The 144179-nt window shown below is 34.2% G+C and overlaps 2 protein-coding genes across 4 annotated transcripts in view; both read left to right on the forward strand.

The window, feature by feature from the left end:
* The first annotated feature begins 8282 nt into the window (after positions 1 to 8282).
* LOC111513159 (fatty acyl-CoA reductase wat) lies at positions 8283 to 101887 on the forward strand. Of its 2 annotated transcripts, none has more exons than XM_023169324.2 (9): positions 8283 to 8443; positions 56673 to 56958; positions 65284 to 65532; positions 76068 to 76213; positions 76267 to 76376; positions 83938 to 84130; positions 95923 to 96017; positions 96072 to 96252; positions 97712 to 101887. In XM_023169324.2, the coding sequence occupies exons 2-9, from the start codon at positions 56692 to 56694 to the stop codon at positions 98073 to 98075; spliced, it is 1605 nt and encodes a 534-aa protein (XP_023025092.2). In that variant the 5' UTR covers positions 8283 to 8443; positions 56673 to 56691; the 3' UTR covers positions 98076 to 101887. The 2 variants fall into 2 exon arrangements, with proteins under 2 accessions (XP_023025092.2, XP_074039668.1); XM_074183567.1 differs by lacking the exon at positions 8283 to 8443 and adding an exon at positions 42944 to 43083.
* Positions 101888 to 132951: 31064 nt separating this feature from the next.
* Positions 132952 to 144179, forward strand: part of LOC111502962 (uncharacterized) — a 493652-nt gene continuing 482424 nt past the window's right edge. Inside the window, exon 1 of one of the 2 annotated variants that reach the window (XM_074183432.1) lies at positions 132952 to 143124. The gene's annotated coding sequence lies outside the window, so the exon portion shown is untranslated. The remainder of the gene's footprint in view (positions 143125 to 144179) is intronic. The other variant, XM_074183430.1, reaches the window with a different exon arrangement.

Consider the following 144179-nt stretch of genomic DNA (forward strand, 5'->3'; position numbering starts at 1 on the left):
ATAGTTATTTATAATGTTTCTTTCTTTTAACTTGTTTGGTTTGATATTGCACGATTTATGAGTGAAATTCTGCATCCAATGAAAAAATAATTTTCCATTTAGCAAAAAGTGATAGGTACATACATTTATTTCGTTAAAAAATATTTGTTTGGACACCTTCTAATGTACAAAATTGAAACAAGATATCTTTCGTATATTTTTATCAGTCGTCAAATAGATTTCGCTTTGAAAAAATGACCATTTTTCGAAAGAAATGCTCATTTAAGAAAAACTATTGAACTTAGCCATAGGGAATACTTAATGAAATTTGTAGAGGTTTCGTTGGCGCTTCTTATGGATCAATAATATACAGGGTGTTCCATTTAATCTAAGGAAGATTTTGCAAATTTTCATTCACAATATTTGGCAAGCGGTTTTTCATACCCTGTATATCACAGGTCGATTTCAGATATATCGTTTGAGAGAGTTACCAATGTAGAATATTCGATCAAAAAAAATTTCAACTGGACTTGGCACCACTTTATAATTTCAAATATTCTGAGTGACGAATATTGGAAAAAAAAACCTGTCATGCTAGATATCTCGAAAACCGGCAATATTTTCGAAGTGCAGATATACATAAAGTTTATTTTATTTTCTATGAAGAAACCGAAAAAGCGATAAAAAATATAGGTTGCCATTTAAAAAGACACAGTTGGGATCCGCCCAGAAAAAATCGAACACCCTGTGTGACCGCCAATATTTTTATTTTGTCGAGCTCGAGCAATAAGGTAATATTATAGAAAATTAGATTCCTATCTGCTTCCTATATAGAGATATGGAACACCGCGCCACTGTTGCAGGACCCTGTATATATATATATATATATATATATATATATATATATATATATATATATATATATATATATATATATATATGAAATCTGAAGTTTTCACGGATAGGAATATGCTGAACTGGTTTTTCCGGGTATTTGATCCGTGTATGTGATATTATCTCTAATTTCACCATTAGAGATAATATCACATAAAGGATCAAATACCCGGAAAAACCAGCAAAAATAACCAGCAAAAAAAACAAAATATTCGTAATAACTTCAACATGCATCGATTATCAAATAATCAACTTGAAGTTTTCAAGTCCAAATATTTAGAAAACGGTTGCTTACAGCGACTAGTAACAAGGGTAGCTCATTTACGTAGATATGATAGAGGAATCGATTTTTTCACTGAAAAATGTGCTAGAAGTACGCCCAAAAAAGTTATGAATCTTTAAAAAAGAAAAAGATGTGAACATCAGGTTCGAATTCGATACCTCAAAAACCTCCTATTACCAAGTTTCGTTCAAAGTACTTTTGAATCACCCTATATATATATATATATATATATATATATACAGATAGAGATTTTATCGAGTGTGTATGATACAAATCAAGAATGAAATAATTCGTGGACACAACACTCAAAAAATAGGGGCAAACCGCGGACACGTGTTTCTGGCTATTGGCCTCATCAGCGCGGTGCAGCCAAGTGTAAAGATGGACAACACTTGTTTGTCGAAAGCAGGAAACAACACATACGCACGGAGTCAAAAACAGAAGCCAACCGCACATTTGTGGTTCCAGTTAGAAGACCTAGAATTCCTAGGCTACATCTAACATGACCACGTAGGCAGCTATAGCTACCTGCGTGACATCCGGGTCCAGGATATAAATACAGATAGAGATTTTATCGAGTGTGTATGATACAAATCAAGAATGAAATAATTCGTGGACACAACACTCAAAAAATAGGGGCAAACCGCGGACACGTGTTTCGGGCTATTGGCCTCCAATTTCAAATAAACAAAAATCCAATTTAGTATACAAAATTTCTTGTATGGATTGTTCTAAAACATATATAGGACAAACCTCTAGACCTCTAAGTAGTCGCATCACTTCCCATAAGAGCGACTGTAGACGAAATGTTAATTCTTGTGCATTAACAGAACATGTTAATTCGGAGGATCATAAAATGAATTTTGAAATAATGAATCGAAGAGGTTTTGTATTAAAGTGTATAATATATTAAAATTCTTGCAAAGCGCTTTCGACTTATGTCATCATCAGTGCTCACCTGAAAGTAAGTGATCTAGTTGAAAAAGGAATTTAGTGAAATTGGAGTTGTAAAATTTTAAGGTTAAGAAATTTGGAAAAATTGTTTGAGATTACTTACTTGTCAGGCAACAGGAAGTATCAAGATAAGTGAATTGTACATTGTAATATTTAAATTATATAAAACAAAATAGGCTTATAGCCAAGAAAATACATTTTTGGATTCAGGCCATGTGGTTCAGTCAAAGTATCTTATGAAGAAGGACAACTTGAGACAGAATGTGTCAAGTGTCATGTTAAAATAATGGTACCAACTTGAGGAGTGGTCCATTATGGGTTTGATTGAATATGTAGAGGAAAAATATTGAATAAATTATATTAATAAACTATGATTAATTAATAATTCATAATCCTCTTATGAAGGGGAAGGAAATCTCTGTTTAAGTTTACTTGAGTATTCAAACAATGATCATTGTTAGAAAGTTCTTTAGAAATCTCCAACTCTTCAAACAAGTCAAGTCTATGGAAATTTTTATTATCTATTTTATGTAATATTTTGGAATTTCTATTGGGACTAAAGTTGTGATTGTGAAATTTTATGAGGTGGCCAAAAGCAGATTTATCAGGTTTTTTTATATGTTCATTAATACGAGTGAAAAGAGGTCTACAGGTTCTACCAATGTAAGATGCCGAACAATCAGAACAGTTAAGCTTGTAGACTCCGCTACAGTTTAATTTGTTGATTTTGTCTTTAGAATTTACTAAAAAGTTACTTAAGTTGTTTTGAGATTTAAAGGAAATTTTTGTACCAGGTATGGTATTTTCTATAAATTTGGAAATAACAGTACACATATTTTGATCAAAATAAGGTAAGGAAAAATATCTCACAGAAGGTGAATTAACTAAGGTGGTGGAGTTAAAGGCCAATCTTCTATCTGATCTGAGTTTAAATTTACTAATTAATTTGTGAATAATGTATGGTTGATAACCATTGTTGACAGCAATCTGTTTTAAAGTATTTAATTCTAAATTAAAATTGGAGGGAGATAAGGGAATGTTCAACAATCTGTTAACATAACAATTGAAGGAAGCCATTTTATGTTGCATGGGATGAAATGAATTGAAAGGAATGACATGATCAGTCTGGGTTGGTTTTCTGTAAATGGAAAAATCTAGTTTGTTGTTAGTTTTTGTTATAGTCAGATCTAAAAAGTTTAATTTATTTCTATTTCAAGTGTAAATTTGATTTTGGGATGTAAGTTATTTAAGGAGTCAAGGATATCATGTGCTACATTAGAGTTGCCATCTATGAAAACCAAGCAGTCATCAACATATCTGTGCCAACTGAGAATTTTATCAATTTTATTAATTATGAATGAATTTTCTAAATTTTCCATGAAAATGTCAGCCAGGAAAGGTGAAAGAGGGTTACCCATTGCTAGGCCATCAGGTTGACTGTAAAATTTATTGTTAAAGACAAAAAAATCTTGGGAAATGCAAAATTTAAGTAAAGTTAATAAATCTGTTTTGGTGGAGTCAGAAGTTAAATGTTGAGAAAGCAATTTAGAAACTAAAGGTAGGGTTTCAGATTTTGGGACAGAAGTGAACAGGTTGCTAACATCAAAGGATATCATGAGGGTGTTGGAATTAGGTTGAAAGTTTTTGATTTTATTAATTAAATCTAAAGTGTTACTTACTGAATTGGCAGGTTTGTAGTTGGTTACATGTTTTATCACTTGTAAGACAAATGTTGACAAGATAGAGACAGGAGTATTGTAAAAGCTTACCACTGGTCTGATTGGAGTACCATCTTTATGTATCTTCGGGAGACCGTATAATCTTGGAATTTGTGGATTGCTAGGGATTAAATTGTGAGTTTTATTGAATTCAAAGAAAAGGTTTTCACAAGTTTTTATATAACTTCGAGTTTTTGAAATAAATTTGTTGAGAGGATTTAAATTTAAAGAAATGAAATTGTTGGAGCTTAAAAAGTCTTCAACTTTGTTAACATAGTCAATTTTATCAAGAATTACAAGGCAATTACCTTTGTCTGCTTTTGTTAAAATGAGATTATAATTGGAAATTTTTTTAAGTAATTTATGTAAGGAAATATTCAAATTCGTATGACTAGACCTATTCAAGTATGAAGGAGTTGCTTTGAGAGAAAGTTGATATTTTGTAATAGTAAACTGACAGAAATTTCTAATTTTCTGTTTAATCTTATTATTTTTGGAAAGATTGTCAATCAAGACATCTAATTCAATGGAAAAGGAAGTGAGATCTTTCTCAGACTGGTCTGAATTCAAAGAGAATTTAAGACCTAAAGATAGAAGAGCTATCTCGTCATCATTGAAAGAAGCACTAGAAAGATTTTTATTACGTTCGTGAAATTTAAATTCTGAAAACTTTTCAACTGAAGGTTGAGAGTTAAGTTGGTTCCTAGTGAGAATAAGGGAGTTGAGTTTCTTGCTTACTTTTTTAAATTTTAAATTACTTTGATAAGCCACTTGGTCTGCAATATCATTGAATAAATTTTGTAACAAAGGAAAATTATTAGAGATAAGATTGTCATAACTAATTTTCAAGTCCACATTAGTACGGTCTAGTTTGGCATAGTGTTTGCAAACTGCACTTCTGATGATTTTTCTCTCAGTGGAGTGTTTCAAATGAGGTGGTATATTGGTTGGCATTGTGGTTCTGGCAAACTTCGGAATGACATCTTCTCTCAAACAATTGTTTAAAAACCATATGTCAATTTGTAATAGACTTCTTCGAATTGATAACTTCCTATAGAAATCAGCTGGGACTACCATACTGTAGAATACATACATACTTTAATACAAAACCTCTTCGATTCATTAATTCAAATAAGTGTATTCAGCTTTTCCAAATCCTTTTTTTGAATTTTGAAAATCCAAATATTTTAGATAGAGAAACCAATACAACGAAAAGAATATTTTTGGAAATGATACATATTAATAACGAAGAACATTCAATGAATAAACGAACTGATATTGATAGTCTCAGCAAAATTTACACGTACCTACTGAAATATGATAAAGAAAATAAAAAATCTAGTAATTAGAGTATCATTCAGAATTTTCCCACTTGACATTGTCAGCCAAAATTTTTATTAACTGTCATTTATTAATGTTTTTCTATCTGTTTTTGAACCAACTACTATTGTAGTTGTCCTGACGAAGGTGTGAAATATACCGAAAGCTTGACATATAACAAAGAGTTTTCTTTGTAACAGCCCAGCTATTGACTGCAACCTCACGAATTAAATCGATTTATATATATATATATATATATATATATATATATATATATATATATATATATATATATATATATATATATATATATATATATACATCTTCTGGTGATGTCTGGTTTTTTCAACTAGACTGTTGAAAAAACCAGACATCACTTGAAATAAAGATAATGAATGACAAAAAAAAAATGAGTTCTACATGAAAACAATTTCAGCGACAGAAACTATCATAATTGAACTCTTTTCGTTTCGGAAGCATTACGAAAAATAAACAACATTGACACCTAAAGAAAGAAAAACCATGGATGTATTTCATAACTGCTGAAAATAATTAATCGGCGTAATAACCAACTGCTGATGTTTTGTAAGTTGTTTGTGTCCTGCGGCCATTCAAACCAGCACCATAAAACTTACCTTTAAATAGAAAGAGAAGCAGAAAATGACTAACACTCGACCTTCCCCATCAGTATTGAATCTAGCAGATATTGTGACATTACGTTCAATATTGTATGATTGAAAATAACCTAGATTGAGAGAAATTAAAGATTCTAATGGTATTTCAAAAATATTATGTTGCGATGTAGCTGTCGATTTTAAAATATTGTTTTCATATGACATTCTGATTAATGATCTTATATATCACCAAAAAACAAAATTTAAGGAAAATCAATCTAGTGAAAGACTTTCCACTTCATTCCCAATGCTTCAAAGTGACAATTGAGGGTGATTTTGATAATATGTTCTTAGTAACAGTCTCCTAAGCGTCGAGACGGACACCATTAAGATGCAATTGGATAGTCTGCAAGATAAGAGGAAGATTCATTCACAGTACAATTAGGGAAAAAATGGTAGTGTTATTAGCGAAAAGTTGTCTCAAAAGAGGGTTCTTGTCACCAGTCTTATGGAACTCTGTGATAGACCTGTACGACTTCTGGATACCATGGAACATAAAGAGAAACGTAGACAGCAACTAGTGAATAGTTTATTAAGATGAATGAGGGATTTCAGTCGAGCATAATAGAGTAATAATGATCTTCACAACTTTGAGTCGAAGAGATACAACTTTGGGGGGCGGTAGAATATCTGTGAGTGATACTTGATCTCAATCTGATGTGAACTGATACTTAAATATGACAAAAAAATCGGAGGTGGGAGTTATGCTGGCCAGACGCATCTGAAGAAAGACATGAGGGCTGGGACCAGACATATTATATTGGATATACTCAATAGTGGTTGAATTAATGATAAAATATGCTATTTTTCTTTGGTAGCCGAAAATGAAACAAACTATGAGTATCCACCAACTAAAAAAGGTGAAGAGACTTGCTTGCCTGGAATAAAAGGAATAATGAAAACCAAATCAACGGCACCACTGGAGACACCTTTGATTCTCTGAATCTTTGTAATAACAAGAGAGTCTTGAGTGGGCTAATTCAGATTGGAAGATATATCAAGCTATAAGAGATCGGGCATAATTGAAATTTTGAAATATGTGAAGGAAACAAAAATTGAACATGTTGACGGCAGTGAAAAAGCTGAAAAGTATGCTATAAACAGGTCATCAGTTCCATATATTGGCCCTGAATTAGCTGCAGGAGTATCAGAATACATGGAAGAGGAAATCAGAAAATGGGTCATTGATAAACTTAAATTCTACTTGGAATAGACATCTGGGGACCCACACGAGAAAACAGGAAAGAATTGTTTGAAACAAGTACTAAAAAAATGCTAGATCAGAGCAGGAATTGAATCAGTATAATTACTGAGTTACTCATGAACAGAGAGAGCTCATCATGTCATCTTCACGGAAAACAAGATTATCTAATAATAATTTCCGATTAATGAGCACAGCAGTCGAAAAACGAATTCAATAAGAAATTCAAGAAAATGGCTCTCTACTCCAATTTCTGTTGGTTGATATACCTAATGAAATGAAAGAGCTTTCTATTGCTTTTGGAAAATGAGTAAAAATCAGAGTTATATAAGTGGGAGTCAAACTGAGAGCAATCAGTAGATCACGCATTGAATGCCAACTAGAAATAGGTATCAATTTTTTTCTCCGTATCCCTTGGAATATTCAAATTATTAACATCCATATTGTCACAAATTATTACATAGATTGAAACAATATCACGGCACACAAAATGCGTTTCTTCAAACAATTTTATGTAAATTCCAGAACTCAAATGACCAAACTCTTTCAAATTAATTGCTATGATATTTTCTGCGGAAAATCATGATTCAGGGATACTTAAAATATTTTTTTCTAGTTTGTATATTCATTTCTAATCGGAAACTTCATTTGACAGCATTTTGAGATTGCCTGAAAGGTTTACAGAGTGATAATCATTGAAATTGTTTGATAGAGAAATCTCTCAACAATAACGTTATCTAAATACTATTCCTATAGTATTTAGATGACATACATCAAATTCATATCCTGGCGATCTTTTTCGAAAATACGATCTAACATAGAGTCAGAAAATTGACTCTTCTCCTGTGAAAAAAACATTTTCTTCATCATCAGTTGGATTCATGCCAACAATTGATCCATTTTTTTTCAACTTCAATGTCCTGTTAACGGTTTTGTCGCTTTTTTTTATTGAATTTCCGTCCTAGTTGACAACTTTTTTTGCATTCATCTGTGATCGCAATTTGATCTACTATAACATTCTTAATGAGCTTGATGAGAATGAAAAAAATATTATTGTCTTTAACAGCCCTTCGAGCTAGTAAAAAAAATCTATAGTAATCCATTTTAAAATTCATGTCTATTAACTTTAATGATACCGCGAAATCGTAACTTAATATCAAATGATAATTATGTAAACACCCAGTAGAGAAAGATGTCATTCATGATCAAAAGAGAAGGGGACATTTGCGTGAAGAGAGTAAAGGTAAGCTATTTTCATTAATGCCAGTTTACTCATAGTAACGCAGCATTTCAAAGTAGACTGAACAGTTAGTACAAGAACGATTTTAGTGTAGCTCGTGCGTGCTGTTTCGTACAATTGTACTTTATTAAATGAAAAATTCAACATAATTTCATGCAATAATTTGTGCTGAATCATCAGGTAAGTGAAAAGTGAACTTCAATCAAGAGACCACTTTTAATTCATGAAATGCTCAAAAATCTTTAGTTAACATAAAGAATACAAACTCTCAGTTCACTCACACCTAGCACTGTACTGAAATTGTTACGTTTGATCAGCTTTTTAAACCTTCTTGAGATATTTTACTTATCTGTAGTTTATGTGTTTATATATTTCGATTGCTCTAAATTTGAAATAAACTTAGGTTCATCAATTCTCATTTGGAGTTTATTATTTTAACCTGAGTTTTCTACAATAATATTATGCAGGGTTTTCTTTTCACTTTTACTAGTAAACTCAAAATTTTAAAATTATGTTCCTCATTGTACCTTCTTCATTTTTAGAGATGCTAAAAATCTTTTTTTACTTCACTATCAAAACTGATCCAACTATGATTGAAGAATGGTTTTATAAGCTGTCCATAGAAGTAGCTCTAGCCTCAACATTGGAATTTCAAATGCAGATCTTCATTTTTTGTAGAAATTTTTTATCAGTGATGGTCATATATTATGATTTCATGAAATTGAAGGTATTTCAATATTTCAATAATCATCATAATAAATTATTATTTTTTTATTTCGAATTTGATATCCACTCGAAAGAAAGCAATTCAAGTAGCACAGCCCATTTCCACTAAAAAAATTCTGACATCTCCTCTAGTAATTCCAATAAGGTATGTCTAATTCGTACAACCTTTCGAAAGTTTCAGAAAAACTCAAACTTTTAGGTCCATTAATCCTCTCAGCCTACACAGTGTTTAATAAAGATTCAATCAGTGGATGTCGATGAATTAAACTCTCTCAATTTCTAACAAAAGTAACGACAAGGTATCATCCAAAATACCGGAGAAACCAACATAGATATCGGTTTTTGCTAGAAATTACAATGGCAAAGTGTCAACTGATGTTCAATATCTCTACAAATAAATAAAGTGGAGGCTAAAATATAATTTGGAAATTTTCGTTTTTTTCTGTATATTTCCGAAAACGAAAAAACTCAAAGTCAGTTTTTCACTATCGTTGAATAGTACAAAAATATGCCACTTTGACATAATTAATCAAACTCTTTGTCACTTTTTACGAAATCTACATGCATAGTTTCGGACTTGAATAGCCCTGTATACACCTATATATGTTCGCTCTATATATATATATATACAATATATATATATATATATATATATATATATATATATATACAATATATATATATATATATATATATATATATATATATATATATATACAAATATGAAAGTTATTGAGTGTCTTGATATAGAAACAGAAGTTAATATCGGACATAGCACTCATGAAAGTGGCTGCACCATACTGATGATGGGCCAAAAGCCCGAAACACGTGTCTATGGTTTGCCACTTTCATGAGTGCTATGTCCGATAATAACTTCTGTTTCTATATATATATATATATATATATATATATATATATATATATATATATATATATATATATATATATAATATATATATATATATATATATATATATATATATATATATATATATATATATATATATATATATATATATATATATATATATATATATATATATTTGAATTGAAGGGGTTATATTTTAAGGAGTGATTAATTTTTTTGGAAAAGAAAGGCTTTCTACTACTCCATCTGATACAAAAAAAATGAGAGAATCTTCCAAAGAAAGGAAGGAAGTAATCAATTTGAAACTCTATACATGAATGTGTAGATCATGCAAAGAAGTAACTTTCAGACAGTTATTGTGGAATAACAATTGTTTGAAATACAAACTGAGTAGAGAAAAGTATCTTCTGTATAATTCAGTGTTCATATAGAAGTATTTGTTTCGAAAGAATTATTTTCTTTCGTGTAATTCAATGTTTATATGAAAGTAGCTGTTTCAGGAGGACTTTCTTTCAGTTTATGTCTGAAAGTTACTTCTTTGCGTGATCTACACATTCATGTATAGAGTTTCAAATTGATTACTTCCTTCCTTTCTTTGGAAGATTCTCTCATCCCTTTTTTTTGTATCAGATGGAGTAGTAGAAAGCCAAAAACTTTCTTTCCGAAATATATATATTTATATATATATATATATATATATATATATATATATATATATATATTATATAAGTGGATAATCTTAGCGACAGGAATAATGTACAGCAAAATGAAAATAATAATGAAAATTGTAACAATCAATAACTCTTTCTCAAAGTCAAAAATTTTTAAATCATCATACCTATTGAAAAATGACATTTATGTCAAAGTATGACATTTGTCAAACCCAAATTGATCTTATACATGCTCAACCTTCTCCGTCAGTTTATGTGTTCAATTTATTGTTTTTAACTCATTTTTACTGTAAGTATGAATTGTAATGTTTTTCGATGGCAAAAAAAACCAACAACTCAATAAATTATAGGCCCTGGAGAAGCTTCCCATTAGAAGCGAAAGTTTGGCAAAGTAGAACAGAGATTTGATTTTCGATTTTTTGACTGAAAGACCCCGTTAAACATTTTGCTGTATATTATATATATTATATATTATATATATATATATATATATATATATATATATATATATATATATATATATATATATATATATATATATATATACTACATGGATCAATAAGTCCCGAGACTAACCCAGAGATGGCGCTCTTAGTAAACCAGTCTTAGTAAACAACGTCTTTCTAGAGTACTAACCTTTGCTTGAAACGTGTCGAAATTTTAAGTCGATCGGACCAGAAACAGCTGAGTTATCGAGGTTAGAGTAAAGTCGTTTTGTAGTTTGTTTAAAAAATGGAAAAAACCGAGTTTCGTGTTCTGATAAAACATTGTTTTTTAATGGGTAAAAACACCGTGCAAGCGAAAGAATGGATTGAAAAATGTTACCCGGACTCTTGTCCATCAAAAGCAACGATTTGTCGGTGGTTTGCCGAGTTTAAACGTGGTCGTACCGACACAAATGACGCAGAACGCTCGGGTAGACCTGTGGAAGCTGTTACACCGGAAAATGTGAGTGAAAATTGAGCATGAAAAAGGTTTTTTCTAAGTGGGTGCCGCGATTGCTTTCGATGGAACAAAAACAGCAACGAGTCGATGATTCAGAAAGCTGTTTATCGCTATTTACTCGCAACAAAAAAGATTTCTTGCGTCGTTACGTGACCATGGACGAAACATGGATACATCACTACACTCCAGAGTCAAAGCGGCAGTCATCTGAGTGGCGCACAGCTGGCGAAAGCCGTCCGAAACGTCCGAAAACGCAGCAGTCAGCTGGCAAAGTGATGGCGTCAGTTTTTTGGGATGCGCATGGCGTGATTTTCATTGACTACCTCGAAAAAGGTAAATCGATCAACAGTGATTATTATATTGACTTACTGGTACGTTTGAAGGAGGAAATCGCAAAAAACGACCGCACATGCAGAGAAAAAAAATCCTTTTTCACCAAGACAATGCACCTTGCCACAGGTCGATGAAAACAATGGCAAAATTAAACGAATTGGGCTTTGATCTGCTTCCCCACCCCCCATACTCACCAGATTTAGCCCCCAGTGACTACTGGCTCTTTGCTGATCTTGAAAAAATGCTCCAGGGAAAAAGATTTGGCTCAAATGAGGAGGTCATCGCTGAAACTGAAACTTATTTTGAAGCGAAAGATACATTTTTTTATAAACATGGTATTGAAAAATTGGAAAAGCGTTGGAACCATTGTATCACCCTAAAAGGAGATTATGTTGATGAATAAAAAAAAATTTTGTAAAAAAAATGTTGTTTTCATTGTTAGTCTCGGGACTTATTGATCCATGTGTTATATATATATATATATATATATATATATATATATATATATATATATATATATATATATATATAAAGTTGAGAAACTTAGCGACTGGAGAAATGTACAGTAGAATGAAATAACGGGGTCTCTCAGTCAAAAAATCAAAAATCAAAAACTCTGCTTTACTTTGTTAAGCTTTCGCTTCTAGTGGGAAGCTACTTCAGGGCAGTAAAAATGAGTAAAAACATTATATGTTCAATTAATTGTTTTTTACTCATTTTTACTGCCCTGAAGAAGCTTCCCACTAGAAGCGAAAGCTTGGCAAAGTAAAGCAGAGTTTTTGATTTTTTGACTGAGAGACCCCGTTATTCAACAATGCGATGCATTGTTTGGAACCTTTGGAGCATCACCAAAGTTTTATCCCAACATCAAACCGTTATATCAACACCTCGACACGTGTTTCGATCACCTTCAAGAGGAAGATTAAACAGTTTATTCTTCCTCTTGAAGATGATCACTTGGTTATCGAAACAAGTGTCGAAGTGTTGAAATAACGGTTTGATGTTGGGATTAAACTCCAAAATGGACATATTGAAATTATTCAAAATTTTTCTATCCGTTGACTCAATACGGTCAGTCAAATATTCATTTTTCAATACATAAACGTAACGTTCTATTTCCGTTTCCAAAATGATAGACGGCATTATAATGACGTTTCCATGATATCTTCTGAGCGATAAGTCCCGTAACAAGTGATGGAGAATTTGAATGAGGTAAACAGCGCATGAAATACGCATGTCATTCACTTACGTCAAAACTCCTTATTCACACAAGTATCGTACAAAAACTTCCATTCATTCCAAAACAAAGGTTGCATCGATCAATGAGGTCATTAGAGACGAGACAAAAATATCTTTCATTTTCAAAATATCTCTTTTTTCTATTTCTATCAATATGAGGTGGATGAAATTCATCAACCGAAAGAGGAGGGAGTCATATATTTGGTGTTATGTATCACCAAATATTACAGGATTGAACATCTCGTAAAAATCAAGGTGGATGACATCTCTTCTTTCGAAAACGCCATCTATTGTTTCTACAGAGAACTCAATTCTCGAATATCTATGGTGAACGAAGTTACCCAAAGCGGTCAGTTAAGCTTTGACATCAACCACCGAAAAAATTCCTTATCCGTATTTCACTGCAGCTTTTACTGCAAGACAACCGGTTGAAATACAGAACCCAAAACATTGGTGATCCAACAACAGACCTGCCATAGGTCTCATCATGTGTTAATCCAAACCAAAAATGCATTGCTGGATTCAACTGTCCTTACAGAACAAGGGCGACGATATCTCCCCTTATGAAGACGACATCTATAGAATCAGCAGAATAACTCAAGCACCAAATATCTAAAGTGAACGAGGCACCCCAGGGGATAAATATTACCTAGAGAGATATATAAAAAGTAGATGCATCTTTGAACATGTTTAAGAAATATGTTTAAAATATGTTTTTCGTTAACCAGCTATCGCACCCCTATGAACGGCAATCCTCAGAAGTGCTAGCTAAGGACTAACGAGGTCTTACTTTCTAAGGCGTGATTCCTAACACGGGTGCAAATAAATGTCAACACGTTTGAGGTTAACAATTTGCGAATAGATATATGGAGCAACGAAAAAAACCATTCCAGTATAAATATTTTCTGGAAAAAAAATCTTGTTAATCAGTATCTCTTTGCTCGACTCCTTTGAATCCTCAAAAACAACCACAGAAGCTGCCACTATCGATCTGAAAATCCGACAATATTATTTTCAACAAAAAAATTAAAAACTAGAATTTACTGTATAGATAGAGGTGTGAAATGAAGAAATGAACTGGAACCTTTTTGGAGAATAAATCTAAAACAAGTACTGTTCCCAACTTGGAAGAAATTGATAAGAAATGACAGTTTTTAGCCACCTGAGCTGTTTCAGAAGAGATGTTTTTTTTGGATAAGATATGTTTTTCCTTTCTAGTTCTCTATTTCCATTCGAAATTTGTGGAGAAACTCCAGAGAAAAGAAAGGAATTAAGTTCAGAAAGAATTCTTTACAAAGATGTTAAGATCGGACATAGAAATCATTTTCAGAGACAGCCCTCCTGAAACCACTACCCTTACATAAACATTATACTACTATTATATTATAACTACTATTATACAAAAACCAATTTTTTTCTATGCAGTTTTCACTCTGAACATTCGTTCGTTCGGAATTTCGGAATAAGACACTTAATAACACATTTTATTACGTCACCAGCATCTCTCTGGATAATATTACTAGACGAAGCGCTTTTTCATTCATAATGTTATGACTTTATGTCATAGATGAGACAAAATCACTTATTTGTGTTGCACTGTTTGAAACCTTTGGTGTAATAATGAATATTACTGGAGTTTAATCCTAACACCTTGACACGTGTTTCAATCGCCAAGTGATTATCTTCGAGAGGAATATTGGATCAGTTTAATATTCCTCTCGAAGATGATCACTTGCTGATTGAAACACGTGTCAAGGTGTTAAAAATAATGGTTTCGTGCTGTAGTAATATTCAAAACTATTTATGATTCGATAATACAACGTAAAGACTTTCTTATGCTTATTTGATTCAATTGCAGACAAATGTATCTCGTTCAAATTGACAGTAGTATATTTTTTAAAGGAATTAGCTCTAGGAAAATGGAAAGTTTTTTAGGATTTCTATTTCTCAATCTTTTCAAAAGAGTTGTGGGAAGCTTCCAGACGCAAGAAGAAAGTATTTAAGTTAAGAATAAAATATTTTGAATGATGTGTAGATCATACATAGAAGTTTCTTTCAGATAGAAACTGGAAGGTAAATTCCTCCCGAAACAACTACTTTGTTCAACATTGAATTATTGAATTAATTGATAGACACGCCATACAATATAATATATGGAAGACTCACGATGTGAAATCTTCTGTTCCAAAGTGTTTAATTAATTTACTATTTAGAGATGTTTTCAATAGTTCAATCCGTTGGTATTACTCTGAGTGGTTTAAAGATGATGCTTCTGAAAGTATGGTAGAACTGACCGATATTCAATGAAAATCCATTACAACGTATTCCAAAATAAGACTTCACTGTGAGATTTCCACTCAAAAGATTACAAAACCGCGACACGTGTTTCGCTTTACGATAGAATTTTCGAGCGTCACAATACCCGAAGATGAATGAGGATATCTGACTAACTGTGGTGAATTATGTATTGAAAATTTGGACATCGAGAACTTGGTTTTCAAAAAAAAAATCGATTTCAAATAAGACTCAAAAAAGCGTTTATTATCTTCGAGAGCAGTGCAAAGAATGAATATTTATTAGGACAATTATTAAAATATTTGAAATATAATGAGTCTCGGGCTCCTGTAGATAAGGCACGTTTCTTGACATCTGGTACCACGTAACTGGTGTAAATTACATCATACCTATTTCTGAGTTTTTTTCGCTTTCGGTATATATCAATGATTTGAATCACTATTTCAATCTTTGCAAATTTTTGCTATGTACTGATGACTATATCATTATTTGAATAGCCTGATGGCTTATTGTGAAACAAATCATTTGAATATCAATACAGAAATGTATTTGTCAATTCAATTCACCAAAAATACCTATTCATTAAAAACAGGTCATAAAGTAAATAATGAAATGGACACAAAAAATCTCTCATTTTTTTATATCAAAATGTTTCCTTATTCCAATTTACAATATATTTCAGACTTTGAAAATGTAATGAGTTCTAAATTCCATTCAGTCTTATTCAAACTAAGCTGAATTCTGATATAGTCATTTGGTCATCATGATGTTTATACGTAACAAAATTGAGAAAGATATTGAATAAGTTGTATAAATGTTTGAACTTCAAAGTTACCGGTATTTCTCAATTTTCAGACACTTTAGGTTAGTTTTTCTCCATTCTTTCACTCTAGGAATAGTGTTCAATTCTCAAAATGTTTAACAAGATGGTTTTTCTCAACCCTACTATTGTGTGGTCCTTTTCCGGTTTCTGCTGAAATAAATACGAGGTTGCGATTGTATTATATATCAAAACGGCAAAATTTCTAGAATTCAAGATTCAAGTCACTAATAATGAAATCTGTTGAGAATGTATTCAGTAAATGAAAAATTTCTTCATTTTGATGAACATAAAATATTCAAACAAACTTTTGTAACACCAATAGGAGCAAAAATAAGCCCCATGGAGTTAAATTTCTAGGATTGAAGATTTTTTGGAAAAAAAAAGGTTTTAGCTTTCTACTTCTCCATCTTTATAAAGATGGAGAACGGGTCAACTCAAAATATTGAAATTTGGAATAATGAAATAAATGCACGAATACTTCATTTTGAAGTGAAATTGACAGATGAAACTTTTTTTAAAGCTCCTGACACATGCTTCATAACCCTAGAATATAATGTCAATATCTTCAACTACTACAAAATGACGAAACTTTTAATAATTGCCTGCATACATTGACATTCAACTACATAATATGAGGTTATAAGCTTGAGGTCAGTTCAGACGATGCTCAATATGGTTGCCTTGAACTTCTTGACACATGAACAGACTATCCGATATTTCTCGCCGAACATTTTCGAACACAGTAACGTCAATATCTTTACAAATATTTATTTCCTCTGCCGTATATCCAACATTGAAGCTGGTTCAGTTTCGTACACCTTTTTGCATCGAATAGCCCCATAAAAAAATCTAAACGTGTCAAATCTGGTGAGCAGGCTGGCCATTCTGTAGCACCTTGACGGCCAATCCAACGACCGAGAAAAGTAGTATCCAAATAGTTCCTCACTTGTCTGGAGTAATGTGGCGGTGCTCCATGTTGTTGGAATACAATATCCATATCGAATTCATTAGAATTCGCTTCGTCGATATCAGTGAGGAGAAGATCAACAGTAGTTGATCTGGGGGCTTTTTGTTGGTGTGGAATTGGCTGCGGTGGAAGTGCGCCCGTCTCTCGATCGTAAGGCCGTAAGTTCGAATTTTGCCTTTACCAGATATTTTTCTCGAGAGAATTTATCTGGTTGAAGCTGGAATGATTCTGCAACCGTGTTAGGAATCACACGTTAAAAGTTAAGACCTCGTTAGTCCTAAGGTCTCACAAGTGTCTCAACTTTTGAGAGTTGTCGTTCGTATGGGGGCGACAGCTGATTAACGGAAAAATATATTTTTTTTAAACACTACCGGTAGTTGTGAATTTGGATACAAGTTCCCTCAAATATTTTCTACAGATAGGACGATTCGAAAAACAATCATTGACAATCAATTCGGTCTCGTGAAAGTTCGTAAATAAAAATCGCTTCAATTTTTTCTTCCAATGGACGAGAATTGACCATTTTAGATATTGTTGACGTGGTACTTTTCTAATAGTAAAACCGAAAACTAAATGAAAATAATTCAACCGAACAATGATATCGTTTTTATAAACAAAAAATAACTCAACGAACCTTATCAGGTTGTTGGAATCGCCATATGGCAGATAAAAAGGAATATCGATATTATGTGTTTGTTTTCAGTAAACTATTAAATGTTCCGCCATTTTGTAATAGGTAAAGATATTGACTTCATATTCTAGGGTTGTAAAGTATTCGTTAAGAACTTTCAAATTTTGTGTCACAAGACCCTCTTTCCTTTTAATTTTTTTCCCTGATGGCGCCCAGTCGCCATCTTGAAAGTTTTTCGTCAATTCCATTTCAAAATGAAGTATTCATGCATTAATTTCATTTTTTCAAATGTCAATTTTTATAATGATCCGTTCAAAAAACAAAAGCGGGAGGGGCATTAAAAAAACGTATATGCTGAAGTGTCATCCCGGGTTTACATCCGTTCGTCTTCGACATCATTACGTTTCGGCAAGATTCCATTTGCTTCATTCATGTTTTGAGGTTCAACTCATCACACCTCGAACTTCACTGTTTGAGAACTCTTCCATTTGGAGAACTGCGTTTATGTGAAATAAACTTCCTAAGAAGGTTTTTCCAAATAAATTTAATCGCTAGCGATTCAAATCCAGAGTGGATCGCTACTTTCGCACAGGCACCGCTCTTAGAGCGTCTCAAGGATTTTTCTGTGTTGTTCTGCTTTTTAGCCGGATTCGTTGCCGTGGTCTGTACTTGTGGCGTAGAAAGTCCTGATTGGTCGACGGTGTGCCTTTTTGGCGGGAAGCGTTCCGGTTGACGGGTGGGCAGGGTTTTTTCCAAAAAACCAAAAACACCAGCTTTTTCGTTCAAGTCATGTTTATTTGGTTTAAACCAGGTTTATTTGATACAAAGTATTATAAGTCTAAGTACTTTAAAAATTAATAAATTATTTTATGAAATAATAGTAAAAAACAATGAAAAAAAAATGATTAAGACAACTTTTATTTTCATTTACACACACAAAAAATTTACCTAACAAAAAATCTTCAAACGTAATAATATTCAAAATAACAAAGTTCGAAAATACAAAAATAGAATTTATTTACCTTCATTCGCGGCAGATGTATTAAAAAGATAACAAAATGGAAAAAAAATTTAAATATTACTAGTGTAGAATTATAGTTCTTTCAATTATTAGAATAATTTGAAATATATCAATTTAAAAATTCAAATACCAAATTTTTATTTGTAGTTTATTAAGCTGCAGTTTCAATTATTAGAATGATATCAATTACATAGAGAGAAAAACCCAATGAAAAACAGTTTTTTTTTCTCAAAAAATCATTTGGTTCACACCATGGTTGCAAGCCTGTTGGTTTAAAACTGCCAAGAGAAAAAAATACATTGGAGTTGATCCAAGTTACGAGGGATGACATTAGAAGAATTTTAGGGATGGAAAACGAATTTTCATGGTTTTCACCGATATTAAACTTCATACCGGAAAAATAAATACAAAAGCTGTAGGAAATATGATGATTTTCAACTTTTGTATGCATTATTTTTCTAAATATCCCAAAAATTTACGAGAAAAATTGCAGAACCTTTTTTTCGTTTTGATTGTTTTCTGTTTCATCAATAAGTTGTTTTATCATGATACTTGATGAAGGTTTACCTTATTGTATTCGTGTCATGCTATGGAAAATAATAGAAACTATAGCTTCTACCTGCTACTTCATCTGCGTCAATAACAAAAGAAAGGTAAATCATAATTCACTAGCGAACAAAAATTCATCACAAAACAATAGCTGAATGTGTCATGAAGATGAACGTGACTACAACAGTACTAACTGTACGCGTGGAGGTGGTGTTATAATAGCAATTAAATCATCCTATAACGCTACAGAAATAAGAGTTTCTGATTCTAATTTGTTTGAAGATGTCTGGGTGAAACTTAAGATCAACAACAAATCGATTGTATTGTGTGTCGTTTACTTTGTTCCTGAATCGTCTCTCGATGCATATCAAAGATTTGTTGAGCATATTACCGAGGTGAAAAGACATCACATAGGCGCAAATTTCATTATTGTGGGTGACTTCAACTTTCCCCGAGTTACTTGGTCATATGAGGAACAAGTTTTGATTCCAGAGTATTTACCTGACCAGCGTGTAGAATTTCTGCTCGACGAACTCCCGTTTATGGGCTTTCAGCAATATAATGATGTTAAAAATGTTAAAGAAAAAATTTTGGACTTAGTTTTCTCTGATGAAATTTCAATTGACGTAAGGCTTTCTGATACTACACTGCTCAATAATTTTCCGGCAGATGCATATCACCCTCCACTCCAGCTTAAATTAGATTTTGAGAATATGTTACAGCCTACGTTCAGATATAGAGAAAAAGTGTTTTTATTTCAAAAAGGTGATTACGAAGGGCTGAATAGCTACTTAAGCGACATTAATTGGTCTTCTAAGCTTAATTCGGAAATTGAGTTAGCAGTTTTATCCTTTTATGAAATTTTATTTGAAGGTTTTACTCGATTTGTGCCACAGCGATATATAACTAGTTCAAAGTATCCTAAATGGTACAGTTCCTTTCTGATTCAACTTATAAAAAAAAAGAACTCCTTATTCAAGAAATTCAAAAAAACTAAATTGGATTGTGATTACAAAGAATACTCCAAGTTGCGCAAGGAAACCAAGTATCATATAGATAAATGTTACCTGCTATATCTATCTAATATAGAAAATATGATCCCTACTAACATCAAATATTTCTGGTCATTTTTCAATTCATTGAGGAAAGATAAAGGGTTACCTACTATTATGACATATAATGGGTTGAACTTTGACACCCCTAAAACTATTGCCGATGCTTTTGCGGTACATTTCAAATCTTGCTTTTCGATTCATTCACCTGTTCAAAATTATGTACCAGTCCATACCAATTACGATATTAACAACACGTTATCTTTCCACACCTTCAGTGAAGTGGTAATTGAAAATAAATTGAAAAACCTAGATGTCTCAAAGGGCGCGGGTCCTGACGGAATTCCAGTATTGTTAAGGAATTGCTGTCACTGTTTATCACATCCCCTTAAAATACTTTTTCAAAGATCATTTGATACAGGGATTTTTCCAGGTGTTTGGAAAAAATCTTTCCTTTCTCCAGTATTCAAAAGTGGAAACAGAAATGACATTCAGAATTACAGGGGTATCTCGAAAATTTCTTGTATTCCCAAAGTATTTGAATCTTTAATTACGGATGAAATATTCAATAATTTCAAACACGTCATAATAGATGAACAACATGGATTCTACAAAGGAAGGTCTACTGCCACCAATTTGGCTGTCTATCAAAACTTCATCACAAATAAGCTTGAGCAAGGGTTCCAAGTTGATGTTATCTACACGGACCTTGCTAAAGCCTTCGATTCAGTTTGTCATGAACTATTAATTTTAAAACTTAATAATCTTGGAATAACGGGCAGATACTTGAAATTTATTGAATCCTACCTTTCCGGTAGATCGCAGAATGTGAGGATAGCTGACAGTGTGTCAGAAACAATTCATGTAACTTCAGGAGTTCCGCAAGGTTCGCACATTGGTCCTATATTATTTCTACTCTTTATTAATGATGTTAAATCAGTGTTCAAACACTGTAATATCTCTCTGTATGCGGACGACCTAAAATTTTTCAAAACAGTGCAATCTACCAATGATATTGAATGTATACAGAATGACCTAGATAGCTTTTGTACCTACTGTAATACTAATTGTCTAAAAGTTAACATTAAGAAATGTAATGTGTTGAGATTTTATAGAATGAGACATCCTATCATTGGAAACTACTCCATTAATGATGCAACTCTTCAAACTGTCAAAAGCTTATGCGATTTGGGAATTACTTTCGATAAAGATCTAAGCTTTATTGATCATATCAATAATATCTGTAATAAAGCATTCAGAATGCTCGGATTCATCAAAAGGAATACCCGGCATATTACAGAATATGATGCTATAAAGACATTATACTTTTCACTGGTTCGGAGTATTTTGGAATATAATAGTGTAATTTGGTGTCCTCTTCATTCTTGTCACAAAGAGAGGCTTGAAAAAGTGCAAAATCGCTTTTCAAAATATATAATTTGGAAACTTGGCCTACCCTACTTGGATTTACCTCGCAAATGAGGCTGTCGGTATTAGATTTATTATCACTTGAGGACAGACGTAAACTTGCAATGGTTCTATTCCTTCATAAAATAATAAACTTCCACTACAATTGTTCAGCTATTTTAGATGACCTTTGCCTTTCTGTTAACTCAAGATCCTTAAGAAGCAATCGCATTTTTTCATTTGGGTTGCGATTTCACAGGACTAACTATGGCTCGATGGCAATAAGTTGTAGGCTTCAAAAAAATTTCAATACATACTTTTCAGAACTTGATCTTTTTCATTTGTCATATTTAAAATTCAAAAAAATGGCAATTAGACGACTTCATCAAGAGATTGTTTATTAAACTTCTGAATATTCGTTTATTATTTCTTTTAATAATCATAACTTATTCTAGTATTCGTACATGTCTTTTTTTTGAATTTGAACTTAATGCACTATTTGACAAATGAAAATGCATACCTTTATTTAATATGAAGTAATAACTTGACTCTAGGGTTTGTTTGCACATTGATGTAATATTTGGGACTTTGTTACAATTCTGTAATGTACTTGACATAGTTACGTTTTAGTTTTATAACTAAATTATTCATTAGTGTTGAATGTCTTTAAGCTTATTTTTGTCTTTTTAATATTTTTTTTTATGTTCCATTTGGTATTTTATTAATAGTTTGTGGTGTATAGGACTGATAAAAAATAAATAGGTTTATTCATTTTTAAGCAATTATAATAGTTATATTATGGATTTTACTTGTTGGGTTCATAACTGAACTCTAATGCTTGACTGGTTTCAACAATTGAAACTTTCTTGACGTACCATTTGGGATTTTATAATAATTCTGTAGTGTACTTGACCGATAAATAAATAAAAATAAATCATATAATGTCCTCTATAAAGCTATATTACCCTGAAATTAAAATAATATAATACTCTCTCTGATAACAATCAAACAAATTTCACAACGTAGCTTCCTCGGTAATTAATTCAATCATTATCATCGATAGTGCTAATAATTCTCATCAAGTAACGGGTCGGTTCATTCATAAAAATGTAATATTGAATCAATTCGCATAATAACAAATTCACTCAAATATGAAATACCGTAAACATATGTAAATTAATGAATAACAAGCTCATAACGGGGTGAAAGTCTATGCGCCACATACAGTGTAAGACATTTAAGACGAAGACAACCCTGTAATTCAATCATTTTCGAAAGCAGACGTAGTACAGGCGTAGACCTTCATGGGCCGCACTTTTCGCAATACTTATCTCGAGTAGAGTGAGAGTTTTCTTCTTCTTCAAGAGGAAAATTGAACAGTTCAATCTTCCCTTTGAAGGTGATCACAAGGTGATTGAAACACGTGTCGAGGTGTTAAAAATAACGATTTGGTGTTGGGATTGAACTACACCAATGGTTCGAAACAGTGCACAAGTACATCATTGTATATTCATGGACTTGTTTGTCAAAATGCCTCAGTTTGCTTGAAAATGGTTTTATAAAACGAAACCGGTCGTAACAAATAAAAATCGTAGTAGAAAGTAGACAGAAGTTATTTTCTTCATACTATTTTAAATAAACGTATTGAAATAACTTGAAATTGATTATTATTATTTTATCAAATGTATGTTAAAGCGAAATTAGTCTCCTTTACTAGCCTGTCTTCAATTATGAGAAATTTTTGAATTTCGAGACTGGCCTGAACGAATTGTTCTTTTAGATAATTTGATTTACAGCCAGTCTCCAAATATGCCCATTCATTTTGTGAAATATTGATATAGTCTCACCTACTTAGAAAGCTATCAAACTCCAGGTGGTAATTACTCCGAAGTTTGGACAAAGACACCGACCAAAAAAAATTGAAGGTCGACTCTTTCAGTTGTATTGCCAATTGCATATTCAGGAAATTTTCTGTGAAGATTCCTGCACTGACGCCCTTCGTGTTATTAGGAGTAATTGTTTTCTGATAGGCCTCAGTCCATTCAACCTACAGTGTAGGTATATTCGAGACTGGCTTGAACGTTTAAAGTTCATTTCTTTGGAAATACATTTGTAATAAACACCTCAGGATCACTTTCTTGTACAATTTTCATGAGATTGAAGTTTTGCACTTCTTTTATATGATGATGAAGAAGTGGAAAGCTTTTTCTCGTGATGAGATATGATATGAAAGATGATATGAAATAGTGGAGTCCCAAAAGTTGCAGATGAGAAGTTTAAGACAAGTGTTTTCATTCTAAACTTTAGAGTTCATTTGGAAATTGCTATATTTTATGTAAATGGAATTTTATGTCAATAAATTTTCATATATTTAGATTTGTAGCATACCTGTGGATGATTTCTCCTTCATTTTCCATTTCGAATGATTGTAACATAAACTGAATGGAAAGAAGTGATAGCTGTACAATTCAATGTCAATTGATTTGAAAGAAGTTGTTTCAAATGAACGTTCCTTCAATTTGTATGATCTACACACTTTCAATGAATTTTCATAATTTTCTTCCCTTTCTCAGAAGTTTCCCTATTTTCTGTATAATGTTGAAGTAAAAAACTTCATTCCTGAAGATTACTTACCCGGCCAATGTTAATTTTTTTTCTTGAGAACTTTCATTCCTCATACACTAACGAAAAACTAATCCAATGAAGTTTCGAAACAAATTCTCGTAAAAAGGTTTCCTTACATTTCCAGTTGATATTTTCAATTCAAACAACCTGAATGTTCACTTTTCGTAATGTTTTTAAATAATATTTCAGGAAATGAAAAATTTTACATTTTTTCACGATATTATCCAATAGGTTCTACTTATTGAATTCACTTTGAAATGAATTTCATCGAAATATTTTCAGTTCTATACATTTGTGAGTCCATAACTTTCGATCATCAAATTATTATCGTCTATTGTCTCCACGAAAAATTGTGAACACTTGGTTGACCATTCCTTTCAGCAAATATATTTCCAAGTGGTCATTAGAATGTAGATTTTGGAGACAAAAATGCACGCACATTGGAAAAACATTAAACTACAGTCAAATAACATGATTCGTTGGAATTTTATCTCGGTATCCTCAAGTTGAACATACTTTTCTAATGAATCAATTTGATATCAATAAAACAACGAGATCGATGTGCTAATGATACCGGCAGTAATGGACGGTGGCCATTGCGGCAATTATCCAAAATAACCTTGACGAAGCTGACGTAGTTTATTTCCGAGATATTGTGAGAAAGATTGCCCTATGCCCTCGTTGAACAAGTTTGCGAATGAATAACGATAGCAATAATCTTATTGGAAAATAGATTCTGGAAGGTTGAAAATATCCAGTGGTAATAAAGATGAATCAAGGATACTCCGACCATATACTAGCTATTTGATTCAGTTCGACCATGTATCACAAAGATTTTACCCGTTCTAGTTGCCTTTTAAGGTGATATGAAGAACTTTTAGTCCAGTCATTATAGTAAGTTCACCTCGGAATTCGAGATATCCTCCTGTAAGTCTGTATATACTTGTATATTGACACCCTAAAAGTTGTCTCAAAACCTACATATGGTAGGGTGTAAGCAACTATTAAATTTCAAGGTCAAAGGTTACAAAAATCGGTTTTTTGCGCTTTTTTTGGAAATATCTCATTTCCTATGGGTTTTTTGCTATTTGTATTTATTACCAATATTGTAGAATACAAAATTCTCCACAAATTTTGTTTAAAAAAAAATTTTATACGGTGAACCGTTTTCAAGATAGAGGGCGGAGAGCACGCGGTCACAGCATCACTTCAGGTCAACCGGTGCCTCCGGTCGAAAACGCGCCATATATAGTTGATGAACTATCGATAAATCAATGATTATAAATATTTGTCAATTTTTATTGACTATTATATTATATTTTATCATTTTTTTCCTAACTTATCCACTTTTAATTCAGTATTAATTTATTTAACAACACTTACCTGCCCATGTAATTGCAGAATTGTTAATGAAAATATAGGGATTACATTTGAATTTTAACCTAATTGATATTTATAGCTTCTTACATGATGAAAAAAAAAAACAAATAAATTATGAATTAATCTTTTTATTAAAAAATATCATTGAATACATTTATTTTTATTGAAAGTAAAGAAATGGAATAAAGGGTACAAAAACTACAATTTATAATTTTAATCATCTTCTTCCTCTTCATCGTCGTCTTCGAGCTGCTGGTAAAATTCAAACTGGTCTTCATTATCGTCTTCAACGACATTTGTCTCAAGTTCTTCCATGATTTCGGGGTCAAAGGTTCCATCTTCGTTAATGTCGCTCTGATATGGTAGAGCATTGAGACAAGCTTGCTCATTACATTGACCACAAACTGAAGAGCATTGCAAGCCCGCTTTCCTGCATCCGCATCGCGAACCACAACCACTCTTACAGTTGCAGAAGATTGTATTTAGCAAATCTTCTGGAGCAGGTGGTAAAATTGTCATGATAGGCTCCAGAAAATCGTTTCGCATTGCCCAATCCCATACCTGGGGTTCCAAATCATGTCCTAACCAAGTTTGAACTTGATGATATACACGGTTGAAATGTTGATGAGCAGCTGCACTTGTTGGTGGAATATTTGAAAGCTGCACAGGTTTATTAAGTTTTGTAGACTTGACGTAATGCATATAACGAAGATGATCGAGACTTTTCACAGATTTCGGAGCATTATAGACTGCCAATAAGGTTTGAGTTCCACTCTCTAATAATCTCTGGGACAAACAATGTTCTTCCTCAAATGCTGCAGCTAGTTCATCCAAATTTTTCAGTTTCTCAAGAACTTTTAAAAATGATTTTTTTCCCTTTTTGAAAAGCGCAGAAGTTGTGTCACAGCCACTTAATGCGTGCAGAAATAAAATATGTTTTTTAGAATGAGGATAATCATCAAAACTTTTAGTCGAGTATATCTCTGCTCCATACAACATGATGAAGAAGAAATCCGCCATCAATAATGAACGTCACATTATTTTCATTGAGAACAAAATCAATTGGGCTCATGTTGTCATACAATGACGATTTTGTTGTTTTTCTCATGCCATCATTATCAAATAGAGCTGTTGGATACGGACTCAATTCATATTGAAGATATTCTTCAAGATTACTTTCAAATTGTTTGCTGACAGTAATTCTTTGGAAGAGTAATAATGGATCCACTGCAACTTTAAAATCACTTATTTTTACAGATTTGTTAACACTGGAAAGCGGCATTACTTTTTCGGAGCGTTTAAACTTTATTTCATTAAATGATAAGTCGGTGATCTTCTTCATAGACTCTAATCCAATTTCGTAAGCTCTGTGGCAGTTAATTTGCTCATTTCCAACAATTCCAGAAGCTATCGATATTAACTGCGTAGTATTTGGAAAAGGATCATGGAGTTTAAACTAATCAAATAGTATATTTACGTCAGCATTGTCTTTTTTCACTCTTGAGTCTCTGGAATCTACGTGTTGCTCGGTCGACTCCAAGAAGATATTACAGAACTTCTCCATTTCCTCACAAATAGTATTTGTGGCGTACATAGCATATACCCATTTACACAAAACACTTTCTTTCGTACTTCGACCACGAGATACTCCTCCTTCGGTTTTCATGGATTTCATGAGACTTTGTTCGATGACCATATCTGTCCATGTACCTGAATTATATTTCTGTTCGTTTCACTGTGAAAAATCTATTTCTGAAATTCTCATAAGTTTGCGAATATTTATAATCATTGATTTATCGATAGTTCATCAACTATATATGGCGCGTTTTCGACCGGAGGCACCGGTTGACCTGAAGTGATGCTGTGACCGCGCGCTCTCCGCCCTCTATCTCGAAAACGGTTCACCGTATAAAAAAATTTTTTTTACAAAATTTGTAGAAAATTTTGTATTCTACAATATTGATGATGAATACAAATAGCAAAAAACCCATAGGAAATGAGATATTTCCAAAAAAAGCGCAAAAAAAACGATTTTTGTGAACTTTGACCTTGAAATTTAATAGTTGCTTACACCCTACCATATGTAGGTTTTAAGACAACTTTTAGGGTGTCAATATACAAGTATTTAAAGACTTACAGCTGGGTATCTCGAATTCCGAGATTTTTACCTAATTTAAGCTTAAATGACTGGATTATTTGTACTCGAAAAGTAATCACTTCTATATGTGACATTCACCTACAAGTATTAAGAACAAGCTTTTTTTAATAATATAAATTCAAGTTACTTAAACAAAACAAATTTTTTTTTCTTGGTACATATCAATTTCATATTTTTTGGAATGATTATATGAAATTCAAGTAGTCTACATCTGAGTCGAAATAGTTGCAAATGCCATTAAACGAACTGATATAAACAGCAGCGCTGAGAAATCCTCAGGCCAGATATTCTTCATTGAAATAGCTCAAATAAATGGTATGTAAATTGTCGAGTCATTTATGCGCATCAACATCTGCAAATAAATTCTCTTCATATTCTGGTTCTTACGAAAATCAAAAATCAGTTTAGTTCAGCCACAACTAAGATCAAATATGTCTGGAAGTTGAAAATAAAAACTTCCAATAAATTTAGTATTATGTCCGTATATTTTGTCAGGTTTAAGGGCCGGCGTATTATAAAATTACTTTCCGACATTATGCGCTCAGATGTTAAAAGCGGATTCCATATCTTTTGCGGCACCTCTGGAGAAGCTAGCTAAACGATCTATCGAAACGTCAGGAAAGTTTCCATGAAATTACGAACCTCAAATGAGATGTGTGCGTGAGATATCAAAAAAAAATTATTCGTTTGAAAGACCTATTGATGCCATTATGTGTAGAATACAACATCGTTGAAATGTCCGCCACGGCTTCTCTGGATGGAGCGCATCCGAAAAGTTCTATCTGGGACATAAATCAGGCTGAACTTGACCGATGACATGTGTTATGTTGGCTTTGAGAAATGTTGTGGTTTGTGGCTTATTCGCATGCGAATTTAAAGAAAACCGCTAAAAAAATAACGAGGTCAATTTGCACAATCTCAGTGACTATTTTACATCAACTCTACGTGATCAAATCGCTCTCCTCAATCGTCTTGAAGTCATATATACGGTAAGTGCATTCATTTATGAGATGTCACTACGAAAAAGTTCGAAATATTGTTTAAATAGTAAGCAAAAATTCTTGACTTGAAGCTTGAATAACACTTTTAAGTTTAGCGACTGTAGTTCATCACATATTGGATACAACACTTTTGTCTCGCAAACTCGATCTCAGTTTCTATCTCTTGTAAATCGTTCAAGGTCCCTAACCGCCAGGCCAAGATTCCGCTCTTCTGATTTCGAAAGCAATTGAATGGGGGTGGCACACATAGTATTAAATTGAATATTGTTATTTGAAAACTATTCAAAATGTCTTTTCGCTATATTTAATTTTCAGATGTGTAGCATATATTTCACTCTTTCTGGATTCACTTCATCTCACAATCACAAAAACGTGATTTTTACGATCTGTTTGGAACTTTTTACTCTTGTATGACTCACTGATGCCTCAGACGAATATATTTAAAAAACCGTTAAATCATCAACTTTGGAAGCCGAACTACCACCCATCTTTATCAAACAATAAATTTACATAGCTTCAACTAAATTATCAACGAAATAATCTTAACAAAGGTAACTATCGTTTTGAACCATCAAGAATCTCAAATCAAATTGGCATATTTGCTTTGAATTTTCACGTAAAGCATTTTGTGGGAAAAGTCGATGAGCGACATTTTCATATATCACTTCAATGATGGTTTCTATTGTCTGTAACGTTTGAACTATTCAACTTCATTATGATAAATTTGAATACAATGCAACATGCAAGGGGCATAAAAAGTTTGTTATTCACCATTTTACAGTAAATTATGAATATACTCCTCTATAGGTGGATATTTTCCATTATGTTTAAAATCATCCATAATCAAAAGGTACCAAACAGGATATACTGTGGAAGCCGATTTACTTTTTATATTCACGAATATTCATTCCTCAATCCATTCACATAACATTATATTTGTTTCAATTTAATCAATGGATGTATTTGTTGGACGAATTGAAAATGATTGTTCGCAAAATTTGTCTAAATGACGGTTTTTTCCAAATGTTACGTGAATTAATTTTTTTGATGAAAAGTCATGAACAGTTATAATATATATTTGAAACATGAATGAAATTGTTTGTTGAAAATTATAATTACATGAATTAAAACGATTGTTGATAATTTCAATTCGGCGCTGGCGTCGGGCGGATTCTTACAGAAGCTGAATTTTCAAATCTCGCAACATGTTTGCGTAGTGATGTTAAGACAAAATTCCGAATAGAAGTTATCAACACTCAATTCAATTGATGTACTCAAAACAATTCACTTTTACAAAATACTTGTAGAAAGTAAAACACCAACCACGGAAACTGTAATACTAACTAGTGCGATATATCATATCAGAAATACGCGACGAAATGGTTTTAATCTCCAGCGATTAAAATTCAATGTGAATCGCAACTTTCGCGCAGGCACCGTTCTGAAATCGCCAAAAATATTTTCTTGTAGAGCTTTTGTTTTGTCCGGCCAACCACAGCGCTGAATAAAAGTTATCAACAATCAATAAAATAGGCGAGACGAAAGAGTTTGAAATACTCTTCCGTAAAGTGGGTACACATTTAATATTTACGAAAACCTCTATTTCGATAATAAACTTTGGTTTAACAAAATTTAAAGCCATTTTTCTAATATGTGCGAAAGCAGATCGCAGGTGTCATGGCGTCGGCTCTGACGTCACGCTTAGGTAAACATGTCACTGTGTCTACATGTAGCGAAGAAAGTAAACAAAACATTCAATCGATTCGTCTGATAAAAATGAATTCCAAAGTATATAATTGGCGTCCAGTACCACAGTGTAACAACACATCAATAAGAACATCCAACAAAGTGTTTGTACATGTTGCAAACATGTGGTAAGTTGTTAAAGCTCGTACTGCGAAACTCGAACGATGTAGTCACGAATTCGCCACATTATTTTCGTAAAAAATCTATCTATATATCTATGGTAAAGACCACTTCAAGTATGTTATCTAATAATGATAGGTCTTACACTTCAAATGATTTTTTGATGTGAAATAGTAGAAATATTGAGGCTATGGAATAAATAATTTATGGCGGTTATGTTTGTTCCCACTTCACTGTACAAATGTTTCCTTCCCGTTTTAGTTGCACATAATTGATTGTATCATCCCCATATGATCTGTTTAAATAAATCTGTTTTTCCGTTAACCAGCTGTTTCACCCCTACGAACGACAAACTCAGAAGTTCAAATTTGTGCGAGCTAAGGACTAACGAGGTCTTCTGTTTTAACGTGTGATTCCTAACATGGGTTGGACGAAAGCAAATGAAAATCGATCGTTCAGCCTGGGTCTAGAACCAGCGACCAACACGGCGGTCGATTTGAGTGAGTGAACAAAGCATCCACGTGCGGCTACCATCCGTCGGTCTTGAAGATCTGAAATTATTCAAGTACAGATACATACACATCGACTTGGAGATTTATCAGATTTTAAGTGTTTACTACGAGTAAAAATATTACTAGTACTGGTAGGTGCTTTTTGTTCACAGAAATTTACTCGTTAACATGATATTAACTCTAAAACAGCAACTTACAAGCTGTGAGGGCGCTAACCTCAAAAATGAACAATGACAAGTTCATTGGAAAAATAACCTATGAAAGTAAAATAAACTCGCATGAGTTTAAAACGAGTTTGATTATATCTAAACTGGTTGTATCTAGGGTAAAGATAAATACATTTTATAAGGTAGTTCACACGTTTCTAAATTAAAGCGAACAAAATTCTCTATTTGTTGCGAGAAAATTGCCCTACATTTATATATCAGTCCTGGGCAAATTTGAGCTATTTGCCTCAACAAAGCTTGGTTCCATTCTTATAGTAGAGTGGTGTTGATAAATCACACATAAAATAATAAAAATCAATTGAAATGTGTAATCACTAGTATCCACCAAAACAAAACACAGGAATGAGAGTATTGTAATGTTTTATTTTATTGCAAATCTTTATCATTTGAATTTTTTTATTAAAACCAAAGCAGTGTTTTGGTTTTTTTCAATATGATTAAATCGACGATTTTTTGATACTATCGTCATGCCTATTCAAGTATCACCTGAACGCAACAGTCAAAACAATTCATTTTTATAAAATAATAATAGAAAGTAAATAGCGTGGCACGCCGTTTCACTTTTTATTGATATTCCTTTGAAAATAGTTGAATTATACTAATGAAAATAATCGAGGAAAAGTACGCTCTAAACAAACCTTCTACTACGATTCTACTGAGAGTGATTCGTGAAAAATCATACAATTCACGAGGTTGTTGTCCCTCCTTTTTTGGCGCCTGGTGATGAAGCGCCTACGGTGACACTATTAGATGTAGAAGTAGAGACACTTGGGCTAGCTAGAACGAAGCAATCACATTGTCTGCAATGGACAAACAAAAATGTCATTATTGAACAAAACTCCATTCGTTTGATGTAATTGGTTCTGAAATTGGTAATGATAACATTCTGTTAATGAAAAGGATCCGAACTGTCACTCATATGTCGTTATCCGAACAAAACATTGACATATCCGATTGGAAAAAGTAATCACATCTGAAGGCAAAGAAAATCTTTCTGTAGCCAGTAAATGTGAGTTAGGTTGGGCTCTTAACTCTACGCGCACCAAGCCCAAAAAACAGGAAAAAATGTTTTCAAGCCCATACTTCACACATTTGTGGAAAAAAACGACTGATGAAGAGCTGCACAAGATGGTGAATAAAAAGAAATCTCACATTTTGCAGTTTGATTGCAGCTGACCAACCATCTCGAGAAAGTTCATGAGCATTAGAACATTGGGGAACCAATAACATACAGCTACCGGAAAGTGAATTCATGGCACTAATTAACAAATCATCATCGTTTATTTACACAAAAAGAAAAACAGCAAGCATAACAAGGCTATACATTTTGCAAATAAACATTGGGAAACCCACAGAAGCAACAGGTGTTGCTTGTGCGTGGCGTAATAGTTATTTATGTATCAAGGGAATTAGGAGGGCCTTAATTACCGATGGCAAAGTTTGCGTCCCGAGGGCCTCTGGCCCGAGGGAAGCAATTGCCTGAGGTTATTAAGGCTCATTAATTCCCGTGGTACATAGATAATTTTATTTCTGACCGATTTCAATAAAATTTTGTTCATTTTTGAAACGGAAAAATGTACCAATTCATTACCTTCCCGGTATATTTGAATCAGGTACCGTTGATTATAGTAGAGTTTTCTTGTTGCTAGGTTGTTGCTATGTTACTTGTTTATAAACAGAACTTTGTTATCAAGCTGTGTTTGCGGTGAAAACGTGTTTTCTACCCCAAATATAATGGAGGATATTTTGAAAAAAGCTGATCAAGCAAGAGAATCATTAATTCCATCGAAAAGTGAAGCCGTATACCAAAAAGAATACAAGATATATCTGGACTGGCTGACACGGAAAAATGTTATGCCAAAAGATGTCACTGAAACTGTATTTCTGGCATATTTTCAAGAACTGGGAAGGAATTTTCTATGTTTTTCGGTAGATTTGGTAGTAATTGTGTTTATTCGTTTCAGTCAGAAACGTATAGTCCGAATTCTTTATGGACTAAATGGTTAATGCTAAAATCGATGGTGACTATACATGAGAAATGAGATATCACCAAGTTCAATGAACTACAGGCTTTTTTGAAACGGAAGAGTAAGAGTTATAAGCCGAAAATGTCTGCTGTTTTATCTACAAAAGAAGAAATTGTTTCCAGTGGCGGAAGTAATTTTCAGGGAACATCTCAAAATTGTACATTTATTATTTGTAATGACGTGAATAAATAAAATATGGTTCAGTTTTCATTTCTATTTATTTTTACTTGTGAAAGGTAGAGGGAATTATAAAATCTATAATGTCCCAAGGGAGTTATGACCCTCTTTATTGATAGCGTAACTATGACGATATAAGCTTATAATATCCCGGTCAGAAATAAATAAATTTTTTTAACTCCAGATACTAAAATTAATAATGAGTATAAGGTTAACAAAAGGGTGAAATAAATATATACACAACATTCAAAAACTTTGTAGACGTGTAAGAAGATATAAAATTAATTGATGGAACTGAACTTGCTTTTTAAAAATACTTTTATTGTCACAAAACTTGAAAATAAAAAAATTATAGAAATACAAATTATATAAAATTATTGAGGAATGGAAGCTGACTGACTCCGGATGTGAAGCTTCGAAGATGTCTGCTCCTGTCTTGTCAGTATCTGGGGGTGGTATCAGCGGGATTGTCCTAGGAGGTGAGATAATTCCTCCTACCGTAGATTCAACTACCATGCACAGTGGGGTAGTCGAACTGTGGATATGTCGGTACCTTCATTTATTATTTGCAGTTGGTTATCTTCTTGACATGGCTTTTCATTGGTACAACATTGAAGTACATTTTTCCTGTACAAGAAGTAAACTATCATCAATATGATCGTTAAGTAAATCACTAAAGTCCATATACTCGATGATTAGTGAACTTCGCCTTGGTTGAATATCACTGAAGTTTTTTCCCAACACCAAACCGTTATTTCAACACATCGACACGTATTTCGATCACCAAGTGATCATCTTCAAGAGGAAGATCAGTTTGATATTCCTCTTGGCTCTCGAGGTTATATTAATTTTAGTTTTAATAAGATGTCTTTCATATTTACTTCGTTGACATTCACACTCGTTTATAAAGGTTTGAATAGAATCTCTCATATCGGGCCAACAATTAAGGGTTTTGAGTTTTTGTTCGGTTTCGTCAATACCTCTGTGATCATTTTTACCTTCGTGATATGCCTGTATCAGTTTGATTTTACATGAAGGCCATTTGAAATTCAATTTTGTCTAATTACTTTGCAAAAATTTTCATAATTATTTAGCTTTTCAAAGTGAAGATGATAAGGTATGTTAGGTGTGATATATTCTTTTACAAAATCGATTACGTCTCTTTCACAGTTATTTGAAGAAAACTGAACAGTCATTCTCGGTTTCTTCTCAAATAAGATCGTTATTCTTGGTTTAGATGAAATGGGATTTTCAATAATTGGATTTTCCTTGGTATTAGTGTTTACGGTAACGTCATCAATTTCTTCAATTGGGTTTAGTTCATGTTTTTCAGGAGTTTGAGTAGTTTCTGTGTCATCATTAACTATCATAGAAATATCATCTCCGAAAGGTTTACCTATTTATAAGACGAAAATGGTTGGTAGTCTGGAGTATTTGAATTAGGGTTTATAATATTTTGGTTGTCAAAAGTAACAGAAGGACCAGCTAGACGCTCGAACTCTTCGATTATTTCGTCTAGTTTTTTGACTCTTGTAGTTTAATGCGTGAAAGTGCATTGGCATTCGTATTGGATAACCATTTTCTGTTATAAATTATATTATAATGATACTATTCAAATTCAATTCGCCATCTGAGCAATGTAGAACTTGGGTCTTTCGTTGGAAATAACTATTGGAATAGTTTATGGTCCGTTATAACATTAAATTTCCTGCCAAAAAGTAGGGACGAAAATATTTGGTTGCCCAGATTATAGCCAATAGTTCTTTTTCTATTGCACTGTACTTTAATTAAGAGTCGTTAAGAGTTGAAGTGTATACTACTGGAAAGTCCTTGGCTCAAGACTGCACCCAAGGCTACATTCGAGGTGTCCGTTGTTGAATTGAACGGTTTAGAAAAATCTGAAGACTGAAGGATTGGTTTGTCAATTAGTAAATTTTTACAAGTTTCGAAATACGATAGGAATTATTCGTTGTGGATGATCTATGTTCACTCAGTCAATCGGCCGATGTGTCTGTCGATGGTTCAAGCCGCAGGCCGCAGGTCCAACCCGTGTTAGGAATCACACGTTAAAAGGTAAGACCTCTTCAGTCCTTAGCTCGCACAAGTTTCGGCTTCTGAGGGTTGTCGTTCGTAGGGGTGCGACAGCTGGTAAACTAAAAAACATTTAAATTTTTTTTTTCATCAAGCATTTGGTAAGTGGTTCCGTTGATATTGCAAAGTTATTAATGAATCTTCTATAAATCCTGAAAATCGTTCAATTTGTTTAGTTGATTTTGGAATAGGGAAGTTCTTTGTTGATTCTATTTTATCCGGATTTGGTTTAACCCCGTTTGGAGTAACAATATGGCCAAGATAAGAAACTTCTTTTCGTAAGAATTCTAACTTATCAGGTTGTATTTTGGAGTTTGACTCTCCGAGTCTTTGGAAAACTGCTCTTAACCCTTTCGATATGTTCTTGGTGAGATGTGGAAAAAATTATGTCATCCAAGTAAACTAAACTTTTTTTGTTCTGAATACCTCTAAGGATATTCTCTATGACTCGTTCAAAAGTCGTGGGAGCATTTTTAAGACCAAATGACATCCAGAAGAACTGGTAATACTCACTTTCGGTATTGAAAGCTGTTTTTTCGATTCGATATCTTCCATACACATTTCAACTTGGTGGAATCCGCTGGCAAGATCTGGCAAGTTGAAAAAAATTGGCATCTACCTAGCTTAATTAGTAAAACGATTATATTCGGCAAGGGATATTTATCATCAATTGTTTTTTCATTAAGCTTTCGGTAATAAACAACAACTCGTCATTTTTGTTTACCGGAGACATTCATTTTCTTAGGGACGACCAAAGTGAACTACAAGATCTTATAATTTGTTGATTTAACATTTTTTTAATTTGTGTTTGAACTGTTTTTTGTGAATGAATGGATATCTGTATTTTTTTGTATAAACAGCTGTTTCGTCAGTTGTTTTTATACGATGTTCAGTTTTATTTGTAGAAGTAGGTGGTTCATCCTCATGATATGCAATATCGGAAAATTCTAAAAATAATTTTTCTATCATTCTTCGACATTCAAATAGTCAGTTCCGATATAGGTTAAGTCCAGTTTACGTTTGTCCGTCCCATCAAAATTATTAAAGTTGAATTCTTTTATGCATGTTCTATAAAGTTTTCAACGACAGTAGGTTCAGAGAAATCTAGTGTAATCTGATCCGACAGTAGGTTCAGAAAAATCTAGGGTAATCTGATCCGTACTGTTATTTAAAATAGTTGTTAGTGCTTCTCCGTATATCGCGATCGACAAACTCTCTGGAATTTTGCAGTTGTGTATCTTTTGATCGCTGTGACTTACAGATGTTTTTATTTTAACTACTTGTTCATTTCAGGGAAGTATGGTAATGCAATTTGATTCGTGAATGAGGTGTTGTCAAAAATCCTTTGCTTGAGTTAACATTAGCTTGAACTTGTGTCAAGTTATCAATACCTGTCATTCCATGAAATGTTTTGTGAAATTTGAATAAATAAAATTTCAAGTTTTCAGAAACAATGAATAATTTTGAAATGGAAATAAAAGCACTATGTTTATGACAAGATTTTTGAAATACCGTTGATACTATGGTTAATTTTGGATTCTATCGGGGTATACATTGCAAGCCAAATTTGGATCAATAAAAGATTTAGTTGAACCTGTATCAAATAAAATTTCAATATTTAGGTGGAATTATATAGGGTAATTCACTTGAATTACTTGAATTTGAATATATTGCTGATTCTACGTTTGACAGGTGTTTGAACATATTATTTGAAAATTTTCATCATCAGAATTACTGTGAATATTTTGAAAATTTTCATATTGTATCTGACTCTCCACTTCACAATCTTGTGAATAATTTTTGACAACATTCGTTTCCGTATTGAAAAGTTCATCTGAGATAGAATTTCTTTTTTGGGGTCTACTAGGAGATGAAGGACCTGGTTGATTTCTGTTGAACGTTTGCCTTGTTGAAACACTCATGGAAGTTTGACTAGGAAAATTTCAATTGGGATTGAGCTTGAAAATGTTCTGGTTATTTGTTGGTTGTTTAAAATTAGAGAATTCGGGGAAAAATGTTTGTTGTGGAACATTAGTTCTTACTTGAATATTTATAGGCTGTGACAGAAAATTGCTTTGTAGATAGAATTGATTATTTGAAGATCTATTTTGATTTTGGAATTGATCATTTCTAGTATTGGCATTGAAAGAAGTTCTTGGAAACTGAGAGTGATATGAATTTTCATTGGAATTCGAATCTATTTGGCTACTTTTTTGTCATTCAGAAACTTTCTTCGATTGGTTTTGATAATAACTGATATTTTCTTCTTAAATAATGAATTGTATAGCTTTATTCGAATCAATAGATATCCCATAACGAATTGTAGTTCCTGAAGGTTCTCTCAATTCAGCTCGAAACTTTTTTAAAGCTGATTAATTATATTATTTGCGTTTTAAAACTTTCGAATTTTCGTCTGTTTCATGAGAATCAATATAGCAACAAATCAGATTAGGAATTTGCAAAATACGATCGAAAAATTGTTGAGATTTTTCAGCCGGGTATTGTTTCATCATAACCATGTCTCTATTCAAACAGACTTCATCGCGTTGATCCGCAACATTTCTATACAGAGTGTCTTTTGAAACAATACAAGTTGTGACATTATGAATAGTAACAACTAGTTTAGCATTTCCTGTTAGTTTTCTACTCTTCAATAGATATGTATTTTGGAAAGAACTTGGATTTTCGGCATCATAAAAATTAGTACTTGTGATAGCCTAATTACTACATTTTTGTTTCCATCAAATTGTGGAACCCAATTTAAATATTCGGGTTTGAAAACATTTGCGATTTCTGAAGAGTTTGAAATATTCAATTCTGAATTTTATTTATGAGATGTATTTTGGCTATTGTTTGAAATTGATTGCGAATTGAAATTAGTTCGACAATGATTGAAAAATATTTTCAAGCCACATAATATCATAGTACTTACAATAAAAGCTAAATTTTGGCCATTGCTTTCTCAACCACTATAACGAGTCTGCTGTGGTTCAGCGATTCTATCTTCACCAAGGGTTTCTTCCTTGCAGAAGGGGTCGATGCAGTTCCTCTTCTCGGAAACAGCTTCGGTACGGAGTTTTCTACAGGTCTTCGATTGACTGGGTTTCCTGAAGTTCAAGGAGCCGCTCTGCTTCCAACACCAACTTGTTCTGTTCATAAAGATTCGATTTCTAATTAATTTTCGAAACGAAAATCATTCGTGCGTTGCGCGTAATTTTGACAATGTTACAGTCGACGGCACAAAACTTACTTTTCAAAAATACTTCAAATGTTATAAACTTTCAAAATTGAAAATTATAGAAATACAAAATAAATAAAATTATACATGTTGCCACTTTGAGAAATGAAATCTAGCTGACTCTGGATGCGAAGCTTCGGAGATGTGTGCTCCTCTCTTGTGAGCATCTGGAACAGGGTGGTGGTACTGCCGGATTGTCCTGGGTGTTGAGATAATTCACTCCAAAAACTGCAATATTTCGAAATGAAATGTCGTCTAAACGAAACATTTGGAAAAGGATATTGCACGAAAATCACGGAATATGAAGAAAATGTCAAATAGTCCAGCATTCAGATGGTGCAGGATGTATCCTGCATCCGTGTACTCACGTGTACTCACCTCGGGGTGGAACAACGCTCTCAGGGAAATGTCGAGAAAAAACAAAGTTACTGCAACGAATATGCTTGCCATTCCAATCTTACTCTTCTTGTTTGGAGAAGTGAAGTGGACTCATGAGGAACTGTATCAACTTGACGTGAATACTTGAAAAATGATGCACTTCTATAGTGTTAGATATTCAGTGTATTTGTTACACACTTGTTTTTGAACGCGCCTTGTCAATTGTCAGAAAGCAGGCACTTGACACGTTGGTGCGATGATTTTGGCAGGTCTTTCATTGGCTTGTCAAGTCAGTTTGTAATTGAATGAAATGAACACTATAATAGTAGTTTTATTAAAAGTCCAACTTAGTCAAGGATATAACACATAGGAGTTTGCATCCCAAATTGTTCTTTCCACAATTGTACTTTCCCCAACAACAGGAAGGCCGTGAACTCTTCAGTCTGAAATGTCTACATGACAGAATTGTACGGGATGGAGCCTGTAAAGTCGTCAAGAGGTCGGATCCTCCTCTCTGCATGGTTCGCGAGCAGGAATTGGAACATTCCCCTACGGGACAGCTGCCCGAGCAGCTGGTGAACTTGGTTTAGTTTTCGACACTAAACGAAGTGAGCACAACTCTATTAACGACATTGAAGAACTTGGCTCATCAAAGCGCGTGATCTTCGCTTGCCTTAAGTCGAATGGGCTGAAATCAATAACTGAGGGGTTCATCATGGCCTGCCAGAATGGTGTCGTCAACACACAAATCAGGCTGAATTTGACTGATAGCATACGTTATGTTGGCTTTGGGGTCCGCTGTAGTTTGTGGCTCATTCGCATACACCTTCACCCTAAGAAAACCCTACAAAAAAAGTCTAACAGGATCAAATCTCACAATATCGGTAAACAGTTCACATCTCCTACACGTGAGATGACTAAATCGCTCGTGCAGAATATCCAATTTGTATCCAATGTGGTCCATTGAGTCGTTGATATCCACAAGAACTATAGTGCTCGCCGTTGACAGTGGTGGCCTATCCTATTCTCAAAGAAATATGAATCGATGACACCGCCAGTTCAAAATGCACACCAAAAAGTGACTTTTACGGGATGCATTGGACAATCTTGGATCTTATAAGGATTGGTATCGTTCCTAATTAAATATGTTTAAAAATCTGTTTTTCCGTTAATCAGTTGCCGCCCCATACGAACGACAACTCTCAGAAGTTGAGAAACTTGTGCGAGATAAGGACTAACGAGGTCTTACCTTTTAACGTGTGATTCCTAACATTTCATTTCTTCACGTACTCATTCATTCAGAAATGGGCCTTATCGCTGAAGATGATTTATCGATGGAAATGAGGATCAGTTGCCAACTGCTCCAGAGCCCACACGTCAGCGTCAATGGTCATTCACCTTCAGTTGCTGAGCCAGTTGAATTTTGTACTTATGCAGGCCCAAGTACCGAAGCAAAATTCCCCAAATGGTCGGCGAAAGGCTGAGTTCTTGTGTGCGACGCGAAATCGACTACCTCGGATTCTCCTGTAGATAGCTGTGACGCCTTCGGCAGACCTTGCGTTTCGTCGACCTACGGGTATTGGTCGATTGTTCACTGAACCAGTGAAGTCAAATTCATCCTTCACATTGCGAACAGTTATCTCAGTAGGACGATTATTGCGACCGTAAAACGAGCGAATCGCGCGGTTGAATGCTATATGGTGATTAGGCAAAGCAGACTGAATAAATGACAACTAATTTGACAGATGTAGCTTCGACTGATTTGAACAGGTGTACCTTCAACAAGATGGCCGTTATCAATTGTCAAATTTTGGTAGTCCCCGTTGAGAGACACTATACTTGCTGGTGAGCCTTATTGGTCATCAAAGTAAGAAAATATTCATCATAGTTTTCTGTTTCTTCGCGAATATCGTCTAAAAGTAGGAGGAAAAAAGGATGCAGTATCGAGATTCACTTTTGGAACTACGCAGACTCAATCTGTTGAATTATAGGTGTGCTGGGTGAAATGATACCTACGTTACTCTCTAATTTCAAGATCGTTGAGAATAATCATCGGCTTCTTTTCAGATGATGACGATGAAAGTAATAATAATTCAGATTCCGGATTGGTTTATCGAGGGGCGGACCGTTCTCATCCCCAAAATCGGATATATTTTAATTTATAGGAATTACAGGCCAATAACCGACAACGCAGAACTCGATACGGTATATACGTTGGTAACTTTTGTTCGAATCTGGCTTCATCTCATTCTGAATCTTGGAAGATCTAGATGTTACCTTTCTTTCGATGAAGAGGAGGTGAGAGGAGGTATATTCATTAAGGTATAAGGTATATTTATTCTGAATCTTGGAAGATCTAGATTTTACCATTTTTTCGATAAAGAGAAGGTGAGAGGAGGTATATTATTCATTGAGAGGAGGTATATGTTTCGTAGTGATTCAAGTATAATCAAAATATTTGACATGTACGTTTTTGCCGCTTTAGGAGGGTCACGTGATCTGAACAAGTTTTCAAAATAGTTTTCAATTTCCCATATGACATTACTGGTTTTCCTAATTCGTTTTAGAACATGAAATAGGGTAATTTTGACTTCTCTACTTCGTTGCTGTGGCATCAGTTTTATGAATAGCCTTTCCTGATCGGAAGAATTTGGTGGAGGTGTTATAATTTCCAAAATATACGAATCGTCAGCAATTGGTAATGAGTTTTCTTCCGTTATTTTCAGCAGGGTAGACTTCAAGTCTGATTGTTCAGTGGTGTCTTCGTCAATGGTTTATAGGGGGCTTCATTTTCAATGTTCCTGATGGAAACCGGTTCATTCATATTCATGTTTGTACAGTTGACAGATAAATGAAACAACTGAACATTCACGGGAAAATTCATATATTGAGGTATTTTAGAGAGACCTGAAGGAGAAATACATACTCGTCTCCAGAAACTCAGGATATGTTTGTAGTTTAAAAATCAAGTTCCCAGGAAAGAAATTCGAGATATCAAATTCAATCTCAGATTGCACAGATCGGATTCCGAGGGGCTGTGGGGGACTTATGAACATAATTGGGAGGTTTTCGCTAAGGATCAGTCTTCTCACCATTTTAATTACTCATTTGATTGCTGTACTTCCTTCGATGTTGCTAGAGATTTAATTAACTAGTTTTTCTCTTGAGAAATCAATACAAATAATGTTATTGGGAATTTTAGATGGAAGTGAACTATTTTGACGTTGTTGCCTTAGATTGAGAGGGAGTCTTCAAATTTCCGGTTATCTCATATTTTGACGGTAGCCTGGTGGGTTGATGTGGGTGGTTTGCTTCACTCACTCAATCAACTCTGTGTGAACCGGTGGTTCGAATCGCAAGGCCGGCCGATCGATTTTCAATTCCTATCGTCCAACCCGAGTTAGGAATCGTACGTTAAAAGGTAAGACCTCGTTAGTACTTAGCTCGAATAACTTTCGACTTTTGAGAGTTGTCGTTCATAGGGGGGCGACAGCTGATTAACGGAAAAACAGAACAAAGCTAGATTTTTCGTAGGTAACATCGATGGATTTGTTTGGCTCAGCACGGATGAAAATATTCTGGAATATCGAACAATTTCATAGGTTACAAACAAGTACGTATTTACATGCTCTTCTTCAGAACCAAACTCCTTTTATTTCACCGTAATGATTAAGTTCTAAATCGAAACTTTCAGATAATAATTTATTAGGAATTTTTTCATGAGTCCAAAATCCAGTTCACTCATGTCAATTTTCAGTGTAGTAGATATTGGAGAAATATTGATATAAAGAAACTACTATAAATATATGTCGCACAGGTTTCTCACCCATACACTTTGATTATATAGAATTAAAAACTTGAATTAACAATTTAATAAGTCCATGACAAACCTATTAATTTTCTGATGACCACCAATTAGATGTGAACATTATACTACTCACTAAGTGTAAAAAAATATTGATATCAATGTTGAGAACTCATTATATTTTTCAGGAAGAATAACGACTACGTCATAATTCAGTAGAAACTATTCGTAAATTTTCTCCTGATATTCACATGAACAATTATTTCGACCTGTTCTTAAATTTGGTGTGTTATTTTTCGAAGACAATATTGAAAGTCTCAGTTTTCGTAACTCATAACTGTGAATTGATACACTAAACACGTGTCCAGTAAGTGATAAATTTATTCATATGGTACCCTGATCAACTTTTTGTTAATATTTATAATATTAAATGATTCAAGTTCAACTTTCTCTTCGAAATTTTTTTGTTCACTCAATCAATTTATTTGCTTATTATCAGTATAACAGATTTAGAATCGTGAAGGTAGTTGACAATGTTTCATGGTGCATTTCATTAGTTCGGACTTCCATATTGTCTAATATGATATAAATTGATTCGAAATACCTGAAAGAATCCGTAAAATAATAAAAAATAATTAAAAAGGATAAGCTGGAAAATAACAATTATATCAAGCAAAAAAATGGAGTAAAATACAACAACAACTAAAAAATAAAAAAAATTGAACTATTAACAAGAGATGAAAATTAAAGAAGTAATAACAAAAAATGGAAATTAAAAATTGAAAATTGAAAGATTTCAAACCAAGATACTTCACGACGTTTCGATTGTTAGTATCCACAATCTTCTTCGGGTGATAACTTTTTCAGCTATTCTTTTTTAATTTTTTTTCACAGATTTTTTTAGGTATCTCAAATCAATTTATATCATATCAGACAATGAAAGTCCGAACTAATGAGATGCACTACGAGACATTGTCAACTATCTCCAAACAAAAAAATTTCAAAGAGAAAGTTGAAAAAATTTTTTTTATTCTTTTTTGGATGATAACCCAACAACTGAAAAAGGGAATCAGGTACTATATTTATCTTTTTTGAGACCATTCAATTTCAACAATATGGACAAATCAAATTTAGTGATGAAGAGGTTTATACGTGAGTAGACAAAGTAGATATCTGCTTTACCCCAAAGAACTACACCATAAAATCTATTCATTCCTCTCTATAATTGAAATTACAAATTTTCTTCGACATTCGTCGAAGAAATTTGAAAAATAAAGCAACATTCGGGAAGAGAATTTGCAAATTAACTGATTTTCAATACGCTTCACTTGTATGTTTGTTTATAACCGACTCCTTTGGACTCTATTTTGACTAACTTTTAACGAACAGATTTATTTGAAACTTTGTTAACTCAGCAAGAATCGGTGACAATACAGTTATTTCATAAGTTTATTTCATTATCCTGATCAAGTTCGCCAGGATGAATAATTTCCTCACACAGAGTCTGTGTGAGAGCGAGTGAGACAACCACATTGTCTACGCATGACTATATATTTTATATTAAAAAAAATGGGAAAATCAAAAAAAACAGGCTTTCAGAGCAACACAAACTGAAAAATATTGAAACTAATAATTCGAAACTAATTCAAAATTGTGTTCAACATCGATGATAAGTCCTATGGCTTGATGAAATCAATGAAAAAAAGCGTGTTATAAATACATGACTAGGAACTATTTGCCATATTGGAGCCATAATAAAAAAATAATTTAAAGCATCCCACGATTTTTTAGAACAAAGTTAATTTTTTTGTGAATAGATTTATTTCGATTCCAGACTCATTAAAAGTCGTTAGTTACATCAATCCATAGGTCTCATTATCGATGTTGAACACAATTAGTTTCAAATTATTTTTTATGTTTCAGTTTGTGTTGCTATTAAAGCATGTTTTTTAGTTTACTGTTAGTCATCTACTGAACAACTGTCTCCGTAATTATTTTCTACATTAATTTATTATTCAGAACAAGCGAAAACATACACGGCAGTTCCATCAGTTGAACTGGTAGATCATCCTATTTAACAACGTCTTTTATATAATGGAAGGTAATCACAAAACTTGATTGAAATCATCTGAAGGAGCAATTTGTTCAGGCCAGTCTCAACTTCCTATACTGTAGGTTAATAGACTGATACCTATCAGAAAACAACTACTCCTCTGGCTAATACCACAAAGGGTATGCGGTTGGTTACCTCGTTCACAAGCAGATGTGGCGATGACAAATCTGTTGTGTGTTTTCCGCTTCAGCCTAGGAATGGCTGAAGGAATTCGATTTTCAATTATCGAAATCATTGACTTTATGTCGAAACAGGTCTGCAAGTGTGTTCCAATAGTTGAAAATTTATTGCGGCAGTTGTATCGCCAACAGCATTTGCAGGAATAACTTCAGTTAAGAATCCTGCACTGACACCTGTCGAATAAAATCCAACGCTCTCTGTGGTATTAGCCAGGGGAGTAGTTGTTTTCTGATAGGTGTCATTCCAGTAACCTACAAAGTAGGGAGTTTAGATCTATCATTGATAGATGATTTATTCTGGTAAAACAGGCAGTTTTCAAAAAACGATTGGCCTTAAGAGATTTTCATTTTTTCTAGAACTAATGTCATTTTGTAATTGTATTTCTCAAATTCTCAAAATCTACCTGGTTTACCAGAATCTAATTAATTTTTGTAATTGTAAATTGTAGAACAGTTTGATGTACCAGTCCAACTGATGAAACAACGGTGTAGTGATTGATAGATATATATATATATATATATATATATATATATATATATATATATATATATATATATATATATATATATATATATATATATATATATATATATATATATATATATATATATATATATATATATATATATAAACCGCGGACACGTGTTTTTGGCTATTGGCCTCGTCAGTGCGGTGCAGCCAATTGCAAAGATGTACAACAACTGGTTACCAAATATATATATATATATATATATATATATATATATATATATATATATATATGATGTGTTGTTCTACCGGGTGTTCATCCGTTGTGTACTATTCGATAGTCGACGTTTCGCCATCATCTCAGATGGCATTATCAAGACGAGTTACTGCTTCGCTTCGAGAGGTGTAACTGATGTTAGGTTCTTCTTGTGGTGTTTTTATATGGTTTCGCTTGCATAAGTTGTATGGATTTGTTACCTGTTTTCCTACCTGCGATGGTTCATTATCAATTTGTGGTTGTCTTTGGTGGTTGTTTTTAATTATTGTTTTCCAAATCCTTGGGATGTTTAGTGAGTCATCCCTTTTGTTGATGAGGCCTTGCTTTTCGATTTCGATAGCTTCCCTGATTTGTCGAATTCTTGGGTTTTGCACCTGTGCTATCTGTTTTGTGGCCTCAAAATTAATCTTGAGACCTGTTTGTAGATGGTGTTGAAAGAGGGCAGAGGAGGTTTGTTTTGTTCTTATCGAGTTTTTGTGCTCCTGTGCAGATATACGTCTGTTGGTCTGACTGATATATTGTTGTCCACAGTCCTCGCATGTGATGCTATATACTCCTTGGTTTTCTAGGGAAATTCTCTCTTCTCTCTCTACGGATTGTAGCTGGGTAGGGTGGTGGTGTGATGCTGCTTGTAGGTAGCGGTTGGTGTGTATGTGGGTTTTCGGTAAACTGTATAACCCAAGTTGCCAGTTGGTTTTCGTGTTATGAGTACTACCTTATATCAAAGGTGTGACCGACAAAATCGGGAGAATACTAAGACGTAAAAACATTCGGACAACCTACAAACCACACAAAACAATATCCAGTTGGCTGCCCAGACCGAAAGAGAGAATTTCCCTAGAAAACCAAGGAGTATATAGCATCACATGCGAGGACTGTGGACAACAATATATCGGTCAGACCAACAGACGTATATCTGCCAGAACCCAGGAGCACAAAAACTCGATAAGAACAAAACAAACCTCCTCTGCCCTCTTTCAACACCATCTACAAACAGGTCACAAGATTAATTTTGAGTCCACAAAACAGATAGCACAGGTGCAAAACCCAAGAATTCGACAAATCAGGGAAGCTATCGAAATCGAAAAGCAAGGCCTCATCAACAAAAGGGATGACTCACTGAACATCCCAAGGATTTGGAAAACAATAATTAAAAACAACCACCAAAGACAACCACAAATTGATAATGAACCATCGCCACCACCAGAAGCCATTAACAACCCTCAGGTAGAAAAACAGGTAGGAGAACTACCAAAAGCCATCAACAATCGTCTAGTAGGAAAACAGGTAACAAATCCATACTTTCCCCACACCAGAACAAAAGTACATTCTCTTGACGCGTGTTTCGCTAATCAAGTTGGCGTTCTAAGGAGATCATTGAGTCACAATGGACGCTTTCTTGGTTAGCGTCGAGAGACCGTAAAATTGTTCTGGTGTTGGAAAAGTGTTTTCAAAAGATTCATTTTGCGTCAGAGGTTTCAGTACGAACTATCAAGGGTGAAAATTGTATAATTATTTGAAGGAACAATTTGTCTTCCTTCACCTAGACAGAACTCAGAAAGCCATTACTCCCCTGGCTAAAATATCACGTAGACCTTTGAATTATATCCAATAGGTGTCAGAGCACAGTTCTTCACAGAAGTGATTTCTGCATATGCTTTTGAAGATGCAACTACCGGAATCGATTTTCAATTATTTAAACGGGCACAGTGGCAGACTGGTTTCGGGTTGTTTGTCCTTTTGTCAGTGCAAGGTAGTGTCTATTATCAATATGAAGTCGAAAATTTCCTATAATTGAGAATCGAATATTTTAATTAGAGTATCAACTCTGAAGCGTACGACAAGAAACATATCTGCCATCGTCCCCTCAGCCTGTAGACGAGGTTCTAACCAACTGCATATCCAAGTAGCCCAAATCGTCGTACAAGAAAATAAATTTCACTTAGAGTAAGAGGGGATACTTGAAGACTGGCTTTGAATTAATTTAGATATGCGGTTGGTTAGTACCTTGTCTACAGACAGAGGGGGCGATGGCAGATATGTTGCTAGTCGTTCGCTTCAGCTTTGTTTGAGGTATGATAATCTGGAAAGATTTGATTTTTGATTATAGGAAATCATCGACTTTGTGTTGATGACGAGAGGCCAAATAGCTCGAAACCGCTCTGCAAGTGTGACTGTTCCAATAATTGAAATTTGATTCTGGTAGTTGTATCGCCAGTCTTCAAGTATGTCCACCTACTGTAGGGAAAATTATTATCAAGTAACGGCTCAGTGTATTCAAAATATGTTTCTTTATTGATAGAATAATCATTTTTATTCGGACCATGAAGTTGAAAACGATATCTGTTCATTCGAGTTACAGAAGAAAAAAATTTAGGCGAAATTATTTCCAAAATTACCTGTGGCCATCTGGTTTAGGAAAAATATCTGAACCAGACATTCAATCAAACATAATAGGTACTGAAAATATCAGAGAAAAGAATAGGAGGAAAACAATTACTTCGCTGTCCATTCTCTGAAGACGACTAGACCAGAGTCCAGAAAATCCTTGATGTATTCAACTACCAGTACTGATCTCCTGGAGGAGAGAATTAATTTAGATGCTTCGAAACAAAGACGCTATCTTATATATGAAGAGAAGAAGGCGAAAAAATACTATCTATAAATAATGTTTATTTTGTTATGTAGCGTATCCTTAAGTCAGTTCAAATGTTATCTAACCTCAATCATCAATTATTGAAATCAAATAAATAAAAAAACATCCTAGCAAATAGCCCAAACAAATTTCCACATGAATGCGCATGAGCAACGAGAACAGTTCTCAACAGTTCAGCTTCAAGAGCAAGAACGATTCGGGACGGTTAAAAAATCCTGACGTTCTAGAACCTGAATTTCGTAGAACCAGAACAAACCTTAGAATACACAACACTCCGATCGGAGTGGGTGGCATCTCTGATTGATTCCCGTATACTGAGATCGGAGTAGGTAGTTGGCGCTCAACCTGTCAAGAATATGAAAATTCGATGCTGGAGAAAATATAGAATATGCATTAGACCTCCGTAGGAGGTCCCAATCAATTCGGACAACCCATTAGTTTAATCTGAATGATAAAAGTGGTTCAATACTAACAGAAAATAAACCTCGTGAAAAATAAAGCATTATCCATGCTTACCTTGAAGAAATATTCATCATCGAAAAACTAAATTTCTGAAGAGATCGACAAACGCAGTCTTCATTGGAGAAACAGTATAATTCAGTAACATGAAAATTCGATGCTGAAGGAAATTCAGGATATCAATGGGAAATGTTCCTCAATATGGGTTATTACAGCAAATGCAAGTTTGGACAAAATAAAGTTGAGTTCAATTCATGAGTTTTTCAAATTCACTTCGAAAAGTATTCAAATTGATGTTTTAAATGCTGGGTTTTAATGTTTAAAGGGATTCGTTTTCAATTCACATATTGGCAACAGCGCCTATATCAAGTTGAAATAATTTATACGTACCTAGATATTCTATTTTAAAAAAGGAACATTATTTCAACAATTGAGGGAAAATATAAATTATAGTTCGATACCACCTCCACAAGCCACATAAGCAACAGTTGTTTTGTTATTCATCTATATAGAGGAAGATAAGGTTAGGTGCACAAAAAGTCATATGTCACAGAATGTCTCGGAACTCGGAACATAAGTAAACAGAACAGCACGCCTCTGAAATATGTCATATCTGTTTGTCTCATGCAGGTAATAGATTCATTGTCCTTTATTAGCTATAACTGATGGTACCGAATGGTGAAATAGAACGAATCCCTTTAAATGTTGAATGCATTATTTCATTCCTCTTCTTTAAGTATTTAAATAATTTTCTGAAGAAAAAGGTTGAAATGATAAGTTTAAAATGCGTTGTTTTAGTTTTGTTTTATGAAAACTACTTGATTTTCGTCAGGTGGAACATTTCTCATTCCCCATGACATGATTTGGCAACACAATAGTTTTGTCAGAAGGATTAAATGAACAAAATGAATAAAAAACCATTTCGAGAGTTAATGCATTATTTGACGAGGGATATATGGTTACTCTGTAGAAAAATATAAAATCAAAAAAACTGAATCTGAAAGGAAATCGACAACCGATATGTCTTTATTGGATAAACAATATTATTCGGAAACATGAATATTCGAAATAATGAATCGAATAGGTTTTGTATTAAAGTGTATAATATTTTAAAATTCTTGCAAAGCGTTTTCGACTTTCGTCATCATCAGTGCTCACTTGTCAGGCAACAGGAAGTATCAAGATAAGTGAATTGTACATTGTAATATTTGAATTATATAAAACAAAATAGGCTTATAGCCAAGAAAATACATTTTTGGATTGAGGCCATGTGGTTCAGTCAAAGTATCTTATGAATATTCGATGCTATAGAAAACATAGTAGTTATTTTTGCAAAGAACAAGATCAAAAATGTGTAAATTGGGAATTTTCGACTGAATAATATAGCTGACATCTTTATAAAAAGGAAAGGATGGGATATTTGAAATGGGATCTTTGACACCGTTCATAGTTCTCATGCCATACTTAGCTATTTTCAGACTTTTGAAAAATCTAGTGTCATGTAACGATCTCAACAATTTCAGACAGTTTTCATTTATTCTATAGCCGTTCTCCACACCGATTTTGTTGGTCTCCGCAATCGGATATATGATGCATATTCTTTGAAATGAGTTTCAAATAGCTCGTTTAATCTGACCAATGTATTTTGGTCACAATCCTCACAGATGAAGGAAGGGAAGAGCTTGAACTGGCTAAGTCCAAGCGTTCGAGGCTTTTAATTGTCTCTTTATCGGGAACTCAACAATTATTGTTTTAATTCAATGAATTGTTGAACAACATTGTACTACTTACGGAAGTAAGCTTGTCGTGCCGTGAATACTATCAATATCAAAAAGTTTTTCATACACTTCATAACTTTTATCTACTCCGCGAATAAAAATCAACACCTGAGCAGTATCTGACACATCCGTTAACTCATCCAATGCTGGAGAAAACCACTCATGATGTCCATTTTTGTCAGACAGTTGAGATGATATATTTTCTGCGATGTCTTGCACCCTCCGAGCCACGGTGTTTGCTGACAAACTGACACTTTTAAATTAATTTACCTTTTCGGGGCATATTTCTTCGGCTACTGCAATCAAGCATTCTTTTATCATTTCTCCATCGGTGAATGGTTTGCCACGTTTTCCGATTTCAAGAGCCACACGAAAGCTGGCGCGAGTTGCAGACTCTTGTTCAGTATTCGCTTTGGTAAACAAAGATTGCTGCGATTTGAGTCCGCGTTTCAAAGCTTCAAATTTTTCCTTCCGCAAACTTCCTGCATACTTGGAGTAACTTTGAAGATGTTTCGATTCATAGTGTCCTTTAATGTTCTAGTCTTTGAGAACAGCTATGGTTTCATTACAAATTAAACATAGCGCCTTATTACTCGACTCAATCACAAAATACTGAAAATTCCATTTTTCTTGAAACGTTCTGCATTCACTGTCGATTTTTCGCTTCTTTTCTATACTAACAAATCACACATAAAAACAATAAGTCAAATCAAAATACTTTTATTGACGGGTGTTACTTTATTTCACAATAGACAGTTTCGCTTCCTTCGCCTTTCCTACGCAGACTAACTCGCAGTTGCGCCGCTAGCCTTTTTATATGCAATTATTACTGCCATCTATAGGTGATCGGAATACACTAGCTAGAACCAGAACTTTTTCGAACCAACGCGGTAATTCCAAATATTCAATTACGCCTAACGCTACCTAGCGGGTAGCTGAAAAAGATAGTACATAGTACCACTACTCGCCAATAGATGTCGTTAAGTGTCACAATACACAATAATAACTGAAATGCAAAAAAAGCGTGAGTTTGCTTAGGTCACGCACTTTGCGACTATCCTAGTCTAGAAATATAGTTAAGAGCAGAAATTGGCCCTTGGAACAAACTGAAAAAGTCATTATGGCCCGAAGGCTTCAAAGTTTGGAGACCCCTGGTCTAACCGATTATTTTTTTGAAAATACGCTATAATACGTTAGTATATATTGGTTCATACAAAAAACAATAAACTTTGAATTTTCTACCTTTCAAAAAAAACGAAGATAAACAGAGATTCTCTCTTGGGTTATGTATCCTAATTGAGGAATACTCGTTGCTTTCACCTATGTTCCTGATAATACTTGGACCAATTGAATATTGACCCATCATTCCATCCACACATTCACTGACTATCTGTGTTGACTATGGATAAATCTGAATTAACGCATTATCTAATAACCACATACAAAATTTAATTCGTTTTCCATGATCGTTTTCGTAAAGTTTGTGGTGAAGCTGGATTTTACAGGAATTTCCTCTCAGAATTCTTGATACGTTTGCTTGACTGATGCCAAATTTTTTCACAATAAAGTTTTGACTTGTATGGAGTTTTATCACAGTTTTTCGTACTGGACACTTTCAGTTCGTCTAAATAGTGTCAACAATCTTTCGAATGCTGCTTTATTTCGATGTTTTCTGTTGGGAAATCTTTCAGCGTAAATTTGCGATGCCAGAAAACAGTTTTGAAGACATTCTCTAAGTATACAAATCATGTCAATTCTTTCTTCTTTCGGATGAACTATAGATTAGAAACAACCGCTATCACACACAGTACAATTCGTAATTGAACACTAATAAATAACTGGTGAATTATAATACCACTTGTGAGAACACAATAGGCGACTTGATTAATGCATTTCTCAAAATTGATTTGCAAAATGAAAATGTGCATTTTTTACTTGTTAACTATCAGGAGACGGATGAATTTGACATATGCTGTGGATATGAAATATGGGGCGTTCCATTTAAATCAAACAAGTTATTGCCATTAGGAACATGTACTTATTTGGCCTTAAATGCACACACTTTGTCATTCTCAATGGCGAACATCAATGTTTCGGAATAAGTCACTTGCCTCATCGCCTCTCCAAAACGGAAAAGAAGAAGGCTGAAACCTTCCTTCCCTTCAAATATGAGCCCGTAACAGAATCAGTGGCAACGCAAGACCTAAACTCACATAGCAATAGATATTCCAGGTATATTTCATGAATATACATTTAAGGATATTGTATTATGCTATGAATATGCCATGGATATATATATATATATATATATATATATATCTTCTGGAGAATATTCCCTGGAAGTACTCCTGGTGAACCTTTGATATATTTTAAGAATATTCCTTGGGAATATTTTTGGAATATCTTATAATATTCTTAGAATATGTAAGGTATATTCTATTAAGAATATTCATAAAATATTCAGGATATTCTTAGTTTATTGTAGGAATATACAATAGGGAAACACCATAGAATATTCTTTAAATATATTTTATGAATATTCTAGGAATATTTGGAATATTCCAAGAATGTATATATTGCATTTTGATGCAAGATTCACACAAGTGATAAAACACATAATATTCATAAACAAATATATTTTAAAAACAATATACACTGAAATATTTGACGTTTCAACCAATATTGAAAATAAAAAATCTAATTCAAAATATTTATTCACTGAATAGAATATTCCTGAATACTGTCATATTACAAATATTAGGATGTTCCTACTCTCAAACGAATGTATACTAAAAAATATACTAAAATAACAACTCTGTGAATTCATCAGCACTAATTACAAAATAATAAATATATCATTTCATTGAAAAAGAAAAAATGTATTACATCAAGAAATAGGTTAGGTTAGGTTTCTCACTTACAAAAATAAACCCACAAATGAAGTATTTGAAATGAGTGGTATGATGGGTTCTTCAATGAATTTCACTTACTCAAAGTTATCCAAACTTTGCTCACCAGAATAGTTTTCCTTATATTTGTCCAACAATGTATCAGCCAGTGTTTCAATAGTAATACCTGGAACAAAATGTACATTAACGTTCATTATCACTATTTGAAAGTGGCACAATAAAACTGGAATAAAAATAAAATAGATATTTTTCACATAGGTTACTCATGAACATTTACAACATTTCATGACTTGGAGAGCAACTTGCATTGTCTTGTTGAAAAGTACTCATTACGTTTTCAGTTCCTTGGCGCACCTGCCTGTACCAGGTACCACTCTGTTTCTATTTGGGCAAATTGATACTATCTTGAAAACGAGTGATAAAAATTATGAAAGCAAATGATACAAAAGAATGTGTCATTCACTTACTTTTCTCTATTGAAGATACACAACTGAAATCACTCTAGTTCAAACATGTACTCAGTCAAACCAACAAATCCCACACACCAACTCTCCTCGAACCTAAAATGATGTATAGTAGGTTAATCACCATGACTTTACTATCGATACTATTGCATTTTACTTACTTTTCTTAAAGACTGAATATATGCAACTTTCCTGTTTGAAGATCCAAAATCAAACTATTCGCTGTCCTGCAAATTGGACAACCCCAAATTATAAATGGTACACTGAACGTGACAGAATTATACTTTGATAATAACACCAACACACCATGCATTACACACGCGTACCTGCCACGTCAACCGCCATGTTGAATCAAATGTCGAATTAAACGCAAAGGTACCAAGCATTAAGGGACAGCCGCTTTCACAGAGCTTATTCGACTGTCGCGCGCTACACTTCAATTGACCAATGAGAAACGTTTACTCCAATTCTTCACTTCCCCATTTCTCTGTTTCCAGGATTTTTCGCTTTGTAATTAAATAATTTCAAATACAAAAAGACAAATAGGATGAGAATTAACCAATTTATTGATGCAATTGGTTCATTTATTGGCCCATTCAAATTTTTTTGTCGTTTCCAACAGTTGCTGTTGGAGCAATTCATCCAGAATCTTCGCGTTGAGTTCAAAAACTGGTTAACACTATCAGGGTTATACACATTAGGTTATGCATTCGATTAAGATCTTCAAATATTTTTGTTTTTAATAATATTGAATTATTTGAATATTTGGAATATATACGTTCGTTTTATGATATACAGGGAATATTCCATGAATATCTGGTGCTGTGTGGGAATTTAATGTTGGAAAGGTACGTTTTACGAGGCTCTCTGATGGTGCAACAAGAACGGTTCGTGAAATAAAATAAAAACATTTGAAATTCAACATTATTTCATTCATTAAGAAACGCTCAGGTTCCAACATTTTCACTTATGTACTTTTTTGGAACATAAAAATAAGTACAAAATAAAAAATTTAAAAAAAACGACACAATAGTAATGAAGAACCTTATGTCTAGGTCGCTGTATCAAAATTTCGGTCAAAGTCACTTCTGCGGCTATCCATTCATTGAGACTTTCAAAATAAGCACGAACCGTCACGTAAGTTGCCGAGTTGTCCTTTGTAGATGGTTCTTGTTGCAGCATCAAGTCAAAGTAAAAATGTTATTATACATACTCTTGAAAATATACTCTTCATAATCTTGGAAATGAGCTGGTAACTTTTGTACAGTTCGATCGATTTTCATGAAACGTATATAAGAACCATCCCGACAAAATAAGCTTTTAAATGAAAAAAACCGCATCGAAATCGATCTACTAGTATAGGTGCTACAGTGCCGTAGAGAGACACACAGATACAGAGGTCAAACTTATAACATCCTTTTTGCGTCGGGAGTGAAAAATGAAAAAGGAAAGAATGAATTGAAGGAACAAAAATGTTCTACTTTCGATTTTACTGAACTTTCTAATTATTGGTTCGTAATTTGTCTTTGATACTATATCTGTTTCAATGAATAAAACTGCCAAAGCTGAGAGTCTTTGGATTTGCCATACTTTTTTGTAATGTATTTTCGGCTTTGAGGCGTGAGGGCTTTTGCACCGCGAGGTCGTAGGCGGTCGCCAATACCACCCACACCTAACGCTGCCCCTGGAAAAAGGGTGGCTAAATGAATTACCCTGGAACACAGCACTTCTGAAAGTAGTCTGATCTCTTCCGATTTCAATTTGACTGGATTTTATGGTAGGATTTCCCAGAGCAATATTACTTGTCCAAGGTATCCCGCTAAATTGTAAAGCACCGTATTGTGAAATAGCAGAGGTAGAACTGAAAATTTGCCTTCATTCTTCTTTCTTTAATTTCCATCGCAAATATTTTATTCTACAGGAACACCAAACTCATATCAATATTCAGATATCGTCTTCAAAATTTTCCTACGAAGGAAGCAATATTGAATTTGACTTCAGTATTTTTTTTATTGGAAAATTATTGACGCTTCTCATCAAATATAGCTTTCAAATGAGATATTTGTGAACCTTCATTATCGTTTTATTTTCAGTTTTGAAACACCGCCAGAGATGAACCAGCAAGAGAATCATTCAAATTATGAAAGGGAAGGGAACGATATTACGGCAGCTGACATGGTTGTTCCGGAACAAGACAGCGATCTATTGAATTTCTATGAAAATTCTACAATATTCATCACAGGCGCTACTGGATTTTTAGGAAAATTATGCATGGAAAAATTATTACGAACCTGCTCGGTTAGGAAAATCTACATCCTTGTCAGGTCAAAGAAAGGCAAGGATATTGAGAAACGATTTGAAGAACTCTTTGACGAACCGGTAAGTATATTATCAATACTTCAAACTACACTCACTGAAAAAAAATGAACTTCATATCGTTGAAAATATCTCATTGATTATATTAAAAGGATTATATCTTTAGGAAAGACTAATTTATGGGAAAGTTTTTGGCTTACTACTACTCCATTTTGATACAGCAAAATGTAGGTAACTTCCAAAGAAAGGAAGGAAGTAATCAATTTTAAAAAAAGTAACTGTATACGTAGATCATGCAAAGAAGTAACTTTCAGACACGAATCTGGAAAAAAAGCCCTCCTCAAACAACCACTTCCATATAAACATTGAATTACACGAAAGAAAATTTATTTCGAAACAAATACTTTTATATGAAGACTAAATTATATAAAAGACACTATCATCTACTCAGTTTGTATTCCAAACATTCGTTATGGAATAAAATCAGATATCATTCACAGGAGTTTAATAAAAAAATTGCACTTACATGGAACAATGCCATCCTCGCTGGTAGACATCGATGTTTCGCTATAAGACACTTGCCTTAGGGTTCTTCAGTACCCATCTGGATAACATTATAAGAAAAAATACACAGTTGATTCATGAATTACGATTGTTATTTCACGGAATAAGTTTGATATACGTATGTCATCGATGACATCGTAATTACATTTCGTCCTAGAGACAAATATGGAAGTAATAAATCAGAAAAAGGGATTTTTTATTAATTCTTAAATCAAAATCTGATGACTGGACAATGAGAAGAGAAAATTTTGCTATAGTGAATGTTCAAAAACGTTTCCATCAACTTCCATATAATGGTAAAAATGAGCTTGTATTGCCGCCCTCACATGGTTGAGGATTTCGAGAGGTTTTTCTCTGCAATACCTCATGATATTCTCTCTCAAATCTTCCAATGTTGTTGATTCTATCTCATACACTCATAGATAGAAATCTAGAGGAGTGAAATCCAGGAACCTTAGTGGAGCTGCATGATGATGAGGTGCATCATCCTGCTGAAAAACTATTTCTTTTTCAAATAAATTTATATCCTCCTCAATTGCCCTATTGATGCACGGTATTATTCGATTCTTCAACATAACGAAATATTTATCACTAGTCAAATTATCATCGATAAAAAAGGTACTATGATGTTGTCATCTAAAATTCCTGCCCAAACATTAAGTTTTTGAGGTCGTTGGGTATGAACTTGACGATATACCTACATGAGGATTCGTATCACTCCAATATCAACAATTTTGCCGATTTACCTCTCCATTCAAACTAGACGTACATTGAACCGAAAATCAAATTTTATAAAAGGAATTCGGATGCAAGTTGATCCTTTTAGTGAGACTTTCTCAAAACTCGATACGTCTATCGAAATCATCTTCGTTCAATGCATGGTTTAATCTTATTTAGATGAAATTTGTACTTATGAAGGATCCTGAAAACATTTGTACGACTGATTCCTGAGATAAATTAGCAAGAGATTTGCCCGATTTCGGGTTTTAGAGTGACTCTGTGTTTCAAATGTTACGTATATCACAAATAAATACTGAGGTTTCTTTTGAGAGATCAATTTGTGAGTTGCAACAAGAAGGTGCAGTTGCCTAATTTTAATCAGTCTGAGCCAGCCAAATTCCTCAAATTCAGCTGAGATATGATCAAACTTTCTTACACCATAAGAGAACCGTATACAGTTGTTCTGAATTTTCTGGTGGCGTTTCATGTCCGATACTATTATGGCAAACCCATAGATGATATCACAGTAAGATACTCTGGATAATATCAGTGCTCCGCAAAGCTTCAGTTTAAGCCTGAATGTTATCAAGTCCCTATTTCGGTACAGCTGATGTAAGATATAAGAGTTCTGACAAATTATACTAACATGCTTGTGGAATCTGAGTTCGGAGTCTATCCACAGTCCCAGGTTTTTGCTTTCCTTTACTATCGAAAGTGTATCATTACCAAGTCGAACATCGATCAGATCTTCAATTTCAGTCCTTTTTCGTTTCGAACCTATCAGTAAAAGTTGGGATTTAGTCGTGTTCAATTCAAGATTGTGAGCAGCTGACACGTGCGAGAGATTTTCCAGAAACTGATTGACATTATGAACAGCTTCTTGCCAGTTATTTCTACTGAATGAATAGTATAACTGAGTATCATCTGCGTAATGATGTATACGGCAGTTATTTATTATGTTATGGAAATCCGAGATGTATATTGAAAACAAAATCGGACCAAGAATTGATCTCTGAGGGACTCCGAAACAAACTGGTAAAGCATCAGAATATATACCATCTATACATACAATTTGCATACGATTTTGTAGGTAACTCCCTAATAACGTAACACTGTTTTATCAAATCCAAAATACGAAAGCTTCTTACAAAAACGTGTATGGTCCATTGTATCAAATGCCTTACTGTAATCAAGGAGTACCATTAGAGTCAATTCATTTTTATCAATTGAATTGAATAAATCCTGCGTTATGTTCGCATGAGCAGTTGCAGGAAACCTGAATGGACGGCAGAGATGATGTTATTACTATATACATATGAATTAATCTGATCTTTGAAGATCAGTTCGAATGCTTTAGAAAGAAGAGGCAGTTTACTGATAGGCCTCAGGTGTGATAGTTCTGTTGGATTATCACACTTCGGTAACGGTAAAACAATAGGTTCTTTCCATGAAGTGGGAAAGCTGTTTGTTTCAATTGCGGTATTGAATATATGTGTGATGTGGGTGATAACGTAGTACAGACTTACTATTTCAAACCGTTCCCAAAGCGTATAAACCATTGCTTTTCAAAAATTCACCAAAACAGAAACACCAATGGTAACCTAACCTGGTAGGTAATCGTTTTTGTGAAATGAGACAAATACAAAATTAAGAGAATATCGAATTCAAAGTTAACTAGGCAAAATAAGACTATTTTGAAGTAAACTTCACAAAAACACCTATGAAATCAAGGTAACAGATTGTACATAAGTTCATTCAAGGTGGCTTGTTTTCAACTAAAATAATTTTCAGCTTCCAAACTATGGACTTCAGACCATAATGTGTTCTACTTTTTTGAAATATGTTCATCATGGAACATCTGATAATGAAAAACAATTCATCCATTTAAAAAAATGGTGACATGCTTTGTGTCCCCCTGTATACTATTGTTGAGGTGAACTTTTATTTTTGCTGAAAATCATTGTTCCAAAAGTTTTATACTTTGGTGAAATCTGCTCATCGTGAAGCATCTGATGATGCGAAACAATGTAGGGCGATCCATTAAAAAAAAATGGTGACATGCTCTGGGGGTGAGCTGGGAAAGTAACATCAAATTTGAATATGTCAAAATATGTCTTCCTGTATACTATGGATGATGTGTTTTTTTATTTTTCCTGCAAATCATTGTACCAAAAGTTATTCAGGGTGGCTCGTTTTAAATGGAATGCACTGTATATAAAGATAAATATATAAGCAAGACACTTTCTGCACAGGTTTCTAACTCCGAAAAACTAATCTTCTCTCTCACGAATTCACAATCCCATTTAAAGGTTTGTTGTTCGATTGCCTTGTCACAAAATGGGTTGGTGAGGATTAATTTTTGTTCAAATATCTTTTAACAATGTTTCCATTATGAAGAAAGAAATCACTATTAGAATTTCATCAGTGGTAAAGAGTAATCTACAAGAGTCTGTACGTTTTGATTTGCACATATATCTTACGGATTGTTTTAGCAAAATTAAAATAGGTTATAGTAGATAACCACTACATACGCTTCGAGAACGAAATCCATATCTCAGGTGAGATTCCACCAGAGAAAAATAAACAGTCTTAGCTGTTGTTGAATCAAGTTCATTTGCGACTATTCTGCCTGCATAACAACTAGAGGACACTTTGCCACACAAGGCATGAAACGATATGTACTCCTGAAAATTTTGAGCTACTTTAGTTCTCAATGATATCATCCCCAATGGGTATTTTCTCAAGTTCACATCTGAAACTTACTATATTATTTTTGAAATATTCAAAGAAAGACGAGTTGAACCACAACAACTCTTTACTTTCATCATACCGTTGGATATGATTTTATTTCAATCATTTGCATTGTACAATTACCAAAAAATGTAGTATCATCTGCAAATAGTGTGAATTTTTCTGAGATATTTATAGTATTGAACCTTGAGGCACACCCTTACGTATTTTCCCAATTTCTAAGCGATGATTTGTTTCCACCATCTGGCTACGACCTGACAAATATGAGATGAACCAGCTCAGTATCACTCCTCTGAAGGTGTAGTAAGGAAGCTTCCGTGATAGTATTTCATGATCCACACAGTCAAAAGCCTTCGAAAAATCTCAGTATAAATTTTTTCCATAAGTGAGAAAATTGCATCATAAATGGCTTTGCCAGTTTGAAAGCCAAACTGTTTTTTATTAACGATTTTATGTTCCAACAGAAACACGGTTTCCTTATCTTGACTAGTTTTTCCTAATGTGGGATTCAGGAAAATAGGTCGATAATGCGAGGGATCATCCTGATTTCCACCAGTATATAGTGGTTTTACCAATGATACCTTCAGGAAATCAAGAAACTTTCCTGATGGAAATGATACATCAATAATGTTGGTTAAGAGTTGTAATGTGTTATCTGGGAGATTTTTCAACATATTGTAATGTCGTCGTAACCAGGTGACAACTTATTCCAATGGAAACAATCACCTATTTCAGCTCATAAATATCAGTGTCAAAAAGAATGCAAGTTTCAGAAATGAAGGGGTTTTTTGAATTGTTCCATAGGATCGTTCTGAGTAGTCAATTTTTCTGCAACAGAGCAGTAATATTCGTTAAGAACGTTTGGTAAAAGTGAAACTTCATGTATTTCATTAGATTAACCTCTTCGGTTAATAATTACTTGCCAAGTTTTCATCTTGCTCGAATTTATTTTTATAGTAACTTCCTTTTGCTTGTCTTTTGTTTTTTGCCTGCCTAATAGATGCTGCGGTATCTACTGAAATATATTTGAAATAAGATATTATCATTAAACTTCCGAAAATAATGAAGCGATCGCATATTATTTGCCAAAAATTTTATGCCACGAGTAATTCATTGTTTCCTGTACTTTATTTTCAACTTTTGAATCAAAAATGAACTATGGAAAGTATTAACCAAATGATTGTGAAAATTTGAGAATGAATTCTGGTTATTGTTTAGAATATCCCAAATGGTATTCAGGTATGTATTATAGAATATTTTATAGTGGTTTTCACTATATGATCCATCGAATCTGTATTTATTTATATAGGTTTATTTTAAAATTCACTTCTTTACAGCAGCATAATATAGCTTCATGGTCGGACTTACCAGATGAAGTAATATCCCAAATATATTGTTTGGCCCAATTCGTATATGTATATATATATATATATATATATATATATATATATATATATATATATATATATATATATATATATATATATATATATATATATATATATATAAATTTACAAAAATGAGATGTTGAAAAAAATTACAAAATTGAAGAAACTAAAAGTTAAACTTTCCCTCGGTTATCTTGAAGGCACGATTTTGTTCCATCCTTTACATAAAAGAGGACGTATGCTTCTCCACTCACAAGCGACTTTGGTGAAATTGGTGACACCTGTGAATCGTTGTATTTGTGCCACGCGCTAGTATACGGGTGTCTGCAGTATGCTGTATAATGTCCTCTGTTAGTAGTCCCACTGTGATTTAAAAGTGCATATAGATTATAACAAGATTATATACTATATATATATATATATATATACATATATATATATATATATATATATATATATATATATATATATATATATATATATATATATATATATATAGTAAAACTTGGGTTGTAAAATCTGTTAAAAATACCAACCATGTTCAAAAACTGTTTATTTAATAGACTGTTATGGGAAAAATTGAAATTCTTACAAAATGATATTCATTGCAAGTGAATTTTCAACAACATATCTTCCCTAGTAGTTTGGTTCATCAGCGTCTTATCATCTATGTCTGCTTGTACGTTAGAGTAGAATTTTTTTCATTCGGCCCTTTGTAAGAACTACTTTAGGTGTTGCAGATCTCTGTATTTACCTAACTTAAATGTGATTGGGTCCGAATACAAAGAGTTCAACGTCGTCGCTGCAGTGACACCTTTCTTTTTCTTAGTTTTTTTACGTTTTCTTGAATCGACGACTCAATGAACTCATCGATATATGAGCTCTTGTGCAATATGAACTTCGATCAGGGCATGTTTTCTGTACATTCCAGATATATATTGTATCCATGTTTGAAACTACATCATCTCCGCAGTATACGATGACGAAAGGTGACGGCTTTACTCTGCTATTTATTAATTCACGCCAATCATCGGGTTAACACTGTGTACTATTTAGGAAGAAATCTTGCATAGTGGACATTGAGGTTTCTTTCCCAGGAGCCCCTGGACCTAAACGCCCCTTCCCTTGGACATGGAAAATTCAATCACCATTATTTAAGAAATGAAACGAGTATGCGATGTGAAGTTCAGTGTGGAGTGGGTTTGATGCCACTTTTAACTCAAACCCGACAAATAATGGACATGAACGTTATTTCCCCAGGCCCCGTCTACGTATAAGAAAATTGAAATTTCCAGCTGGAATCTCGAAACATTCATATCTCCCAATGTACCTTCACAGTAGGTTCTCGTAAATGCCTGCCGAAAAACACCTACTTTTCTGGCTGATATTACGCTGCGCTGGACATTGTCATCGTGGTATTAACCAAATAAGTAGTTTTCTCCGTATTGCATTCATCCGAACCTATCTGAGTAGTTATGTTGAAAGAGGTGGATGTTTTGACTTTCCATTTCGAAATACTTATTTTCTTATATTTTGTTGTTGGTCTTTTATTTTCAGATTCTTTAAACTAACCAGTGTTGGATACATAATTGGAAGATCTATCAAAGGAGGTATCATAGGACCTCCCTTTTCACTTGAGAAAGCTTTTGGCTTTCTCTCATCGAATAGTGTTGCTATACTATTGTTTGATTATTAAAAAAATACCGAAATTGAAGGTGTTTTGAAATCCTTGAAAGAATCAGTAAAATCAAAAAAAATAGGCGAATAATAAGCAAAAAATCCGTGAAAACAAATCACAATAAAATAAAATACAAGCAACAATTGAAAGTTGAACAATCAAAAAGTAATGATTCTAAGCCAAGTTACTTCACGACTTTTCGATTTTTAGTATTCACAGTCGTCTTCGGGTGATATCTGGGATCATTCCTCCAAGACATGACCATAATATAGTTCATTCGAGTGCTTTCATCTATTCCCTAGTTCCTCTCTCCACTTTACCGGTTTAACAGGAGCTGACTGGCGGTGAGTTGGCCGTTTTCCGCTTGATTATGGGTTTCCATATGTTGTGTATCTCTATGTGAGGTTTTCTGAATACGTTGTTGGACAAACATTCATGCGGTTTCTTTGAATTTCCTCCGAAACCAGTGTGACTCCCTGTGGATGATCTCATCTTGGGACCATTTGATGTTATGTTGATGAGTCCAAACATGCTCCCGATTTGCTGTTTTCTCCTCGCTATGTGTGTTTCTTGTGCTCGTCAATGCGGACTCTCGATGGCCTCTTAGTTTCACCGTTATAGGATTTTCCGCACTCGCGTGATATCCATTGAATTCCATTCAATGGATTCGTTCCTTCTCATCCTTTCCGACAATCCTCTGACGCAGGAAATTGTAAGTACTAGTTGTGATGGCTCCTCTTCCTTGCGAGGCTCTTGCTGTCTTTTAGTCAAAGTCTGTTTCACCATCACTTTGGAGTAACTATTACAATGAAGATCATTTTTGATGATCCCTGGTTCCTTCTCGAGATCTTCCTTCATATAACAGAGCACGAAAGCATGGCTCATTAGAGTCTTGATGATTTCCCTTTCAGTCGATTGGTGGTGGTTGGATTTCTTTGTGTCTAGTCGTGTTGTCTTGTGTCTCTATCGTTTCTGTCTTTCCAAAATATTTTGTATATGCTTTGATGAAGTATAAAGGATCATTTGTTCTATACATTTTCAGCTTATTCTCACTTCGATTTCTTAAATTTTATGAAATAATTGCGAATTTTTAGTTTTTGTAGTTTTCATCGCCTTTTCCTTTTTCAGATTAGACGAACTCAATGGATATGAGTTGATCATGCATTGTTGTTGAGTTTAAATATTCGAGTGGAACGACTAGTTTTCAAGACTCCTTTCTTATCTCTCAAAATTCAAGTCACTCAAAAGAAGATAAGAAAACTATTAACTAATTTTTTTTTTTTTTAGAGTTTTGATCCACTGAAGAGATTGAAGCCGGATTTCAGAAGTAAAGTGGAATTCATCAAAGGAGACGCTTGTCTACCAGATCTAGGAATCAGTATAGAGGATCAAGAAAAAATTATTTCGGAGGTTGACTGCATTTTTCATTATGCAGCCACAGTAAGATTTGATGAAAAACTCAGAACAGCCACTTATATCAACGTGAGAGCTCTAAGAGATTTATTGAGAATAGCAAAACACGTTAAAAAATTGAGGGTGAGTACACACAATAGCAACGTTTTCAGCTATAACCGTTATTGTTTGAATATTTTTCATATAATCATAGGTTTGATTGAAGATCGTAAATTACAAATCGAACGGGCTTTATTTTTTAGTTTTTGAGAAAAATAGCTTTTTGGATTTGTTTCTTTTGTCTTTACACAAAAATTCGGGAAGCTGCCGAAGAAAGGAAGCAATCGGCTTAATATAAAGACACATGAAATCACTTGCCAAGTGAAGGAATGTTCAGCTACTAGTATAATAAGTTCACATTCATTGAGTCGAACGTGTTTCAATACAGGATCTGTATACTCTCGCTTCTTAGTTGTACAAGTTAATTTTTTAACGATACGTGTCCATATCAGCTTTAGATGTAAATTATTTTTGTAGAATAGTTTGTAAAGACACTATATTTTTATAGGGCTACAACAGACCACTGTTAGCTCTTGAACTATATGTTCTATTATTTCAACCCAAGTCCAAGTTACTTGATATTTCAGGCTTAAAGGGTGTAAATATCGTGTTGGTGAAGAAAGCGAAAAATTTTGGTGTCATCTTCGACCAAACACTCAAATTTAAAAAATATGTGAGTAACTTGACACGACGTGCATATTCTTCTTCTAATTTGATGTATGGGGTCAGGCAGCAACTTTCAAATGAATTGAAATTGATCCCATTTGAAGAAATAGTTTTAACACATTTCAACTGTTTATGGATCCCATTTAGCTGATCAGTTCGAACGCAAGATTCAATAAGTCCAAAACTCGTGCTTGAGACTCATTTATGGAAAAAATCATTCCCACAGAATCGCTCATAAGCTCAAAGATACCTATTGGTTGAAAATGAGTACTTGTTCCATAAAATTGTTCTTTCCAGAAAGACCGGATATATCCTTCAATTTATTGGCCCTAGTAAAAACAGACGAGTAAATTGATCATTATCACATAGTGATTATTCTAGGAGAGAAAGAACGATTATTTGCTAAAGTAAATTAGCAGAGGCGAGTTAATTTTCATTCCAGGCTCAGTTTCAAATCTCTATTCTTCGATGAAGTTCACTCTTCCAGTTTTGCATTTTTTTCTATGTTCTTTTATAGGTGCTTCAAGTGTTCTTCCAGTTTGATCCATGGTATATATAGAATATCATTCACACGACATCAATAAACTCCTGATCTATTTGAACCAAACTCTTGTCTTGTTATTTTCAATATGCATGCCTTAGTTATTATTGGTTTCATGAGCCATATTCATACCTTAATTTTGCAAGAAACTGAAATATTTATAGAAAGTTAGCTCAAATAAAAGGTTAACATTCTGTAATTTTTCTTTCAGAGTGTTATCTCAATCACTGTTGATCGTAATTTGTGTTATCAAATTCACCTTCTATTGAAATTCCCATAGAAAAAAAAACATTTACTAGTCTGTGAATAATTCTATCAAATGGGTGTATTCTGTTATGCAATAGTAGACGCTATTTGTATTACGTTTCGGTTTGTAACCAATAGAAATGAAATTATTTAAATGAGGTGAGAAAAGTCATCGAACTTCATAAAATATTGTCAGCAAAATGTAATATTAACTTTCCAAAACTAGCTCAAATGAATGCATGATCAGAATAATAAATCCTGATGTGAATTCACAGTAATAAAGGTAACAAACAAATTAAGAAATTACTTTAAAATAATTTTGTTCTGATTTTGAAAATTGTACCTAGGCAAGGTGCCATTTTCGTTGACACGCCATGTTTTTCTACTATCGTATAGTTCTATTGGATCTGTAACTGCAATTCCATTCGAAAAAGGCAAGGAAAGATTGAATTGATATTTTCACATCGAGTATGCAAAATTCGAAAATTACAAAATAACAAACACACATAGTGAATTAGATCACTTTTTCACTGTAAATAGAGAATGATTTTCACTATTCTGAAGTTCTTGCAGTTATTCATTAAAAATCATTATAATTCTTTGAGTTCATTGGGAGACCTTCCAATTTGTTCGATGAAACTAAATTTGAAAAATTTAATTTCACTTTCCTCTTCAAATCTATAGAAGCAATATAGTGTATTCAAAGAACACTTTATTGTGATATTTTCACTAAACAGTTTTACAAATCCGCAACACGTGTTTCGCTATAAAATAGCTTCCCCAGGCGAAAAGACACGCCTGAAGAAGCTATTGTGTGGAATGAAAAATTCTGTATATACTGGGCAATTTGAGCTAGATTGGCGTGAGTGGTTCATTTCACTCATTCAATCCACCGTTAAGATGAACGGTGGTTCGAGCCGACAGGCTGGACAATCCCGTGCTGGGAATTGCACGTTGGAGAAGGAAACCTCGATAATTTTCAGCTCCTAGGGGGTGACCAGTGGTTAACGGAAAAACAGATTTTTAGATTTTACCAGATCTTTTGAATTGTTAATCTTCTTCAATTCATATATTTTGTTAAAATTCACATATTGATTGTGTGGTGCAAAAAAAGCCAGGAATATTTGTTTGCAGCATATGCAGAAATAACTTCAGTGAGGAATCCTGCTCTGACACCTATCGGATATAATCCAACGCCCTTCGTGCTATTAGCCAGGGAAGTATTTGTTTTATCATAGGTGTCAGTCTATTAACTTACAGTGTAGGTAAGTTGAGACTGGCCTTGTAGATAATTTGATCTACGCCAGAGGTTCTCGTTATACCTTTCTCCATTTATTATATGCATGTTTTCAATAACAGTTGTGATTGGAAATGTCAAGTCACTCATATGATTATTAACTTTGGACCAATTTCTAATTGAGAGGATGAAAGAATATATCAAATAAAGAAACTGGTTCATTTATCTTACAGGCTAGACGATTTTCTACATCAATATTCATTATTCTTCATCGTACTGATTCGCGGATTGAAATAAATAGCATCGTCTTCATCACACGTGACAAATAATACTTTTAAAATACCCATACTGCATTTCATTATTCAAACCTCCTTCAGTTTTTTTATCCATTCTCAAACTGCTAGTGTTTCAAAAGGTATATTTTTTTTTGAATAAGTATGTTCTGAAGGGAAAAAAATATTTTTTTATAGTATGAATTTCATTAATTAGGACTTCCATTTGTCTAATATGATATGATTTTAAATCCCCGAAAGAACTAATGAAATCTAAAATTGAAATGAACAGAATGAAATAAAACATATATCAAACTTCATTTGTGAAAGTATAAAACAAAAATAAAAATTAATTGGTGCTCCGGGCCGACTTCATTGATTCCAGTGGCGCATTTGCTTTTTCAGCTGCAAGAAAACCCGGAAAAACCTGCAGCACTTCATCATCTCAAGATCTTGATCTGCTAATGTCATCTCTCTCATAAAACAATGTAGGGTTTCTTCAGAGACTCCAATAAATTCAATACATCGACAGAACACTTCGTGACACGACTATCGTCAAACTTTAACAAGTTCGTTTCATCTTTGACCAAGGCGTAATAATGACCAGATTCAACACCAGAACCATAGTGAACAATGACTGCATTGATATTATAATAGTTGTCTGCTAGATTGAAGTCTTCATCTATTTCAAACCTTCGAAAGAGTTTGGTGCATCCGTCAGAGGTTGAGTCATCAGTGTTATTATTAGATTGACTGGTGCCTCAGCTATACTTGTTTTTTTATAATAGTCAGTGAGTTTGGCGCATGTTTGGCAATACAGTCGATCATCACCTGTTAAATGATTTAACAATAAGCTTTGCACGGACTGGTTATTAGTCATATTAGGAAACGCTAGATGAAATTCCAGAAATTCATATACGTTTTCGCTACCTCTTGAACATTTACTACAAAGTAAACCAGTGAAGATTTTTGCGAGAAAAGATTTACAAACACAAGACGAGGTAGACTGTATGGAATCATTCAATCCAGAGCGATCTGCTATTGTTTTGCCCACAAGAACACAGAACAATCCTCTTGTTGTCCTAACGAGTATCTAGTGGACTTCAAAGACTCCAGGAAATCGGTTGGAGGAAAATATGATACATTCTTACGAAACTGCAGCTGCATGAACAGGTGTTTGAGTTTGGTGAAATAGTAGGAAACATTCTCGTTCTCGTTCACCATTAAAACCCCGTTCTTGAAATTTTTCATCATGAACAACACTTGTAAAATGCTATTCACGTAGCAAATGTTTCCTAAATTATCTAATCCAAGTTTCTTTTCAAAATTTTCAGGATAACTCTAATTATGTGCAAAGACCCTGGAACTGAATCACAATAGAATTTAATGAAAGCAGAAAATTGAAAATTGAATAATTAAAAAGCAATGAAAACGTAAGGTCACTTCACGACGTTTCGATTGTTAGTATCCACAATCGTCATGACTGTTGATTTTTATTTATTTTTATTGTTTAATTTTCAATTTTTCGCTTGTATATCATTTCATTGTAGTTCAATTTCAAGGTTTTTGCTTAATATAATTGTTACTTTCTGCTTTTCATTTTTATTTTCAAATTTATTAGTTCTTTCAGTGATTTCAAATCTTTTAATATCATATTGAACACTGGAAGTTCGAACTAATGAAATTCACCGTGATACTTGTCAACCACCTTCAAACAAAGATTTCGTCTCCCGCTCAAATAATACATTTGTTTTATTTGTGTTGAAATTAATGAGTTCATACTTTTCAAAATAATCCTATAGGTCTAGATAAATGATCATTCTTCAACCGACTTTTCATAAATCCAGTGTATCGATTTGTTTATAGTTTGAATCCGGGCTCAAATGATATTTTGAACCCTTTTGAGGAAACCTGCGATACAAAAATTGGTTATTTCATATAGAAAAATAACAATGTATTTTGTGTTTGCCAAATCGTTCTTCAATTTTTTTCATTCTTTTCTGTTAACTTATAATGTGACATTTTAATTGAAATCCACTTCTATTATATCGCAAGAGTTTTTTTGATTTTACCACTACATTCACTTCTTTTAGTAATGAATATGCAGTTTCAAAACATGTTTGTTTCCAATGATCGTTGAAGTTATATAACGTTTCAGGAAGTTATTCTATCATCCAAGGATGCATATATTTCTTTTCCAATGAAAGGAACTTGTAACGGTAAACTTTGGTTCAACAAAGATTGCGAGCAAACTGTCGCCTCCAAAAATCTCACCTACCGACAGTCGCGTAAAAATGTCAGTTCCGAAAACCGAACTAGGTTTGTTAATGCTCGCAACAGCTGCAAACTTAGAATGAATGAAATCAAAGAAATTCACAATTAGAGAATTAGGGATAAACTGTTTACCAATCCCAACGGGTCTAGATGCCTCTGGTCGGTAGCTAAAGCTGTAAGTCAAAACTTCACAAAATTTATATTTGGAATAACGCAATTGAGAAACATGGAGAGTCAAAAGTTGTTAAGCTTGATATTTCTAAGGCATTTGACTATCTGTAACATGAGGATTCGCTGGACAAACTCCGATGCTATGGTATGTCGAATAATTTTTGTGTATGGCTCTCGAGCTTCCTGAAAAAATGTTACTACAAGTGGTCGTCGATGGATATCTCTCGAATACTTTCGCTGGTGTTTCCCGTGGATCTATATTGTCTCCAACCCTCTTTGTATTGTGTATCAACGACATATTGAAAAAAAAACAAGAATCCAATATATCACTTTGCTGACGACAACCCACTTGTCTCGTCATTGAATTCGAATTCCAGAACATCAGCTGCGGATGCACATCTTCACCGGCAGCAGGAGGTTGCATATCTCAATAAGGAAACCAAGTGCAATTCAATGCCACAAAAACCCAGGCATCGGTTTTCTACAAAAAAATAATGTCTCTGAACTGCTCTCTGCTTCGATAACTTTGTTATCGAAGAGAGTTAAAATGGACATCAGTTTGTCTTGGCACAATCATGTCGCTGGAATTGCAGATGTTGCTTTGAAAAGTTTGAAACACGATTTCGAACCAGAAAACTGTACACACCTCAGTAGCTTTTGATGTTTCATAAAGTTCAGATCAGACCTTCTGTTCTTGTTCTTATGTATGAAGCTCTGCCCCTAAGAAGTTGCTGGATTCCATCCAGAAAAAAGCCATCCGACTGAATAGAGACACGAACAATAATTGCAACTTCGATAGTCTGGAATATCGAAGAAATATTGGAGGTTTGTCTCTCTTTTATAGATACTTTCACGGGGTTTGTTCAAGTGACTTGGCACATTTGATTCCACCAAGAGTGGTACATATCAGAAATATGCGACGGACTGTGGCTTTTCATCATTTTGAGGTTCAACTCAGTACACCTTGAACTTCACTATTTGAGAACTCTTCCATTTGGAGAAATGCTTTCAGGTGGAATAAATTTCCTGAGAACGTTTTTGCAAATGAATTCAGTTTTCAGCGATTCAAATACAATGTGAATCGCTACTTTTGCACAGTGTGTCTTTTTCTTAAGAAAATATAGGTTTCCTGCAGGAACAAAAACTCAAATGGTTCAAAACTGATTGTTGTATACGGTGTAAAGAGTGCTTAAGGCCGACTACACACGTTCAGTTTTAACTCACAGCACACAAACATTCAATCTAATCATCTTGATCAGGTTTTACACTGGATTCCAACGACAACGAATATTTTTCCGCTTCAACAAAAATTTCATAAAAAAATTGAAATTTACGTATAATTCAAATGGAAAATGAACAAAACATTGGGGCGGTCGCTCCTGTAACAAACTGAACTGAGCAGTGTTCAGTCAAACCCCCACACACACACTCAGTTCAGTCAATCCTCTCAATTAAAAATATTGAAATTCAATTTTCTCACTTTAAATTAACAATTGAGTTCAACTGAAATTGACATCTATAACTAACAGTTATAGACGTTGAAACTGTACGAGTGTGGCCGCCCTAACCTAGCTGAGTATTCCACGTTGACAAATTCTGCAAATATCAAACTATAGTGTGATTGTGGGTGGGATGCAGTGGCATCCTCTTGATTTTCCATCGAAATTGCTATTGAATATTTGATTAGATCATTGATGACGATGAGAAGGTATTCATTGAACTGATTTTGTATTTTTGTCATTTCTCGCATGATATCTCGATGCATTATTTTCCATTTATAATGTTCTGAGGTTCATGAGAAATGTGCTATATGTCCCTTGGTTACTACTACTGGGTAATATCATTATTATTGAAATCATTATTATTAAAATATATCAACAATACCTACTCTAAGGCTGCGAGCACGAAAATGGCGACAGGCGAGGGACGCCGAGGCGACGCGACGGTGGCGATGCATACAATAACATCGACAGTATAGGTGAGGCATATAGAAAGGTACCTTGTAATATCCTCCAAAGCACGTTGGATGTTGTTCACAGTCAATGCCTGAGGGAGCAGATGTCTGTCAACCCCAGCAAAATTGTGATAATCTCCTTCACCAGAAGGAGAGAATTGGACGATCTAACGCCACTTTCCCTTAATGGTGAGGTCATTCCATTTAGAACGGAGGTGAAATATCTTGACATTGTCCTTGATAAAAAACTCACCTGGAACACTCACTTAGAAAAAGTTTTACACAAAGCCAGACTGTCCCTATGGACATGTCGAAGGATTTATGGTAAAACTTGAGGTTTAGGCCCCAAACAAATCCATTGAATTTATGTGATGATTGTCAGACCAATGATCACTTACGCATTTGCCTGATGGCCGAAGGCGAAGCTTTCTGGCTCACAAGAGACAGGCTTGTCCGGCCATCAGTGGTGCCATCAGTACCACACCGTCTGCGGCCATGGAGATCCTTCTAGATCTACTTCCTCTCCACGTTTTTCTGAAGAAAGAGGCTAAATGGACTGCAAACAGACTTGTGCACATTGCCAATTGCACAAATCAATTTAATGCAGAGTGCAACAGACTGTTGGTTGACACTGGAAGTCACAGCATTCTGGAAATGACCTCTGACTTTATCCCTTCAACTGTAGAGAAGGAAATATTAATAGCAGATAGTTGTTGGTTCATAGATGGATCAAAAACACCTTTCGGTTCTGGTGCAGGTGTTTTAGTGGCAGACCCTGCTATCTGCCTAGGAACCTATGCGACTGTATTTCAAGCGGAAATTTACGCTATTGAATTGTGTGCGGAGAGTTTGGAAGAATCCAATCTCATACATAAGTTAATAAAAATATTCTCAGACAGTCAAGCGGCGTTGAAAACTTTGGCTCCTACCGAGTAACGTCTAAATTGGTAGCAAATTGCCAAAAACGACTCTCCTTGATAGCACATAACTTAACCTATAGGTGACGCACACGAAACTAGCGGTGGTGTGCATCCCTGTTGAAGGAGTTTATTATCTTCAGGGACGGGTTAGTTACTATAAGTAATTCTTATTCATGGTTCGGCATATTCGGCTGGTTCGTCTGGGCTAGGTTGGTGTTGTGATGGTGTGTTGACAGGCCCTCCGAACCGTCCGCTATCTAACACCTGAAGGGTATTCCTCCAGGACGTCGAAGAATTGCTCCAGTAGTTCCTCCGCTCCGAGTAGTAGTCTGCTGAAAGGAACAGGAGCTTTCTCTTCAGTGTATTCCAGAGGTATGGCTCCGATCTCCTGGGGGCGGCCACTATCTCTATCGCAGAGAAATTGGTGCTGCTGCTGATTCTCTTAGGATATTTTTGCCGGAGCTCCTGCAAACGAGAAGGAATGAGTGGATGTGCTGTTCTGGTTATATTACTGATGGTGTTGTAGTATAGGGAGTCGCAGGGGTATATGTAGTATAGGTTGGTAATGTTGTGAAATATTTTTCTCTCTGTGAATAGTATGGAGTGGGTTTTCTGAACTCAATGATCCTTAAAGGAGAAATCTAAGTAACTGAGGACGATGACATCTCCCTTCACGAATACGTCATCTATGGCAATAATAGAAAACGGCGGTCAAAGCTGAAGCTTTGTAATTGACCGCCTTGGGAAGCCTCGTTTATCTTCGTATGCGAGGATTGAGTATTCACCATTAATAAACTGTGAGCACTTCATATTTCACAGTAGGTGAATTTCATATCATAGTTATAAATTTCAACATTAAATTTAGAATGACTTCGTCTCATGTTCCGCATGATGAAAACTTCAAAGTGCCAGATATGGGAGTTGAAAAATATAATATAAAATACATTGTTTCGTATTCAATTATGAGGCTTTGTGCCAGGTTCAGGCCTATCGAATCCACAAGTTGATAACATATGGCACATTTTTTCGTCAACTCAACTGTGATTCTATATTTTTATACTGAGGCTCATAATTTTCATTTTTCAACATTTAAAAATCCATTTATTTCTCCTCGTGTTCGTACGTTATCAAATGCGACACCAAAAATCATGAAAATTCATGAAGATATCAGTTTGAAATATCATTTCGATTATGAGAGCAGATGGCCAATTTCATAATTATTTCCAACGTGCATGAGTGACAACATTAAATTGTGAAATAGGTTGATCTGCTGTGCTGAGAAAAATATGTTTGGGTCTAGATGTCAGTACCAAAAGGGCTCGAAGGCTTTCCAGTCATCGTGGTGCCTTCCGAATATATTTCATATCTTCTGCTGAGTAATTCCTCGAGATTCCTTGGTGTGAATGTTGCACCAAATCTAGATGGTTTACGTCGACTGCTCAAAATCAGCAATTAGTGGTCACTGACAGCTTCAGAAAGCACAAAACTTGAGTATCGGTACTTCAAATGTTCTATTGAAAATACAAATTATATTCAATCGAATATTCGAAACAAAATCAAAACATTTCACCGCTGCAACCAAATGTTCATACAGATGATTGGAATGGAAAAATTCAATACATAAAAACGTTTCTGTCACCACAAAAACCTAACAAGTCACAGGACAATAAAATGCTCTGACGCAACTCGAATGAAGTTTGTATTTAGTCTGCTCAAAGTTTCGATTACTTCAAATAATATGTATTCAATACCAAACAAGTTCAACAAATGTAAAAAAAAATATTTACAATACACTTCCTACATAATTATTGGTTTCATTTGAAGGAATACTTGAAACAGATGCTTCATATCGGATGAAGTGAATTTCGCATTTTCCGAATGAAAATAACTGTGGTTATGACTGATCGTAATCAACTTTTCTGTTATTTTAACTGATGGTATTGTAACAAAAGAAAGTACTGGTCTTGAAGGGTACTTCTCTTTGTGTAACTCCATTAATGAATAAAGTTCAGTTGGTTGTTGCTTTATCTTCTTCGTCCATGATTAAATGAATGAAATTGAGTCGATAGTGTTGGTATGGTATTTCAAGAGCAGAATTCAAACTACAAAATAATCCATATCGATGAGTTGATGCAATATTTCGAAAGTTCTTTCAGAATATAATCGAATTCCATTCACCTGATCAGTTAAACCTCGTTACTCATTTTCATTTCTTTTTGATTTCGTACTTTGCTCGGATATTTTTGAAGAAACGAATTCATTTCTGACACTGGTATTTTTTGAGTATATCTAATAACGCAGAGGACAAGTTTTTGATATCCAATATACTTTTTTGCAGGCATTCGTACACGTGTCAACAGCATTTTCGAATTGTATCAATAATCATATAGATGAAACATTTTACACGCCTCCTATTACTGGTGATAAACTTATACGTTTGGTAGAATGCTTAGATGATAATCAACTAAATTCAATAACACCAGGGTGAGTATTTTGATAATCTCAATGCTATCCAAGCAATATATTTCTTTTTGTAGACTATTAGGAGAGTATCCAAACACATATGCTTTCACCAAATCCACAGCAGAGGAACTATTGAGGAGTGAAGGAAACAATTTGCCTGTAGTTTTGTTCAGACCATCAATAGGTTGGTATTTATGATATAGAATTTTCCCTAAATCTTGAAATTTGATTATTTAACTTGCTGTAGACAAAACTATATTACGGCAAACCTGTGTAGAATGTATTACTAAATATCAACAAATCATCCTAGTGGCAATTTCACTAAAATACAGAAAAAATAAGTGCACTGATGACTAGAATTTTTCGTTAGAATGATTAAATTCCAAAGGGCTATTTCCATTCGAAAGTTAAAATGCTAGAGTTTGAAGACCAATAATTTGCTTCACCGACAATAAGTCTTCATATTCATTTAAAAAACTTGCCAAGTTGTTATGTCAGTGTTTTGACCAATCAACCGACAATTTGGGAAGCTTACCTGGAATATATATATATATATATATATATATATATATATATATATATATATATATATATATATATATAAATATATTTATGTACTGGAGCTTCATCCTGCTGAAAATAGATCATCTGACGAGCCTCCAGATCAAGATTATAGAAAAATTCTTCCAACATTCTTGTTAATAAATTAATGTAACGGGGTCTGTTCAAAGAACCATGATGATACAAAAATGGACCGATAATTCTGCCTCTAGATAGACCAACCAAAGATTAATACTAACTCGTCTTTGCGGATTGTGGGGGTGGACTAGAAATGGATTATGTCTACTCCAATAATGGAAGTTATTTATATCATACATCCCACAATTTGAAAAATCAGCCTCATCGCTCCCTAATACTTCTATACAAGTTTGAATTTTGTCTGCATTTATTCATAAACCACCGACTAAACTCCAATCGTCTCTCAGGGTCACCAGGTTCTAGTGTTTGCACTGGTTCTAACTTATAAGGAGAAACCTTATATTTCTTCAGAATTCGTTGAATAACCGACGGTGGAACAGCTATTTCTCTAGATAAATCTCTGATGAAATTATTTGGATTCACCTCAAAGTAGGTTAATACAATAATTTCTGTATCTTCAGATACTACAAAACGTTTTTTAGTTCTCTTCGTCTCAAAAACTTTTTCATTGTTCCTGAATCGACGATGAAGTACGACAAAAAACGCCGATTAGGTTATTCACGATATGGGAACGAATTGCCGTAGTGTTGAAGTACTCTTACGCTATTTTTCTGGCAAACCTAGTAGGATTCTAACATATCAGATTTTTCTTGATGAGAAAACGGCGTTTAGAAAAATATTCGAACATTAGTTGACAGTTACAATAATTTATGACATTGTCATAATTTTATTTGGAATTTTTGACGAATAGTATTTCAAAAAAGTTTCAAGGTAACTTGATTACCAATAATAATTTCATATCGAATGAAACACATTTTGTTCAACCGCATTATTATAACGCTCCAGTATTTTCCATATACTTAAAGTATACGGAAAATACTGTACTTAAATTGTTTTATTTGCCAAAACAATTAACTCTTTTGTATTAATGAAAGAAATGAATATTTCAACATAAGTAGCCCATTTTCAACTTCAGGATGATATGATCTTTGTTGTTGAGATTGTTTTTACGATTCGAAATGCATGATGAAATATAGTTTATTCTATTTAAAAAAATATCATCTTATGATATTTATATGATATATGATATGATGTGTTGTTCTTCCGGGTGTTCATCCGTTGTGTACTATTCGATAGTCGACGTTTCGCCATCATCTCAGATGGCATTATCAAGACGAGTTACTGCTTCGCTTCGAGAGGTGTAACTGATGTTAGGTTCTTCTTGTGGTGTTTTTATATGGTTTCGCTTGCGTAAGTTGTATGGATTTGTTACCTGTTTTCCTACCTGACGATTGTTGATGGCTTCTGGTAGTTCTCCTACCTGTTTTTCTACCTGAGGGTTGTTAATGGCTTCTGGCGGTTCTCCTACCTGCGATGGTTCATTATCAATTTGTGGTTGTCTTTGGTGGTTGTTTTTAATTATTGTTTTCCAAATCCTTGGGATGTTTAGTGAGTCACCCCTTTTGTTGATGAGGCCTTGCTTTTCGATTTCGATAGCTTCCCTGATTTGTCAAATTCTTGGGTTTTGCACCTGTGCTATCTGTTTTGTGGACTCAAAATTAATCTTGTGACCTGTTTGTAGATGGTGTTGAAACAGGGCAGAGGAGGTTTGTTTTGTTCTTATCGAGTTTTTGTGCTCCTGGGTTCTGGCAGATATACGTCTGTTGGTCTGACCGATATATTGTTGTCCACAGTCCTCGCATGTGATGCTATATACTCCTTGGTTTTCTAGGGAAATTCTCTCTTTCGGTCTGGGCAGCCAACTGGATATCGTTTTGTGCGGTTTGTAGGTTGTCCGAATGTTTTTACGTCTTAGTATTCTCCCGATTTTGTCGGTCACACCTTTGATATAAGGTAGTGTCACAGATTGTCTGTCGTGTGGAGAATCTTCTCTCGATCTCGGGTATGTTTTTTTGGTTCTTCTTTGTCTGTCGATGGCCTTTTGAATGATCTTTGGTCCGTAGCCATTTTGTCGCAGAGCCTTTGTTGTCTCCCCCAATTCTGTTGCCCTGTTTGTTGGTTCTGTTAGGCGGAAACTGCGGGATATTAACGTGTTGGCTACAGATTGTAGCTGGGTAGGGTGGTGGTGTGATGCTGCTTGTACCACCAACCGCTACCTACAAGAACAAAACAAACCTCCTCTGCCCTCTTTCAACACCATCTACAAACAGGACACAAGATTAATTTTGAGTCCACAAAACAGATAGCACAGGTGCAAAACCCAAGAATACGACAAATCAGGGAAGCTATCGAAATCGAAAAGCAAGGCCTCATCAACAAAAGGCATGACTCACTAAACATCCCAAGGATTTGGAAAACAATAATTAAAAACAACCAGGTAACAAACAGGTAACAAATCCATACAACTTACGCAAGCGAAACCATTTAAAAACACCACAAGAAGAACCTAACGTCAGTTACACCTCTCGAACCGCCTTTTATTTTTTGAACGGGTCAACTTAAAAATTGAAATTTGTGATAGTGAAATTAATGCATGAATATTTTATTTTTGAAGTGAAATTGACTGGCGCCCAGTCGCCATCTTGAAAGATTTATCTTGAAAAATTAAATGGAAAGGGGGTCTTGTGACACATCTTCTTGAAGCTCCTGATAAATTCTTCACCACCCTAGAATATAAATATCTTCAACTACTACGAAATGGCGCCTGAATACATGGTCATTTAACGACATAATATGAGGTAATAAGCTTGAAAATAGTAACGTTAATATCTCTACAAATATTCAATATTCTCTGCCCTATATCCAATATTGAAGCAGGTTCAGTCCCGTACACTTCTTGCTTTAAATAGCCCCATGAAAAAAGCCACAAGGTGTCAAATCTGGCGAGGGAGCTGGCCATTCTGTAGGACCTCGACGGCCAATCCAACGACCGGAAAAAGTAGTATCCAAATAGTTTTTTACTTATCTGGAGCAATGTCGTGGTGCCCCATCTTGTTGGAATACAATATCCATATCGAATTCATTAGGATTCGCTTCGACGATTTCAGTGGTGAGAGGGTCAACAGTAGTTTCCAGCATATAATAATAATAATAATAATTTATTTAGCCACTGAGGTACAATATGTACATATGGTATGTCACAGGTAGGTACTATTTATACTAAACATATACATTTAAAATATAGCAAGTAAGTAAGATATAAAGTTTAAAATCTCAATGAGAGTTTGTTAGTATACTAAACGAAATAAAATAAAACTCAGCTGAAGTTGCCATCCAGATACTCTTGTACACTATAAAAACATTTTTCAATAAAAAATTCCTTAGTACTTTTATAAAAAATATAGTCTGATTTGGAGTTTTTTAAAAAGTTGGGTAGTTTATTATAAAACGTAATAGCACTATACTGGGGAGAGTTTTTAAATTTAGATGTGGTGTGGGCTGGTATTCTCAATGAGCTACCATGCCGCGTGTTATGATTGTGGGATGATGCATTGGTTGCAAAAGTGGACAGATTTTTTCTCGCAAAATTAACACATTTGAACAGATAAATTGATGGTGCCGATAATAGTTGCATTCTGACAAATATCGGTTTACAGCTATCTCTATATTCCATATTGAAAATCAATCTTACAATACGTTTTTGTGCTACAAATATCCTATTAAAATCTCTACCAGAACCCCAAGACATTATATTGAGTGAAATATGGGAATAAGCCATAGCGAAATAGATTGCCAATAGACCTTGTTGGTCAACACAGTTTTTCATTTGCTTGATCGCAAAATATGCTTTATTTAGTTTTTTACAGACACTATCGATGTGTTGATCCCAACTTAATGTTTCATGCAAAATTGTTCCTAAAAATTTAACTTCGTTTGCTGCATTGATATTGATATTATCGCACTGAGCTAATTCACTTATGATACCCCTACTTCTATTATAAAATCTCATCTATACCGACTTTGAGGTATTCAGAACTAGACGATTACGATCACACCAGCTTGCGAACTGGTCTATAATCAGTCTAACTTTAGTTAGCAAATCATCTGTAGTAGGTCCAGCGACTGTAATGGTGGTGTCGTCAGCGAACATAGTTAAATAGCAATCACTCATATATTCCGACAGATCATTGACAAAAATTAAAAACAATAGGGGACCAAGAACAGAGCCTTGGGGAACCCCCAATCTAACCTCGCGTTCATTAGACATTGAATTTATTTGCTTTACAATTATGCTACGACCACTCAAGTAAGACTTAAACCATAGTACTATGTTATTAGGCAAACCAAGCACACTTAATTTGGTCAACACAAAATTAGTTAATACCGTGTCAAAAGCTTTTGACAGGTCAAAAAACACACTGATAATAAAATCATTTTTATCAAGTTTTTCATAAATATGACTGAGAAAACAATAGCTAGCTGTTTCAATAGAATGATTTTTCCTAAAACCGTGTTGGCAGTTTGATAGCAGGGTATTACTTTCCAGATAGCTCTTAATTCTGCTAGCCACTAATTTCTCATATAGTTTGGAAAGTTCACAAAGCAGGGAAATTTGTCTGTAATTATCTATTTCGTCTCTACTACCTTTTTTAAACAACGGTGTAATTAGAGCTTTTTTGAATTCATCAGGAAAATATCCTTGGATGAATGATTGATTGAAAAGATAAGTGAGTGGGACGATTATAGCATCTATTATGCTCTTAATAGTACTCATAGATAGATCATCAACGCCTGATGACTTTTTATTTTTCATTAATTTTAGGGTATCATGTATCTCACGTTTAGTTATCGGACTGTCTTCGTATGGATAGAGAATATTAAGCTTAGTACTTGTAGTGCAAGTAACAGTTCCCCTGTTAAATTTAGAGCAATAAATAGACGTCCTTCAATATGATTTCCCAGTATTCCTGTCCTAACGGTAATTTTTTTCTGGATATTGGGTATGTGTTTCCCAGAAAACGTGAATGTTGGTGTCACTCCAGTAACGGCAGTTTTGTCTGTGAACTGAATTGCCGTTTGGAAAAAATGTACATTCGTCACTAGAACAAATATTGTGGAGGTAGATAGAATGCCTTGCAATGGTTTCCGTCATGATTTCGCAGAACTCTGTCCTTCTATCAGGGTCATCTTCAGTTAATTGGTGTACCATTTTAAATTTTCATGGATGATACCTATTCCTCTTCAAAAGTCTCCACACAGTAGAAAGAGACACCTCACAAACATTCGCGACGGAAAAGTAGACTGTTCATGATTTACTTCCATCTCACCAATTATTTGCATTTGCTGTTCTTCCCGAATGGACGGATGACCTGGGGGCTTTTTGTTATGTACACTAGGTAGGTAGTTGTGAATTTGGATACAAGTTCCCTCAAATATTTTCCACAGATAGGACGATTCGGAAAACGTTCATTGAAAATCATTTCGGTCTCGTGAGAGTTACGCATCGCACCGTAAATGAAAATCACTTCAATGTTTTCTTCCAATGGACGAGAATTCATCATTTTAGAGATTGTTGACGTGGTACCTTTCTACTAGTAAAACCCAAAACTAATTGAGAATATTCTAACTGAACAATGATGTTCATTGTCGTACTGTCAGTTTTTGTCGATTTCATAAAAAAATATTTTAACAAATCTTAACGGGATGTTGGAATTGCCATATGGCAGATAAAAAGGAATATTTCTAGAAATATCGATATTAATGTGTTTGTCAGGAAATTATTAAATGTCCCGCCATTTCGTAGTAGGTAAAGATATTGACTTCATATTTTAGGGTTGTGGAGTATTCTTCAGGAGCTTGAAAATGATCTGTCACAATATCCCCGTTTCCATTTAAGTTTTTTTCCCAGATGGCGCCCAGTCGCCATCTTGAAAGTTCCATCTGTCAATTTCACTTCAAAATAAAGTTTTCTGATTGATTCGGCCGTTACTTGATGGAGATCCATAGTAATTTCAAAAACTACACTTCACGATTTGATCTCCACAAACTTTATTTGAGATATATATCACAACATGTTTCTCTAGCACAGTAGCTTTTTCAAGTGATTTATAAATCACTTGAAAAGGGGGAGACATTAAAGAAATGCACTGTATGTTAATAATATGCATAGGCATACATTGATTTTCAACAAGTTTCAAAATTTATATTGGGTTTTTAATTGATAAATTACCATTTTTGAATAGATTTTCCATAATTTTCATTATGGGATACATCAGTGATTACTGTGGTTGATTGTAAGAGTAAGAAGAGACTTATAGTATGAGAAATAAGATACATATTATGTTCTCGAATGAAAATTATAAAGATATCTAGATTGTTGTTCCATGTCCTGTTGTAGGCTCATTTCGGATATTATTCATTTGTAGTTCTAATTTATCTCGTTCTAATTGTTCTAATATTTCAGAGGCTACTCGAACGTAAATATGTTCTCGCACCTCTCTCCCTCTCTCTCTCTCTTGTCCCTATGGCAATATACGTAATTCTCCCCTTTTTATCTTCACTAACTTATACTATATCTCCCTCTCAACTTTCGTTTGCCTCGCCCAATCACCCTTTTCGTAAAGCTCTCATTACGCATTCACCAGCTTACTCCCGCGTGAAAAAGTTTCACTTCAAAAAGTTGCATATAAAGATTTACCCGATAAAAGACAATAACCTACATAAACCTGACGGTAAGTCAATGACAAGATTTGATGCCTTGGATATATTCTAACTACTACCAGCGTTTTTTTTCTATCAGCTGATTAACGAAAAAACATATTTTTTCAAACAGATCTAAGCAACTATATACAAAATTGTCTAAATTTTCAGTTGATAGTTTATGGTATTGATATACAGATAATGGGAAAAGCTCCGATATATGATATCGCGAATATGCCAATTCCATTATTCGTTTAGTGATTCGTATTAGAAATCAGTCGAATGAAAAGACTACCACAGAAAATTAAAGTAAATTTTTAGAATCACATTGTTTTTCATTTTTATGTCTGTTGGACATACAAGTTGTGAAATGTGTGGTGACTATCAAAAAATCTTAGAAATTATTAAAGCAGAATAGTAAATTGTATTTTTTTTTCATATTTCAGTAACAGCAACATACAAAGAACCGATAAGTGGTTGGATTGATAACGTATATGGTGCTACTGGTGTATTGCTTGGTGTGGCGATTGGACTTTTGAGAGTATTGAGAGGAGATGCAAATAACTATGCTGATATGGTTCCTGCAGACTATGTAGTTAACTGCAGTTTAGCCACAGCTTGGGAAGTTGCCACCCTCAAGTGAGTAGGAAACTCATGTGTCCAAGCAGATTTTTCATTTGGAAAAGACCAAAACGCATATCATGGAAGGACGACACAATATTCCGAATCAACCGTTTCATATAAATTTTAGCGTTCTGATAGATAAAAAGCATTAGGTTCTTTGATAGAATGGCTGCAGTTTCAACTTGCATTTCATATTGTTATCTGTTCAGTCGTTGCCCTTATGGGAAGTTCTACAGAGTTCATGAGATACAAGATTACGATATCAACAAAAATATTGCAAAATTGTTTTAAAATATGAAAACTAGTGAAAACTTTTTTTTAATTTAGTATCGATAACTATTCAGATACCTTTTTCAAATTGAATTGAAATATTTTTGGAGAAAATTCACCATTTCGTATGTTTTCGTATGAAAAACATTTATAATCATGGATAAATCGAAAATTATTTGGTTTTTCTATCAAATGGGTTCAGTAGATGAACAATATAAATTTTAGTTCAGATTCAGGAAAAAATGAAACAAAATATGTGCTATATTTGAGTTCATCAAATGTACATTTCAAAAAATACTTTTATTTTCAAACTTACAATATGCCAAAGTAACATATAAACAAGTCGAGTTGATACTCTTTCTTGGCCAAATGAATGACGATTTGTAGGATAGGTACATAGGAATTGAACTGAAACTGTAATTTCTTCATCGTAGTTCTGGGCAAATAACAACCCACCTATTTATGAAAAAGTCGGTGTTAGATATTTGTCCAGTCATTTTAGGTCGATTTAGGCCTATATTTCGGAAAATTGACATACCCAGCTGTAAATTTATATGAACTTTGTATTTCGCCATCATGGAAATATTCTCAAAATTCACATATGATTCGACGGCCGCAACTTCAAAAATTGGGTATCAAAAAAAAACGACTTTTTGCACGTTTTTAGCCAATATCTCGTTTCCAATGGGATTCATGCTAATTGTATTGATTATTAATATTGTAGAGAATTGAATTCACTACAACTTTTGTTTGAAACATTTTTCATACGTTGGATCGTTTTTGAGATAGAGGGCAGCGCGAGCGCAGATTAAATATTATTTGAAATCAACTGGTTGTCCTGATCGAAATCAGCTCATTTAAGGTTTATAAATTATTACTTAATGAATAATTATGAATAATTTAAATTTTTCAGTAACAAATACATCAACACTAAACAGATGATGCGGAGATGATGCGGATGTTCTCATCATTGAGACAGCTATTGAAGAATCTAAACGTCAAAGAAAAGCAATAATTATAGTCGGTGAAGGTATTGATTTACTTGTGATTTCAATTGGGCGTATACTATCTCTTGAACAAAAAATTTTCTCCAAAAAAGTTGGCAAAGCAAATGTGAAAACGGAAATATACTCCTCTAAGAGTTTCCACAAATATTCAAGTTCTAAAAAACATATTTTGTTCCTTCACGCTTTAAGCGGCTGTAATACGAGTTCTGCGCTCTTTGAAGAAGGAAAAAAAAACGTTTTCAAGAACATTCGAGAAACTATCTAATTTGGATGAACTTGCCGCAGCATTTGAAGAAGAAAACTGACCTGTTCAAAGATTATTCGATAGTGGATTGCAAACTTTATTAGCTGTATATAATGCTCCAAAGTCTGTAAAAACTATCGCTGACAAAGCTCAATAAACCTGTGCAGTTATCAAATATTCCACCAACAAGTGGAGCAGCTCACTAACATTTTAATCTTGTTTATTACCAAGTTCACACTTGGTTAGGAAATGATTTGGAACCCCAGGAATGGGGTTGGACAATGCGTAACGGATTGCTAGAACCTATCATGACTATTTTACCACCTGCTCCAGATGAGTTACTCAATACGATATTCTGTAACTACAGAAGTGGTTGTGGTTCAAGATGTGGATGCAGGAAAGCGGGGTTGCAATGCTCTTTATCTTGTGGCCAGTGTAATGGGCAAACTTGTCTCAATGTTGTACCATATGAGACCGATGTTAACGAAGATAGGCCCTTTGATCCAGAAATCATGGAACAATTGGAAACGAATCTGGGTGGAGATGAACATGATAACGCCTTTGAATTTTTACAGCTGCGAGAAGACGACGACGATGAAGAAGAAGAAAATTGAAATTAAAACTCATTATTCTCTCAATTATTTTATCTGTTCTTTTAATTTTGACATTCACAAATGTATCAAATGAGATTTTTCAATAAAAATGTTATTTAAAATTTTATTTATTTTCTATTTATTTTTATTCATTGAAGAATAATTACTGTAGATTAGATTTGAATTATAATGTAATATATTTGTTTGAAGGTGATTGACAATGTTTCGTGATGAATTTCACTAGTTCGGACTTCCATTGTCTACTATATAAAATGATTTGAAATCCCTGAATCAGGTAAAAAAGAATAATTAAAAAAGGATAGTTGAAAATAACAATTATATTAAGCAACAATAAACCTGAAATGAAATGATAGTGAAATAACCTACAAGTAAAAATATAATAATTGAATAAATAAAAATTAAAGGAATGAAAAAAGAAAATAATTAAAAAGTGTAGAGATTCCAAGTCACGTTAGTTCACGACGTTTCGATTGTTGGTATCTACAATCGTCTTCGGGTGATGACTGGACTGATTCCTCCGAGAGATGACTTTTCTGCTTTCCATTTTCCGCTTCACTGATTCCGTGATTCCGTTTTGGCGGGAGTTGGCCATTTTTCGTTTGATGATGGGTTTCCATTTGTTTCGTATTTCTACGCTGGCCTGGCTGAATAGGTTTTTGGACAACATGTATGCGGCTTCCTTAAATTTTCTCCTAAACCAATGTTCCTCTCTGTGCAAAATCTCAGCTTGGGACCACTCGATGTTGTGTTGATGGGTCCAAACATGGTCTGCTATTCCTGATTTGCTGGTTTCTCCTCGCTGTGTGTGCTTCTTGTGCTCGGCAATGCGAACATTCAATGGCCTCTTAGTTTCACCAATATAGGATTTTCCGCACTCACAGGGTATCCGGTAAATGCAATTCTTGGAATCGCAGTCCGCGTTTGGGGGCCTGGTTTTTGTGAGGCTGTTACGGATAGTGTTACCGGATCTGAAACAGGTTCTGATGTTGTACTTGGAACCAATTCTTCTTATCCTCTTCGATAATCCTCTGATGTAGGGAAGTGCAAGCACTGGTTGTGACGGCTTCTCTTCCTTGCGAGGCTCCTGCTGTCTTTTAGCCAAAGTCTTTTCTACCATCGCTTTGGAGTATCCATTCCGCTGAAGATCATTTTTGATGATGTCTAGTTCCTTCTCGAGACCTTCCTTTGTATTACAGAGCCCAAAAGCACGGTCTAATAGAGTCTTGATGATTCCTCTTTTTGTCGATTGATGGTGGTTGGATTCGTGGTTCAGATACTGTCCCGTATGAGTGGGTTTTCGGTATACAGAGTCGGTCATCTTCACCAAAACGTCTAAGAATGGCAATTTGTTGTGGATTCCCTTCTCCATTGTGAAAGTGATAGATGGTCTCACGCTGTTGATGTGTTTCAGGAAGGCGTCTAGTTCAGTATTCCCATGGTTCCATATTATGAAGGTGTCGTCAACATATCTCAACCAGACTCGAGGTTTCTTGTGGGCTTCTTCAATGGCCAGAGTTTCAAACCACTCCATATATATGTTGGCTATGACTGGTGAAAGTGGCGATCCCATTGGCAGTCCCTCATCTTGTGTAAAGAATTCGTGCATCAGTTGGAAATAACAGTTCCGTACACAGCAATATATATTTTTCCCTCTACAAATTTATAATTACACAGGCAGGTGAGTGTTATTAAATAAATTGATACTTAATTGAAAATGAATAATTATTGAAAAAAATATTTAAATATAAGGTATTTGGGAAAAAAAAATAAAAATGATTCATGATTATTCATTGAGTAATAATTTATGAACCTCAAATGAGCTGATTTCGATCGGGACAACCAGTTTATTTCAAATAATATTCAATTTGCGCTCGCGCTGCCCTCTATCTCAAAAACGATTCAACGTATGAAAAAATGTTTGGAAGAAAAGTTGTAGAGAATTTGATTCTCTACAATATTGATAATGAATACAATCAGCATAAAACCCATTGGAAACGAGATATTGGCAAAAAACGTGCAAAAAGTCGGTTTTTTGACTTTTGACCCCCAATTTTTGAAATTACGGCCGTCGAATCATATGTGAATTCTGAGAATACTTCCATGATGCCAAAATACAAAGTTTATATAAATTTACAGCTGGGTATGTCCACTTTCCTAGGCAAACCCCCTAAAATGACTGGACTATATACCGTGCAGCAACTTTTCATGCGTAACTTTTAGATGAGTTTGGATTGGTTTCAATATCTTTTTCCACCTCTTCCCAAATTTGGTAACTGGGTCTTCTTCTTATGAAGAATCTAGCTATAATTCTGAACTTGTTTCGGTTGTTTCGTGCTGGAGATTGTGGTCCATCGTTTCTTGATGTCACGATTCCAATTTTCACGTTCTCTTATTTCTACATTTATAGAAACCATATAATGTGATCAAAAATATCATCAGAGCAATTGTAAAATATGTGAACCATAAAATCTCCTTTATTCGATTGTCTAACTAATCTTAATATTCGTTCAACCTTTACTTCGTTTGAATTCAATTTTGGAAAATTTTTATTTTCAGGAAGTCCTGGATAACATTCATATGCCATTTCGATTCCATGAATTTTCAAAATTGATGGATGTAGCCGTTACTATGTGGTAGGAAATCATAATGAACAAAAGAGAATGGAAACTTTCTATGTTTTTTACTACTTCTATTTGTAATTAACGTTACTGCAGTTTCCTCCTATAAGGATATTCAATAAGTTTGAAAATGTAGTAGTTGTTTTTTGGTATAGTAATCTTCAAAATACAGATTGATATCCATTTAAAAACTTTGCATTTCATCTTTCCTCGAATTTTTATTCGGTACTTTGATGAGCTGTCGCGAATCATAGCAAGAGTTGTCAAGAACTACGCATGCTAGGCGTACACATTTTTGAACCATCAGTCCACCCTTTCGTAACTATATCGTGAGTGTCATACGAAGTTTTGTCCAAATAGAAAATTTGACATGGTTCTTGTCTATATATAGGTATTTCTTCTAAGTATTTGTCACGCAATTCCACTATTCTTCTGCATTCCATAACTGCCTAACTTGACTATTTTACCTACAGTTGAGAAACCAAACTTGAGATGTAGATTCTTATATACGTTGAAACATACTCTCTGTGTCTCAATATTCCGAATCTTATTCACTAGTATCTCTTTTTCACATTTTCCACCATCGCTATTGGAATCACTACACAGGAAACAGTCTGCGTTGTTATCACACTTGTTATTACTATTAGTACTTGTCCAAGGATACCACATTTCAAACATTCGTTTGAAGGTGGTTGGCAATGTTTCGTGGTGTATTCCATCAGTTCGGATTTCCATTGTCTAATATAACAAAAAACTGAAATTTTTGTTTAATAGAATTGTTATTTTTCGGTTGATCCTATTTTAATTTTTTTACAGATTCTTTCAGGGATTTTAAGTCAATTTATATTATATTAGACAATTGAAGTCCGAACTGATGAAATAAACATTTCAAACAGATAACAAAAATTTTCGCCTTTGGCCCTTGTCGGGGGCCGACACTTCAACACTTTCAACACCAGGACGGTCATTAGAGACCGCTTGACACGCATTTAGCTATATAGGCATGACCGCCATGGCACTGCTGACCATTTCTCTCGTATGCATTTTTCGATTCCAATTGCTCCTCCAAAAATTACCCGCTTCAAAGTTGATAATGGTTTTTTCTCAATACTAAATATAATAAGTATGCAAAACTCAAGTATTCTTTATTGAAATAAATACAAATAAATAGCGGAAACTACACTAAGAGTAATGAACAAATACAAATTTTGGAAGAAGAAAAAAAGGAATTATTTGTGACTAGTGGTAAAACATTCCAAATAATAGTGGGGTTCATTTTTACAATTTGCGGCAGTGAGTGATAACCTTTTTTTACTTAATTTTTTTCAAGATTGAATTTCACTTTTTTATTATAACATCCCCTGCAATATTTTCTTGTTTTCACTGTCGGTCCATCTCTTTTTGCCAAAGTGTGAGTGTTCATTTTTTGTCGTTTTGCTGATGTAGTTGCACATTGTTGATTATCATTTTCTTCAGAATTCTCGGTAGGTTCGAGTAAACTTGTTATTATTTTCTGTCGAAATTCAGATATATATTATATTCTTATAATATAGATTATATTCTTTCCAGTAATATTTCTATATATTATGTGTGCATTGACAACAGCTGTACCTAACAGTATTTCCACAGCAATTTTCCTGTACCATTTTATTATCTTACGTAACGCTGTATTATAACTCGTCATTTGATCTGATATGTCGATAGAAAACTTTCCTGAATTATACTCCATAATGGCTGCAGGTTTTTCTATAGTCCCAGTATATCGAGTAACTTCAACGGTTTCATCGCCATGTTTTGTTGATAGAAAAAGGACATCTCGTTTGTCTCGCCACTTTCCGACGCAAAGGCCCCTATTATTTTCTTTTGCAATAATTTCCCCTACCTTCAACCTTTTTGATGTTACACTTTTTGGATTACCTCTACGGTTAGCCCTAAGTGTTCCCACTAAATGTGTATTATTGTCTAGAAGTTGATTTGCTAATTCTAAACTAGTGTACCAATTGTCTGTTATCATTGTCCTTCCTGTGTTCAAGAGTTTTTCTGAAAGTTCCATTACAATCTTTGTCGGCATTGACGTAGTAGGATTTTGTTCTTTTTCTGCATATAGTTTCATGTTCCATGTATAACCATTATCGCAGCAAAGTTTGAACATTTTTAGACTATATTTGTGGGTCTTGTTTGGGATATACTGCTTTATAAGTAAACGTCCACGAAACGGAATGAGACTTTCGTCAATTCATACTACTTTGCCGAATACATATATTTCTTGACATTTTTTTATGAACATTTTTAGCCAAAGGTTCAATCTCATAAACTCTGTTACCATCAGGACAATGCTGATTGTCACTGAAATGCCAAAATGTTAAAAGTAATTGGAACCTATTTCTGGTCATAACCTCTGAAACGACGGAGTTTTTGAAAAGACGCTTTTGACTCCAATAATCTTTGACGCTCGGCATTTTCACAAATCCCATGTATCCAAGGAGTCCAAGGAACTGTCTCATTTCATTTTTATTTGTAGGAGTCCAGTTATGTAATCTTGAAGCCTGTGATATATCGTCCGCTGAAGTGAGTTCTTGGGTAGTGTAGAGGTTAGTTTGTTCCACCATCATTTCCAGAATCTCGTTTTCTATAAACAGCGAATAAAATTCGGCGAATAAAATTCAGCATGCACCAAAACTGCTGCGTATTCCGGTTTGATACCAGACTGTTCATTATAGGGAAAAACTAAATGATTCCGTTTGACTTCTGTCCACAAATCGGATCCCGAAGGAATCTGACGGACGGAATGGGAGTTTCTCTCGAACTCACTATCACTTGAATTCTGTGTATCAGAATTATTATCTTGCACATTTACTGTCTGACCAACAAATACCTCATCTTTGTTCTGCGTGATATTATGGGTGGTGTTCCCGCCATCTTCACCTACCAAAACGTTTTCAGTTTCGTCTGGTTGATCATCATCTGGTGATACGCTATCATCAAGTACGGCTAACAGTATACGTAGGATCTTGAAGTGATTCTGACGTTTCATATTGGTCTGAGTCAGTTTCACTGAACACTATAATAATAAATTTCAATAAACACATATTCACATAAATGTCGTATCCTTACCTTCATCAGAAAATTGTGTAAAAATACTGCCTACGACAAAAAAACTTCACCAGGACACATTGACCCCTACATTCGATATAAAAATGTACTAGATGGACTTTCAGTTTGTGCGATTAAAAATAAATTTGATGTGTTGATGAAGTATTGATTTTTGGCGAAAAAGATACTGTTGAAGCCAAGGATTGGCTTGATAAACATTATTCGGACTTTGCACCAGGGAAATTAATCATTGAGAAGTGGTTTGCTAGGTTTAAATGAGGACGATGCACGCAAGGGACTCCCCAAAGAGACTGTTACCGACGAAAACATCAAAAAGTCCACAGAATAATTTTGGACGACCGCGAAGTGAAGTTGATTGAAATAGCTGAGGCTGTAAATATATCAAATGAAAGTGTTCGACATATCGTGTAGGAATATATTGGGTATGCGAACACTGTGTCAAAATTGGTATCTTGCAAGCTCACAATTGAGCTCCTGATGGAATTGATGATTCTGAGCAGTGTTTGAAGCTGTTTTATACTTAAAAACCCGAATTCATACAATGATATGTTACAATGTACGATGCGCGATGAGGGATGCGCATATTCATCGACTATCTTGAAGAAAAAACCATCAACACCGTTTGAAGAACAAAATCGCAAAAAACGGCCCCATTTGGAGAAAAAGAAAGTGCTGTTCCATCAAGACTGTCATAAATCAATGAAAACGATGGCAAAGTTGCATGAATTGGGCCTAAAATTGCTTCCGCATCCACTGTATTCTCTAGATCTGGCCCGCAGCGACTTTTTACCGATTAGCGCCGAAGAAGAGGTAATTGTCGAAACTGAGGCCTATTTTGAGGCTGAAGACAAATCGTATTATAAAAAATAGCATCGAAAAATTGTATAACCGCTCTAATCGTTGATTCGCCTTTGGAGGCAATTATGTTGAATAATAAAATCAAATTAAAAAAAAAAATGTTTTCTATGTTAGCCTACGAACTTTTCAGCCCAACTCAGATACCTACGAAATACTCACGTTACTGCTAAATGTGTCCGATTGTCATTTCTGAAAAACAATCGTTCTGTCAGTTACAAAGTATTCATCCCAAAGTCAGCTCGATTGATTTAAACAAATGAAGTGGAATGCGAAAACTATTAAATTTTGGGAACGAGAACCGTTTTTTGGCTTTCACTTTTCCACCTTCATAAAAAAAATGTGGAAAACTTCCAAAGAGGAGAAGAAATCAATTCAGTTTGAAATAAACTCTTCACAAAAATGCGTAGATCATGTTTACAACTTACTATCAGATACTTTCACATGAATATTGAATTACGGCAAAAAATTATCTCTCCTAGAAAATATATCCTTTTCAATTTAATATTTTATAAATGAAAACCATGGTACGATAGAATAATCTTTTGGATACTGAGAACCATTGTAGAGCAGATAGCATGGTAGAAATTAGTGTATACCTATTACATTTTAAAATTATACTCATTCCTCGATTTTGCAGTTTTTGTATTTGTTGCACTTTGTTCAAATTGAAAGAGAATAAAATAGATGCACAGTAGTCAAAATGGGGTTGGATTATTGATTTATATACCATAATTTTTGTATCTGTTGATAAGTTATTGGCGATTCTTGAGGAAAAATATAATTTTTTTGCAATCTTTTTTTCAATATATTCGAAGTGGTCGTCGAATGATAAGCAATTATCAAGTTGAAATCACAAATACTTCACTGATGTTACTATTTCTATACGTTCATCTTCAATTTTTATATTTATGTTGTTTGTATTTATTTGATTATATTTGAATTTAGTAGTAGTTATCATTGCTTTTGTTGTTTAATTTTATTGGTTTTCAGATATTTTTTATTTTCTCTAGAACTTGATTCATTCCGCCAACAGTTTCTTCTAAATTTACTCCAGTACAGGCCAATAAGGTATCATCTGCAAATAAGTTGATGCACTCACAGTCTGTGAATAATTGAATATCATTCAGATACAGAATGAATAATAGGGGATCAAGCACACTACCTTGTGGCACTTCTGTGTGATTTGTTATATATGATGAGAAATAATTGTTCACACGTACTCTCTGTTTCCTATTTCATAAATAATTACTTATCCACTCATAAACCATCCCCTCAATCCCATATCTTCTCACCTTCTGAAGCAAAACACTTCCATCAATCGTTTCAAAGGCCCTTTTCAAATATAAAAAGACAGCTACAACATATTTTCCTTTATCTGTTTCATTAGTAAATTTAGTTAATGATAACTGTAGTGCTGTTTGGCAAGAATGTTTTTTTCGAAAACCAGATTGATTGCTAAACATGATTCGATTTTTGTCAATAAACTCTAATAATTGATTATTTACTGCTATTTCTGAAACTTTCTCTATTGGCGGTAAGGTATTAATAGGTTGCTTTTATAGTGTTTGTAACTTTAGGTATGGGTATAATGGTACTTATTTTTAATGATTCGGGCAATTGACCATTCTGGAGCGATGTATTGATTAAATTGAGAATTACATGACCAGCTGTTTCAAATACTTGCTTTAACATTTTAGAATTCAAGATTTCATGGATACTACATTTATTATCTAATGACCCAATTATATCATTCAAATCTCTTAAGACAGTGTTTCTCAAAGTGTGCGCCGCGATGCCCTGGGGCGCCGTGGAACCTTTACTGGGGCGCCGTGGGCCACGGGGAGTCTCAAGGTACAACGTTTTACAACATAGATAACTGAGAGTAATACCTATTAATAAAAATCCTCTGATAATATGATAGTATCGTTAATTACAAAATGCAATCCGTTCAGACAGCCACCTACCTACTTTTATTAATTAAATATCTAGTGTAGTCTTTACGTTCAGGGCGCCGCGATAACCTTTAAAAAACATATGGGAACCGTGAATTCGAAAAGTTTGAGAAACACTATCTTAATGTAATCAATCTGAAGGTGCTGAAGGGCAAATATAAATTATTATCCAAATAGAACCATGGTTAGGAATTTTCAATACCTTGGACTATATGTTGGATGCTGTTTACAAAGTATAGGTTGAAAGTTTCCGCCATGTCAGTTTCACCTTTTTTAGTACTTACCACCCCTTCATCTTCAAATTGGATTAGGTTACGAAATGTATGATCATTACTATTAACAAGAGTTTTTAAGGTTTTCCACATCAAGTGAGAATTATTCTTGTATCTGTCTACTTTGTTATGATAATACTAAACTTTATCTTCAATGAGTTAACCATATCGTTTCTCAATTTTTCAAAATTTTCCCATCTAATAAGGTACTCATGAGGTAATAAGAAAAATGCCTTTTTGCAAAACTACGAAATCCGCCATTGAGTATGATAGTGTTCCATGTGAATTATATCTGTTAAGGTTCCTTGAATTGAAACAATAGCTGGAGATAGACTGGCTTTCATTTTTTTGTACTTATTTTTGCAGGTTTTCTATGACTGATATCTGATTCAAGTTCATAACGAATGTTTGGAGTACAAACTGGATGGGAAAAATTGTTTTCCGTATAATTCAAAGTTTATATGGAAGTAATTGTTCCGAAGGTATTTTTCTTTCGTATAGTTCAATGCTTATGGGAAAGTAGTTATTTTGTCAGTACAATTTTTTATAGAAAGATGGAGAAGTGAAAGTCGAATAGTGTTTTTTCCAAAAATAATCTCTCTTGAGAATACACAACTTCCAACTTCATTTTGGTGTAAAGTAGGAATCACTTTTTGGGAATATAATACCGGCATTCATCTCAATATTTTTATTTTATCAATACTCAAAAAGTTTTTCAGATGATATGATAATATTGAAGCTAAAAAACGCAATGAATTGAAAGAGATTCTTTAACAAATGTAATTGTTTACTGCTGCTGTATTTCATTAAATTAGGCAGTCGTTTCGATTGAGAATTATGGTGAAATTTTGTTTTCAGGAGTTTGAACAACAACGATGAGCATAGTGGGCAGGCCAAATTGGAAATTCCTGTTTTCAACTATGTTTCAACTCCGGAAAAACCGCTGACTTGGAGTGAGTGAATTTCTGTTTTGGTAGATAAGATGATACTAACCTATTGTTTTCCAGATGAATTCCGGTTTTACTCAAGAAAACATTGTTTGAGAATTCCTTCAGAGAAATGTATATGGTTTGGATATCTTTTTCTGATAACAAATATGTATCTATGCCTTGTTATGCAAATGTTACTGCATACTATTCCTGCATATTTAGTTGATTTCATTGCTGTTTGTTTGAGAAAGGAACCAAAGTTAGTATTAATAATACTATTATGTGTGATTGATGACTTGTTTACTTTATGGTAATTCATCATCACTTAAATGAAATGAATAAAAACACTTTTGTCTAAATAACACTGGAAAATTTTATTTATACGACCGGTTTCGGGTTTGATCCCATTATACACCTTCATACTTCAAACCCGAAACCGGTCGTATAAATAAAATTTTCCAGTGGTATTTAGACAAAGGTGTTTTTATTCATTTTGTTTGATTAATAATACTTCATTAACATATTGAGAAAAAATCTTGGAAACACAAATACACGTATTAGGAAATTACAATATACCAAGTTGCGAACGTGAATAAAAAAAGGGTCTCAATAGATTGAATATCCAAATAACGGTTCCAATTACTTGTGAAATACAGACACTTTGATTACGTTATTATGTCAGCAAGTATCCAATTTGATAAGTCTTTCACTTCAAATAAAATGAATATATTACAATACTTATCATCCTACTCCCAATGAAAACAAATCCAAAAACACAAAAATTATAAAAGTTGGTCCAGCCGTTCTTGAGTGAGTTCAATTTTTTTTTTCAACCGTAGTTTGCGCTGGCCAGGCCCTATCCCCCAAAGCCCCGATACATTCGAGAGGGCTCGCCAGCATTATCAATCAATGACCCTTCCCCACACCGTGGGGTAAGTGATCATTGGGTCCGAGAATCATGTGCCCTGAGCAAGTGCAGGGGCGAGTATCAAATGAAATATTGACAGTTGTTGATTTTTCACCGCCAAAAATTTTGAAAGATTTGCAACATTTATTCTTGAATTTTTTCTATGACATGGAAAATAAAAATTCATGCCGATTATGTCAGTTTTTGTTATTCAAAAGGAAAATATTTGTCAAAACAAGTGAAAATCTCAATTTCATCGTAGCTCGATAAAATTTACCAGCACTGTTTTCTTTTCGATTTCTTCTACGCCAAAGTTGAAAATGACATTCACAGACATGCCCATTTGATTTTAGTTATAATTTAAAAAAATACAATGTGGAAGTGAATAGTTTACTATTTACTTCCTACGGATAGTGTTCCCAGATCTGAAGCAGGTTCTGATGTTATAGTTGGACCCAATTCTTCCTATACTTTCCGACAATCCTCTGATGTATAGAAGTACAAGTACTGGCTGTGGCGGCTTCTCTTTCTTGTGGAGCTCTTGCTGTTTTCTAGCTAAAGCCTGTTCCACCATCACTGATTCGTTCAGGGATTTCAATTTATATCATATTAAACAATGGAAGTCCGAACTGATGAAATGCACCACGAAACATTGTCAACCACCTTCAAACAAACGTTGCCATTTGTTATTCTACTTTTCACAGATTTCGATATCCCTGTATTGTTCCTCATTATTTTGACCATTTCGAAAAATATATTCATGCTGATTCATCATATTCATTATCGTAATATAATGATTTTTCATTTTCAGGTTAGTCAAAGGTTATGAGAAAATTCACAAGTTCAGTAAAGTGATTGAATATTTCACCTTGGGAAATTGGAAATTTGAAAATGGCAACACCCAAGCGCTATGGAAGAAACTCAAAATACAGGATAAACAATTATTCGACTTCAGTATGAAAAATTTGACTTGGGATTCATATTTCTATGTTTATACTAGAGGAAGTAGAGTATATATTGTCAAAGATCCCCTGGATACTATACCACAAGGAAGAAAGTGGTACCGAAAATTATGGATTATGCATTATACAAGTGTGGCAATTGTCACCCTTTTGTCGTTGAAACTTGTGATGTTCATATTTTCAAATTTAGGTATATTGAGTATTCTTTATTGAATTAGGAATGAGAGGGGTACTCGATAAGTTCATGTAGAATACAGGTTTGATGAAAATTACATACTTCTACTTTCATTTTCTCATACTCTGGTATGATAAAATGAAATAGTTATTTACTCTAAGTGAAAATTGAAAAAATATTGGAAAGGGACACGTCAATACGTTTTCGAACGGTGTCTTTATGAAAAAGTTCTCTCAGGCGGATTCATACTAACTAAATTCTACCCAATTAGGCAAGTTTGCCAAACTAATCATCTGTCAATTAAATTCGCCACTGAAATGGAGGTGAATATTTCAATAAATTCTCTAGACACTGTCATACATAATTCCTTGTTATATCCGAATCAGTATAGCACCATTCAATAGTAGGCTTCACAGATTATTGAATATTCCATTGTCAAAAAATAATTTTTCAAATTTTCAGAGGGACTTGAGTTTCATCAAACAAATTATTGATAACAACGGTTACAAGATGAATATTATCGACCCTATTTTCAACAAACAACTACGAAAACAAGCCATTTACTAGATAAATTTCACTTCAAGAAACGATAGTAAGGGTCATTACATTGACATACTTTGGTGAACCCACCAATCACATCGCTGTATACAGGGTGGTAACAATCTTGCAAATCTTTCAAATTCTGAAAAACGCTCAGAGACTTCGATTTTTATTGGGTGGGGGACAGTTTTTTCCCCATTTACAGCGTCGTTACTTCAACCCCGGAGCAGAAGGGTGAACAACCCTTGGAATTTTAATAGGGAACTGGGGACGAGTCGCACATTGTTTGAAAGATCTTGGAATTCTCTAAACAATATTGAAGTTACCGTTGAAATCACTTACTTCTTTCTCATGTTAGCCTATGCTCAAAATGAGCACCTCCAGCTTCCATGCAATAATAGAGATTCTGCTAGAAACGTTCTCGAACATTGTGGAGCATTTCTGGAGTGATTTGGCGATATTCATTTGTGATTCGTTGCCGTAAATCTTCGAGTTATGCAGGAGGACAGAAAGAAATCTATCGGCGAAAGTGCCACGCCTCCCAATTCAGTGATCCGGAAAAGTCTGATCTAAATACTACCGAACAGGCAGAGCATAGTGCGGAGGAGCTCTATCTTGTTGAAATATTAACAGATGCCCCCGTTAATTGTGGTCATTTTCAATAATATCAGTGAGAAGAAGAGGATTGAAAGTGTCTTCCAGAAGCTCTAGATACATTTGTCCGATTAAATTTCCTTCTGAAAACAATACGGTCACTAAAATTTTCAGCCCATACATTTATATTTTTGTGCACGATGAGTATGCACTTCATGAAAAATGTGAGGATTTGAATCAGCTCAATAGCGACAATAATGGCGACTGTGTCATTTAGAAAAAAAGAACATACATCACTGAAGCAAATGTTGAAAGCAAAATGTGGATTTTCCATCGCTCGTTCACTAACCAACTCGCAAAATTGCAAGCGTCGATCAAAATCATCTTCATTCAGTTCTTACGTTAATTTTATCTTGTAAAGATGCATTTTGTGGGTTTTTAAAATACGCCGAATGCTAGTTCGTGACACCCCGGAAACAAATGAACTTTCTGGTGCTCAAAGTATGGTTAAGCTCAACATGGCCCAGAATTGCCACTTGTGTCGCCTCATTTGCTACTGGTGGTTCGATTTGTCGTTTTTTATTTGCTACAGATCCAGTTGCGCGAAATTTCGCAACTAAATCGAAAACATACTGTCGCGACACATTCTTTCCATGTTGTTGATTGAACAGTTCAGCGGCTCTCGCAGCACAACGTCTATTTCCATAGTACCGTTCAATCAACTCAACCCTCTCTGCAGTTGTGTAAACCATTGTTTCTTTAGCAACACTGTACGGCACTCACTACTAGTAATAATGTAGATATCACTTTTAACATAAAAATGAGCAATAGAAACAGTATTTTTAACCATTTCTCAATTGTAATGGTCCTTTTATCAGAGAAAAACTGAAAAATTAACAAAAAAGTAGCGTAATAAACAAATGAAAGAGTTCCAAATACATTCCAACTGAGCAGTGGCGTACAACAATTTGTTGCCATTAACAATATTGAAAAAGTTAATTATCGGAAAGAACTCTTTCAAATACGTCCAAATTTAAAAAATGTACACCATTATTTAGAGAATTCCAAGATCTTTCAAACGATGTGCGACTCGCCCACTATTCCCTATTAAAATTCCAAGGGTTGTCACCCCTCTGCTCCAGGGTTGATGTGACGACGCTGTAAATGGGAAATAAACTGTCCCCCTCCCAATAGAAATCGACCTGTCTGAGCATTTTTTCGGATTTGCAAGATTAGTAACCAAAACCCCCATGTCAAGTTTTCCATGGCCCACCCTGTATACTTGTGATACACTGTGGAACTTTTGGTGTAGTGATTGATATTACCGGAGTTTTATCTCAACACCAAATCGTTATTTTAACACCTCCACACGTGTTTCGGTCACCAAGTGACCATATTCAAGAGGAAGATTAAACAGTTTAATCTGTTTGTTTTTTGTAAAAAATACTTGTGTGTTACTTACAGAGTAAATGACAATCCAAGCAAATTCATCACAAACTTCAGTGTCGAATAGAAATGGAGTATATAAGTTGACTTCTAGTTCATGGTCACAATTTTATATTGGCAAATCGGAAAGAACCTTCATCCGAAGAATGAAATACCCTGGGAATAGTTTCTTGAATGTGAAAATCTATTCTACATTTACAAAATATATTTTGGCAGATGAATATGAGTTGAATGACGATTGTTACGTGTTAAATTTCGAAGAGAAGAATTTGAAAATGAATCTTTCGGAGTGCTTGCAAATCAATAAAATTGAAAATTATGAAAATTTACTAAAAGGCCAGATAGACTTGAAAACTTTTTCTTTATTGAATATTTCTTTCAATGTGAAAACTTTTAATCAGTGATTTTCATCAGTTACACGTTCATTTAAATGAGTATAATTTTTTTCCCAATATCTACATTTTCAATTATTTTACACCTGCACTGGGTTAAAATTGTGAGTACTTGTGTGGTAAAAGGCAAATGATTAAAATTTCAATGTGAATAAATCACTGATTAGGTATTATTCAGTTAGTATGAACACGTATTGCGGTTTTGTAAACTATTCAATGAAAATCTGACGATGAGGTGTTACTTGAAAGATGTTTGAAAGATATTGAATTTTTTATCAGATATTAATTGGAAGTTATTCAGAAAAGTCATGGCCAAAAGTTTCTGTCCCAAGTTATTATGCTGTCACAACAGAGTTTTTACAAATATTATTATTATAATAGTATTATAATTATCTGGATAGACTTCACATCATATAAAAACTTTGATCATCGATCGATACTTCAAATTGCGTGTACATATACTTATGAGAAGAAATCTGCGATATTCCCTGTGATAAATGTAGATAATTGGGTGAAATAATGTTTCTTATAAATGTAGACTATGATATCGTGATTCATACACATTTCACTCAACACTTCAAATAGAATCAGTTTTCATCAGAAATTCAGGAGAGTTTGTTTGATTCATTATCTCTGAAATTCACTTGAATATATTCTTTGACTTACAATCAGCATACAATTTTCACGAATAAATTTTTCCACTATACTGTATATTATCTTTCACCAAATTTCATCGATTGACAATTCTCGATATGTAAATAAATATAATAATACGTGAAACTATATTCCATACAATAGTTTGATAAATCCTCTCTTATTCGCATGTGATGCCAAATATATAGTCCTAGTCGTCATATTCCAATAAAATATCACTCTTATATCAGTTTGAATTTCAATTTCCTTACTATTTCAATTGCTTTTTCTGCAAAGAATATTTTCAAAGAAATATAATTTGTTGAAAAATTTATTATAATTCAATATGACCCAAACAAACCAATTGTTGTCAATTGATTTGTATCATTTGTAGTAGAATGATATGTCTGCCAATGTTATGCTTATTTGAACTCAAAAACGTATTTAATATAATTGAAAATTACAAATGAACACTATACTTCAAGTCTTTTCCAATATATCAACAATGTACAATATATACTTTGGAGCCAAAATGAATTCATGGAGAGCAATAGAGTTGATGGTGAAACTAGGTATCAGAGAAAGACATCGATGGCCACTTTAGGAGAGTGATCATCAAAAAAACTGTACTGAAATCATTAGAACTTGTTTGTGTCAGGTACGATCAAATGCTTTGGAAAGAAATCTAGCAGCTTTTTGGTGACATATTGTATGAAACAAGATGTTTATGTAAAATGAAAACAATCTATTCATGCAGTAAATATTATCTGTTATTATGGTTCTTGCTATTTCCGGTCGGTTTATTGATATTGACTACTGCCTCTGTTCACTGATCAGTAGATTTTCGAAATGTTGAAGATAAAAAGTTTCAGTGTTACTATCTTTATTCGGGTTTGAAGGCCGTCGTAGTTTGGAACTGGGTCCCTTAATGTTTTGCCAGTCCAAATGGCTGGATTCTTCAGAGGTTTATTCATCTTGATTTGCCGATAATTGGTGATTTCTAGTCCGTAAGTTGTATTTATGTTGACTCAAGAAGTCCGCCTCTTTTGTTGATGTGTTGCTATCGGCCGAAATATTATTACCCCTTAATGACGTATCTATTCCCGTCGTACCTGTTAGCGGGTTGATATTGGTTACGGTATTAATACTTGACTCATTAATAAATGACCTGTCGTCTCTAAGAGCCGTAAAATTCTATTGCCTTGTTGCCACTTTAGCATCTTTGAGTATGGAATGCCAAATCCGGTTAAGGGTTATCGCATCCTCTTTTCTGTTGTAATGCTTCGTATGTTCATGGATTTCTATGGCTTTCCGTACAAGCCAAGCCGACTGTGGTATCCATGAACGGGAACAATTAGTTTCACATGTTCATTCACATTTCTGGTGGTACCGAAATAAACTTATCCGCAGGTGCATGGTATACGATATACCCCCGCAGCTGATAGTGGATCTCTTTTGTCTTTCGCAGATCTAAGGCTTTGTTGTATATTTCTGGTGTGCTTGAACAGTGTTTTTATTTTATGCTTCTCTTCCGTAGAAATGCACGTGCAAACGTTTGAGTTTTCACCCTATTTTGACTTGTGGATGTCTCAGTTTCATGGCCTTGTTGATCTCGCTTACACTGTCGATCTCAAAGCAACTTGAAGACTCTCCAATTCTTCTTATAGGTGTTCCGGTTCACACATTCTACGGCCACGTTTCGCCAGGGTGTTGATAATTCCCCGCTTTTGACTTGGATGGTGGTTCGAAAGTGCATGCAGAAATCTGTCCGTATGTGTCGGTTTTCGGTACACTTTATGTGTCAGTCGTGTGCCTCGCCTTTCGACGAGTGAATCTAGAAAAGCTATCCGTTGTTCCTGTTCAGTCTCCATGGTGAACTTGATGCTAGGGTGTTGAGCATTTATGTGGTCTATCATTTACGCATCGTAGCACATGGTTGATTTGAAATCGAGAGCGTTGATTGCCTCTTCTCAAATTGCTAAATAAAAAAGTTGGCTATCACCAGGCTAAGTGGACTTTCCATCGCTACGCCGTCTGATTTCAATTTCAATTCTTTATTTATCCATTCGAGCAATTACAGCTATAGGACAAGTCAAAAAACATATAGACATACAACAAAGTACAGTGAGTAAAATGATAAAATAAAATAAATTATGTACATGCATAACAAGGATTGCAGACAAAATACAATTAACATAGGATAGTTAAATAATACATGTTTACAGGTTGTTCTTTAAAAAATTAATTCATAATAATCTTCTAGGGAGTAGGAACACAGATCAATTAGTATCTTTTTCACTTCAATAAGAAATTTCCGGTTTGAAAAGGATCTATATCTTTGTGGAAGTCGATTATAGAGTCTTAAGCCAAGTACAGTAGGTGAATTTAAGCTAATATTTAAGCGTTTGAAGGGAACGCAATATTTGCCTTTCTGTCTAGTATCATAATTGTGTAGTTCATCTACACGCATATGGTCGTCACGAGCTTTGTGTATATTCTTCAAAAGTTCTAAAATGAAAATACCACTAACTGTTAAAATCTTCATGTTTTTGAAAAGGTCACGACAACTATGGTTAAATGAGACTCTAGCAATACATCTAACAATGCGCTTTTGAGCCAGAAAAACATTTTGTGCATATGCTTATCCACCCCAGACTGCAATACCATAGTTTATTCTTGATTGAACTTCTGCAAAATAGAATGAACGGAGATGATTCAAGTTCAATGTATATCTAAGATTTCTGATTTGGTAACATTTTGAGTTCAGTGTCTTAGAAAGCTGTAGACAGTGAGTTCGAAATGATAAGTCTTCGTCCAAAAAAATTCCAAGAAATTTAACACTTTCAGTACTATAAATGCATGTGTTATTAATGTTGATATTTAATGGCGGTACGTTTTTGTTTTGATGAGTATGAAAAGTTACACAATTTGTTTTGTTTGTATTAAAAAGAAGAGACATATCAGAAGACCAGACTGGAAAGTTGAGCATTGTGGTGTTAATTTTTGTTTTCAGAATTTCAGAGTTTTCTCCTGTAAAAAGTAGCGTTGAGTCATCTGCATACAATGTAGTGAATGCATCAGTTAGGATCAGAGGTAGCTCATTAATATATAAGACGAATAGTATTGGCCCCAGAATGGAGCCTTGAGGTACCCCAATGTCATTTCTTTGAGGAGATGACCGAGATGTTTTACCACAATGCGAGATTTTTACAATTCGTTTCCGTCCTTTCAGATACGAGCTAAACCAGTCATGAATTTTACCTCTTATACCAAATTTATATAACTTATCAAGCAGAGTTTCGTGTTGAACACAATCAAAAGCTCGACTTAAATCACAAAATATTCCTGTTGGATTTTCACCCTTCTCAGTAGCTATTAATACTTTCTCATAGAAGGAGATAATTGCTGTTGTAGTAGAGTATTGGCTACGAAAACCATGATGATTATCCATAATAACTTTGTTCCTCTCTAAAAACGATACCAGTTGATTTAGAACCACATATTCAATTACTTTTGATATTACTGATGGAATAGTGATTGGTCTATAATTAGATATGTCAGATGGATTACCTTTCTTTAAAATAGGAGACACTAATGAAGTTTTCAATTTTGTTGGGAATATCCCGTCCTCAAGAGACTTATTAATCACGTGAGTTAGAGGTTTAACTACGTATTCTGCAATTTTTTTTAATATTACAGCTGAAATTCTATCATAACCACAGGAGGGCTTATTTTTAATTTTATATTTTATAACATTGAGAACATCTATCTCAGAAACATATTGAACAAACATACTCTCTGTTTGAAAATTATTTTGTGGATATTTAATTCGATGATTTAGGTGTTGTATATTTCCTATTGTTTCCTTAGGTATGTTTACAAAATAATCATTAAATATATTTGATAAAATTGATGGTTCTTCGATAATTTCATTATGTAATTTTATTGCGATGTGTTTTTGGGTTTTTTTTTCCATTGAGCTCATTTATAATCTGCCAAGTAAACTTACTTTTCTTTGATGAATTTTGAATTTTATTGATGTGAAATTGACATACTTTCAAGTATTGGAAATTGTTTTCTTAGGTAATGTAATTGTTTTAAATCTTTAGATGATTTTCTTATTTCATTTGTTACCCATTCATTTCCAGTGGTTTTTTAATTTTTTTGTTTTTAATGGGACACGTGGCTTCAAAGTTGTAAATCAATGTGTCAAGAAAGGCTAATAAAAATCTCCATTCCATTGGAAGTAACTTCTTATGAGGCAGGCCTTGAAGAGTACGATGATATCACTTGCAAACAGGTTGGCTATCTCGCTCAAAGAATTTTCCAGTGGGACGTTGGTGAATCTTAATTTTTCTCACAAAGTCTGTCTAATCCTTGACGTACGAGGTTGTTTTTTCAACATGAAGCTTGAGAAGCGATGCTAGGTGTTTTGACAAGTAATACGTAGGCGAACCCGGTGCACTCACTATGAGTCTGAATGGAATTTCTTTTTTGTGTATATTTCGGAAGACCGTAGAGCCTTGGTGGACCGGCTTCTGTTTAAAGAATGGTCTTCTGAGTGGTTTCCGACAAATATGATGATTGTGTTGGGTCTCTTTTTAGCTCAGACTAGCTGGATGGGTCGAAAAGTTTTTCAATTTTTTTCGATGTATTCTTCTGTTTTCAAAAGCACCGTGACATTTCCCTTGTCAACTGATAGAATGGTGATCTCCTCATCTGTGATCAGGTTTTTCAAAGCCACAATTTCTCTTTTAGAAATATTGCATTTTGGTGTTCGGGCTTTGCGTAGAATATTTGCTGTCTCAATCCGAATTTCCTCCGCTTCATCATCCGTTGGAGTTCTAATTGCAGCGTCCGTGTTAGCTGTAAGTTCTTCATTCGGTACCCGCCGCGAATTGACGGAAAAATTACCACCTTCCCCCCTGCCCCATCCCGGGTTGAGTGCCCTGAGTTGAAGTCTTCTCCACACGATTAATGTGTGCAGAACATCCCATCTAGGTCCATCCAACCCCGCTCCTCCACAGCCGTCCTCAACTTACTGATGAGCCAGATTGACATCTGACCTTTTTTGGTCGAAAATCAGCCTCTAGGTGCTTTTACTTTTTGATCTGTTGCATTGTTTTATTTTGACTTTCCTAACTGAATTTTTTCATAGGGTCCCCAGAAACTAACAGGAGACTATTGTTTTAAAAGAGATCGCGATCGAGTGCTTCTCGTTGGACCTGAAAAGGAAATGTTAGTTATCTGTTAGAAAATTATACTTACCGGAGCCGCCTGACAGCAACTCTCGGGGGTGTTCTTTGGTTCTGCTTCGTTGGCCTCCTGTGTTTGTCCCTCTCTTGGAATTTGGGGTCATCCCTGTTCAGTGCGTTATTCAGATCGCTTAGCGCTGGATTTTCGTGCGCTCTAATTATGTCAAACGTGTCCTCTGTGTGTTTTCTCATGGGTGCGTCTACGTAGTGTATGTTCAGGTCTATATCCCGGAATATGTACCTATTCGGTGCATATCTTGGAGCGTTTACGTCGGCCCTTACGTACGGGTTCATAAACGACTGGATCTGTCTTATGTATGTCACTGCGCACTGGCCTCAGGCAGTGCAGGCATACAGGATTATCAGTATTATTGAGGTCTTCATCATCAGCAGCTTCACTTTCAGTCCCATGTTGCTTCTTCGACCTATTATTGGTAATAGGTTTTGTCGGGCAGATCTCGCCATTCCTATTCTCTGCCGTACGTGAGACCTGAACGTTAATCTTTTGTCTATGTTAACCCCCTAGTATCTAGCTCATTGGTCCACGGAATCTTTTGCCCGTTGAAGATAACGTTTCCTTCCAGGTGTACCATCCTCCGGGTGAACAGTATTGCTTGACTCTTGTCAGGGTTTATACCGATCTTCTACAGGTTGGCCCATTCCTCTAATATATCTGCCTGTTGCTGCAAGTATCTGGTGACGTGCGCTTGGCTTGTTGATATCGCTAGCAGAGCTATGTCGTCCGCGTAGAGCACCAATTTGTTGAAGTTGTTCTCCTCTTGGGCACGTCTGCTTTGTATACCGAGAAGAGGTGTGGCTAAAGGACTGCACCTTGTAGGACCACAGCTTCCAGTAGTCGCATGGTTGAGAGTTCTTTTCCTACTCTGCAGCGACATCGCCTGTCAGCTAGAAAAGACTCGATTTACAGAAGTTGAAGCCTTCCGTCACAAAGTCTACTATCCTCATGACTTGCAACTCTGTCGAGTGTTCTGATCTGAAACCGAACTGTTCGTGTGGTAATATTTTCTTCGATATGGATAACTGTCGCCTCCTTAAACGGGTACGGTAAGTGCTGCGGTCTGAGTATAGCATTTATGATGTTTGTTATACTTAGCTGCTATACCCTTTCTTGGTAAGACTTTCAAACCATTACAAAAATTGCAAAATAGAGCAATATGAATCATTCTAAATTCAAGTTCACAATTACCAGACCAGAGAAGAGCCGAAGAAGAGAGAAAGCAAGCGGAATAAGTGGAAGTCGACGAAAAATTACCGCCTGAAGAAGCTCATTGAGAACAGAATAGTTATAGGTCGCAAACATTCCTCGCAGAATCTTTGGCAGGTGAAGAACTTCAAGCTTGAAACACCTCACGCGGTGTTTCTACTCCTCACCTCCGAATAATCTAATGTAAATGAAAGGGACAAAATCATGACGTTCAATATAGGCGATAACTTGGTGTCTCAGCTAGAGAGCCACTTTGGAGAACCCGACCTGTCTTACCCCGAGGGTCTCCAGGCTGCCGTGCAAATCTCCCACTCTCTGGCCAGTCAGCTGAACACGTATTACGCGGAGAGAGTGCACGAGCAAATTGAAACCCGAAAACGAAACGTAAGAGAGAACGAAGAGTTCGATAGGATGTTTTGGGATAGGGATCAGCAAGCTTCGCAATAAGCTTACTGAAGAGGGACGGAGGGGTGGAGGATTCTGAACCCAGACAATTTGGCCACTAAAGACAAAGGTTGTTCACCTACATTTTGAAATTTCTACCCGAAGGTTATTCGCCTGACTGTAGAAAAAAAACATGTGGCAAACAAAATGTTGCACTAACTTCATTTCACAAAGTATTGATTCAATATAATAATCTACCCATTGATATGAAGATGGTAGATGCTGGTCCCACCCGGGATCGCCCGGAGAGACACCATCGCAACGGCTTAGGCTGCGTGACGTTGCTGACGTTTCGTTGCTGTGCCGCTGTTTTTGGTTTCAAAGGTGGGATTATGAGAAAAAAAATGCATGATGGCGCTCCTAGGGTTAGAAAACCCCAATCGGATCTCCGGTGTTTCAACAAACCCCGTTAATTTTCTATATCTCGAAATTTTCCCTGACTAGATGTTTGTTTCAGATATAAAGATCCATCAACTTGTGTTTCTGAAGTCACGGAAGTTATTCTATAATCCATGAATGCATATTTTCCTTTTTCAATGAAACGATCTCCTAACGGCAAACCTTGGTTCAGCAAAAGTTGCGAGCAAGCTGTCACCCCCAGAAATCTCGCCTACCGGCAGTGGCGCAAATATTTCAGTGCCAAAAACCAAACTAGGTTTGTTAATGCTCATAATAGCTGCAAACTTAGGATAAATGAAAGCAAAGAACTTCACAATCAGAGAAATAGGAATAAACTGCTTGCCAATCCCAACGGGTCTAAATCCTTCTAGTCGGTAGCTAAAACTGTTAATCAGAACTTTTCAAAATCCACAATTCCACCACTAACACAGGCAGAGGGTTCAATTGCAACAACGGCCATAGAAAAAGCAAATCTACCAGCTGAACAATTTTCGTCCCACTACGCAGTCGATTTTCTGGGAAAGGCACCGCCCACTATTCCCACAATAGAATCCACAATGCCGAAAATTACTTTTTGACAGCGTCTAGGCAGCACATACAAAACAAACATACAAAACAAACAAATAATATATAAATAATATGGACATCTGGGAAAACCTAAACATCCATAAATTTAACAGTCATAATTCACTTATTGAGGAACAAATACAAATCAAAACACAACAAGACCTAACATTCAATATACTACACAAACCAATACACATTCCTGAAACAGTGAACCTAGAGAAAATCTAACACAATCCAACAACACCTGATGGAACCCAAATACAGGCAAATTTACCTACAGTACCTGCACTAAGGCGTTCTGACCCCATAAAAGAACAAACAAGAGGATGAAACGTTCAGTTTGAGTAGAACCTTGAAGATGATATCACAACTAGCTATCGAAAGCGCTCTCATATAATAAATAGAAGTTATGAAGCTATTCAAATACATATATATATATATATATATATATATATATATATATATATATATATATATATATATATATATATATATATATATATTACAATAAAAATAAAATAAATACAACAAAAAAAATTAATTGGCGCTCCGGGGCGACTTTATTGATTCCAGTGGCGCATTTGCTTTTTCAGCTGCAGGAAAACCCGGAAAAACCTGCAGCACCACATCATCTGAAGATCTTGATCCAACAATGTCCTCTCTCTCATAAAACAAAATGTAGGGTGTCTCCAGAGACTCCAATAAATTCAATGCATCGCCAGAACACTTCGTGACACGACTATCGTCAAACTTAAACCAGTCCGTTTCTTCTTTGACCAAGGCGTAATAATGACCACATTCAACGCCAGAACCACAGTGAACAATGACTGCATGAATATTATAACAGTGGTCTGCTAGGTTGAAATGTTCATCTATTTCGAACCTTCCAAAGAGTTTCTTGCTTCCGTTAGAGGTTGAGTCTTGTTTGAAAATCATCAGTGTTATTATTAGATTGACTGGTGCATCAGCTATACTTGTTTCCTTATAACAGTCAGTTAGTTTGGCGCATGTTTGACAATACAGTCGATCATCACCTGTTAAAAATTCCATTTTCAGATGATTTAACAATAAGCTTTGCACGGACTGGTAATTAGTCGTATTAGGAAAAGCTAGATGATATATATATATATATATATATATATATATATATATATATATATATATATATATATATATATACATATATATATATATATATATATATATATATATATATATATATATATATATATATATATATATATATATACACTGCTAAAATTCATCAAGACGTTCTTGTTTTTGGTCAACAGTGACCTCGCGCGGCACCCACTTTGAACAGAGCTTTCTCATAGTCAAATTTTCATGCAATATAAAGCCACTTCATTATTTTGATATATTTACAATGGCTAACTCAAACAACTTCAGTTTTTGATCATTCAAGAAGATTTTGTGGATTTATTATGTTTTCTGGTGTTACTGCCCCATTTGGACTTCCACTGCGTTCTACATCATCGGTGTTTCTAGGACCACGTTTGAAGTAAGCAAACCAATGTTTAATTGTAGTTTCTGATGGAGCGGAGTCCATATACCACTTATCAAGACGTTGCTTCGCTTGAACGGTATTTTTCCCATCAAGAAGCATTATAAAATCAAAACACGAAATTGTTTTCATCCACTGTTTTGAAAATAACAAAAGTCGTGTCACTCTTAGCACAATAACTCACAAACTTATGAGTAGAATATCATGAAATAACAACAGCTTTCTTTCGAAGGTTAGTAATAACTGAAAAAGCGGTGAATGCATTAACCCTCCGTTAGTGTGCCCAAATAGTATAACACAGTAAGTGTACTGGGGTGTGTCGTACCCCAAAGGAATGTCGACTCTGAATTACTAAAATATCAGAATTTGGTCATTTTGAAAACTGGGCATGTTTCTATCCGTATTTGAAAGCAAAAAGTCAGTTGAATATTACTTTCTGAAATATATAAACCACCATTTACAAAATATAAAATTATTTTAACCTCAAAAAACACAGTCGAACTATATTCAACATGAAAAATTCCAATTGTGACATTGCATATAGAACCAAAAAAAAAATTCTAGAAAAATGTTTCACAAACAACACAACACAAAACTGGAAGTAATTACTTGACAAATAAAAGAGTTATGGGCCCTCGATTTTGACACAATTTTCGCATGTCATCATTGCATGCTCCATACAAATTGGACTCTCACATCGTATACATACATAGAATGTCTTTCTGTCCTTGTTTCTTAGACAGACAGAACATCTGCTGCTTGTCCGCCGTCGCTTCGGTCCAGGTTCATGACGTTCAAACTCTTGGTTTTCCCGTAGTCCTCGGCGTAGACAGGGGTTTTTCCTACGTTGATTCCGAAATTCAGATATCAGTCGCATACCCAGTTCTATCAAAAAATGTCGTCTCTTCAAATTGTGTTTCTGCGTATTTGCTTTGAATATAATTTGAGCATTTACTCCAGCGGAATTCATGAACGAAAAAAAAAGTGTCAAAGGCCAACGGCGGCTGTTTCTCGAAACACTATAATTAGCAGATAACTCATCCAATGTATCTACACCGCCCTTGGTGGAATTATAAAAGTGGATGATTTCAGGTAATTTTTTGTCACCAGATTCATTAATTATAGCATCATCATGATGTAATGTAGAGAAGAGGATGACATTTCTCGACTTTTTTAGCACATATGACACAGCTGTGATATTTTCCCTGAATGCAAATACAGAACTGCGAGGTTCTCTGGTTCTTATATTCAGAAAAACGGATGGTATTTGTCGTTTGTTCTTTCTAACAGTTCCAACTGATGTAAGCTTATGCCTTTCGAGCAGATTCATCATGAGAGGGTAGCTGGTAAACCAGTTATCGAAAGTAATATTTCGTTTAGTTTCAGACACTGGTTCAATCAAACGTTCGACTATGTCTTCCGGACTATTGCTTTGCCTGTAAGGCCCATCTGGCTGTGTGCCAACGTAAACCTCCATGTTCAAGCAATAATAAGTTTTTGCATCCACAAGTGCAAAAACTTTCAAACCATATTTTGCAGGTGTCTTAGGCATATACTGTAGGAATGACACTCGTCCCCTGAATGGCTCCAACTTCTCATCAACTGTTAGATATTCACTGGGTAAATAGTGTATTTTGCAGTTATCAACAAATTTTTCAAAAATTCCTCTGATGGGTGCCAATTTGTCAATTTCTTTTCGCTGTTCTCCTTTATGTATATTGTCAAATCGCAAAGACTGCAACAGGATATAGAATCTTTGAAGGGACATTGTCATTCGAAACAACTCAATACCACTTCCATCAGTATTCCAGAGATCTGACATGTTTTGCCGGTGTGCTTTATATAACCCTGTCACAGTATTTTGTATACAGTAATTTCATGAAGGCTGATTTGTGGTTTGAAGTTTCCTACGCGCAGACCCACGCGTCGATGTCTTAGGTCTGCGCAAACGACGAGTTTAAGACAGGCATGCAATCAAAGCGTTTAAACACTGCTCAACATAACAAATATTCATACAAACTGCTCAAAAAAATACAGTCGATGAAAACCATGTTGGGCACCTAAGAAAATTGTACAAATGATAATTTTGCATTTGTGTAATATTCAAGTAACCCAGATCATTTCGACAATGATGAACTATGTTTCAAGTAGATTTTAAAAATTCATGGGATCGGATGTGACAAAATATACTTTAATTTCAACAAGAAAAAAGACAAGATGAAGAACGAGTTTTGTTATTCATGAACCATGGTATTGTGCAAGAGCTCCCTAGGAGGAATAACGAGTCCCTGTGTGTATACAACCGTGATAGCATGGTCTGCACTGATGAGGAACACTTCAAAACGGTTCGCAGTTGGTTCCTTGTTCGAATCAGGCGAAGTCCCACTATTTGTCCTAGAGAGCTCTTGCAAAGTTGTTTCTTCAAAGTGAGAATCTTTGCAATTATGTCTGAGGCGACTTGGATTCCGAAAGGTTAACAGTCGTAAGGTATTTTTGATAGTCAAATTTACATTATATAAGAAGTTGCTGACTAATAGGACATGTTTCATTTAGAATAACTGTTTTTAATCTACGCAGCAACTTTTCGGGGTTGATTAGACATCTAGACTTGTATAGATTCAAATATCAACATTTGTCAATATATGTCGAGTTATTAGCTAAAGAAGTAGTTGTTTTCTGTCGGAAAACATATATAATGGTATAGTCAAAATGCATTTGGACTTGTCAGTGATTTTATTATCAATTTTTTACTTGGATAAAAGCTGGAAGTAGCAAAACAACCTATTATCTTACAGTGTGAATAATTCATAACTTCCGACTCCGAAAACTCTCACATACATTTATAGTTAGTACATACATACAAAAAAAATATGTTTGTATGATTGAACACTACATACTTAATTACTTTTTTACTTCTTCAAGTCCTGAATAGTAACTACATAATTCAGAAAGAATAGGCTCTACAGATTCCTTAATCTTGAGTGATGAATTCGATTAGGAATATTTTTAATAATTGGTCCTTAATATAATGGAATCGGCAAACTCGTCCGCCATCTTGAATTCTCCAATCAATAAATGAATGTGCTATATTTGGCCCCAAAAATCACTACAAAGAAATTTCGCATGGATTCGTACCATGGTTCATGAATAACAAAACACGTTCTTTATCTTGTCTTTTTTCTTATTGAAATGAAAATATATTTTGTCACATTCGAATATGAACATCTGCCGATTCCATGAATTTTTAAAATCTACTTGAAACTTAGTTCATCATTGCCCAAATGATCTGGGTTACTTCAATATTGCACAAATGCAAAATTATCATTTGTACAATTTTCTCAGGTGCCCAACATGGTTTTCATAGACTGTTTTTTTTGAGCAGTTTATATGAATAGTTGTTATGTTGAGCAGTGTATACACGCTTTGGTTGAGATTGTAGTAGGGAGAAATGTCATTAGTGTCAAATACGTCATCATTATAAAAAATGAAACTCCTGGACACCGACATCAAAAGGACCGACGCTGAGTGAAACTACTGTATACAGAAATACTGTGACCCTGTCAAATAAAGCAACCCCATAACTGCTTTTATTTCCATTTTATCGGTCTCTTTCACCAAATACTGATGGCTCGTATTATATTTAGTTGCTTTATTTCCTAACTTGACGTATATCGAACTATGTCATCAAGCATATCTTCAGTAAAAAATAAAAGCCAACAGTCGATAGCGGTCTTTTTTTGTCGTGCAATTCCTTTCACGCCAGGTAAATGAATGACGATGTTTTCAGATCTAGTTCTAACATTTCTCCTGTTCGGAAACTTTGCCCATTTCGACTTGTTTTTATCCAAAAAATACCTGTTACCATCTCTATTTGAATCTGCACCATTTCGTGAATCATCTGTAGATGACTCCCTTTCTCTTTCTCCATATTCCGTATCCGAATCAGAAATAGCATTTTCCAATTCTTCTTCTGCATGTACTGTTCCTTCTTCAGCATATTCTGTTTCTTATATTGGGTGTTCTTCTTCTCTTCCAGCGATTCCGACTTCTTTTTGCATTCCATCCTCACCTTCAGAATTACTGCCAATGAATAAATCATCATCATCATCAGAACTGGCGCCAAACTCTTCCCATAAATGTTTGAGTCGTTTTTGTTCCTCTTCGTAAGACATTTTACAATAATTGATACTTCTGAAAAACTATTTACGAAAATTACCAATTATACTGTGCACACAACTATGGAATTTACCTCAAAGCCCGATGACACAAATAGTTACACCAAAAGTGTTCCGAGGTATAACGTACCCGAACTGCACTTGAAGAAGTCTCACGTATAACTGAGAATTCGGGGAGAGCTGGAAATGTGTCATCCCTGGAAGAATATGTTTCAACTACAGCTACTGAGCACTAGAGGTCTGTAGTTTGGTTAGTTTTTGCTGAGGAGCTGTAATTTGTGGTTCTGAACACTAATGGAGGGTTAAGACTAACGTCATCTATGTGTTAGGCCCAGGACTTTTCAGCCCATGTAGATAGTTACTTTTTGACAATGTCAAATTTACATTCCAACGTTTGAATTTTGAAATGGTTCGTTAATTGAAGATCTGAAAGATCATTTGTGATTATTGGAGTTGATTGGAAACTGATGAATAAATGCAATGACATCCATAGATATGTGAGTGAAATGCAAATCGAGAAAATAGATCCGCATTCAATAGAACAATTTGACATTGTACATGATGTGACTAATGGTAAAAAACTTACTTGTTTCCTCCAGCTTCCATCGCTTGAAACCGTCTCACTACTGAATTTGACATCTGTGGTTAAGTACTAATTCCGTCCACTGGCTCAAGATAAAATCTAAGACATTCAAGAAGCGTCGTTATTCTGCATTGAACGCGGCGCTTTCCTCATTTTTATTAAGACGCAACCAATGTTACAGTATTAGTTTCTTTTGCCATCTATCAATATGTGTACAAAGTTAGATTTATCTTTTCAATCGCGTCGAACGCAAAAAAAGACAAATAACGAATTCACTGATATTCTGATCTAGTGCGTATGGAATTGAATGTCTTTATATACTGAATTTGAAAATTTACTCCAGTATTCCTGTAAAAATGTATTTTTTAAATCGTGGTTAAATATGTATGGTTGAAAAAAATATAGTTATATGTTAAAGGAGTAGATAGTGCAGTCTTTATGTCTGTGCACGCAGGTGCGGCTATCTTAGGTGAATGTCGTGAAAAGGAGGTAGAAAACTGTTTAACTACGCATAGAAAGAGAACATCCAGTGGTTTTGATTCATACTTCATAGGTGGCGACTCATGCGGCAAAATTTTAATTCATGAGATCATATTGCCAAGGTAGATAAATAATCCTGAAATTCGTAAAGCCGAAGTAATACACCATTATTCATTGATTATATATTTATTTCTATTTTATTTCAATGGTGATGAATATTTATCTCTGGATGGAAATCTTGAATTTATATTTCTCCTAACAGTTGAGATGCTGGATTCTTTATGTATTTTTTTTGGATAAAGGAATACAAAGCGATGCATACACAAAATACGTGAGTTTTTCCAGGACTTCGAAGAATTACTTTCCGTAGAGGGTGTCCGCGACCACAGGTCGCTAAGGTCGAACAATCGATTTTTTACACATTTATTGCAAATATTTGGTTCAATATGGGTTTCCTGCTATTTGCATTCATTGTAAATATTGTGAGGAATTGAACTGAATTGAATTTTCTATATCTTAAACCATTTTTGAGATAGAGGGCAGGTGGGCGAGGTCAACGTGTAGTCCCGATCAAAAACATGCCATATAAAGTCTATAAATTATTGATAAATACGTAATTCTAAATAATTTGTAATTTTTTTTACTTATTAGTTTATAATTAATATTGTTTTTCAATAATTCAGTATCTATCAATTAAATTAAACTTACCTACTCGTGTGATTAAACCTAAAGTTATTTGAGGAAAATCATTTTTGAGATAGAGGGCAAGGGGGCGAGGGAAACGTGTAGTCCCAATTAAAAATATGCCATATAAAGTTTAAAAATTATTAATAAATACGTAATTCTAAATAATATGCATTTTTTTGTAAACCATTAGTTTATAATTAATATTTTTTTTCCAAAATTCAGTATCTATTAATTTAATAACACTCACCTACTTGATATGAAGTTTATAAATTATTGATTAATACGTAATTCTGAATAATTTTGTATTTTTTTGTCAACTATTAGTTTATAATTATTATTTTTTTTCAATAATTCAGTATCTATTAATTCAATAACAGTTACTTTCTCGTGTGATTAAACCTAAATTCATCTAAGGAAAACCACTTTTTGAGATAGAGGACAGGTGGGCGAGGTCAACGTGTAGTCCCAATTAAAAACATGCCATATAAAGTTTATAAATTATTGATAAATACGTATTTCTAAATAATATGTATTTTTTGTTAACTATTAGTTTATAATCAATATTTTTTTCAATAATTCAGTATCTATTATTGTAATAACACTCACCTACTTGATATAAAGTTTATAAACTATTGATTAATACGTAATTCTAAATAATTTTGTATTTTTTTGTTAACTATTAGTTTATAATTAATATTTTTTTTCAATAATTCAGTATCTAATAATTCAATAACAGTTACTTTCTCGTGTGATTAAACCTAAATTTATCTAAGGAAAACCACTTTTTGAGATAGAGGACAGGTGGGCGAGGTCAACGTGTAGTCCCGATTAAAAACATGCCATATAAAGTTTATGAATTATTGATAAATACGTATTTCTAAATAATATGTATTTTTTTTGTTAACTATTAGTTTATAAACAATATTTTTTTCAATAATTCAGTATCTATTATTGTGATAACACTCACCTACTTGATATAAAGTTTATAAACTATTGATTAATACGTAATTCTAAATAATTTTGTATTTTTTTGTTAACTATTAGTTTATAATTAATATTTTTTTTCAATAATTCAGTATTTATTATTTCAATAACAGTTACTTTCTCGTGTGATTAAACCTAAATTTATCTAAGGAAAACCACTTTTTGAGATAGAGGACAGGTGGGCGAGGTGAACGTGTAGTCCCGATTAAAAACATGCCATATAAAGTTTATAAATTATTGATAAATACGTATTTCTAAATAATATGTATTTTTTTTGTTAACTATTAGTTTATAATCAATATTTTTTTCAATAATGCAGTATCTATTATTGTAATAACACTCACCTACTTGATATAAAGTTTATAAACTATTGATCAATACGTAATTCTAAATAATTCTGTATTTTTTTGTTAACTATTACTTTATAATTAATATTTTTTTTCAATAATTCAGTATTTAATAATTCAATAACAGTTACTTTCTCGTGTGATTAAACCTAAATTTATCTAAGGAAAACCACTTTTTGAGATAGAGGACAGGTGGGCGAGGTCAACGTGTAGTCCCAATTAAAAACATGCCATATAAAGTTTATAAATTATTGATAAATACGTATTTCTAAATAATATGTATTTTTTTTGTTAACTATTAGTTTATAATCAATATTTTTTTCAATAATGCAGTATCTATTATTGTAATAACACTCACCTACTTGATATAAAGTTTATAAACTATTGATTAATACGTAATTCTAAATAATTTTGTATTTTTTTGTTAACTATTACTTTATAATTAATATTTTTTTTCAATAATTCAGTATCTATTAATTCAATAACAGTTACTTTCTCGTGTGATTAAACCTAAATTTATCTAAGAAAAACCACTTTTTGAGATAGAGGACAGGTGTGCGAGGTCAACGTGTAGTCCCGATTAAAAACATGCCATATAAAGTTTATAAATTATTGATAAATACGTATTTCTAAATAATATGTATTTTTTTTGTTAACTATTAGTTTATAATCAATATTTTATTCAATATTCTATTATTGTAATAACACTCACCTACTTGATATAAAGTTTATAAACTATTGATTAATACGTAATTCTAAATAATTTTGTATTTTTTTGTTAACTATTAGTTTATAATTAATATTTTTTTTCAATAATTCAGTATCTATTAATTCAATAACAGTTACTTTCTCGTGTGATTAAACCTAAATTTATCTAAGGAAAACCACTTTTTGAGATAGAGGACAGGTGGGCGAGGTCAACGTGTAGTCCCAATTAAAAACATGCCATATAAAGTTTATAAATTATTGATAAATACGTATTTCTAAATAATATGTATTTTTTTTGTTAACTATTAGTTTATAATCAATATTTTTTTCAATAATGCAGTATCTATTATTGTAATAACACTCACCTACTTGATATAAAGTTTATAAACTATTGATTAATACGTAATTCTAAATAATTTTGTATTTTTTTGTTAACTATTACTTTATAATTAATATTTTTTTTCAATAATTCAGTATCTATTAATTCAATAACAGTTACTTTCTCGTGTGATTAAACCTAAATTTATCTAAGGAAAACCACTTTTTGAGATAGAGGACAGGTGGGCGAGGTCAACGTGTAGTCCCGATTAAAAACATGCCATATAAAGTTTATAAATTATTGACAAATACGTATTTCTAAATAATATGTATTTTTTTTGTTAACTATTAGTTTATAATCAATATTTTTTTCAATAATTCAGTATCTATTACTGTAATAACACTCATCTACTTGATATAAAGTTTATAAACTATTGATTAATACGTAATTCTAAATAATTTTGTATTTTTTGTTAACTATTAGTTTATAAATAATATTTTTTTCAATAATTCAGTATCTATTAATTCAATAACACTTACCTACTTGCATGATCGAACCTAAGTAGTTTAAGGAAAACCATTTTTGAGATATAGGGCAGGGGGGCGAAGTCAACGTGTAGTCCTGATTATAAACATGCTATATAAAGTTTATAAATTATTGATAAATACGTAATTTTAGTTTATAATCAATATTTTTTTCAATAATTCAGTGTCTATTATTTCAATAACACTTACCTACTTGATATAAAGTTTATAAATTATTAACAAATACGCAATTCTGAATAATTAGCACTTTTCTGTTAACTTTCAGTTTATAATTGATTTTTTTTTTCAATAATTTAATATCTAATAATTTAATAACACTCACCTACTCGTGTGATTAAATCTAAAGTCATTTAAGGAAAACCATTTTTGAGAGAGAGGGCAGCGGGGCGAGGTCAACGTGTAGTCCCGATTATAAACATGCCATATAAAGTTTATAAATTATTGATAAATACGTAATTCTGAATAATTTGTAAGTATTTTTTTTGTTAACTATTAGTTTATAATTAATATTTTTTTCAATAATTCAGAATCTATTAATTTGATAAAACTCATCTTCTCGTGTGATTAAACCTAAATTTTTTTAAGGAAAACCATTTTTGAGATAGAGGGGAGGGGGGGGAGGTCAACGTGTAGTTCCGATTGAAAAAATGTCATATAAAATTTATAAATTATTGATAAATACGTTATTCTAAATAATATGTATTTTTTCATCAACTATTAGTTTATAATTAATTTTTTCTTTCAATAATTCAGTATCTATCAAATTAATAACAATTACCCACTCGTGTGATTAAACCTAAAGTTATTCAAGGAAAACTTCAATTATTTCCCAATTTTAATCTTATTTATACTAATTACTTCATAACTAAATAAAAAACATTATTCCAATTGAAGTTTCAATGCAAAATACCACTTCATACATTGATAAACGTTCAAATTTGTAAAACTGAGCAATAATGAGACCTAAAAATGTTGATTTCAATTTTCTTCTTCTTCTTGATAGTCTTCCAGTCGCTATTAAATTTAAAATTCCTCTGTGTACTCGTCTTCAACGACATTTGTCTCCAGTTCTTCCAGTGATATCACTCATTAAGACAAGCTTGCCCATTATTGCCACAACCACAACTATTATTGCAGTTGCAGAATATTGTGTCGAGCAATTTCTCCAGAGCTGGTGTATTCATTGTCATAACAGGTTGCAGGAAGTCATCACGCATTATCCAACCCCAATTCTGGGGTTTAAGTTATGCCCAAGTCTGAACTTGGTAATAAACACGGTTAAAATATTGGTGAGCTGCTGCACTCGTTGATGGAAGATTTGATAATTTCACAGGTTTATTCAGTTTTGTTAATTTGATGAACTGTGCATAGCGAAGACAATCGGTATAGTTCTCAGATTTTGGACCATTATAGATTGCCAACAAGGTTTGCACTTCATTCTCAACTAAGGATTGAACCGAATAGTTTTCTTCTTTGAATGCTGCAGCAATTTGATCAAAATTCGGAAGTTTCTCGTGTGTTTTTTCAAAAGATTTTTTTCCTTATCTAAAGAGCGCACAAGTCGTGTCACAGCTATTTTTTTCGTGGACGAGGATACTTTTGGAAGAGTATATTTCAGTTTATGAAATATATCAAATGTATAACGTTATAGTTATTACAAAATGCAAATCATTCAAAATTATATTGTCACGACTCCAATTGGGTCTTTCGGTATCCAGTTACCAATTTTCACTCATTAAGGGTTTCACTCTTAATTTTGATCTTTCAATTCATTTGCCCAGTTCATAGGGTAGGGCGGTAAGTAAATGAAACAGTTTGATGAAATCAATACATCTATTAATAAAATGAAAACAACACAACCGTACTCACGAATAACTCATCATAATTTCTGACAGTATGTCACACCTTGGGTGCCGCCTGTAAGCAACTGCCTTCCCTATTTCTCTCAATCCTTCTCTTTCTGAATCCAGGCGATACATCGTTTGTCAGCAATCCCAATTTCCATAATTGATCTTAATATTATTTGATAAAATTTGAATTGGATACTTCCGGATATGCCGCCCAGCATTAGAGGAAAATAACGAAGAATTGATATGTTCATAAATGAATTTGGATTTTTTTGGTTTCTCCCAATAAGGTGACAATACAGTGCTTTCCATTCAAAACCCCATTTTTTTTAAATAGATCACCCTATATTGTTTCACATTATCAGATGCTCCATGATGAGCAGATTTCAACAAAGTATAATACATATGGTCTCAAGCTCATAGTTGGGAGCTACAAATGAATTGAGTTGAAAACGAGCCACCCTGAATAACTTTTGGAACAATGATTTGCTGGAAAAATTAAAAAACAGGTTAACAATTATACAGAAGGCCACATTTTACGTTCTAGAGACAAATATGGAAGCAATAAATCAGAAAAAGAGAGTCTTTATTAATTTTTGAATCAAAATTTGATGACTAGACCATGAGGAGAGAACATTTTTCTTTGGTACCTAAATGTTCAATAAGTTTTCACTAACTTCCAAATAATGGTACGGCTTCCACTGCCGCCCTCACATAGTTGAGAATCTCGGGAGTTATGTGTCTTCAATACCTCATGATATTCTCTCTTGAATCTTCCGATGTTGTTGATTCTATCTCATACACCTTAGACTTCAAATGATCCTAAAGTAATAAATCTACAGAAGTGAGATCCAGATACCTTGGTGGCCATTCTGTAGAACCTCTTCTGCCAATTCAGCGACCAGGAAAATGATCATCCCAAAATTGTTACACTGGAGCTGCATAATGAGGAGGGGCACTATCCTGCTGAAAAACTATTTCGTTACCCTTTTGAAGCACGGTATTATTCGATTCTCCAACGTATCACTGGTCAAACTATCATCGATGAAGAAAGGTCCTATGATTTGGTCACCTAAAATTCCTGCTCAAACATTCAGTTTTTGAGATCGTTGGGTATGAACTTGACGATATAAATGAGGATTCGTATTACTCCAATATCGACCGTACATTCATAAGAAAAAAAAATTCATACAAGAAATTCTGATGCAAGTTGATCCGTTCAGTGAAACTTTCACAAAACTCGATACGTCTATCGAAATCATCTTCGTTCAATTCATGAACTAGTCCAATATGGATGAAATTTGTACTTATGAAAGATGCCGAGAACATTTACAAGACTGATTCCTGATTCTCGAAATAATTAGTGAGAGATTGCGATTTTTCCATTAGTCCAACGTGCCCTAAAATGCAGTACAAATATTGTGATGTATTAAAACCATTCATTGCCTGTTGAAAATTCTCTATCTACGCCTATGTTCAATTTATGATTTTTTTATAGTTATTGAATAATGTCCATTTTATGTTTTGAATACTACCAGAGAATTTTCATTCCATGACGGGATTATTGTAGATGGTGTGTAATATAGGGGTGCAATGACAGTCAGTGTTTCATTGTCCCTTTTGAACACTACATCGTTGACAACTTCTGAACGGTTATGCTTTTTATTGTTCACAAATCCAGTTTCCAACAAGTTTTTCAATAATTCCGAACCGTATATGTATCGTACATTTCTTCCTGGATATTATCATTGAGCATACGTGCCGTAGCAGCTCTAGCACTATTTCCATTCTGGTAGTACAAACTCACTATTTCAATCCGTTTTCGAAGCGTATAAACCAGTGCTTCTCAAGAATTCACAAAAACAGAAACACCAATTGTAACTTCACCTGGTAGGTAATCGTTATTGTAGAATTAGACAAATACAAAATTAACAAGGTAACAGATTGTACTGAAGTTCACTCAGGGTGGCTCGTTTTCAACTCAAATAATTTTTAGCTTCCAGACCATAATAGATTCTACTTTGTTGAAATCTGTTCATCATGGACATCTGATAATGCAAAACAATTGATCCACTTGAAAAAATTGGTGACATTTTCTGGGGGTGCGAAAGGGAAAGTAACATCAAATATGAATAAGTCAAAATGTGTCCCCTGTATACTATGGTTGACGTGTTTTTTTATTTTTCCTGTAAATCATTGTACCAGAATTTATTCACGGTGGCCTGTTTTAGATGGAATGCACTGTATATTCATCAATAATAATTTATAAACTTCAATGGACGTGTTTTTAATCGGGACTACAGATTGATACTTTGAATAGTTGAACCCTGCGCGCGCTCTGCCCTCTATCTCGAAAATGGTTTAAGATATAAAAAAATATGATTTCACAAAAGTTATAGAAACTTCAATCCTATATAATACAAATAGCATAAAACCGATAGGAAACGAGATATTTGCCATTAATGTGTGAAATATCGATTTTTTAATTTTTGACCTAGGAATATTTGTAGTCGCAGACATGCTACGATACATAGGTTTTGAGACAAGTTTCAGGGTGCCAAAATGAAGGGTTAGACAACTTCATAGTATTCTATCTTCCATTCCGAGATAGTTGCCCCCATTTGACTAATATTCCTGGACTAAATAGAATTCCATTGGATACAATTATCTATATTGTAGAAGCTAATGTATCAGCAGCAAATATCTTCCATGATTTAGATATACAGGCTGATTCACGGTGGATGGCACATTAGACGTTTCTGGTGAACCAGACAACAGATCACTTTGAAAATTTAACGGAGGACATATTCGGACATTCTCTAGCCAACTAAAATATTTTTGACAATGCGGTGTTGCCGCTTCTATTAGAAAGCAGTGGCAACTTTGATTTTTCAAATGGAACACTCTGTATATAATATTATTTTTGGAATCTCCAACAATTGCCCGACAACTTTTCTCGATATTTCCCTATACCTATCTGTTACCGTTTTCGAAATAAAAATTAATTTCAATTTTTTTCTTCGAAAATCATGACTTCTAAAAATGCCGATATCTTTTAGTTAAGAAGTACTATGATATCGAAATTTGGTTTGGAGTTAGGTGATACTTGGACACTTCCCACACGTCAGCCTAATCTCCGTTACTTCAATACAGGGTGGTAAAAAAATACAGTTTTTTTCGTTTGCTTGAAAAAGTTGCTAAAATTTGATTATTTTAAATGGAACACCCTGTATATTATTAAAAATTCGGAAAGCTGCTGAAATTTGCTTTCTTTCTATGTATATCATACCTATACCTAACTAGTCAATTTTCGGACTTATGAACATTTATTTGTGAAAATGTCCCTTCAGAATGGTATTTCCATTCGGTATTTGGTAAGCAGGCCATGATTACTATTTGACAGTAGCGTTGTGACATTCTCCTAATAATATCGACATTTTCGTCACTTCAGAAGTTGCAAATACCTTCAAAACGATGGAACAAAACTATTCAAACGAAGTTCTTATGAATTTGTTTATTATTTTTGGACAGTGTGACAAAATTATCAGCAGAACATGTAGAAAGTTCAATGAAATGTATTCGAATCTACCGCCAATGAACCTCAAGAAATTTATACGAATTCAGAACAATTTCAATATGTTTGGATAAACTTTAAAAAAGCACCAAGAAACTTGAAATTGGAAATATTGATATGAATAATTATAAAAAAGTAAAACAATCATGTGGAATATTTCAAAATATGTTCGAATCGCTGGCCGTTCACTTCCAAGCACTTTAAAATGCGGGTGTTGATTGCTTTCGTGGTGGCAGATCTGATTTCATTGGGATCCAAATCTTCAAATGTTTGGGCAATCCTTTCTAACAATTCATCTCTCGAACGCACGGGTATTTTGTAAACTTTTTCTTTAAACATTTCCCACAAATAAAAATCTAATGGATTAAGATCGTGTGATCTCGCTGGCCAATTCCATGGTCCCAAGCGCCTCATCCACCGATCGTCAAATAGTCTATCCAGTTCTGCGCTCACTTCTCTTGAACAATTTCCAGGAGCTCCGTCTAGTTGGTACCAACAGTTTCGATAATCTTCGAATGGCAGATTATCCACGAAACTGTCTACAGTATTCTCCAAAATATTCAGGTAGCTTCTGGATGTTAATGACTCCTCGTATATCACGTACCTCAATTTGTTGTCCATCAACATGCAGAAGACATTAAAACTAAATTTTCCTTGAAATCCGGCTTCTTTTGTGACGTGAGGATTTTCACTGGACTAATAATGACGATTTTTTCTATTGAAAATCCCTTCTCTCGAAAATTTCGATTCATCAGTCCAAATAATTTTATTTAGAAAAAGTGGATCTTCTTGAATGCGTGTCAACAACATTTCACAAACTTCTACTCTCTGTTGAGGATCTTGAGGCTTCATTGCTTGAATTTTGGTGAATTTATAATCATGCATTTTATGTCTTCGCAAGATTCTTTGAACCGATGAATATTTTATACCCAAATCTTCTTCAGCACTTCTTATCGATGACTCGGGAAATGCGTGAAAATATGCTAAGACATTAATCTTGTTGTCTTCGAAAGTTACGGGTTGAGGCAAGTTTCTTGGTGCTTTTAAAGTTGATCCAAATGCATTGAAATTGTTCTGAATCCGTATAAATTTCTTGAGGTTCATTGGCGGTAGATTCGGATACATTTCATTGAACTTTCTACATGTTCTGCTGATAATTTTGTCACACTGTCCAAAAATAATAATCAAATTCATAAGAACTTCGTTTGAATAGTTTTGTTCCATCGTTTTGAAGGTATTTGCAACTTCTGAAGTGACGAAAATGTCGATATTATTAGGAGAATGTCACAACGCTACTGTCAAATAGTAATCATGGCCTGCTTACCAAATACCGAATGGAAATACCATTCTGAAGGGACATTTTCACAAATAAATGTTCATAAGTCCGAAACTTGACTAGTTAGGTATAGGTATGATATACATAGAAAGAAAGCAAATTTCAGCAGCTTTCCGAATTTTCAATAATATACAGGGTGTTTCATTTAAAATAATCAAATTTCAGCAACTTTTTCAAGCAAACGAAAAAACTGTATTTTTTTACCACCCTGTATTGAAGTAATGGAGATTAGGCTGACGTGTGGGAAGTGTCCAAGTATCACCTAACTCCAAACCAAATTTCGATATCATAGTACTTCTTAACTAAAAGATATCGGCATTTTTAGAAGTCATGATTTTCGAAGAAAAAAATTGAAATTAATTTTTATTTCGAAAACGGTAACAGATAGGTATAGGAAAATATCGAGAAAAGTTGTCGGGCAATTGTTGGAGATACCAAAAATAATATTATATACAGAGTGTTCCATTTGAAAAATCAAAGTTGCTACTGCTTTCTAATAGAAGCGGCAACACCGCATTGTCGAAAATATTTTAGTTGGCTAGAGAATGTCCGAATATGCCCTCCATTAAATTTTCAAAGTGATCCGTTGTCTCGTTCACCAGAAACGTCTAATGTGCCATCCACCGTGAATCAGCCTGTATATGGAACATATGGAACACTAAACGCAATTTTTTGGTTTTCAGTCCTCATTTACCGGTTTTTTTCGAGTTAATGGAAATCTTAGATAATTTTGAATTTTCAGGAACGTAACAACATTCAATTTTGAACTGATTCGTCTCATTTTCTCAAAAATTCCAGAAATCCAAAGTCATATTTGACGTAATGATCTTTGAAATATTACATGCCAATTTTCCTTTTATAATATTCAGTGCTTTCCCAGAATTGGAAGATGTCATAACCTTCACCTACGCAGGCTTGTCCTCAAATGCAGTTAAGTCTAGCAATGGTAGTTCAGCCTACCACTACTGATGAGAACTTGTTGGTTATAGGTAGACTCTAGTTCCACCTACTTGCCTTGCAATGGAAGCTGCAACGAGGATGAATCTTGTTCGGTGGTCAATGTAGAATCTTGGCATTGCAACGGACTAGCTTAAGGAGCCTTGTTCATGTTCAACATTCGCAAATTAAGGCTTTTATCGATCCTATAGATTGCGCCTTCATGAAGGGAGATGTCATAGCCTTTACTCACCCAGAATTATCCTTTGAAGACAATTGAGTCCAGAAATGCAATGCAAGTTCCACTTATTATAGTCGAAGTAAACGATATTTTGCACTCTCAAAGTTGTCGGCACTCTCAAAGGGTAAAAAAACCAATACATAGAAATGAACCGGCAGCAAACTAGTCCACGTGGACTGTAGACTTCATATTGGATAATTTTTACTAACCGAGTTTTATGATTGACTGGAGAGTCATTAAATTATATTTGAAGTCATGTTACGGTGACGAATAGAAATCAGGACTTGCGGGGATGGTTAACGCCGTCATGTTCAGTTCAGGAACTGATCGCAATTCGAGTATGTATTGTAATTCGATATTGGTGGAGTTATAATTTATTGAAATTTCTGTTATCTGTTTGAAGTATGGCGTCCTTGGACAATTGTGAATAGTAATAACGAGTGTGTTTACAACGCAGACTTTTTCCAGTGTAGTGATTCCAATAGCGATCGTGAACAATGCGAAAAAGAAATACTAGTGAATAAGATTCGGATGCATTTGGATATTGAAACACAGAGAGTATGTTTCAATGTATATGAGAATCTACATCTCAAGTTTGGTTTCGAGGGAAACAAACTATTACAAGCAACATCAGATTTGACTGAAATTTCTTTCTTAACTGTACGTAAAATAGTCAAAAACAAACTTTATCAACGCAAGGTGCGATGTGATACGGGATCACCAAAACATTCAGATGTAAATTATTATAGTTTCTGGGCTCATTATATACCACATCCAGCCCATCAGTATTTTTAGTGTGTTAACAAACGTTTTAGAAAAGAACAAAAAACAAGAGGCTGAAGATATATCACAGATAAAGAGACATATTATTATTTTCGCTATGACTAAGTTTGATGAAACGGTTTCTTCAAGATAAATCAGTCGATAATTACACAAAAGTCACGAATCAGCAAAAATTATACTGAAAAAGCATGGATATCAAGCGTTCAAATATCAATTACGAGTATATCAACATTATGCTGATGATGGCAATAGGCATGTAGTCTTTTTTATTACCGACTACTTCAAAATTCTAGATTTACTCAGGTTTCATCAACTTTCTTCTATTTTCTGATGGATCACGATTCACAAATGATGATATGATTCAATGGGTAAAATACTCGGTACTGGGTCGAACAAACTTAAGATACAATGAGAGATAAAGAGAGATATATATAGAGAGAGAGAGAGAGAGAGAGAGAGAAGAGTTATTATCAGGTTTGTTCTGGTTCTAACATTCGAAACTGTTTGGAAACTGCGCAAGACATGATGCTTACAAACAAAAAATCTCAAACAGTCCAAAATAGTCTTGGACACTTGTTTAAACCAGAACGATTTTGAGAAGACCACTGTGCCACCTATCGTATACAGTGTGGTCCAACGAAAACTTAACACCTCGAGTTTCCGGCGTTAACATGAAAATGTGGAAAATCGCTCGAACCCGTCAATTTCTGATTCGAGGGGGAACAACTGTTCCACTGTTTTCATCCCCGTGACTTCAACCCCCTAACGGGGGTGAGCACAACCCCTTGATTTTGAATAGGGATGAGGGGTGTTGAGATACCTCATTTTGAAGATCTTATCGTGTACTATCTGACCGTAAAATTTCGCTCCAAAATATCCATCGATAACGACATGACAGGTAAAAGAGTGGAAGAGTACGTACTTTTGTGATTACTTTATTAAATGTTCGAAATGGGCACCATCCACTTCCATGCAGTAATATAAGTTTTGCTGAAAACGTTCACGTACATTACTCAAGATGTCTGGTGTAATTTGACGGCATTCATTAATGATCCGAGTTCGCAAATCATCCAGTGACTCAGGCTGGGTAGCGTAAATCTTGGATTTCAGGTGACCCCATAGAAAAAAGTCCAGTGGAGCCAGATCCGGTGATCTGGGTGGCCACTCAATATGTCCCCTTCTTCCAATCCAGGCGTGAGGAAAATTGTCATCTAAAAACTGACGCACCGGTTGAACAAAGTGAGGTGGTGCGCCATCTTGTTGGAAAATGATCGTTTGATGGTCTTCTGCATTCTCCAATACTTGCACGAGGGCTGGATAAATAGCGTTCTCCAATAGATCGAGATAAAGTTGGCCTGTGAGATTACCGGGTAGAAAAAAAGGGCCGATTATGTGATTTCCATAAATACCCGCCCAAACATTTAATTTTTGGGGGCGCTGTGTATACACCTCACGAAATAATCGTGGATTTTCATCTGACCAATACCGACAGTTATGCCGGTTTACAATGCCGTTAAGGTAAAATGAACACTCGTCCGAAAAACAGATATCGAACATGTAGTTTTGATTGCAGTTAATTATTTCACTGATCACTTCACAGAACTGGAGTCGGCGATCGGGATCATCCTCATTCAGTTCCTGAACCAATCGTATCTTATACGGATGGAATTTATGTTGTTTCAGGATTCTCATGATTGTTGTGCGTGAAACACCAGATACCTCGGACAATTTCCTAGTACTAACGGTCGGATCCATTGCTATATGACCTAAGACAGCCACGTCCCTCGCTTCGTCTCTTTCATGCACCCTCTTTTTGTTTCCAACTGACCCAGTAGCGTCAAATTTGGCAACCAGTTGCACAACGTAAGCAGCGGATACATTTTTTCCAGGATGTCGTTCGTTAAATAAAGCCGCTGTTGTGCGCGCAGAGTCGTTATTTCGGAAAAATAATTTTATCATTTCCACCCTTTCTTCTACGGAATACACCATTTTAATTCCACTACAAATTTACAATCGCTTGTACACACTTGTACCGTTCTTAACAATTCACGATAGACTAAGGTACAAAAACAAGGTCCGTCTACTTTTTTGGACAAAAAATTAACCACTCAATACCTTTGAAATGCGTCGGATACGAATAATATTCTCGAGATAAATTCCATATTGCCTCTTTCACTATTTTCGCTGTTATTTCATTATCGATGGATATTTTGAAGTGAAATTTTACGGGCAGATAGTACACGATAAGATCTTCAAAATGAGGTATCTCAACACCCCTCATCCCTATTCAAAATCAAGGGGTTGTGCTCACCCCCGTTAGGGGGTTGAAGTCACGGGGATGAAAACAGCGGAAAAGTTGTTCCCCCTCGAATCAGCAATTGACGGGTTCGAGCGATTTTCCACATTTTCATGTTAACGCCGGAAAATCGAGGTGTTAAGTTTTCGTTGGACCACACTGTATATAAAGAGATGAGAGAAAATACTATTGATCATCTCCATTTTCTTATGTAGCGTATCCTTTAGTCAGTTCAAATGTTATCTACCCTCAATCATCGATTATTTACATCAAATGAATAAAAAAGACATCCTAGCAAATAGCCCCAAGAAATTTCCACATGAATGCACATGAGCAACGGGAACAGTTCTCAACAGTTCAGCCTCGAGAGCAAGAACGGGACGGTTCAAAACAGTTTAGGATAATTTCGCAGTCGAAACCAGAACAGAGGATTCATCAGTCCGAAATTATCCTCAATAAATCAGAACGCTCTATATCAACTGCCCATGATCCTGACGTCCTAGAATATGAATTTTGTACAACCAGGACAAACCTATATCAAAAAAGTGTCACCTCAATGTTGCGGGCTTGTAACGTTGGACCAATATTGTTTTAAGATCAGTTTTCGTCACAACAAAATGAAAAATCATCTTGAAAATCTATCATAGTCAATTTTATGACGGATTTACTCCCAACAAGAGGGAGCACATTTTCATAATACCTACTTGATAAGTTCTTGATTACCTACTTAATATAACAGCGTTTTGATAATCTTGCTCAACGGTTCTCACTGATCTCGATTTTTTTATTTTGAAATATGTAGAAAAAGGAGTTTACTATGCAACAGTCCCAAGAACAGTTGAAATTTTGAATTACTGTATAACGCCTCAAAAGTGAAATTTTTAATAAATAGATATTGAAAAAATAATTCTGAAAAATTCACGTAGGCTTGAAAACTGATTACATTGTTATCCAGAAATGTGTGAGGAAGCCGAAAATATTAATATATACAGGATATTTCATTTAAAAATTCTACCAGAACCATTTTCGATGAAACTTGAAATGACGACTTTTTTATACTCTTTACAAAATTAAATACATTTTTGATAAGTATAAAACAGTCACAACTTTATATTTTCAGAAAGCTCATGAATAGAACATTTTATTACGTCCCCATTTATTGAGAAAAGAATTATCCCGAATTTTGGTGACCCCTGTATGAGAAAAACGCCACTCGGCACCTATAAGCTGATTTTTTCATCCCATTTAAGTGAGTTGAAGATATTTGGTGGTGAATGAAACCATTTTTTGACATAATTCCCACCATAACTTTCGAACAACATGGTATAAATCAGATTATTCTAATTTGTATAGGTCATATTTTCAAAAACAACTTCTTTTGAAAAAATACTTGAGTTGAAATATATAGTGATTCGTTCAGAAAAGAAAACATTTATGAGTCACGCGTTCAATGAAGTCCCTGTCTGTTATTATTTCTATGACATACCAATCATTGATCTTGATAACTTTCATTTGGCCGGTCGGTAGCCAAGCGGTGGGTACTCTGTTCACTCACTCGAATTAACTGCCGTGCTGGTCGGGGGTTCGAGCCCTAGTCCGAACCATCGATTTTCACTTGCTATCGTCCAACTCGTGTTAGGAATCACACGTTGAAAGATAAGACCTCGTTAACAAACGGAAGAAGAATCCCTCTCTAAACAATTATTCTCATATAACATTGAATTAGACGAAAGAAAAATACTTTCAACAGAAATACTTTTTTTCTGTGATGTTATTCTAGTCACTTTTTATGAAATTACTTTTTCCCCGGGAAAAAAGTGAGTCTTTTTTTCACACATATTTTTACACACATAAGTAAAGGTAGAAATTTAATTTTTCAAAATTAAATCGTCGTTTTTTCCGTCACAGAAAAAAATTGTGTATTATACACGGGAAAAATATACTTTTTTTTCTTGAATAATAAATAACTATTATTAACGCTGAATTATACGAAAAACATTTTTTCTCTATTCCGTTTGTATTCTAAACATTCGTATGGAATCAAATCAGATATCATTCACAGGATTTCTACACAAAATAATTGATGAAAAAGAGTAAAATTTCACTTACATGGAACACTGTCATCCTCAATGCTAAACAAAATACTCAATTCTTTCATAAAACTACGATTTTTTGCCACGGATTGAGTTGAATCCACCCATGTCATCCTGACATGACATGTCATAGAGTTTATTTTTGAAATGATTGCTTTCTTCCTTTTTTCGAAAGATTTCCACATTTTTTGTATCGAAATGGAGATGTAGAAGGCCAAATACTTCCATTGCCAAAAATCAGTCTCTCCTAAAAATATACCCTTGCAATTCAAATATTTTTTTTATTTTCGAAGATGCGACTTTGGTTGAATTTATCTCAACTATTCACTGGTGTGATTCATATCACTATTAAATTTCACCTTTTCGACTATACATATGTAGAGGTATGCCAAATCAAATTCATCAACTTCATTCAATTTCCCAAATCACAACTCAATACCCTATTTCTCAATCATGGTTTTCACTGTTACCTACTGCTAATTCAGTCGAATTTCATGTAACAGAAAAAATTAATAATCCATTCAATTTCACATGCTTTTGATTCAAAGTTGATATTAAGAATTCCATAATTAAAACATTACCGCATCATTTCATCATTTTCGATTGTCGAAAAAATTAATATTACCGTTTAAAATGTTGTCATAAAATTTTAAGTACCTACTTGCGTGCACTCAAGAAACTAGCTACAGTGATATACGGTTCGATTCCAAAAGAAAAACTATTTTATGGTTACCTACTACGAAGTTAATGGCCTGTATCCAATCGAGTTATTGAAAAAAAATCCCATGAAAACGAAACAAATGAACACATTTTTTCTCATCAAACATTCATGAAGAGTAGTTTAAGTTTTGTGAGAGATCAATTGTGAAGAATGAACAGAGAAAGGGGTCTTGCAAAGATGTTTCTTTCAAATACAAACCAGATTTTATATAAAACAACTAGAATTTCTGACCGTGATAGAGAATATGCTAGTCTTCTGGATCTATACCTAACAACCAATCCAGAAATTTACAGTCACCGTAAGGTCTCCATTGGTATCTTCTGACCACAAACCATTTCAGTGTTGTGGGAATTACCGATAAATGTTGGGGAACAATCTAAGCCGCGCCAAAGTTTGGCATTACAGATCAGCTGAATGGGAGGATCTTCAAGACCATTTTCGATATTTCCCTTGACTAGATGCTTGTTTCAGTTCTGAAGATCCATCAACTTGTGCTTCTGAAGTCGCAGAAGTTATTATATCATCCATGGATGCATATATTCCTTTTTCAATGAAACTCCCTTCTAACGACAAACCTTGGCTCAACAAAAATTGCGAGCAAGCTGTCTCCTCCAAAAATCTCGCCGTGTAGCTAAGTATAACTATCAAATTGAAAATGGAAAAATTCGCAACGAGGCAAAGACAATATTTTTTTGGGAATCGTATTTTTGAAACATGGATAAACTTACCCAACGATGTTATGAATTCCGACTCAGTGAACAGTTTCAAAAACAAAATAGATATTTGTTTATTTGCTTAATCGCCTCTATGCATATATTAATTATTTTCCTTTTCTTTTTGCTTGCATTGTATTAACTTGTTGATATCCTTCGTTTTTAGGCTTACATAGGACTTTGTCCTCAGCCTTTATTTATATGTAATAATAATAACTTCACAATCAAAGAATTAAGGATAAACTGTTTGCCAAACGGGTTTAGATCCTTCTGGTCGGCAGCTTAAGCGGTTGATCAGAACTTTACAAAATCCACAATTCCACCACTAACACAAGCGAATGGTTCAGTTGCAACAACATCCATAGAAAAAACAATCTACTAGCTGAACAAGTTGCGTCCCACTCCACAGTCGATTTTCTGGAAAAGGCACCACTCGCTTTTCCCACATTAGAATGCACAATGCTTGAAAATACTTTTCGACAGCGTCAAGTCATGCAAATTCTGAAACAGCTCAATATCAACAAAGCGTTTGGCCCTGATGATGTGCCCGTCATCGTACAAAAAAGTGCGCAAATGAATTTGCACCAGTATTTCGCAAACTTATCAACGTGTCTTGCAAGAAAATGGTTTTTTCTTCATGTTGGGAGATTGCTCGCGTTCGGCCTATTCCCAAAAAGGGCAACATAAATGTAAAAAATAAAAATATGTATAAAATATGTTTTTCCGTTAACCAGCTGTTGCACCCCTACGAACGACCACCCTCAGTTATCGAAACTTGTGCGAGCTAAGAATCAACGAGGTGTCACCTTTTAACGTGTGATTCCTAACACGGGTTGGACGATAGCAACACTTCCAAATAACTGTAGACCAGTCGCTTTGGTATCAGTTATATAAAAATTATGGCCGTAAACCAACATATCCTCAAATATTTGGAAGGCTTCAACATCATGAGTGATCATAAATGTGGCTTTCGGAAACAAAGATCAACAGGCAACGATCGTATATCACCCATATTTGGAATATTTTTTTTAGTATATGTACCGCTGAAGCGAGTACTTTGGAATAACGCAATAGAGAAATATGGGGAGTCAAGAGCTATTGAGCTTGATATTTCTGAGGCATTTGACCGTGTGTAGCATGACGTTTGCTGTTCAAACTTCGATGCTATGGCTTGTCGGATCACTTTTGTGTGTGGCTCTTCAGCTTCCTGAAAGAACGTTCCCGTCAAATGCTGTCGATGTATATCTTTCGAATACTTCCACCAACGCTGGTGTTCCCGTGGGATCCATATTGTCTCCAACCCTCTTTTTATTGTATATCAACGACTGGAAAAAAACAAGAATCCAATATATTCCTTTGCTGAAGTCAGCACACTTGTCTCGTCATTCCATTTGTATTCCAGGACATCGGCTGCGGAGGCAAATCTTCATCGGTAGCAGAAGGTTGCATATCTTAATGAGGATCTAGGAGTGATTTCGAATTGGGGTGAGAGTAACCAGATTCAATTCAATGCCACAAAAACCCACGCATCGGTTTTCTCTAAGAACCATACCGTCTATTCGTCAATATAGATAGATATTTACACGTATAGCGTTGCTATACATGTTTGAATATAACATACATGTAATTAAAAAATAAATACTAATAATATAAACATGTCTCCGAACCGGATATAATAATGTCAGACAGACAATACCGCTTTCTGTTTCGATAAGTTTCTTGGGGGTTAAAATGATCACCAATATGTCTTGGCACAATCATGTCGCTGGAATTGCCAAAGATGCTTCTCATAAGTTTGGAACACTCTTTCAAAGCAGAAAACCGTACACACCTCAGCAATTTTTGATGCTTTATGAAGCTCAGATCAGACCTTTTGGAGTATTGTTCTCATATATGAAGCTCAGCCTTCAAACATACCATGAAGTTGCTGGATTCCACCCAGAAAAGAGCCGTCGGCCTGATTGGAGATGTGAACATCGCGTGCAACCTTGATAGCCTGAAACATCGAAGAAAGGCTGCAGATGTGTCTCTATTCTATTGATAATTCCACGGGAAGTGTTCAAGTGACTTGGCACATATGATTCCACGCAACGAACTTTAACTCAGTACACCTTGAATTTCACTGTTCAATGACTCTTTCATCTGAAGAACTGCGTTTATGTGGAATACACTTCCTTAGAACGTTTTTCCAAATGGATTTAATCTCCAGCGATTCAAATCCAATGTGAATCGCTACTTGCTACTGAGAGCGCCTTGAGGATTTTCTTGTAGTGCTTGTGTTTTGTCCTTAAAAAAAACTTAGAAAACTACAGACCGGTATTAGTACTATCTGCTGGAGCAAAATTGTTTGAACAAATTATACAGTGCATTCCATTTAAAACGAACCACCATTGGTACAATGATTTTCAGGAAGAATAAAAAAACACGTCAATAATAGTATACAGACACATTTTAACATATCCACATTTGATATTACTTCCCCTATCGCACCCCCAAAGAACATCTCACGATTTTTTTTCGAATGGATCACCCTATGTTGTTCGCATTATCAAATGCTCCATGATGAGCAGATTTCAACAAAGTATAGATTATATGGTCTGAAGCTTATGGTTTGGGAGCTACAAATTTATGAGTTGAAAACGAGCCACCCTGAATAATTTTTGAAACAATGATTTGCAGGAAAGTTAAAAAAAAACAGGTCAACAATCATACAGGAAGCCACATTTTCAAGTATTCATTCTAGAGACAAATAAGGAAGCAATAAATCAGAAAAAAAGATTTTTTGTTAACTCTTGAATCAAAATCTGATGGCTGGACAATGAGAAAAAAATAAATAAAAAACAGCTCAACAATTACATCACATTTTGAAATATTCGTTCTACTGACAAATATGGAAGCAATAAATCCGAAAAAGAGATTTTTTATAATGTCTTGAATCAAAATGTGATAACTGGACAATGAGAAGAAATACATTTTCTATGGTATCTAAATGTTCAAAAACATTTTCACCAAGTACGTCACCAGGAGTAGATAGTATAGCATATCGTATACTATACTATACTAGTATAGTATATTCGAGTATATCACTCGAATGTCGATAATTTTGCCGATTCAACTCTCAATTCAAACTAAACGTACATTCATCCGAAAAACAAATTTTATACAAAAAATTTTGATGCAAGTTGATCCGTTCAGTGAGCCTTTCACCAAACTCGATACGTGTATCGAAATCATCTTCGTTCAGCTCATGAACTAGTCTAATCTTACATGGATGAATGTACTTATGAAGGATCCTGAAAACATTTGTATGACTGATTCCTGATTCTCGGGATAACTTAGTGAGAGATTGCGAATTTTCCATTGGTCCAACGTGCCCGAAAACTGCAGTACAAATAGCTTCATCGTTGACAACTCCTGAATGGTTAATCTTTTTATTGTATTGAAACAGATCCAGTTTCCATAAATTTGTTCAATAATTCGGAAACGTATTTGTGTCGGTACATTTCTTTCTGGATGATTCTCATCGAACATAGGGCAGCAGCTCTAGCTTTATTTCCAATTTGGTAGTACAAACTCACTATTTCAATCCATTCTCGAAGCGTATAAACAAACCATTGCTTCTCAACAATTAACAAAAGCAGAAATACCAATTGTAACTTCCCCTGCTACGTAATCGTTCTTGTAGAATGAGATAAATACAATATGAAGAGAATATTGAATTCAAACTTAACTATGCGAAATAAGTATATTATATAAATATTCAAAGTATATTTCACAAAAACACCTATGAAACTGAGGTAACAGATTGTACAGAAGTTCATTCAGGGTGGCTCGTTTTCAACTCAAATAATTTTTAGCTTCCAAACTATGAGCTTCAGACCATAATGTATTCTACTTTGTTGTTCATCATGGAACATCTGATAGTGCAAAACAATTGATCCATTTAAAAAAAATGACGACATGCTCTGAAGGTGCAATAGGGATAGTTGGATCAAATGTGAATATGTCAAAATGTGTCCCCTTTGTATTATTTTTGAGGTGTTTTTTGGTTTTTCCTGAAAATCGTTGTTCCAAAAGTTATCCAAGGTGGCTCTTTTTCAACTTATAAAATTTGTAGCTCCCAAACCGTAAGCTTCACACCATATGTTTTATACTTTGTTGAAATTTGCTCATTATGGAGCATCTGATAATGCGAAACAATATAGGGTGGTCCATCAAAAAAATTGATGACATGCTCTGGCAGCCACATTTCAAACTGTTACATCCAGTTTCACAGATGTTGCAGATAGTTTTAAGCAATATTTTCGGACTTATTTCCTTTCCTGTAAATTTGGGCATAATGCCACGTTGATGTTGCTTCCAGCCCCAATCTGTTGCTGTCAGTTTGTTACCCAGCCAATTTTGAAGCTGATGCCCTGTGACAATGTTGTTCTGATCATTTTCTGTGGATGGGAGATTTGCCAATATGAAAGATGATTTGACGTTTTACCAATTGATATTTTCGAAATCTCAATTGATTCAGTGTTATATTATCATTTTTACACATATAAGTATATTTGATTAATTGTAATCTATTTTTTTTCGATATCTTCTTTGTTTGCACCTTTTTTATGAAAAATATTGGCAAAATTTGACATATTTTCAGCATTCAATAATGAATTTACCATACTTTTCTATCTTTTTCTGGCAAATCCAGATGTTGTATCGCAACCTGAAAAACAATGCAGAACTGCCACGATATTTTTGAAAGATTCATATTTGAAACTATTAGTTGTGAAAAATTGATCTTTAACATTTCCAGAACCGGACTTGAGAAAATAAATGTCATTATAATTTGAATTCAATTTATTCAAGAGTACCGAAAACAATGACAGTTTTATTTTTATCTCTGGTCATTCCTATCAACGTCTCAATCATATTAGCATCAGCATCTTCTTTCGCTTGTTTACAGGAAAACTCTTGTGACTGTAATGTTTTCATTAACCTTTTCATTATTTTTTCCTTGTTTTTCCTGCAAAAATGGTATTTTTAAATGGTTTTGATTATTGAACTCTGGAATATTGTCTGAGGGTTTTCTACGAGAATGTTCTCTTCTTTCAGTTGATTTTTTCAACTTCGGAATATACTTGATGTATATATACGATCTAGCTGCGTACTGCGTAATGTTTTTCTACATAGCACAAATATATATTCATGATATTTTCCACCATTTCATATTTCTGCGAAATTACTTTTTGCAGTAAAAATCCACTGTAGCCGTCAACAACATGCACAATGCCTTCAGAATGCGGTGGTCCATTCGTACTCACAAATAATTCATAGAGCTGAGATTTAACGTTTTTCCTGAGACCATTTTCGGTAAAAAGTGACGACGGAAAAGGCACGAACTCTTATTGTAAATGAGTTTCCATATCAGTTCCACTGTCGATCGTTAGAGATATTCTTTGAAATAGCAATAACGGATCGATTGCTATAATACCTCCGTTTACTTTAATGGAAAATTGAACCTTACCCACTTCTTAAGACCTATTAATGGGCTAAAATTTTATTAGAAAGTGGTAAAGGACCCTCTCCAATCTGAATGTTATCAAAGTAGTTCGCAATAAATTCTTTTCTTGCATTCTTTGTAGCAAAAACGATTACAACAGTTTTATTTCAATTCAGTTCAGGGCAATGATTATTGAAAAATTTCTCAAGATTATATAGATTAAAATTCAAAGCACTAATAGCCTGAGAGTATTCTTCAGTATTGACAGACAACTATAATTGCATATCATCATCATGATAGTGCTGCGTGCATGATACGAAGGACTTAGCAAAAATCCAAGTATGTAGACTGAAAAGTAGAGGTCACATACTGACCCTTGTGGTACTTTTTTATTTTATCAATTTTTAAAAATTGTATGTATGCATGTTTAATAGCATAATCAATACCAAATAGCATACTATATAGCTTGTTGAAATAATATTATTGAGTTTACTGATTACTACAAAAAGACACATTGTAAATATATTTAGGAAAGACACGCCAGATGAAGCCATTGTATGGCGAAACACGTGTTGCGTTTTTGTAAAACAATTTAGTGAAAATCTCACAATAAAGTGTTTTTGGAATACGTTAAATATATTTAGATAGGCAATATTGTGAAACTAACTTTATATAGCTGAAAATTGTTCTAAATATAGCTGTAATATTTAAACATACATAAGGACATATTGTAAAATAAAAGAAAGGTCAATTGTGAAATTAATTTAGGGTGGTACACTTGTATGGGTGATATTACTGATTACCTACCTGTATGATGTACCTGAATAGCATAAATAGCATTAGTTTTAAGAAGTTTCTAGTTTTATCTTCCTCTTGAAGATGATCACTTGGTGATCGAAACACGTGTCGAGGTGTAAAAATAACGATTTGGTGTTGGGAAAAAAACTCCAGTAATATTCATTACTACACCATATGTTCCAAACAGTACATCATAAGTACAATATAGTACTGCCTAAGTTCTATCGTTCAAATCATATACTTTTCCTTTATCAGTAGCATCAATTTTTTGTTAAGTAATTTTCAGAAGAGCCGAAGTGCAGCTATGACCTGGTCTGAAACCAGATTGGTTATTTTGAATAATATTGTTTTTCGATGAATATTTTCGAATTTGGTTTTCAGAGACATTCTCCAAAATTTTTGGTGAAGGGGAAAGTATACTAATTGGTCTGATATCATTTAAGCTAGTAAGATTTGAATTCTTGGGCAGAGATATAATGTGAGCTTGTTTCCACGCTTTCGGAAAATTTTTCAGACAGTAATTTATAAGATGAGTAACGTGTGTCAGTAAAGATGGAGTGCAAAGATGTAGCGTTATAGCTATTTATGATATGAGTGTTGAAAATAATGTACCTACAAGCGTAGCGAGTTAACCAATTTCACGAACAAAATAAAATTTACTTTTTAACAGAAATATCATACAAAGTTTTTGTACAACTGTCCTGTTTTCATAAAAAAATAGATACATTTGATATTTTCATAAAAACACATTTTGACATCTCTTGTCAGTTAACTATTTTCATGTTATCGAATTTGCTGTGAAGTGGCCATGTCAGGTGACGCCGAATCACCAACAAACAGTATTGTTTACAGCTCACGTGTTTTATTCAAAGTCACATTGAAAGTTCTTGCTGGTGTTTAATGTCTTTCATAATGAAGAATAATAGTGAAGAATTGTGACGATTTTGAATAGTCTGCAAAAAGAGCTTCAATTGAATTTTTGCTGGTGTAGACTTAAAAACTTCGAAGGAAATTTCAGCAAAACCGTCTTCTTACCCTTTCTAGAAGAGAAATCAAAAATATGGAACTCGTCAACTTTGTGGAGCAAGTTTTCAATGATAAAGTCGAGTGCACTCGTTAAAAATGCTGTGAATACAAGCAAATATTTCAGGGTAATATCATTCTTAAAGCGGAAAAATGGAAGGTATAGGCCTAAAAAATCAAAAACTCTTACGTTTGAACAAGTACAGAGGTTTATAAAAGAGGTGCCAGATGCAAAATATGTATATGGAGTATATGGAGCCTGCAGGCGTGAAGAGCTGTGCCATTCAGTAATAGAAAACATCAAATTAATGGATAAATCATTGATTGTTCGAATTCCAAATACAAAAACAAAAATAGGTCGTTATTTTTGCATTGTTGGAAAAAACATTGACTACTTTCATAAATACATTGCATTACGCCCTTCTATTATTCAGATTATTTTCATAATATTTAATAATATCCTCATCAGGTTCGAGATTATGAATATTGTTAATGAAATCATCATTTATACTATCAGTATCATTAAACTGTTCCGATAAACCGGTATTATTTTGTCCAAAGCTCAATTTGTTTTTACTTTCATTTCAGTTTTATCATTTTCCTTTTCCAATGGGTTTCTCCCACTATAATTTTTTTCACTTTTTACCTTCTTTAAAGGCTTCAGCACTGGTCTAGAAGGATCACTATTTGAAGTTGATAGCACATCATTTGTTATTTTATCAAGAAGTACTAAAAATGATTCCTTCTCTTACAAATTATGTCTGACTTGGTTACCTTGCCCCGTTCAAAAGTTAAGAGGTAGGACGACTATTTGAGTTTCCTTCAAGTGTCGGCTAGTTCCATCACAGACGTTGAACCGCAATATTTAATTTCCTTAAGAACTTTTCCAGTTGGGGAACATTGTCCATGTGAACGAAACTTCCCGAGAATAGAATCTGAAGCGATTCAAATCTGAAGTAAATCGCTCAGGCAGATATTTCTAGAATTATTGACGAGTCCCTATAAATCCTGCTCCATAGAGAGCCAGTATTTTTGCTCGACTCGTCCTATACTATTAGAATGTCAGTACATAGCCTTTTACTATATGGGTGGGGACCTGCGAGAGGCATCCGACATAGTGGGGCCGCGGTGCGTTATGCCATAGTCACAATCTAAACAAATCAGTCGGTATTTACTATCCGCCGCGAATCTAGCGTCGGTCGCCGGTCATGAGGCATCAAAACGTGCCACCAGATCAGCGATAATACACATTTGAACTATGGACTAGAACCGTTTGTTCGCTAATTTTTCTTTTATTTATGCCAGTTTCATGAGCCAGTTTTAGTTTTAGTTGCCAGTTTTAATCTTAGTTCAACTTGTTCATTTGGAATAGACCTCCACTCTCAAATTGAAGGTTTGTAACTATCTATCGTTTATTGTCAGGGTCGCAAATCGACGGTAATATTGCCATATATCTAATGTATTCCAAAATACTTGATGGAGTCCATTACTTTCAAATAACGAACTTATAATATTCACTACTCAATGCTCGATTTTCATAACCGTATGAGAGAAAATATTGTGAATTCATCAATTTAGGGCAGGCCCTACGAACCTATGAAGAAAGAATGTATCAATTCACAAGCATTGATCAATAAAAAATCTCATACTACTTACCGTAGATCTTAATGATATCAGCGAATAGAAGTTTTAGAGAAAGTTCATATCTGTATAGAACAACACCTATTTCATCTCCATTCATCTTCATCGATCACTTTTTTTCATGAAAATATCTCTGCGAATGTTTTTGGATTTGAATCCATAAATCAAATTAATGTGTGAAAACGTTCTTCAAAGGTCAATCATGTTGCTCCTCAACTCAATATAGTGATCAAAATAGGTCATAGATTGATTGTCAATTAATAGAGAAGCGAATCAATCTTCGGCTTTTGTGGAATTAAATCTATTAGGAATACAAACGATTCATTTACCCCAGCTGTTCATTGTTCAATAGAATATAAGATCTTTCTCTCAAAGCATTCTTCATACACCTGCAGTTCTCCATTGAACAACCCATTTTGAAATCACTCCAACACCATAATATATTTGAATTTCTTAATCTAATAGAGGAGAAAAAAAATATCTCAGTTATTGAATAATTTGTGGAAATGAACAAAAATCAACAGATTTTTTTAGAAACGCTGTAATTTGTTTTTATAACACAGATATACGAGGGTCACCCATTAAGTTTTTACAGAAAATAGAATTTTTTTTCAATAAACTGTTTCATTATTTATTTTAAATATTCGCATTACAGTTTTTTATCCTAAAAATTTTTCCATCTAAGCTTTTGTCTAGGATTATATCTCAAAAACATGGTTTCTGAAGGCTTCACCAGCTTCTAGGAGTGATGAATAATGAATGTCCACAAAGTCTTTTCGACTTCTAGGACAAAAAAATCGTTAGTCA

The sequence above is a fragment of the Leptinotarsa decemlineata genome, unplaced genomic scaffold, assembly GCF_025532065.1.
Source record: "Leptinotarsa decemlineata unplaced genomic scaffold, Ldec_3_MD MMD2_tig00026340_RagTag_RagTag, whole genome shotgun sequence".
Classification (NCBI taxonomy): Eukaryota; Metazoa; Arthropoda; class Insecta; order Coleoptera; family Chrysomelidae; genus Leptinotarsa; species Leptinotarsa decemlineata.

Excerpts from the sequence above, each read along its gene's own strand:
- LOC111513159 (XM_023169324.2), top strand. The coding sequence starts at position 56,692 with ATGAACCAGCAAGAGAATCATTCAAATTATGAAAGGGAAGGGAACGAT. Across the intron at positions 96,018-96,071 it reads GGAAAAACCGCTGACTTGGA|ATGAATTCCGGTTTTACTCA; the intron begins GTGAGTGAATTT and ends ATTGTTTTCCAG. Across the intron at positions 96,253-97,711 it reads TGTTTGAGAAAGGAACCAAA|GTTAGTCAAAGGTTATGAGA; the intron begins GTTAGTATTAAT and ends TTTCATTTTCAG.